Genomic DNA, 105,182 nt, shown 5'->3' with positions numbered 1-105,182 from the left:
ATCCAGGAACAGGCTGTGCAGAGCCGCCCCGGAAGCTCAGGGCCGGGGGGAGTCTCAGCCCAGGCTCTGGGTTCCCCTGGGAGCAAAGCAGAGGAAACAGAGCAGGGAAGTTCACACAACAGTCCGTCCTTGGGGGTCTTTTCCCAGCTGTCTCCAGCCTACCAGGCCAGGCCAACACCAGGACTGGGGGAAGAGGACAGAGGCAAAGTGGAGGCTGGTCACAGAGGTGATGGGGCAGCTGGGAACGGCACCTCCCGCAACCCCAGTGGTAAGCCAGCCCGTGCAGGGGATGCTGGCAGCAGCCACCACGGAAGACAAGGTCCAGATACCTAGGTCAGGGTCCCCCACCTCTAGCCCCAGCTATCCTTCCAAGCTCAGTACTCACAGCCCCGCCACCCTCAGCTACCTGCTCCCGCGGGCCTCCCTCCACCTGCCTTCGCTCTGCTTTCTGCCCACCCTTCACCCCGACTCGTCCCCCAACACTCAAACGTCCTGCCTTCCCAGACTTCTGTGTCCTTCAAGGCTCTTTTCAAATGCCAGCTTCCCCCAAAGTCTTCCCTGGTCACTGCACACACCAGCCATCTCCCTAAGGCATGCACTGAGATCCCCCACAACGTGATTGCGGTTTCTCCTCACCAGCTTTGCGGGCAGGGCTGTCTGAGTCTCACTTTACAGAGGGTCCTGGTTCCCAGAGCGAGCCTTGTGGGGCTGGGGATGTCTCATAACCCCTCTGAGTCTGTTTTCCCCATCTGTAAGATGATGACCCTATCAGTCCCCAACTAACAGAATTTGGTGAGGAATAAATGGATAAAATAATGGAGTTCTTAGGGAGGGTCATAAATGTTGTCTTCCTCCATTGTAAGGACAAGTATTCTTTGTGACTACCTGTCAGCATCCGGCACCCAAGGCCATGAACGGTGAACTGAATTGACGCGGTGGTTTGGGGAACGGGTGGTGAAAGAGAAGACAGAGAAAGCTGACAGGGATGTAGCTGGTCGTCAATATTCACGGAGCACCTGCTCTGTGCCAGGCTCCAGAAGAAGGCTCGGGAAGAGACAGGGATTGTCCCCGCCATTATGGAGAAGTGGTCCTCAAATGTGAGGGCCATTGCCCCAAATCCCAGATGATACAAGCCAAGATCCCACCACCCACCACCTTGAAATGCAAGAGGTAACTTCAGGATAAGGAGGAGCCAGTCCCGCCGTCCCAGCTGCAAGTAAGCTTAGGGGACGTTGTTCCTGCCAGGGCTGGTGCTGGCCAAACTCTACATCACTCCCCGGGAGTTCTAAGAAGCCACCGTGTCACTGCAGTAACCGAGTCTTCAGGGCTCTGTCTCTCTGCCTGAGTGCCCTGTGGCTCTGACGCTCCCTCTCCGCTTTGAGTTGGGTACCCCTGAGCCGATCACTTGGTCTCTCTGGGCAGCAGTTTGGAGGTCTCTGCACTGACCTGGTGAGCTGTGAGAGGCCAGGTCTCACCCTCGGGCAGGAGAATCAGGGCCCCTTGCCCCTGGAGCCCACCATCGGGGGTGGGCACAGCCACACCCAGCAGCACGGCCTCTTCAGGCTCGGCAGTGCCATGGGGCACAGTGGGTCCGGAGCACACGTGAGACACAAGCACCCCCATGACAACACCCAGAATTTGCTGGGTGGGGGCTGGTTTCCAATAGAAGCTAGTACCATGGACTAGAATATACACCATGGACACTGAGGTATAAAAAAGAAACAACATTATTTTGTCCCTGATGGTTCCAGGGACAGGTGGATTTGCAATGGTTGGCATTTATTAAGTACCTACTGTATGTCCTTTGCACTCATTAGCTCTGATGCTTCGATCCTCCCATTTTAGAAAAGGGGAACTATATGTAAATAATTGCCCCAAGGTACACAGCTCAGAAGAGGCAATGCTGGGGTTGAAACCGAGGTCTCTGATTCCACATCTTTCTCAGGGGGCTTCTGGAAAACAAGAAGGAAACTCATTCGTTTCACCCAAATGAGGTTTATTCACAAGCATTTATGGGCTCAGCCATACTCAGAGACGACAGAGAATCTGGGGGTTCATGCTCTGGGAGAATCTGGGGGAGGAGACATGGACACACGGGCACCTAGTAAATGAGGCCGGGCAGCATTACTTGAACTCACATCCTCCCACACCAACACCGGCCCAGCCCAACAGTGTGGCTTCCCTTCACCGGGAGCCAGAACCTGCAGGTAACCATGGTGACCGCCAGATGGCGTCTGTAGGCTGCTAAACCAGACTCGTCCTTGGAGACCAACAGGTCACTTTGGGTGGTCTTTTCTAGAATGGGGTGGCAGTGCCTGGCAAGCTAAAAAGCTCAATGGAAAGGAACAAAAGGGAAATATTCTTAGGCATCCATCACTAGGTGGGTAAAGATGACCAGAATGCCAAGAACCTCAGAGGGAGGTCAAATCAGAGACCAGGACAAAGGGGTAAGAGCCAAGAGTGGCTTCCCTGCATCGATCTGGAGTTGAACAAGCAAGACTCCCTGGCCTCCATCTCCCAACGCTGAGGTCCTCGTCCCAGTGGGCAGACAAGGGGAGTGCTAGTCCTTCCCCATGGTGTAGCCCTGAATCACGCTGTTGAAATAGGCTTGTGTGTTGCGCTCCGGGTAGAAGAGGATCATGTAGCACTTGGGGCCGAAGTAGCCCAGGCTGATGCCCAGGAGGTTGAGCACAGTGACCAAGAAGTCCATGATGGTGACCAGCACCCCATCGTAGACGGACATGAAGGTGCAGAGGGAGACAGAGGAGATGAAGTAGAAGGTCATGCACAAGGTGATGAACTTGGCCTCGTTGTAGTTGGTGGGCAGCTCCTTGCCCACGTAGGCAAAGCCGAAGCCCAGCACGGAGAGGAGCAGGTCCAGGCTGGTGTTGGTCAGCAGTACCCGGTGGTAGTTGGGGTTGCAGGACAAGATCAGGACCTTGGGGTCATTAGGGTCATTGCGGTGGGTGAGGGTAGTGCTCGTGGTCAGTAGGCTTCCCCCGACGATGACCAACTTGAGCACCGTGATGGACGCCACAAAGACGTAGGGCCCGTGGTAGCGGACCCAGTAGCTGTAGGCACGCGGGAGGCGGCTGGCCATCTTGAAGACGCAGACGATCTGGAAGGAGCGCACGGTGATGCAGGAGATGCAGACGGTGAAGCAGAGTGTGAAGAAGGCCTGGCGGCAGAAGCACGTGGAGACCGTGGGCAGCCCCACGTACACGGGGCTCACCATGTACGACATCAGCAGCGGCGTCAGCATCAGGAAGCACATGGGCCCCCCGGCCGAGCGAACCATGGGCGTCTGAAAGTGCCTCCAAAAGACGCCCGAGATGGCCAGTGTGCTGAGGAAGCCCAGGGCAGCCAGCAGGGCCACAATGATGGTGGGTGCTTTGTTCCATTCAAGGAAGACCAGCTTCCGCTTGAAGCAGGAGGTGTCATTCCTGCGCGACCACTCGTACTTTGGGCAGGGCTGGCACTCAAATTCATCTGCAGGAGCCCACAGCAATCAGTCAGGCTGAAGCCACCTTCCCTGCACCCACATCATCCACGCCTGCAGTGGGCCAGGCCCCGGCAGTAGAAAGAGCTAAGGGTGACTACTGCGGTCATAGCCAGTGCTCACTGAGTCACTCACACCCACTGCCTCATCAGCTCCCCACAGCAACCCCATTTCATAGATGAGGAAACTGAGGCTCAGCCAGGTAGTCACAAAGCCAGGAAGTTACAGAGGCCAGATTTCAACCAAGGGCTCCTTGACTCAGCGCCTAATAACTGTAATTCCTTTCTCCTGAGACCTCGCTTTTTGGTGGGAGAGACATGGTCCCTGCCTTTGGACACTTATGTCCTCTAGGGCAGACCCTAGAGACCCTGCCAAAGGTGAAGGGCCCCAGAGACCACCCCCCACCCCAGGGCAGGGCAGGGGCAGGGCAATATAAATCATACCTGCAGTTTGGTTGAGGAAGCTGCCAGGGAGGCAGTCAATGCACTCAAAGCAGCAGGGGTGAAGGCCCACTGGCTTTTTCTTTTGCCCAGGCCGGCAGCTCTTGGAACACCTGGACACAGGGGTCTGGAGGGAGGAGGGCAAGAGACCCTGAGTCCTCTTCCCCGCACTCTGGGGGCCTCCCTATTCTGTCTTTCTTTCCCCATCAGGATGCTCAGGGGAGGGAAACCTGGCCCCTGTCTGGGAGGGGGAGCAGTACTGGGATTTCCCTTAGAACTGGATCCTTGTGGGGACCATCTTACTTTTGCCTGCCAAAGACCTAATCCACCTTGTTTGGGTACCACCGCCCAGCCGTTGAGAAGGGGACTTTCTGAGGTTGCTGAATGGCTAGAATGTGACTCTCAGCCCTCTGGTCTCCAGTGGGGAGAACTGCCTCAGGAAGGTTCTGGGAGATGGAGAGTGAGACCCTGGATCCAGCCTTGCCTGAAGCCTTGCAGTTGACTTCTAGAGTTTTCAATGATGTCAGAGGATAAATCAACTTTTTGCTTACATCACTTTCTGTCACTTGCCACCAAGAGTCCTAATTGGCACAGCCTTTATAGAGGGGCAGGAGTTTTCAGGTGAAAAAAGCAGGTAGGCAGTGGCTATGTCTTTTGTTTTTACCGCTATATTTTTAGAGCCTAGAAGAGTGCCCAGCACAGAGGAAGCCTCCGATGATTGTTTATTAAATGAATGAATGAATTACAAATAGAGGAAACAGTAAGAGCAATGAGGTGGAGATGAGGAGGGGGATGGCATGTTTGGGAAGAGGGTGCATCTGGGCTTAGCTGGAGTCAGAACACCCATGGAGAGGGTGGAAGGCATTCAGAAGGTTCAACTCTGACACTGAAAATGTAGGGGCAGTGGGAGGCAGCCATGGCTCTTGAGTGGGGAGTGGTCTGATTGATTCAGGTTGTATAAAGATCACTCTGATAACCAATTTAGGAGGGTTTTACAAGAGTACACATATCAAGGACCAAAGGCCAGACAAGAAGAGCCACAGTAGGGCTCCTCGGCCCCAGAGCCCTTCTCTTCTTGCCTCTCAGAGATCACCTGCCTTCCTGGTCCATCCCTGTAGTCTCTCTTGCACATGGTCATCACATGATGTTTCCAGGCATCTTGTTCTCCTCCCTGAAACTTCATGGAAGACCCTCAGGGACTCTCCATCAGTTGATCCTTGCCAGCCTTTCCAGGCCCTCTGTGATCTTTCTGCCTCCCACGGGACCACATACATGTGTAGGTATGTGCACACAAACACACACAACACATACACCATAACCAGACCTACACCCCACCACCCTTTCGCCATGTATCCTCCCCCCTCCTTCCAAACTCATCTCTTCACTAACCCCTAACACCTAAGGAACCAAATTAATCCAATCTCTTACCCATAGAGTCTCAACCTGATATTTACTTGTTTACTCACTCAAAAAGGTACTGAGTGCATACCAATGCCAGGCACTGGATCTATAGCCATGAACCAAATGAGGCAAAGTCTCTGTTCTTATGGGATGAATACTTTCATGGGGAAGAGAGACAACACACATATAAAAATGTGATACGACAAATGGTGATAAATACTGTGAAGGAAAATAAAGCCATGCAAGGGAGATGGAAAATGATGGAAGAATTGATTGCAATTTCAAATGGGGTGAGAGGGCCAGGAAGTCCTCCCCCAGCAGGTGACACTGGAGCAAAGACATAAAGGCTGGAAGGGAGCAGGTCATGGAGATATCTGTTCATGCAGAGGGAACAGCATGTGCAAAGGCCCTGTGGTGGGGAGGCTTGGCACAGCTGAGGAGCAGCAAAGCCAGTGTGGCTCAAGCAAGATGAACAAGAAGAAGAATGGCAGATCTGTTCAAAGAGATGGAGTCAAAATACTATGGCTTTTACTGTGAGTGAAATGAGAAGCTATTGGAGGATCCCAAGCAGAGGAGTGACAGGTTCTGACTTCACTTTAACAGGATTGCCCCGTCTTCTGTGTTGAGTATAGAATGCGAGAGGTAAAGGCAGAGCAAGAGACCAGGGATGTTATTGTAATAGCCCAGCTGAGAAACGATGGTGGTTCTGACTAAAGAGATAGTCGTGGAAGAGGTGAGAAGTGGCCAGATTCTAGGTGTGTTTTGGAGGCAGGATGGACAAGGTTTACTGCTGGATTGGATGAGAAAGAAAGGAGTAGAGGATAATGCCAGTGCTTTTGGTCAAACAACAGAAAGATGATGATGCCCTTTACTGGGATGGGAAGACCTCTAGGGAGCGAGTTTGAGTAGGTAAGTGAATATCTGAATTAAAGTTGAGGGGAAAAGTCCAGTCTGAAGATATAAAATTAGAAGTTATAAGCCTATGAATAATATTTCCAGCCATGTAGACAAAGAAGAGAAGAAAAAAATATATACATATATATGGCTCTTCAGCAAGGGGAAAGGAAAAAGTAACCATTCTGAAATGCACCCAGAGCATTCTGCTCTTCTTAACAAAGGCCTGCCCTCAAGGGAAACTGTGTTACCAGAGCCTAACTGACATAGGGGAAGGGAAGTACCCAGCTTCAGCCCCCCACTAGCTTTTCTGTCACATCTAAGGTGGGGAGAGCTGAGAGGCACTTGAGAGAGACTCAGCCCAGGGCATAGGCTCACTGAAAGAATAAAACCTCGTCACTCTAGATCATTTTCGAATGCCTCCCTTCCTCCCACATCTTACCACCACATCACTCAGACTCCTGTATAATAACAGGGAATTACAACCAAAAGATCTGCAAGGTTCAGGTTCCATTTACATAGGAGTCTCTAGGGAAACCCAAAGCCAGCAGGGAAGATCAAAAAGGGACAGAGGCAGGGGACATTAGAGGAAATTTTAGCCTCTGACACCACAGCTACGGCAAATATTGAACATAGCCTAACTCCTACTCAGATAAACATAAAACCACATACTTAAATGTATGAAAAGGAGGACTTCCACTGATTTTAATCACTACATCATTTGCGGTTTTCAACAAAAAATTACAAGACATGTTAATGAAAAAAAAATTCTAAAGAGACAAAACTAGCATCAGAATGAGACTCAGATATATATATGGTAGAGATTTTGGAATTATCAGACTGGAAATTTAAAATAATTATGATTAATATGCTAAGGGCTCTAATTGAAAAAGTGGACAAATGCAGGAACACATGGGTAATGATAAAGCAGATAAATGAAAACCCTAAGAAAGAACCAAAAGGAAATGCAACACATTTTTTAAAAACCCACGGCAACAAAAGTGAAGAATGCCTTTGATGGGCTCATCAGTAGACTGGACATGGCTGAAGAAAGACCTGGCGAGCCTGTACATATGCCACCAGAAACATCCTAAACTGAAAAGCAAAGAGAAAAGAGAATGAAAAAAAGAAGCAGAATAGAATATCCAAGAACTATAAGATAACTGCAAAAATGTATAACATATACATAATAAGAATACCCAAAGGAGAGGAGAGCAAGAAAGAGAAGAAATATTTGAAGGAATAAGCTGAGAATTTTCTAATTATTAACGACAAACTCCAAATCACAGATCCGGGAGGTTCAGCAAACACCAAGCAGGATAAATACTTTTTAAAAAGTTACAACTAGGTATATAACATTCAAACTAAAAAAAAAAAAAAAGACAAAGATAAAATTTCAAAGGAAGCCAGATGGGGGAAATACCCAAAAAATGGTTACTAGGGAAAAAGAAGGACATTTATGACAGTAAAAGGGTCAATACGTCAAGAAGATAGAGCAATTATAAATATGTACTTAACAATTAAATATATGCACCCAACAAGAGAGCTCCAAAATACATGGAGCAAAGACCACTAGAATGAAAGGGAGAAAAGACAGTTCAACATATAATGTTCTGCAATAATAGTTGAAGACTTCCATACCCTACTCTCCGTGATGGATAGAACAGTAAGACAGAACATAAGTGAGTAAGCAGAATTCTCGAACAACACAATAAACCAACTAAACCTAGAAGACATATACAGAACACTCTACTCAACAAAAACAGAATACACATCTTCTCAAGTGCACGTGGAACATTTTCCAGGACAGACCATATATTAGACCATAAATTAAGTCTGGATAGATTTTAAAAGATAGATATCAGACTATCTTCTTTGACCACAACAGGATGAAGTTAAAAATCAATAACAGAATGAAAACTGGAAAATCTACAAATTTGTGGAAATTAGACAATGCTCTTAAACAACCAGTTGATCAAAGAAATCATAAGGGGGGCATTAGAAAATACTTAAAGATGAATACAAACGAAAACACAACATACCAAAACATGGGCTACAGCATAGCAGTACTGAGGGGGGATTTAAAGCTATATACACTTACACTAAAAACAAGCAAGATCTCAAATCAATAACCTGACGTTACAACCTAAGGAACTATAAAAACAACACACTAAACCCAAAACTAGCAGAAGGAAGGAAGTAATAAAGATTAAAGCAGAGAGAAAACAAAATAGAGAATAGAGAAATAACAGAGAAAATCAATTAAACCAAAAGTTGGTTCTTTTAAAAGACCAACAAAATTGACAAACCACTAGCTTGACTGGTTCAGAAAAAAAGAGAGGAGATTCGAATTACTAAAATCAGAAATGAAAGGAGGGATCATAGCTACTGATTTTACAAAAATAAGAATTACAAGAGAGTACTATGAGCAATCATACACCAATAAATTGGAAAAATTTGATGAAACAAATTCCTAGAAACACAAAATCTACCAATACTAAATCATGAAGAAATAGAAGATCTGAATTAGACCTATATCTAGTAAGGAGACTGACTCAGTAATCAAAAAGATCTCCTGACATAGAAAAGCTCTGGACCTGATGACTTCACCAGTGAATTCTACCAAATATTTAAAGAAGAACTAATGTTAGACCAATCCTTCATAAACTCTATAAAAAAAAAACTGAAGAAAGAACACTTTCTAATTCATTCTACAAGGTCAACATCAATTTCATACAAAAACCTGTCAAAGAAACTACAGGAAAATTACCGACAATATCCCTTATGAACACTGATGCAAAAATTCTCAACAAAATATTAGTAAACTGAATTCAGCAGCATATTAAAAGGATTATACACCATGACCACATGGGATTTATCCCTGGAATACAAGGATAGTTCAACCTATGAAAATCAATGTAATACACACATTAACAAAATGAAGGGGAAAATAAAACACATGATCCTCAGCCAAGAAAAAAAATGAAACTTTGTCATTTTCAACAACTTGGATGGACTTGGAGGATATTATGCTAAGTAAAGTAAGTCAGACAAAGAAAGAAAAATATTATAGGGTATTATTTATATGTAAAATCTAAAAAAATACAACAAACAAGTGAATATAACGAAACAGAAACAGACTCACAGATATAGAGAAGAAACTAAAGGTTACCAGCAGGGAGAGGGAAGGGAGGAGGGGCAACATAGGGGTAGGGGATTAAGAGGTATAAACTATTAAGTATAAAAGAAGTATATATTATACAACTCAGGGAATATAGCCCCCAAAATAGACAAATTGGACTTTGTTAAAATTTTCAAATTTATGCATCCAAAGACACTATCAACCGAGTAAAAAGACCTACAGAGTGGGAGAAAATATTTGCAAATAACACATATGATAAAGGATTAATATCCAGATATATAGGGAACTCCTAAAACTCAGCAACAATCAAAAAACCAACCCGATTCAAAAATGAAAAAAAAGGACCTGAATAAACATTTCTCCAAAGAAGAGCTCCAAAAAGTCAAAAAACACACGAGAAGGTGCCCAATATCCATAATCATCAGGCAAGCACAAATCCAAACCATGATGAGAGACCACTGCACACCCATTAGGATGGCTGCTAATGAAACACAGAAAATAAGTGTTGGTGAAGATGTAGAGGAACTGGAACAGTGAATTTTTGTGCACTGTTTGGAATGTAAAATAGTACAGCTACTGTGGAAAACATGGCTGTTCTTTAAAAAATTAAAAATAGCATTAACATATGATCCAGCAATTATATTTCTGGTTATATAATCAAAAAAATTAAAAGCAGAGTCTTGAAGGGACATTTGTTTACTTGTGTTCACAGCAGCATTAATTTCACAATAGCTAAAATGTGGAAGCAACCCAAGTGTCCATTTATGGATGAATGGATAAGCAAAACAGGATCCATACACACAATGAAATATTATTCAACCCTGAAAAAGAAGGAAATTCTGACATATACGTTGCAACATGGATGAACCTTGAGGACATTATGCCAAGTGAAATAAGCCAGTAACAAAAAGACAAATACTTCCACTTATACGAGGTATGCAGAATAGTCAGATTCAGAGACAGAAAGTAGAGTGGTGGTTTCCAGGGGCCGGGGGAGAGCAATGAATGAGGAGTTATTGTTTAATGGGTAGAGAGTCTCAATTTTGCAAGGCGAAAAGATTTCTAGAGATGGATGATGGTGATGGCTGTTTACAACAGTGTAAATATATAGCCACTGAACTCTACTGTACGCTTAAAAATGTTCAAGATGGGGTGGGGAGGGTGTAGCTCAGTGGCAGAGCACATGCTTAGCACGCACAAGGTCCTGAGTTCAATCCCCAGTACCTCCATTAAAATAAATAAGTAAATAAATAAACCTAATTGCCTTCCCCCCAAAACAAAACAACACAACAAAATGGTTAAGATGATAAATTTTATGTTATGTGTGTTTTACCACAATGAAAAAACTGAGAAAAAATAAAGATGGTAAAATTTATGGTTTTAAACCATAATTAAAGATACTTTTTTTAAAATAATAAAACATATGAGATACAATGAAAGCAGTCTTTAGACGGAAGTGTATAACTGTAAATGCCTACATTAAAAAAAGAAAGACTTCAGATCATTAACATTCCCTCCCTTGTTGCAAGGTTAAGTTCATTCTACTCTCTGGAATGAACTATCTGCACAGAAGCCCTCATCTCAGGCTCTGCTTTCTGGGGGAAACCCAGGCTAAGACATTGTGATGTGTTGACTTGTGTCCCCTCAAAATTCCAGTGTTGAAGTGCTAACTCCGGGACCTAAAATATGATCTTATTTGAAAATAGGATCGTTGAAGATGTAATTAGTGAAGAGGGGGTCATACCAGAGTGATGTGGGCCCCCTGACTCCAGTATGACTGATGTCTTTATAAAAGAGGGAGATTGGAAGACAGACACGCCCACGGGGAGAATGCCACATGAAGATGAAGGCAGAGGTCAGGTGATGCAGCAGGAGTCAAGGGAAACCAACAATGACCGCCAGACCACCAGCAGCCAGGAGCGAGGCCTGGAACAGAGTCTCCTTCACCGCCCTGAGAAGGAACCAACCATCCAACACCTTGATCTTGGACTTCTAGCCTCCAGAACTCGGAGACAATACATTTCTGTTGGTTAAGTCCCCCAGGTGGTGATCCTTGGTGATGGCAGCTCACGCACATTGATAAAGACACCAGCCCAATAGATGCCATAAAAATCCCCCAAGAAGGACCTACTCTGGAGCACAGGGAACTATATTCAATATCTTGTAATAATTTACAATGGAAAAGAATCTGAAAATGAATATATATATAGCAACCTCTTTTGCTGTACACCTAAAAGTAACATGACATTGTAAATCAACTATACTTCAATTTAAAGTTCTGGGGAAAAAAATTCCCGAAGAGCTCAGGAAGTAAGAGCACCAAATACCCCTGGAACAGAGGTCGAGTGGGGTTGGGGAGAGTGATGAAGGCTCTTTGAGAAGCTTCTAGATCCCCTCCCTCACCCCACAGGGCTGGGTCTCTATCTTCTCCACACCAAGCATTCTGACAGCTTATTATGAAAAAAGGGTGAAATGAGGGCACGTTAGACTGAAAGATGTCAGACACGGTGGAAGGCAGAGCTATCGTCCCCAAAATGTGGGTATTCATTGAAAGAGTGTCACCTGAGTGCTGTGTAGAGAGACACAATCAAGCTGTGTGGCCTTGGGCAGGTCACGCAACCACTCTGTGCCTTCCAAGTTCTAACCCATAAAATAGGGAGATGAGTAGTATCTTATTTGGAAGTAGGATCATTCCAGATGTAATTGGTTAAGATGGGGTCATACAAGAGTCGGGTGGGCATGGTAGCGTGGGCATGAGAGTTGAAGCCTTTAACACATGCATGTCCTGAGATCCGGGGTCCTGAGAAGCCAGAAAGCCCTGAACTTGGAGAGTTCTCCATCACGGAGGAAGGTCAGGACCCCAGACAATACATCCACAAGTAGATACCCTTCTAGCTACCAATAATGAACCCCAGGTAAAAGGACCCCTGTACCCCAGAGTGCGCCCTGATGCCCAGCCCCCAGGCCCTGCCCACTGCCACCCCCTCTGCTGACCGTGTTGTTGGGGGTGTGCCAGGAGATGTCACCAACGTCCTTCAGCTTCCACTGTGATGGGTCGTAGGAGGCGATGCTCTTGAAAGGGTTCTGGCTCAGGTCCCATTGCCACTGGATGACATCCAGCTGCATGGACATGTCCCCTTGCTGGTTGAAGACGATTTGGTGGCCCAGGAGGCTGAAGTTGACCTTCCAGACTTCCTGAAGTAGCTAGAGGGGCCGGAGGGAAGGGAAATGGAGCTGGTATCTGAGGTTGGGCCAGACCTGGGAGAAATGCTACCAGCCCACGGGCCTCGATTTCCACATCTGTAAAATGGGGCCAATAAAACTTTGGAAATGTGGCCATTTGGAGGCAGGGGTTGAGAGTCAGATACACTTGGGTTTAGGCATCGGCTCTACCACCTGCCGTGACGCCTTGGATCTGTCACTTCACCTCTATAAACCCCAGATTCCTCTTCTGCAAAGTGGGAGCAACAAAAATCTGATCTCCTGGGCTCTGAAGAAGTAGACGAGTGAATTCTACTGAAGTGTCGATGTTATCCCTTTTTCCTGGAAGTCACTTCAGCCATCTCTCTGGGAGTCAATACCTGAGGTCCAGAGTCCACTGCCTTTCCCACATGCAAGGGTCTCCTCTGGCCCCCACAGTCTGCCTGCCACCCCACGGCCTGCCTGCCGCCCCACATTTTGGAGCCAATTCTCTTTTCAGTTTCTCCCCACCCCATTCCCCCATCATTCTCACTATGCAGAAGCTGGTATGAACTAGAACATGCTGTGGATTGGGCATCCTTTGGCCTGAATTCCAGTCCTAGCTCTGTCCTCAATTTGCTGTGTGACTTTGAGCTAGTCACTGAACCTCTCTGGGCTGATTCCAAAAGGACTTCCAACTTAAATATCTCATCAGTCTGGCTCCTAGATTTTCTCCTCCATCAATGGGAGAATCTGTTAGGTGACACCTTGGGGGCCAAGAGCTCAACTCACCTCAGGAACTGACAGACAGACAAGGGACTTGTTCCCTAGCCTTCCCTCTGCCCTGCCAAGAAAGTGAGATCTTGGCTCTGAAAGTCTTTTTGGAATTTGCACAGGTTGCTGGGTCTGAGAACAAAGGGCCTGGGAGCTGAGAGAAGAGAGGCTCTACCCCAGTGATCAGCCTGAGGACAGGGATGAGGATGGCGGAGGTCCCTGAGGAGCTGGTGCTGGTGTCTGTGTCACACCCTTGCAGTGATCTGGCCAAGCTGGGCTGAGCAACCTGAGATTCCAGGGGTGCAAGGTATGGAGTCAGAAAGCACTGTCCCTGCAATTCTCGCATGTGGGCAGAGCCTGGACTATTACCAGCAGCAGCCTGAGCCTCTCCTGGCTCCCCTTTTAGGTCTAAGTCTCGTTTCTGCCTCCTCGCCTAGCCCCACCCCGACCCCCAACAGTGGCTCTGCCCCAAGCCTCACGCTCTCTCCTAAGGCCCACACAGGTGTCGGAAACAAATGAGGAAGAGGAGGAGGACTCTTCGCGTCTCTGCACCAGGTAATGTGCGTACATTATTGTTCATCCTCACAGTAACTCAGCAGCATACGTATTATTCCTTATATTTAATAGATGAGAAAACTGAGGCTCAGAGATGTTAAATTACTTGCCCAAGTTTGCACAGCTAGCAGTGGCAGAAATGGGACTCGAACCCAGGTCTGCCTGATTCCAAAGCTCTGCTCAGTTCATCACCATCTGCCTCCCAACAGACAGGCAGATGGGCCACAGGCAGAGATGCCTGTGGGGTGGACAGAGGCAGAGAGAAGGGTGCAGGGAAAGTGAGCGAGGAGAGCAAGCCAGTAGCAAATGCACCAGGCTGTGGTCCTGCCTGGATGATGGTCCCTTTTAGGGCCCCAAGGGCCCCATCCACCCACTTGTAAAATAAAGGGATTGAACCTGAAGATTCTGAAAAGACTTCAGTACTCTGACCCTCAATAACCTGCTGGAAGTTTCCCCTTGGATAGCCAAAGCTCCCTCCCACTTGCCAGCCTGGATTTACCAAGCCTCCCCTGGCTGGACCACCCCACCCCTGCCATCACCATGGCAGCACATCCTCCCAGCCTCCATCTCCAAGTCTCTGCATATCCCCAGGGCCTCTCCCTTGCTTTGCTTCTCCTAAGGGCACTGTCCCCTCCATCCCCTCTGCCCCTGCCATACTTCCTCACCATCTGGCTACTCCCTAGCTCGGTGACTATCACCTCTTTGAATCTCTGTTTCATCTGGAAGAGCAACCACAGAGGAACAGAAGAACTGTGTTCATAGGGTAATTGGGAATAAATGGTTATTCATGTAAAGGAGTCAGTGCAGTCCTGGGCACCTAGTTAATGCTCACTCACCCATCCATTCAACAAATATTCACTGAGAGTCAGCCCTCAGCCAGACTCAGTTGCAGCAGCTTGGGATATAGCACCGAATAGGACTGAAAGGTCTCTTGGGCTTACATTTGAGGGGTAGGGTAGGGACCAGCCCACAAACAAGAAAGCAAATAAACATAGGAACAACAATTTGGGATTAAGTGTCATGGCAAAAATAAACAGGGTGGCATGGCATAACCTAGCCTTGGGAGGGGAGAGGTGTAAGGACGCCACGTACAGTTGTGCGGGTTGTGCCCTGCACAAGTGGGTCCACTTAGGGCAATGGGGAGGGACAGCAGGAGCCCAGCCCACCCAGCTCATCCAGCCATGCCCCTGCCTGGCTGTGTCCACCTGGAGCAACAGCCATCATTGTCAAACTCGTCTGCACAAAAAGGTATCATTTCCTAATCCACACAATGACACTGTTTATGCCAGTGGAGACCTGGGGTGGGGGAATCAGCATAGGATGCACCGGGTTCCCTGCCTCTTGTCTCTATCAGCCTTTCACCTCTGGATTGTCTCAAAAACATCATCTTAGTGCTCAGCTTAAAACTCTCCGTGGGCTATTCGTATGTCCCAGCCAAAGCCCCTTCATCTGGTGCTGGGTGTCCTCCGATGTCACTTGCCCTTGCCGTATCCCCTTGCCCTCAACTCTTTGGCCACACTGGCCACATGACCATGTCACCTCCTCCCACCTCACACGCCCCTCCTGCAGTGTCCAATGCCTGCTCTCCCCTCTACTTAAATCCTGCCTTCCCTGCCCCTCTCCCACTCAGTGAGGCCCCTGTCCTCCCACACGCATCACTACAACCCTGACTTCCTGCTGTACTCCGCAGAGACCCATCAGGGCCTGGCACATAGTGGGTGCTCAGGCAATGGCACTGGATATCCTGGTTGCTATGATCAGTGCTCTTGGTCTCCACTATTAGAGAAGGAAAGACTTCGACAGTGCTGCATCACACCTACTGCCAGTCATGGCTGGCGGAGCAACTGGAGGGTGAAGTGGGAAAACCACAGTGAAATGAGCCAGACCTGGGTCAAAGCCACTGTCTGCCGCTTACCACTAAGCAATCACCGGAAAGTCACTTTGATTTAACTGTCCCTCAGCTCCCCGTCTGTAGATTATCAACTTCAGAGGACAGCCATAAGTTAGGGTGATGTATACTGGGCACTTGATGCCTAGTAGGTGCTCATAAAACAGAAAAGCACCCGTGATAATTCTGTGTATGATTAATGTAGCAGGATATAGAGTAAAATACACTATTTTACCAACTGGCCCCAGTTACCCTTTTAAAGAATAATGAAGTTTTTTTTTTTAAGATAAACATTGATGGTCTCTAGGTTAGGCTCTGAGATTGTGAGGTGGAAGGGGTACAAATAAATAAATGGGTGGGTTAAAGAGTGAACTCAATTTCTCTGCTAAGGAAGTGAACAGGTATTTGGTGACAGGGGAAGGTATCCAGAAAAAGGGAGGAAAGGGAAGATAAAGACAGGAGATAGATGAGGGTCAAGGGGGTGGCTGAGCAGTAGAGTGAACAGCTGGCTCTGATCTATGAAAAAGCCAATGAACTGTTTAAGCTGAGCTGTCCGACAGCAGGTATAAAGTGTACATCTCTGATGTCCATCCCCTCTGCTCCTCCAGATCTTCAGTAAAACCTTCCAAACCTTCCGAAGGCTTTATGGAAGGGTGTGTGTGAATAAACCAGGAAAACACAGATTTAAACTCCAGGTGATGCAGAACTGGAATGCTGAGAAGATCCTCCATGAACCTCAGAGCTGATGGAAATACACAAGCCTGTCTCCAAGGATTCCACCCTAAAGAGGCTGCAGGAGGAACTGGGGCTCCCAATTCCTGCGGGACTTCTTTCTAGGGAATTTCACCCAAATCTCCAAGGACGTACTATCGTGAATGGCGATGATTAAATCAATTTTTTTTTAAAAGAAATTTTGTTTTGTTACCACGAAGGACTCCTGTGTGTCTGGAGACAGGGCGTGTCCCAATGGCCTCTCCCACCTCTTTGCACAGAACCCACCAAGGGAAGGGGAGGCTAGAGCAGAGCTGCCGGCGCCCTGCGGGCTCCATGGCAACCATGGACTCTGCGCCTGCTCCATGGGGCCCTCACTTTCCGCGGGCGGAGCCTCACCCGCCAAGGGTAGACCACCTCCTTGCGGCAGCTGGTCTGATTGCAGCCCAGCAGGCTGTGCAGAGCGTGGGCCACGGCGTAGACTGCGGAGTACACGCTGTAAACCACGCGCTCCCCTGAGAGCCTGAGGATGTTGTTGAAGGACTTGGTGGCGTTCAGACAGGTGTCACACTCCTGATTGCAGGTGGCCCCCGGGGTGGTCCTGTTGGGTGCGGGCCCCCTGGCCTGGGAGCTGCGCACCCGGAACTCGCTGAAGCCTGGGATGTGCACGTTCGCGGTGGTGATGCCCAGGAAGGTGCCCGTGCGCTTCAGCTCTGTGAGGCTGTGCAGGACTGGGTCGATGGCCCAGGACTCGGAAGCGATCCACACGGTGTCCGTTAAGTTCTGGCGCAGCACCTCTTGGAAGAAGTTGTACAGGGCCAGTTCTGGCGAGAACAGGACCACAACTCGCGCGGTGCTCTGCCGCAGCTTGCCCACGATGGTTTCCAGGCTCTCGCGCTCCGACTGTGTCACCGTCTGGTTGGGCTGCGGCGTGGGCAGTGTCTCCTGGAAAGCGATGCAGATGTCAAGGTGGGCCAGGCGCTGGTGGAGCAGCTGGCTGTTGTCACGGCCATAGTCGTCGCTGCTCCCCAGCACGATGATCCAGTTCCAGCGGAAGTGCACCATCAGTCGCACCATGGCCTCGATGTGGTGATCCGCGTCGGTCACCGTGCGCAGGAGCGCTGGGAAACGCAGCTTGTCACCCAGCTCATTGCTGATGGCGCTATAGGTGATCTGCCAGAGGGGAGGGGTCGCTGGCATTAGTGAGAGTTTCACTGGGCCGCCCCATCCCAGGAAGTCTCCACCGCCATCAACATCCTGGTGGTATTTGGGGAGCCCATAGGGCCAGCCACGCCCAGGGCAAGGTGGTTTACTCCACTGTCATCATGGTCATCATTGTAGTGACATTTAGTGAGAACCTACTATGTGCCGAACCCTGCACTAAGTGGTTTACCCCACCATTATCATGGTCATCATTGTAATAACATTTATAAGAATCTATCATGTGCCCGGCCCTAGGTCAGGTGCTTTACATCAGTATCGTGATTATCCTTGTAGGAACATTTATCAAGCACCTACTGTGTGCCATGCCCTGGGCCAAGTGGTTTCCATCATGATCATTCCCATAATCTAGTTACATTTATTGAGCACCTACTGTGTGTCCCTGAGCATCAAGCATTCCCCCTCCTCACCACCATCATCCAATCAGTCACACGTCCTCCCTCAGCCTCTGGGATGTCACACTCTTGGTTTTCTTCCCACCACATTGGGTGCTCCATCTCCTTTACTGCTTCCTTCTCTTCTCTATGATCTCTTGACCTCGCAGGACCCTCAGCCTTCAGTCCTTGTTTCTTCTCCATCTGCTCCCCCTCCCTTAGTGATCTCATCCGGGTTCCTGGCTTTAAATACCACTTCCATGCTAACAGCTCCCCATAGTCCTGGCCTGGCCTCTTTGCTAAATTTCAGACTCCTATTTGCGGCTGCCTACCTGAGACATCTCAAACTTAACATAGCCAGAACTGAACTCCTGTCTGCCCTGAACCTGCTTCACCCACAACCTTCCCCAGTTCTGTTGATAGTGAATCCATCTTTCCAGTTACTCAGGCCGAAAACTGTAGAGTCCTCCTTGGTTCAAATTTCCCAAACATGCCACATTCAATCCGTCAGCAGATCTCACTGGATCTACCTTCAAATTGTGTCCATCACATGCCTACCATCTCCCCACATCACCCCTCTCCTCCCTCCCCACTACAGTCTACACTTAACGTGGCCCCCAGGGTGACCCTGCTCTCTCCTCTCTCATACACACACACATGCACACCAGTCACATTACTCCTCTGCTCAAAACCCTCCAACAGCTCCTAATGTCAGTCAAGAAAAGCTAGAGTCCTTCCCTGGTCCCTAAGAGGGTCCATCACTGGCTCCAGCCCTTGCTGCTCTGACTCCACCACCTCCCACTCTCCCACTAGTCCCAGTTCTGCTCACTCAGTTCCACAAACACACCAGGCATCTCCCAGCCTCTGCATTTCCTGACCTCTCTTCCTGGGTGCTCTTCTCCCAGATGCCCATAGAGCTCCCTCCCCCTCCACCTCCCTCAAGATGGAGATCCATCGTCCCTGTGTCCACGCCACCTGCCTCCCGACGTGCCCCATCTCCTTTAGCCTGCTTGACTTTTCCTTTTATCCATTGCACTTCTCAGTTTCTATCATCTTATATCTCATATTTATTTGCACATATCGTCTGTCTCTCCCCACTAGTAGATAAGCTCTAGGAGGGCAGATTTCTGTGTATTTCCCCAGCTGTATCCCCCAGCGCCTACACCAGTACCTGGTATAGCTCAACAAGTATTTGTTAAACGAATGACGGAATGAGTTCAGTCCTGGACTAGATGCTTCACATAAGAATGTTAACATTTATTAAGCATACTATGAGTCAGATCTGTGGTGCCTGATATAAAAACAACAGGAAAAATTACAGCATTTGTAACTACCCACTGTGTGCCAAGCCTTGGGCTAGCTGCTGTTGATGACAAGATATTTTCTGCCAGTTCCAAACAACTCCATTTAGATCACGCGATTGTGATGAAAATAGTTATAATAGCAGTCGTAATACTACAGCATATTTTTGAAGACCTACTGTGCAGCAGACCCTGTGCTAGGCAACCCTACAGCATAACACTGAGCACTTTCCAAGTTTTCATTCTCATGAGAGATGCTTAACTTAACAACAGTAACATTATTGACTACCTACTGGGCACTAGAAACTCTCAGGTTGAACGCTTTAATCATCAGACAGTCCAAGGATGGAACACTTAGCATCCCACTTTAGAGGTGGAAAAACTGAGGCTCGGGAGAGTTAAGATTGGCTCAGAGTCTCACAGTGGTCAAGACTCAAAGCCAAGATACACACCCTGGTCTGCCTGCCTCCAAAGCCTGAGCTTTTAACCAATAGGCTGGCTGCCTTCCCAAGATTGGGATGGGTGTCCTGATCTTGCTTCTGTTCCCCCATCCACCCACCCCCAGGACGGGTTGGGGGAGGTGAGCCCTCTGGACCATCACTCAGCTGCCCTCTGCCCCATGCCCTTTTCCCAGGGCCCAGGGGTCTCACCTGCGGAAGGCGGAAGAGAGAGAGGAAGTAGGCCACAGCTGTGGTGGCATCGGTGTTGTCAGGTCCGATGACGGCCACCACGCGGGGCTTGTAGTGGGTGTAGTCCTCTTGGATGGGCAGGAAGTAGTCGTCCTGGGACAGAAAGTAGAGCACGGGCTGGATGTTGTTGGACACATAGCAGACGTCCACCATCTCGTAGCCCAGCCGCACACCGGGCAGCAGGCTGCTGGCGCTGTTGATCTCCTCCACCGCGAAGCGCATGGCCTGCATGAGGTTGTAGCCCAGAACCTTCATCTCATACCTGGAGCGGCCACAACAGGGTGGAGTGGGCAACAGATCAGAGTAAGGAGGGGAAGGAAGGCCGGAGCCGGCCTGTCCCGCCTGCCTCCAATAGGAAAGCAACAGCATCCCCCCGAGAAAGAACCACTGTGGAAGATTCTGGCATTTTCACCACGTCGTTCTTAACATTTCATATGTCTAAGATCATAATTGTCCCTGTGACCACCTCTGACGCTATGAGCTCGGTGGCCACCATCAGTCACTATCACTTTCACGAGTACTACCACCCCTATGACCTCAGCCGCCACTCTACCAGTGTCCACCAGTGTGACCACCACCACCACCACAGCCTCCATCATCCGTATCACCACCATGACCATCCTCACCTACTATTCCTGTTTCCAATATCATCACCACTGCCATCATGGTCACCTCGTATCTGTGACCACCATTATCAATACCCCTACCATCATCATCACCACCACCTCCAACACCATCATCACCAAGATCACCACCACCACCACTGCTATCACCATCAACACCATCACCAAGATCACCACCACCACCACCACCACCACTACTGTCACCATCACCATCACCACCACCAGCATCACCATTTTCATTATCACCTGTATTAATTCTATCAATATTATCAACATCACCGCCATCACTTCTATCACCACCATCACTTCATTGGACTTCCCACCGTCATCACAAGCATCAATAGCCAACATCATGCTTAGTACCATCACTGGCACCCTCACCCTCACCATTCTCAAGCCAGCATATGATCTTCCCCAACATCCTACAAATGATGTGTTTCTTATAGTCGGATTTAATCATCTTGGCACTCTCCTTCCTTTCTCCCTCTCTCTCAGAATGCCTCCTCATCCTCTCTGCACAAGGTAACTGTTTTATAATCCCAGGCCAGCTCCAGTGTCCCAGCCTCCACGCTTGCACGATGGTGGCCCACTCAATCTCGGAGTGGTGCTGCCACCCCAAGGGGTTCACAGAAGGGGTGAGAGTGGGCAGAAGAAACTCCTCCAGCCCTAGAAACACCCCCGCCCACCCAACCACAGCCCTGGGAAAATGCAAACCTTCCTTCCAGTCAGAGAAACTGTGTTAGAAAAATCGCATTCCGCCTCCGGAAGGAGGAACACCTGGGCCTTGGCATGGACTTACTGGGGGTCCCACAGCTGCCAGAGAGCATGAGGGTGGTTTCGATGGTCTTTATGATTCCTCTAGTGGAGAGGGTATAGCTCAGTGGTAGAGTGTGAGCTTGGCATGCATGTGGTCATGGGTTCAATCCCCAGTACTTCCATTAATAAACAAACAAACAAACCTAATTACCTACCTCCCCCTCAAAAAAAGACCCCTCTAAACTCAAAACTCCTGTAATTCTTTACTAAGAGACAAAGCATCGGGACAACCAAGTCTCAGAGTTTCAGAACATAATTGCCAAAGAATCTAATAATGTATATTATGTGGGGTCTCCCTGGGACCAGCGGGGTGCATCCAGGATGGGGGTTTGGCACTGAATGAGAAGAATTCTGACTCCTTGGTCCTTGCCTGGCCTCCCCAAGACCACAGGTCCGGGTTCAGCCGGCTCCCACCTCACCCCCACGCCCGCGCCCTCCGCTGCCACTTCCAGCCTCACTCTGAGACTCACTCCTTGCACTTGGGCACCTGCAGGTAGTCGAGGTGGACGATGCCCTTCATGTTGGCATGGAGGGTGAAAAGGCCTCCCAGGAGGTAATCCCCAGGCAGGTAGAAGTCCGAGTCTGAGTGAGCCAGGGCCCGCAGCAGGAAGAGCAAGGAGCACACCGCCCTGCCCTGGGGTCCCATTGCTGGGAAGTGGGGGTCTCAGAGCTGGCTCTGCCTCCCCAGAGAGCTGGCAACCTGACACCAGGGATATGCACAGGTATTTACATACTGGTCCTGCCGCTGTCCTTGGGGCGGAAAAGCACCTGGGACCCGGGAGAGAGGTCTGAGGGCTCTGGGGGAAGGCGAAGAGGCTGGAATCAGGGTGATCCCTTCTTAGGAGCCTGGATGGCCTAGGAGAACCCCATTTGGAGGTAGAGCATGTCCTGATCACTTGGCCACACCCATGACTTCTGCCACTCGGATGAGGTCAGGTCTCATCCTCTTGATGTTTCAAACATTTGGGAGTACATGGTCCCATCAGGAGACAGACTCGGTTGGCAAACGGAGCCCACACTTCAGAGCCTGACCAAGCTGGGGCTGGCATGGGGTGATGTGTCACAGCACCTGGCCCAAGGTAGATGTTCCAAAACCGCAGCCATTGACGATAAGAACCGGGTATCATGCTGAGTGCTTGTCATTCACCATCTCGTTCAGTGCTCACAACAACGGGGACATTTACTAACCCCATTTCACAGATAAGGAAACTGAGGCACAGAGAAGTTCAGAAACTCACCGTCTGTTGCACAATCAGCAGAGCTGGGATTCAAATCACATAGCCAGGTTTCAGGGCTCCGTTCTTAATCTCCAGGCCACATAACATCACGAGGTCATTGCTTTTGATAAAAATAGCAGAACAGCAGCAAAGAGACTGGGAGGAGGGAGGAGGGAAGGGGGCCTCTCTTCCTTTGACAGGTGTCAGCCCAACGATCCGTCAGTCAGCTCTGCAGAGGGGGCCACCTCCGGATGTCCCCCCTTGGATCCAGCATCCAGGGTCAGGGATGATGGAAGAAAGTTAAGCTGAAAATTCTTAATGTTAAAAGTGACAATTCCCAAGTAGCGGGATGGAGGGAGACAGCTCTGGCAAATTAGGGACCTGCTCGAATCAGAGACCCTTGTCCACAGAATGCTGTTTTGGTCCTTTCCAGCCCCTCAAATGTGTGTTCTAGAGGGAGACAGAGGGGCCTACTATACAATGCCCCACCCAGAGAGGTTTGTCACAGGCCTGTCCGCTGCTCCTGGGGTCCAGGGTTGTGGGAGGAGGAGGCTCCAAGGGCCAAAAAAGGGATTGGAAATCCAGTGCTCTCCCCTTGCCCCACCCCTGCCAAGCCCTGCTCCTCCCTCAAGGGCCAGTTTGAGCCTCACCTCCTCCAAGAACACTTCCCTGGCCCCAGTTCACTGAATCAGCTTCTGCTCTGAGCTGCAGTGACCCTCCTGTCTGCATCGTCTCTGGGCCCCCCGTAACAGACTTACATTGTTGATCAGTTCTTGCTGCTGCGTGGGTCTACACTCGAGGATCCCTGAAGGAACATGATTCTGGCCAACCTGGACTGGGCATCAGCTCTGTTTGCTGTGTGAGCCTGGGCAGGTTTCTTAACCTCTCTGAGCCTCTGTTTCCTACTGAAATAGGAATTCTGGCCTCATGGGAGGGATGTAGGTATTAAATAAAATGGCATGTGTGAACTACCTGGAGAAAGGTGAATTTGCCAGAGTGTGAGATTGTTCCTTCTTGTATCTTGAAATGATCTGCCACGGGGGGCACCCCGGGCTCTGTGCCCAGCTGACAGAACCCAGAGCTTCTTGAAGTTACCCTGAAAGACGCTGGCTGTCTTTAGCAACTCCAGAGGGAGCACCCCCTCCCTGGCCCTGACCTCCCCTGGGGTGGTGTCAACCCACAGACACTTAAAACCACCAGGGAGAGGCCTCATGGTGCTGTGGAAAGACACGGGATTTGCTGTGTGATTTGGGGCCTGGCCCCAGCCCTCTCTGGGCCTATGTGAATCAGTGGGGTGAGGAGGAGACTCAGTCCATAGAATGAAGGGAAGAGTCCTGCAGGGGGTATCTGGAGGTATAGGTTCTGGGGCTGGCTTTCCCGCTCCTGGCCTCAGTTTCCTCATCCGTATAGTGGGGTTGGGGAGGGGAGGTCTTCTCTGGACTGCCCTTATCCACCCTCCGTGTCAGCTAATCAAAAGCCCCAGTGCTGATTCACCCTCTGTCTTACAGGTTCTCTCCAGACCCCTCCCCCTTTTGCCACACCCCAAGCTCAGAACTTCATCACTTCTGGTCTGGGCCTCTCTGTCCCCCCAGTGTTGACAGTTTAAATCCCCAAAGCACAGCTCTGAGTCTCCCACCCCTCGGCTCCGACCCCTCCTGGGACTCTGCACTGCCTGCAGGATCACCACTGAGCTCCTGGCCTTGGCATTCGAGGCCTCCCCCTGCCCGGCCCCAGCTCACCCATCCTTTCTGCCCTGCTCTCTCCTGCATCACGGGCCCCAAACTACAGCTACACTAGCTTCCTTGGAACTGGGTCCCTGGTGGCATTCTGGGGGCCCCCAAGACCACAGTCACCTGCCTGGACAGACGCTTAGGGAGTCCCGGGGATAACAACTAACTTGCTCCTTTTCTGGGGCATATCATATGCCAGGCACTTCCTATGCACTGCATCACTGAATCTTCACAACTACCCTGCAAAGCAGTCACTTTTACTCCCATTTTTAAAATGAGGAAACTGAGACTGAGCAGTTAAGCAACTTGCCTGAAGTCACACATCTAATAGGTGGTGATGCTGGAAGCAGACCCAGGCTGCCAAAGTCTCAACCCTGTACCGTCTGATTTTGGTGTGTCCCGCCGGCAGGAACCGTCATCACTACGGCTGCCATGGGTATGGGGGCTGGTGCTGCCCTCCCCCAGTGCAGGTTCCATCTCAGGGACAGGTACTGGGGACAACAACTCTGTGTCAGTTCTGAAGAGGGAGAATAAAGATGCCAGTTGCTGGGCAGCCCTAGAATGTTCTAGAATGTTCTGGAGGCTCCCAGCCAAGCCAGGTTATTTAGCAAAGCTTGGGGGTAAGGGGATGGGGGAGAGAGAGAGCCTCTAAGTCAACTGGATTCCCTGGGTGTTGTGGTGGAGAGTAAGAGGGGCTGAGAAAGCCACTAACTCAGAGGGCGCTGGTCGAGCCCACCATGGGGGAGGGCTGGGTGCGGTACAGGGGACAAAGCCTGGACACACGAGCAATGTGGCTTGCAGTCTGGAAACAGAAATCGGGGCCCTTGTGAGGGCAGCACATGCGGGAAGATGCCAGGGGCACTAGGGGCACCCATAGCGTGGCGGGTGTGTCCGAGCTGGGACGGTCTGCAGAGCTCTGCAGACTTACCTACCGCACAGATGAGGAAACTGACGCCTGCACACAGCCTGTGTTCCGGTAATGGGGCTCTTAACTGTGCGCTACCTGGCCTCTAGACCGAACATACAGGGTGATGACGAATGTGTGGGTAAGCGAATTAATGCAAATGAAGAAGTGAGGAGGGTGGGTCTGCACCCTGCCGCTTCCTCTGCCCGCCCCCGCCCCCCCATCAGGAGCTCCAGGTCTGCCTGGTGACCAGAGCACAGGTGGCCCCTCATTTCCTTAGCAGGCATGCCCGACTGACAGCCCACAGGATGGCGGTGGCAGGGACATCCGGCCCCAGTCAAATGGTTCACGCTCCAAGCCCAGACCTGCGGCAGGGCCCCCGGCCACAGCAGGGAAATGAAGAGGCTCCTTGGGCCACTGTGGACACGGGGACTTACTGTGGTGACCATGCAAAGAGGCCTGGGGCACCCAGGTGGGCACTGGGTCCTAGGGAGCCACCAGTCCCAAGTCTGGGGGACAAGGGAGGGCAGAAAGAACAGCATGAGCGACGACTTGGAGCCACCCCTGCCCTCATTCAGTGGAGTCAGAGGCACCGGGCCAGGGGAGGACAGGGTAGAAGGACGAGGGCAGAGGCACAGCTGGGAGTTGGGGACCGGATGGAGTAGGTGGCGGGGAGCACGGGCCGTGGCTCCCTGGGTTCAAACCGAGCCCTCCCACTAACCAGCCGCGTGAACTTGGGCTCATCATTCTCCTCTGACCTCCTCTGGTCCTTCCACAGAAGACAGGCAGTAGCTACCTGGTAAGGCACTTGGCCAGTAATCAGCCAACCCTGTGGCTGCCTCAGTGTGACCTTGAGCAAGTCACTCTACCATTGGTTCAGACATTAACAGGGCCTTAATATCCTCTGGCTGCAAAATGCAGTTACTACCCCTCTTTTCCGTGAGCTCCAGCCAGGGCACTCTGGGTGCTGTCCTTTGTCCCTTTTGCCACAAATCAGCAGCAACCCCTGGGTGAGCCAGGGCATGGGGGCCCTGCCAAGGTTCGAGTCTCTCCCTCCCCCTCCCCACACCCCTGAGATCCTCCGTGCCAACCGCCCTAACCAACGGACCGTCCCTTTATATCGTCTGCTGGTGAAGACAGGCCAGGACACGCGTGTCTTCCCCTCCAAGTCAGCTGGCCCGGGGGGCGTGGACCCATGGATTCCGGGCTCAAGCTAACTGGTCATGGTCACTCCTCGCCAGGTCACCTGGCCAGCTGAGCAGGTCTCTGCCAGCCACATGTGGACATCTGGACGGAGGAGAGAGAATGGGTTTTGGAATCAGACATGGGTTTAAGTCCTGGTGATACCACACCCTTGGCAAGTCCCTTTACCCTTCTGCACCCCAGTTTCCTCACCTGCAAAATGGGAGCATGGCAGTGCTACGTCATTATGCTGTCAAGAGTGAGAAAACACACACAAAGTCTTTGGCACGTGTATTAGTTGGGGTTCTGAAGAGAAACAGAACCTACAGGAGGCACGGAGACAGACATTTATTGTAAGGAATTGGCTCACACGATCATAGAGGCTGTAAGCCCCAAATCTGCAGCACAGGCCAGTAGGTCAGAGACGCAGAGGGTTACAGTTGAGTCCAAAGTAGCCATTGGCAGGATTCCTTCCGGCATGGGGAAGGTCCGTCTTGGTTCTGTCAGGGCCTTCAGCTGATTGGATGAGGCCCACTTCCACTAGGGAGAGTAAACTGCTTTATGCAAAGCCCATTGATTTCAATGTTAACCACAACCAAAAAACTCCTCTGTAGAAACATCCAGAATAATGCTTAACTAAATATCTGGGCTCTGCAGCCCAGTCAAGTTAACACATAAACTCAACTAACATAACACTTAACAGTGATTGTTACAGCAACGGGTAAATGGTTGAATCATTAATTCCATACCTGGTATTGTTCTAAGCACTTATATGCATTAACTCCTTGAATTCTCATGAAAACCTGTGTGTGTGTGTGTGTGTGTGTGTGTGCGTGCGTGTGCGTGCGTGCGCGCGCGCATGCGCGATTATTTCCATCTAATAGATGAAGAGACAAGAGGTTGGAGAGATTATGCAACTTTTTGCAGCTGGGACTTGAACCTAGCCCGTCTGGCCCCAGAGCCCCCACCGCCCGTGGCAGGGACTGGCATCACTGGCGCCCACCCTTCCTTCCATCACACTGAGGGCACTGACACCTAGGGACACATTAGCAACACCATCGCACTTAGAAGTTGACCAGCACCCACTGCCCCCGACCAGAGAGACCACCGATCTGATTATGTAGCGAACATTTTATTAGGTAGCATCAGGGCAAATCCCATTGCCACCTCACAGTGCAGAACCAGTAGAACCAGGAACACCTCCTGCCCCCGCGCTGCCTGGGAAACAACTGGAAGGACGCGGAGCCCTCGCTGCCGCGGCAGCATTGGGACCCACCCCGACCATACACTTGGGGAATGGCCACTCCAGCCCCACACGGGCCCCATGCCAGCCATGCTTGAGGAGGACTCCCTAAAAGCTGTCCTCCAGATTCACCCCTTATTGCTCCCAGGCCACCCAGAATCCACCCAGGATGCATTTGCGAGTGTCCACCCATTGGCTGCATCAAGGAACAGGCCTCCTAAAGGCCAGTCCACACAGAGCAACTAACATGCCAGAGGGACGACTCTACAGGGGTCCTTGGCCCGGGCTGGACAGGGACCCAAGGCTAGGTCTCAGGGGGCTGGGAGAAGGTGGGAGCAACCTCTACCCCAGCCTGTTCAACCACGGCCAGTGGGAGCTGAGCTCCTGCAGGAAACCCAGGCCAACCCAGGCCAACCTAGGCTCTGAGCGGCCGTCTCTAGAGGCAGGACCCACTAGCTAAGAGAAACAGCAGGAAGGTCCCGCCACCAAGGTTTTCCACACTCGCAGCCCAAACAGGAAGGACCAGCCCATTCCACACCTCAGCAGGTGACCTGCAGCAGCTCCCCAAGCCCCACGTGAAGATGGCCAGGAAGCCGTGGGCCTCGGGGAGCACAGGCACTCTGCAGCAAGGCACGCAGGGTGTAAGGCGTGTGGTCGGGCACAAGTGCCTGCTGGCACAGGTGCATCTGGGCAAAGAGCTAGTGAGGAAATGGGCGGCCCCGACCCAGAGGGCAAGGCCAGCTGGCACCCCCACGCCCAGCAGCCATGACTTGCCAGCCCTGAAGACCACCCTGGTCACACCGAATCCTGGAGACCCAGAGAAGGCAGGGCCAAGGCCAGGAGCCTCCATGGGCCACGAGGTTTGCCAAGGGGCCCAGAGCTGTCTCCTTTTTCCCAGCAGATCTGGAAGCAACTCCACCACCATTCCCCAGGTCCCTGAGCCACTGGGCCCCAGTGCAGAGGAAAGAGGGAGGGACAGGTGGAGGACCAGCCAGCACCAAGGTCACAGCTACCAGTTGGAGTCTCCAGGACAGCCGATGGGGTAAGGGGTGGTGGTTCTGATCCTCCCCTCAGCGTGATCTCAAACCAGAGTCCAGCAGCTGACCCCAAGGTGTGGGACAGGCCAGGATACAGGCTGGTGGGGGGTAAGGGGGCAGGCCTCGGCCCTAGAAAGTGGGTTGTCCCATGGGGAGCGGGGTAGAGGGGCCAGTGCACTGAGGTCAGTTGTCTGGACGGACAGACAGGTGGCGCCGAGTGGGGCTCACTGCATGTACGCGTAGCGCCAGTCCCCCAGAGGCTGGTGCGTCTCCTTGATGACCTGGGGTGACGTCCACCGCAGGATGTAGTGAGGACCCCCTGGCTTGTCATTGGTCCCTATAGGAAAGACAGGTCTGTTTATCTCCAAACAGATACGACAGCTCTGGGCAGAAGGGAGAGGGGTGGGGAGGAGCCGATGGAATAAACGGGGCACCGGCACGGGCAGCAAACAGCTAAACTAACCCTAACACAGCCGCAGGGGCCGGCGCTTCCTGAGAACATCTGTGCGGAGGGCACTCAGCCAGAGGCCGGGAGTGGTCGGGGGAGGCAGGAGCCGCTGAGCAGGCAGGAGCCCATGCTCCCCTCCTGGGAGCCAGGGGAGCGTGGCGGAGGGAGGGCACTGGACTGGGAGTCGGGAGACCTGGGTTCTGGCCCTGGCTCCGCCACTAGGCAGCTGGGACCTCTGGCAAGTCACCACCCCTAGCCGAGCCTCAGTTTCCCCATTTATAAATAGGAGGCATTGCACTGACATGACCCAGAGTATGATGGTAAAAGGTGTGGGTGCTGGGACCTAAATCCTGGCTCCGCCCCTTCCCAGCCACGTGCCCTTGGGCAAGTCACTTCTCCTCCCAGGGCCTCAGGCTCCCCCTCTGTAAAATGGGAAGAATGGAAGCGCCTCAGTTCATGAGGCTGTTGGCAAGGACTCTGAGTTAGAACAGCGCCTGGCCCACAGTGCTCAGGAAATGGTGCTATTCCTGCTCCTCTTAACACCCTTGAGATAAGAGACAGAGGGTCTCCCACCAGGAACTCAGCTCCCCTCTGGAAAGGGGGCCCACGTACCGGAGGCTCGGGCCCCACCAAAGGGCTGCTGGCCCACCACAGAGCCAGTGGACTTGTCATTGACGTAGAAGTTCCCGGCAGCATTTCTCAGCATCTCTGTGGCCTCCTGGATGACATTCCTACAAGGCAGGGCAGCGGTAAGAGGGCAGCGGGCTCACCCCGGCTCCAGCCCCAGGGCCAACCTCCAACACCCCGCCCCAGCCCACACTGGCTGTCCCGGCGAGCACGTGGCCAGTTGCCAGCTGGGAGCCCTCGGACAAGCTCCTGTGATGCCTGGCCTCAGCCTCCTCCTCTGGGGAGGGTGTTGGCACGCCTCCCCCACAGGGCTGCTGTCAGGACTGAACTGGAAGATGAGGGTCAAACTGCACGTACTCAAGGGAGTGGCCCGTCCTGGCCCAACCTTCCTACCCCCGGGAGCTGGGTGGGGACCTCCCAGATTCCCGGCCTTCCTCTCAGGTCCCAATCCCGCCTCTACTTTCAGAGGCAGATACGGGATGGCAACCAGTGCCGTGGGGAAAGGAAAGGACAAAACCTCAGGCTTACTGTCGCAGCGCCCAGGTCTGAATCCCGCCTGTGCTGGACGGGCAGCATGTCCCTGGCCCGAGCCTTACCCCCCCCCGCAGACTGAAGCCATGACCTCGTTCAGTGGGCCCCGTCAGACCCGCAGGAGCAGGTCAAAAGCACTGATTCAATATCCCGAGAGTCAGCGACCAAGAGTGGGGCCCCAGAATCTGCCTTTTAGCAAAGAGCCCAGCTGTCTCTGGGCATCTGTGCTTGGGAGGCAGATCTCCAGTCAGGGCTGAGGTAAGGAGAATGGAGAAAAACTTGAGGGCAGCATTATTACTATGATCCACGTCCAGGAGGGCGGTCTCCAGGGACAGCAGGGTCCTGTGGGGACAGGGCACCTGGTGGGACTGGAGCAGAGCCCTGGCCACTCACTTATCCTGGGCGAACACTGCCCCCGTGAGGCCGTAGCTGGTGGTGCTGTCGACCAGCCGTAGTGTCTCCTTGTACTCGTCGTCTGGGTAGACATACACGGTCAGCACAGGCCCGAAGATCTCCTGGGAGAGAGGCCCCAGGGTCAGGCCCCGCCTGGACCAGCGCCCAGTCTCCCAGCCTCCCTGCTCTGGCCTCTGCCTCTCCCCGGCCCCCCTCTTCAGCCCCCGCAAAAGGGCCAGGCTCTGCCTCCTGCTCGGTCCCCTCCCCTCCGAGGGCAGCACGATGCTCAGCTCCTGCCCTGCCCACCCCACCCGAACCTGGCAGAAGATCCAAGGAAACTTCCTGGTCTCCCTGCCAGCCAGACCCACACTCAGAGCCCAGGGCCCAGGCCCTTGGAAAGGGGAGACTTCTGGCAACAGCTGGCCCAGGGGATGACATCACCGTCACCCCGGTCAAGTGCCCTGACCTCTCGGAGCCTCAGTTTCTCATCTGTAAAATGGGAACGAGGTACCTACCTCATCTCAGTCAAGGGCTTGGCCCCCTGTCAAGAGTCTACAGACTTCAGCTGTTGAGATGGCTGCAGGGGCCTGAGTGGCTGTGGGCAGCAGAAGTGCTGTGACACCAGCCCGGGTCAGCAGTGTCAAGGACAGAGGTGGAGATGTGGGGTCTGGAGGCCTGGGCTCAAGGCCTGGTTTTGCGCTCACTGGGCCTGAGACGTTCCCTTTGGAGGGCCTCACTTTCCTAATCTGTGAGATGGGCTGGCGCCTGTGCTCATGCCCTGCTTGGGTGAGAGGCTACCCCCTCCCAGCCCCAGGCCACCAGCCATGTCACCTCCTTCATGATGGGCTCCTGGGGGTCCTGGCTCTCGATGATGCAGGGCTCCACGAAGTAGCCCACGGAATCGTCGCTCTGGCCCCCCGCCAGGATGGTGAGGCTGGGGGAGGAGCGGGCATGTTCCAGCCATTTTCTGATGCGGCCAAAGGACTAGGGAGGGCGGGGGACGGGAAGGGGCGTCAAGGGCTGGCTGGAGGCCATTCCCAGCAGCAGCCCCCCAACACACTGAGCCCAAACACCTGTCCTCAAAGGGCCCAAATTCTGAAGTCGAGGGAGGTGCAGGGGGTGGGGGGGGGCCCTGAGGACAAAAGCCAGGGCCTGAGTGAGCCATGGCAGAGATGAGGGGAGACATGCACACGCAAGTGTGTGCATGTGTGCACACACACGTGGTAGAACTACATGTATATGTCCCTATAAACATCACACACATACACATACACAGAGCCACTTTAGGTATGCCTGTGTTATAGGTGTGTGCGTGCATGTAGACCTACACGTGCGCCTATAGACATGTAAGAACCTGTCCACAAATGTGCCACACGCGGGCAGATTTGCTTACGTGTGCAGACAGGTGTGCACGTGGATGTGCATGTGCATGTGGGGAGACCTACGTGCACGCCCGCACACAGAGATCTACATAAACGTGTTCACGGCAAGCGCATGTCCAGGTTTATAGGTACAGACGTGCGGGGCTACTTGTATGTGCGCAGCTTGTCGAGCGTGCTTGCAGTGGGTGCGGGAAGCGAGTTCTTCTCTGGGTATAGATGCCTCTGCCCTTTCCAAGGCTAACGGAGCGGTGGGGACTGCAGGCTTCTCGGCTCAGAGCAGTGGGTCTGGGTCACCCCTAGAGTCTCCCTCCTCTCCCACCCAGCCCAGAGCACAGCCCCACAGGAATGCCCTGCTTCCCGCCCGTACCTTGGCATCAATCACTGCAGAGAAGAAGGTCCCGAAATCCTCTGCAGGCTGGAGGCAGGGGAGACACAGGAAGAGACAGAGTGGCCGCGGGCCCGAGACAAAGGGAGCCCCCTCCCCACCGCACGGGAGCCACCAATCCCATCAGCCACCCACTGGGCCGCAGCGGGGATGAAGGCGCCACTCACGTCGCCCACTTTGATCCTGCCATGCTCCTCCAGCAGCCGCCCTTTGATCTGCGGCCACAGCGAGCGGGGCACGTAGAGGCGGGAGCAGGCTGAGCACTTCTGGCCGCCGTACTCGAAGGCGGAGCGCAGGGTCCCGCTCACCACGCTGTCCACGTCGGCGGAGCGGTGTACGAAGTGGAAGTTCTTCCCCCCACACTCTACAGGGGCCGGGGTTGGGAAGGGGGGGTGAGTCTGGGGGCAGGCTCCCCTGGCCAGCCCAGGGACCTAACGCACTACCTACACCTGTCCGCAGGGTCCTGGGATCAGCACTGGGCGGACGAGAGTGAAAGAAGGCAGTTAGAGCTGGACAACCTCCCCAAAACTGGTGAGCAGGGCCTGTCCCCCACTCCAGAGATGAGAAAACTGAGGCCCAGGCAAGGGTGAAGGACATCAGCAGTCATCGAGACCAGCGCCCCCATTATGCAGATGAGAAAACTGAGCCCAACATAAAGGCAGAGGAAGGACCAGATTCCAAGGCTCCCCGGGGGCTGGTCCATTCCCAGCAGTGGGCACAGCTTCCTGTGAGCCTTCCCCTGACCCCCAGCCCAGAGAGATGAGAGGGGTCCAACTCATGTTAACAGCCAGGGCTGGTCTCGCTTCCCTCCCCATGGTGGGGACATCCCTTCCCAGTCTCCCCAGCATGAGGGGCCTCAGAAGAGCACTGCATCCTCCTGGCCTTGGTTTCCTCACTCACTTAAATGTCAGCTAAGAGTAGCAACTGTTACCAAGTCCTAACTACCTGCCACACTCAGTTCAAGGCATGTTGTTCACAGCAGCACCTTACGATAGCCAAGACATGGAAACACCCTAAATGCCCATCAACAAATGAATGGAAAAGAAGTTGTGGTATATGTATATAATGGAATACTACTCAGCCATAAAAAAGAATGAAATAATGCCATTTGCAGCAACATGGATGGACCTAGAGATGATCATATTAAGCAAAGTAAGTCAGACAGACAAAAATAAATATCATGATACCACTTATGTGTGGAATCTAAAAAAAGATACAAATTTTATTTACAAACCAGAAATAGACTCCCAGACACAGAAAACAAGCTAGAGGAAAGCAGGCGGAGGGATAAATTAGGAGTATGGGATTAACAGATACATAGAACTATACATAAAACAGATAAACAACAAGGACCTACTGTATAGCACAGGGAACTATATTTAATTTCTTGTAATAACATATAATGGAATATATAAAGAATCTGAAAATCTACGTATACGTATAAAATTGATGTATATGTACAACTGAATCACTTTGCTGTATATCTGAAACTAACACTGTAAATCAACTACACTTCAGTAAAACTTAGCAGGAAAAAAAAAGAGCAGGTTATGTTACCAAGCACTAACTACCCGCCAGCCTCAGTTCAAGGCACTTTGTGCTCCTTCTCACTGAAGCCTCCCATTATTATTCCCATTATAAAGACAAGAAAATTGATTCCATTGTAGCAGAATGTATTCAGATGTGGGCAGTCGGAGAATGACAGCCATCAAAGGATTGACGGACCTCAAATAAGCTGCTGTTAACACATCTGGTTACTACCATAACATTACTAATACAACTTAATGCCTCTTCCCCTTACCTCTGTGGAGAACAAGCAAAAAAAAAGACAATAAAATTGAGGCACAGAGAGACGAAGCCTCATACTGGAGGTGGGGAAGCAGTGGTCTCTCTCCTTCAGGGAGGTGGTGGGAAGGAGACAGCAGGAACCACGGACAGCGAAGGGGCTCACTGTTCCCCATCTTGTGAAGGTTGGACTAGGGCACAAGGCGGGGGGGGGGGTGGGGGGCTGGAAGTTGCAGATGCTACAGCTGGTCCTGAAGGTCTCCTTCCCTGACATCCCCATCAAAGCTTCCACCAGCTCAGGAGTGGGGTCCAGTCTCCCTCTGGGCCCCACTTCACCCCCAGGAGCAAGAACGCTGAGCCACCAGCCCCAGCTGTGCCGTTACTGCGCTGTGTGACCCAGACAGCTCACTCTCCCTCTCCCCACCCCCTCACCTTGATCTCAGCATTTTCCCAAAGTGTGTTCTATGAAAAACGTGGTCCTTGGGGGTCTCCGTAAAAACAGGGTTCTACAGCCCAAAGAGTTTGGGAAACACCACAGATCAGCCCCTGCTCTTGAAGATAAGCAAGGCGTACTGGGGCATTCAAGGCCCTGAGAAATCCGACAGGTAAGGAGTCCGTTTTGCTCTCAGTACCGTACACGCCAAACTTCCTTGACCGTGAAACTGTTTCTTTGTGGGTAAATGATTGTTTCAACAAGACCGAGCCCTGCCGACCTCCCAGACTCCTCTCCTGCCACTTCCACCCCCCTTCCCCAGCAACACTGGCCTTGTTTCTTCAAATACAAGCTCATTTCCGCCTCACGGCCCCTGCCTTTGCTATTTCCTCCGCCCAGATGTGGGCTCTGTCACAGGGCAGCCACCAGCTGCACGTGGCTATTTCAATTCAAATTAATTAACATGAAACAAAACAAAACTCGCACTTCCTCGGTCCCGCCAGCCACATTTCAAGTGCTCCATAGCCACACGTGGCCAGTAGCTACCAGATTGGACAGCACAGACACGGACCACATCCATCATCCCAGAAAGCTCCACCGGACAACGCTGGTGCCCACGACAGTCCATCCCCTAGTCTTTGCGAGGCTGGCTTCTTTTCATTGGTCAGGTTTCAGCTCCAGTGTGTCCTCCTTGGAAGAAGCTCCTCCCCACCAAGACACCCTAGGTCACGGTCACCCACCATGTCCAGTCTTTGGGCGTCCCTGCCTGTCACCTCTTTCCCTTCCTTTAATTATGGGCGGCCCTTCTCACTCCCTGAAAGTCAGTTATCTCTACAGTTACTGTCTGCCCCTCTGCTGCTGGAACAGAAGTCTGTGAGGGCTGGTATCTCATCATCTCTGCACCCCCAGTGTCCAGAAAGTGCCTATGTATATACTTAATAATTTACTTGCTGAATGATGAATGAATGAATGAACGAATGAATGAAAGAAAAACGCACATTCTGAGGCATAAGTGCTCTGCACAATTCCCAGGACCTGCCAGAGCAGGGGCTCCACCTACAAAGGAGTCCTCCGCTCCTGCAGGGCCCACCCCGCCGCCCCACCTCCAGGGACATCACCTCCAGCTTCTCCTCTCTCATGATGGCCAGGGGAGGGAGGGATCCCTGGGGCCACAGGGGAGGGCGCAGGGAGGGGGCCCTTACCTCCAGCCAGGCGTGGAAAGGTGCGGAACCGGTCCAGATTCTGGGCCACCTGCTTCCACAGGTGTTTGAAGGTGCTGAAACCAGAGGACGGGACAGGGATTAGGGTCCCCGGCTCAGGGAGCTGAGAGGGTAACGGGCCTGGTGGGTGGAGAACAGGCCCTCCCAGAGGAAGGGGCTGGGAAGCCCAGGAGGGAGTGCCAGGGTCAGCAGCCCTGCAGGAGGCAGGCCTGGGTCACAGTGGTGGGGGCGGGGGGAGAGAGGGCTGAAGGTGGTGGCAGTTGGAAACAGGCTGCATTCTGCGCCGACAAGAAGGATGCAAGGGGAGGCTCAGCGACAAGACAGAGCAGAGAAGGCCCAGGTTTTGAGGCCGGCGGTGCTAGCTTCGAGTCCTGACTCAGACACACACAGCTGTGTGATCTTGAGCCCATTACTTAACCTCTCTGAGCCTCAAATTCTGTGCCTCATCTGGGAACTGTGGAGAACGATCCTGCCCGACAGGGCTGTTGTGTGACAGCTCTAACTTGAGTCAAGGGCTTAGGACAGGGCCGGGCAGGCTGCGGGCGCTGGGAGTGGGGTGGGAGGCAGACGCTGCCGTGGTCTGCGAGGGGCGCCCTGAGCTCACACCCAGGCTCCCGAGACCAAACCAAGGAGGGTCCAGGGAGAGGCAGCTCAGGCCCCCGCCTCCTCCCCGGGCTCCAAGTGTGACCAACCTCAGTACCACAAAACAATAAAAATGCTAATCACCAGGGAGCTGGCGACACAGTAGCTAATACTAATTTATGACTTTCCCACCTTTAAGCCCGCTGTTCATCAGAGCGTGGCAGACGGGGGGCCAGACCCGCTCCGCCCGCTAACAGGCAGGGACCCGTGGGGCCCGCAGCTGGCAGAGCGGGCCTTTTGGAAAACAGCCCTCCTCAGCAATTCTAACGCTGCGAGCATCACCCGCCAAACCTTGGTGGGGACGGGGTCGGGAAGCCTGAGGCTGGGCAGAGAGGGTGAGAAGCCACCACAGGTGTCCCTGGGACACCTGGAATGGCCAGAGTGCAGACCACATCTCCACCCAGACAACCTACAGGACCTCAAACTCAAAGTGATCAGCATCTGGATCATCTTCTTCCCAAGGATGCCAGGTGCCCAGCCATCTGGGGTGCCCACCTTGATGAACGATGCCCACATCCTGCCCTGAGCCTGAATGTTCCCACTGACTGGCCCCTGACCCCACAGACAGGTGATCAAGTCTTCCTGCTACTTCCTCACTTGACACAGCCCACTCCTCCCCGTTCCCACGACTCTACCCGGGTTCATCTCTCCCTGGGTGTGGACACCTCCTAACCCATCTCCTGTTTCCAGCTGTTAGACTTGCACTCAGAACGGCCAGAGCCATCATTTAGGATGGAGGCTGCACATGCAGAAGCCCCGGGAGGGGGGTGCCGGGCAGGGGATGAGTGAGACAGACCAGGTACCCGGAGACCCAGGGCCTCTTGGGATGGTGGGGAGCCAGAGACCACCCACCCGCCTCCAGCCAGCGGTATATGTCGAAATGTAAGCCCAGTGCGATCAGTTCTCACAAGAGGCCAACACTGGGTTTTTGGATTTTTATATGGAACTGTCCCAACTGTACAAGCTTGGATCATCTCTGTTAGGAGTCAGAGAACGCAGAGCTACTCGCCAGGTCCAACTGGAAACCTACGGTTTGTAATCTCTGCTTGAAACAGATAAGCCACTCCCCCTGCATAAACCCTGCCATGGCTCCCATCACGTTTAGGATAAAGTCCAGAGACCTTTGCAGGCTCACAGGACCTTAAAGTCATAGGACTTAAATCCCTCAAGAGGTAGGAACTTGCCCACTCCACGCATTCGCTGCTGAGCCCGGCCCCCACAGGAGCTCAATACACACGAGCTGAGAGATTCAGCGAATAAATGTGGGATCGTGATGGAACCATATCCCACCCCAACCCTCTGACTCTCGGCCCCAGGCTCCACAGTCCAGCCCTGCAGGACCACGTCCACCTCCCAGAGCACAAGGACTTGAACCATATGCCTCTGCATGTCCTGTTCCCTCTCCTAGAACACTCTCCTCCACCTCTGCCTGGCCAACTCATCTGCTTACATGCCACCTCCTCCAATTCATTCCAAGGTGCCCCGTGCCCTTTGCAGAGACAGACGTGGCACCAAAATCCATTATTGTCAAACACCCTTAGGCTGTTTCCAGCCTGTGATGCTCTTTGCTGTTCATTACCTACTTTGATCCTCACAATTACCCTACGCGGTAGGAATCGTTGCTACTGTTATACAGGTGAGTGACAGAGGCTGAGAGGTGACTTGGCCCACCCATGGCGACATAGTGAGGAAGAGGGTATGTGGTCAGTGCCTGACCTCTGGGTTCACAACCTCAGCTCCTGGACAGAGGTGACGAGGCCTCATAAGCATCCCCGGACCACCCTGCCCACCCCACCTCGGGGACTTACGGCACACTGCCTGTGAAGTTGATGCCACACAGGTGCTCTGAGCTGGTGACAGTGTCCCCAAACGTTGGCCCGTCAGCTGGCACAAACTGGATGACGTTGGGGGGCAGACCGGCCTCCCGGAGGATGCAGTAGACGGCATAGCTGGCCAGCATGGCAGTGTCACTGGGCTTCCACAGGACCACGTTGCCCTGTCCGGGAGGCATGGTGATGACCCCAACTCCCACCCTACCCCAAAGTATGGCCATCCCTCCCCTGGAACCAGCGGGCCTCCGTGCAGGCCAGGATGTCCTCTCCTCACCCCCACTCCTCCCTGCGCCAGGCACCATACTCAAAAAGCCTACGCCCTGCCCTGCCTGCTCCTATACTCTGGCCAAGGTTCTGTTCCTCCAGAAGCCTGCACCGCCTGGTCCTGCCAGCACCCCTCGGGCAGGTCTGCTCTGCTTGTTTCCAAGTTGCTGGGTGCTCTCAGGGCATGGCTGGGCAGGAGCTCACGGGGCTCTTGCTGCACGTGCCCCCGCTGAGGGCATGTGGGCACCGGGTGTGGGCACGTCCGTCTGAGCACAGATGCACGAGGACGGCTCGGTGCACAAGCACCCTTTGAGATCACCCAGCCGCCCCCGTCAACTGTCATCCCTCCTCCTGCTCCACCCTGAGCCACCAGGCCCTCTGAGGGTAGGGCTGGGTCTCCCCCACCAACTGAGAGCTCATAAGAGTGATGGCCACCCTCACCCTGACAATGGGAGTGGAGTCCATCCACTTCGAGATCACCTGCCCAGACACAGACCAAGCCCAAATCCCTATCTATCCCATCATTTATTCACTAGCCACGTGACCCTAAGAACTAAGTCACCAGGCACAGAGCAAGCACGCAAAGGTGAGCTGTAATTATCATCATTATCAGCAGCCCCCATGTACTCAGCCCGCACTGGCCAGGCCTGCCTGCTGTAACAAGCACGGTCTCATCCGCTCCTCATAAAGCTGGAATGTAAGCTTTCCTATGGTTCCCACTCTGCAGATGAGGAAACTGTCTCAGAGGAGTGCGGGCACTTGTCTGGGGTCACCCAGATAGAGTTGGGCAAGGCTGGGACCCAAACCAGCCTGTGACCTCAAAGCCTTTCCATAGCCCCCAGCAGCCTCCACCTTCTGTGCCTCTCCCCATGACTAGGGCTGGGACCCCAGGGGCTGAGACGTGGCCCTTCTGTCTGTTGAGAGGGGCGTGATGGCTTGTTCCCGCCGACCCCGCCTGCTGCCCACATCTCACCATCAGGGCCGGCGCCCCCGCCAGGTTGCCGCCGATCGCAGTGAAGTTGAAGGGGGAGATGGCCGCCACGAAGCCCTGGGGAAGGAGGAGGCGGTGAGGCCATGCCCCAGGCTGCCGGCAGCCCCCCCCATGCCAGCTCCCGGGGGTACCTCCAGCCCCCGGGGGTACCTCCAGCCCCCGGTACACCACGCTGTTGGTGCTGGGCGGCACGCTGATGGGCTGCTCCCCCTCCAGCTCCACAGCAAACTTGGCGTTGAACCGGAAGAAGTCAATGAGTTCAGCAGCAGCATCGATCTCCGCCTGGATCACTGTCTTCCCCTGCGAGGCAGAGGAGCAAGGAGTCAGTGGTGGAGGACGTGCTTCCCGTGAGCCCTGGACCCTGTGCCCATGGTGACATCGTGTGCAGGGATGAGTACGTGTCCTCCTCACTAGGGGCGTCCGGGCCAAGAATCAGGAAGCCCGATGCCTGTAAACATCTCCTTAGACGGTCCTTAGATGACGAATGTGAGCCACGGGGGCAAGGACTTTGGGCAGCAAGAGTCAGGCTTTATTAAATGGGGGGGGGGCCTCCTTGCACACAGGACCACTGGCACCTGTTCAGCCTGCTCAGGCTGCAGAGCACGGGAAGCTGAGCTAACACGCATGGGCTCCTGCTCTGCATGGCCACCGTGCTTCCTACAAGCTCCGAAGTCTTAAGCCAAATAAAGAAGCATCTTAATCTGGTTTCGGAGTGTGCGTGTCTCTTCTTGCCCAGGTGTGGCTCAGCTGGCACACTCTGAAGCCTGACACCCACCCCAGGGGCTCTGCTGAATCAGGAGACACTTAGCAGGGTGTGGAGCTGTCATACCACCTTGTGCAGCAGCAGAGGGCGCTCTCATATGGGATGGTGAACCGGAGAGCGCCGGGCGGAACCACACCCCTAAGGCTCTGTTCTGGGGATGGCAAAATTAACCCTCTCTCCCTCTGCTCCTTCGCCAGCACTCTGTGCTGCTAGCGCCACTCACTGGCTCAACATGCATGCACTCAAAAAACGTGTTTGGGGGGTGGGGGGGATATAGCTCAAGTGGTAGAGCAGATGCTTAGCATGCACAAGATCCTGGGTTCAATCCCCTTGTACCTCCATTTAAAAACAAAGTTTATCGGGAGCTTCTAGGACTCCAGGAAGACAACAATGCAAGACCCAGAAAGACAGAGGATATTAGCATGTGGTTACTATGCCCAAAAAGCCTGTAAAGGGGCAACAGACACAGAGAAGGTCATTACACCCCAGTGTGATCTGAGCTGTAACTGACAAAGGAACAGCATGCTGTGGGGGACCACAGAGGCAGAACTGATGCTTTGGGAACAAGAAGGTTCTAGAAGGCTCACAGAGGACGTGATATCTGGGCTGGACCTTGACAGTTAAGAGTTCACAAGGCAGAGAAGATAGAGCACTCCAGGCAGGGGACACGGGACAGAGGCAGGAGGAGACAGGGCCCCTGCGGTGTCCAGGATTCTTGCTAGGCCCAGACTGGTGACACCGTGGGTGGACTGGCCTCGGGCGGAAGGGCAGAGTGGCTGGCAAGCTGGACAGAGGTGGGACTGGAAGGGCTGGGCTCAGGACTTGGGCTGTGACTCTCAGCGACAGAAGGATCTTGGTGGTTCATAAGCCTGGAGTAACCCGCTGGAGGTGTCAGAAAGACCCCTCTGATGGCTGTAGGGGTCTGACTGAGCCTGCAGGACTGTGCAGGGCAGCTGTCAGTCCAGGCAAAACAGGACAAAGGCCTGGCTCAGGGCAGGGACAGAGATGGACAGGAGGGGGTATTTCCAGAGTAGGACACACAAGCTTAGTATTGTCCACCTCACCTACAATGTACATTAGTCTGTCCCCTCTCCTAGGCTTTGTCCCTCTAGGATGCCTCCCAGGCTCCAGCACGCAGAGCAGGTCCAGGCACGCAGAAGCCGCTCAGCTGATGCCTTCTGAATGGATGGGGTCTGGCTGCTTCCCCCCACAACCCCAACTGTGTGCACGGGCTCCTCACCTGTCCCACCATGGTCTTGGCTAGGACCTCTGCCCTGCGCGGCCCGCTCAGCATATCCGCCGCCTTCAGGAAGACCTGGGCTCGGTCTGCAACAGGCTTCAAGTCCCACTCTTTCCTGGCAGCCAAGGCGGCCTCGATGGCTCTGTTGAGCAGGGCCTGATGAAGAGGGAAAGATTGGGGGCTTCCTCCTGCAGCAGGAAGGGTCCCAGAGGAGCGAGGGAGGGAGGAGAGATCTGAAGGTCACTTCACCTGAGGAAGACCCCTGGCTCCCCTGGCCCTCAGCCCCCTCCCCACACAGCTGCAGACACCGTGTCCCATCACCAGCTGGGCTCGGAGCCTGTTCCACTCTAATCCAGAGACCTGCCAGGCAGGCGAGTGTGCCACGGACTTGTTCCATTTTCTCTCGTGGTCTCATCAAGGCCTCCTCTTATTCCTGGGGCCTGGTGCTCCTGAACCCGCTTTCCAGAGCCTCCAGCCCTTGAGGTCAGGGCCTGAACTTGCCCTTGCCAGGCCAGAACTGTAGCCAGAGACACACACCTGCTGCTGGCAACCCAGCTGCCAACTGCCTCCTTGATACCAGCTCCTTGATCCCTTGCCACAAGTGACCCCGTGCCCTCTCGCTGGCCCTCTTGGATGCCAATTCTCTGCCCAAATTTCCATCCATGATGTCTCCAATCTCCCCGATTCAGTCTTCCAGAATCTACTTCCCCTCCCTCAATCAGGGTAGCTTCCCTCACATGGGGCATGTGCAGGGATGTCCCAGCCCCAGCCAAGGCAGCTGTCATTTGACTCAAGTTAACCCCAGCACCGCTGGCACCTGTCCAGGGACTCCCTCAGTGCCAGCCACCTACCGATGCCCCACCCCTCAAGGCCAGAGGGAGAGGTGGTGACTGGCAGCAACTAACAGGACAAGACAGGGGTGACCAAGGACTCACCTTGTCTGCATAGCAGAATTTTGCCACCTTGTGTCCATGGTTAAAGGGCTGAAAAAAAGAGAAAAGTGTAAGGTCGCTGTCCAGGAGGGAGGTGCTGAGGCAGGCAGGGATGGAGCCCAGGCTCCGAGTCCTCAGCACACTGCGCTCTCTCCCCTCCAAACCCCGTGAAGCCTTCTCCAGTCGCCCCCACGGACGCTGACCTCTCCCCATGGAGGGTTTGAGGGTTAAGGAGCACCTGCCACATGATGGTCTCTGGAAGATTCACATTCCAGGAGCAAGGCATGTACTGAACATTCTTTCAGGGGATGTGAGAACCTTGTGGTCAGACAGACCCAAGTTCAAATCCCAGTTCTGCCACCTACTAGCTCTGGGTGCTTCCCAGCCCCACAAAGAAAGATGCTTGATGCTGGTTCCAAGTTCCCAGGGCAGGTAATTCTGACTGGCCTGGCTTGGGTCAGGTGCCCGCTTCTGGGCCCAGCACCCTCAGGGAGTGGCACTGCACAGTTTCAAAGGCCACCCCAGCCCACCGTGTCGGGACAGGCAAGGTGCTCATCAATTAAGGTCGACCTCCCAGAGCTGTTCACTGCACCTCTCTGCCCGGGGCTGGAATCCTCAAGGTTTTGATCCGAGCTGTTCTCATGGTTTCCATACGATGCCTTCACCAGCCTCCTTGGCCTCCCACCTGCTGTGGACTCCTCACCGTGGTCCTCTACCTGCCTTCCCATCCCAGCTCCCTGGCTGCCCACAGGCTCCTGGCCCTCCACACATGTACTTCTGCACGCACATCTTCTGCCTAGCCCACACCCTTAATCCCTCTACTATCCTGACATTAGAAAGCCTTCTGATAAAGAGCAATGGGCTCTTTGAAAGTCTCACCCTCCTTAACCCACTCCAGTGGCTCCTGGTGCCCTTGGAAGAGGCTCTTAGCCACAGTCAACAAGAATCCACCAGCCCCACTGGCTTCCAACCTCACTGCAGCTCACCGAGCCTCCTCCTGACTCTGCACCTGTACACCCCTCTGCTGGCAGTGGGTCCCTAGCCCATCCTCATCCTTGGAGTTCAACTCAGATGTCACCTCCTCAGACAGGCCTGCAGACCATCCTGCCTTCGCATCTCCAGCACAACACCTGCACCTTCCACAGCCCCTCTCGCCATCTGGAATTCTCTGGTTTGTTCCTTTGCACACCAGTCTCACTCTCCCCTGGGTCAGCTTCGTGAGGGCAGAGCTGTCCACCATGTTCATTGTGGCGTCCCAGCACTTGGCTCTGGGTCTAGGGCCGGAGAGGCTTGCTTGGATGGATGGATGGATTTACCAGTACTCTCCTAGAAAGAGCTAAAGTCATCCTTTTGGAAGCTGACTTCCAGCTTTAAACAGGCTTCTAGCTAATAATGCCATTGAATAAAGCACCTCGTATACATACCTTGGCATTTATTTTACAACTGGGTGCGCTACCAGAGCTAGAAACTCCACACATATCCAAAATGCCAAAACATATATACATGTGTACACATACACACACATTTTGCTCTTGTTTATAGCTAAGGTGGGTATTTGCTTTAAGCCTTTCTGGGCTAAAACTCTCCTGGCCATAACAAGGTATAACAAGGGGTTGGGGGGCTCTGCCTGGGGTTGGAGCAGGCCCAGGGGTTCACCCTCAGGCCACTTTGTGGGGAAGTACTGCGGACTTCCATTCAGCCCTGGGTCCTGCTCAAGATCCCCAGCTGTCACCAAAGGATGTCACTCACCCTGGAACAGACTGACAGCTGGGGCACAAGAGTGGGTGACATTTCTGAACTGTCAAGCCAGACTGGATGTCTCCCAGGGACTTGTTAGGAAAGGCAGGCTGTCTGATAGCTGTCCCGCATCCAGCAAAATCCCCGCCGAGAGAAAGACGCAGGGAAGATGCTTAAGGGATATGCAGGCCAGTGACTGCTCCAGCCGGGCTCTCAGAGGCCTGTCGGGGCCAGAGAGGCACCAGGGATGAGTGGAGAGGGCTGGGCATGGTGTACAGGGAGCGGTGGGGACTGGGGCCGCTGGAGTGTTGGCCGGGTGGGGTGGGGGGGCCTGCAGGAAGGCCACTCACGTGACCTCATCTTCCCTCTCTTTTGAAAAGCCAGGCATTCGAATTCATATGTGAAATCTCCCCATCTTTAGGTTTTGCAAGCAAAGCTGCCAGCTGTCAGTTTGCAGCCTGAGCTCCGAGTGGGAAACCCACCCAAGCAGTCGCCGTGGGGCCTGCAGCGTGACCTCTGGGCATCCTCAGGCACCCGCTTTGATGACATCCTCAGCCCGCACGATGGTGCACGAGAACCAGGCCCACGAATCATCTGTGCATGAGACGTGAGACTCTTATGAGGACCCTGTCTGTCACATCCTTGTGCCCTTCTGACAACCTCAGGAGAAATGTCTCTCTGGGCCCAATATGGAAACGGCTCTGCTTCTCCTACTGTGCAGGTGGGATCTGTTTCAGGAACACTCTGACTAGGTAAGGGGCGTGTTCCCCTCTCCCCTGCGGACCAGGAGGCCTAAAGACAAGTCTGTGTCCAGCTCTAGCAGGCCCCGGGCCTCACAGTTCTCGATCAGGTCGCAGCAAGATGATCCTGCCGCCTTAAGCTACTAACACGCTGCTTCCAAATCCTCTTTAGAAATAGTCAGGGTGGGAACGAAGTCATTGGAATCGACATCAATGGGACGTGGTTCTGGGGAACCTGGCTTCCTCGTGCCTGTTCCATGTCTAATTGTGCCGCCCCAGGCAGGTCATCTGATGTCTCTGAGCTTCTCTGTAAAATGGGCGGCTCGCTTTCTGCCCTGCCAGCCTCCAGGGGAAATGGTAGGGACTGAAGGAGGAACCTGTGCCGATGGGACAGGGCCTCACAGGTGTGTCTGTGGGTGGAGCCTGGACTCCAACAAGAGAGCTTCTAGGCGGAGGTGACACCTGGGTGCTTACGTCTCACGAGCTCATTGTCTGCTAGACCCCTGGTTCCCAAATACAGACCAGGGCTTTGGTGACTGTCCTTTCTTTGGAAGGATTATCTTTTATTTTTTTTTTTAATGGAAGTATAGATGAGGGAGGTGGGTATAGCTCAATAGTAGAGCACACACTTAGCATGCATGAGGTCCTGGCTTCAATCCCCAGTAACTCCACTGAAAAAAAAAAAGTAAATAATAAAAAAAAAAGAAGAAAAAAAGTAAATAAATAAATAAACCTAATTACCTCCCCCTCCTGGCAAAAAAGAAAATAAATAAATAAAAGTAAAAAATAAAGTATAGTTGATTTACAATATTGTGTTTGTTTCAGGTGTGCAGCAAAGTTATTCAGTTTTATTATTTTTTTCAGATTATTTTTCACTACAGCTTATTGAATATTGTTTCCCGTGTCATACAGTAAATCCTATCGCCTATCTAATTTACATACAATAGTGTATATCTATTAAGGGAAGGATTCTCTTTGATTCTGACATTCTATCCTTGCTTCCTATTCCCTAGGTGGTCAGTGGATCAACTTTTCTAAAGTGATGGCAAAGGCGGAGACAGCTGCTGCTTTTAACTTCCTCTTGGCAGGCATGATGTTAGCACCTTTCATGAGTCCTCCAAATGCCTTTGGATGCTTTATGCCAGTGCACAAAATTCAAAATCTGCAAGTGGACTCTAAGCCCCTTTGGAGACAGAGACCCCACGTGACATGCTTATGTGCCGCCCAAGATTCAGGGGCGAGGCCGAGCCCTGCCCGCCCACTGGACTTACCGACACCTGGTACCGCACGTCTGAGGTCCACACCTCCTCGTCCCCCACCACGCACGGGATGGCTTCCGTCCGGCCCTTCAGGTCCTTCAAGGCCTGGGGAGGGGACAAGAGGTCAGAGGGGTACTTCCTTCCCCTCCACTCCCCGCCTAAAACCCTGATGCAGAGTCTGCAAACCCAGGTGCCCAGGCAGGAACAGAGATGAGGAGGGTGCCGGGCCGGGCCTGCGGTCAGAGACGGTGCGCTCCCAGCAGGGGAGCGGGAGGAGAGCAGGACTTAGCACCCCCCCAATTGCCACTTCCTGTCCAGTGTGGCCAGGTCTTCCCATTACAGAACAGATTCCAAAACTGCATATGAAATTTATGTGAACTCTCACAATTCTACATTAATTAATGGGAGAATGTTTTTAAGCATCTGTGGACTGATGACTCCTGACCTGGGGCCCCAACGAGACCCAGACTGCCACCCTACTGCTTCCAGATCCTCCCACCTTCCAGAAGCACAGCTCTCCCCAGCTAGGCTTCCTTCCAGGGTTGGGTGCAGAGGCAGGAGGGGGTGGGTGGCTGTCAGCACAAGGAGGTATCTTGGGGGCTTTTCTTGTGAAGGCTATCTCCACTCCAGGACCTACACCACTGGGTGCCTCCCACCCTCTCGTTACCTTCTGCAGAGCATCTCGCTCGGGGCTGCCCTGAGTGAACGCCAAGATGGGCTCGTTGGCCACCTTCAGGGAGGAGGTGTGCTTCCAACACAGCCTGGGAAGCAAGGGCAAAGAACAGAGGTGACAGGTCAGCAGCGGCCACCACCAGCCCCAGACCCTCTGTCTCTGACAAGGGGATCCTGGGTTGGCCCAGAATCTCGAAATCCAGAGCAACTATAGAACTAGGGGACGAGAACTGGCCTTGGGGTCCAAAACTAAAGTTCAAGTCCAGGTCCTACCACTATATGTCCTTGGGCATGTGACCTGCCTCCTCCCAGTCCCTTTTTACATTAAATGAGAATAATCAGAGAAACTCACATGGGGCTTGAGGTTTAAATTCACAGATGCAAAACCACTGCTTTGTGTTTTGCACATAAAGAGGGTTTATTCTCCCTGTATTTCCCTATAATGCAGACTTTCTCCAAAACAGACCCAAGTTACTTCTTTCTCTAAGCTGAAAAGGCAGTGTATTCCAGAACTGGGTCTCACTGGAATGTGAACCAGCTGAGATTCTCTTGGCACAAAGAGCTGAGCTCCAGGTGGGCAAGTACATCCAAGAGATGGCCGTGAACTTGGAGGAATGCCCTGAGCTCACTCGGTCTCCAGCCACAAGGAGAGCTGCTGTAGGGGTTCAGGGTCTGATTCCCAGGTACTGAGCTCCAAGGACTCCTTGTTCTGGAGACCCTATCCAATCTTGACCCATGTGACCTCACTAATTAGTGACCACCAGTGGCCACCACCCCTAATGTGTCTGGGGGTTCCCAGGTGGGTGGGAGGGCAGGTGGGTAAGAGTCCATCAGTCCAGAGTTGGAGCCCCAGCTGTGGGAACAGTTGTCCAGGCCTCAGTTTCCTCATCTGTAAGCAAGGACAATAAATGCTGACCAAGGCCACCTAGTGCACAGAGGGCACATTAGACTTGTCAATGCCATCGCGGCATCCAAAGAGCCTCACAAGGAGCCCCTTGCAGAAATCAGGTAATTTACATCCTAAAAGGAAAAAGAGTAGTTCAAGATCAAGATCAGGGGAAACCTGGATCTGAGTCCAGAAAAACCCAGCTCTATTTCCCTCTGGGGTCAGTGCCCCATGGGCAGAGTCCCTGCGGGTGAGTGAGTCGTGTTACCGGTCACTGCGGGACAGAGGGCACACACTTGGAGGACCACAGGGCCTCGCGGGATGAGGGAGTTAGAAAGAACCTGTTGGAGGACTTGGGTTCTGGTTGGGTGATTTGGGGAGGGTCTAAGGAAGCTGGGGTTTGCTCTGGCTCGGAGGCTGTCAGGAAGCAGGGCAATTATCTGATTGGGTGAAAAACTAGCAGCTCCTCATTCGGCAAGAGGGGAGGTGACTGGTACTTCGGGGGTGGCACGGTGACCTCTGGGCTTAGACTCAAGTAGGAAACGGGCTTGTTCCACCTCATTTCATTATGGTCTCAGGGTGACCTTGTTTGAGGCTGGGGTCCTCCAACAGAACCAAATGGCCTGGTGACGAGTGTCGGGCACTTTTTCTTCCCTCTTTCTCCCTGAGAAGGGGTCTGGGAAGACCCAGCCTGGGAGGCTTGGAGGAAGGACACAAAACCGGGGGCCGGGAGGGCAGTTCTTTCACTGATTTTATAAGGTTATTGGGCACCTGCTATCTCTGGAGAATCCGCAGTGACCAAGACAGCAAGACCTCTGGTTGTGAGACGGGGGAAGGGGCCGGGGCACAGACATTCAAGGAATGACGCAGCAGTTAGCACCAAGATGGCAGAAGCCTCAACTCCTGGTAGAACTTGAGCTTACTTGAGCTTCGTTATACGCTCATTGTAATCTATTAGCATGGTGAATGACACTCCCACAGGCGCCATGACAGCTTCGAGGTTGACCATAAAAAGTCAAAAAGTGGGTGGTGGCCCAGTTCCCAGGACTCCCAGCCCCTTCCCCAAAGTAGTTGGAATAATCCTCCCACTTGTTAGCATATGAAGTTACTGAGCCCATAAAAACTAACAGCCTCCACATCTCGGGGCCAATCTCATTTTTCCAAGCTGACCCCACACTCTGAGGCCACCAGTCTCCCTTCTGAGTGAGACGGACCGCACCCTGTCCATGGAGTGTCGGTCTACTTTCACTTTCAACTAAGCACCCGGCCCCGCACCTCGTGGCCTTTCTCTTGCCTTCTGAGACGGCTTGCACGGGCTATGCAGTGTGCATCTCTTTGAATAAATCTACTTTTACTCAACTGTGGCTCACTCTTGAATTCTTTCCTGCGCAGAGCCAAAACCCTCACCTGGCGGGGAGCATCCCAGGGACTCAGCTGAGACCTGGGACACGGCCATCCTCTAGTCCCCCATTTTTTCCTGGATCAGTTACACGCAGCTGACCTCCAGGGGACATGGGCAAGAAAGGAGCACAATGGTGACAGAAGGGACATGAAAATGAGGAAGGGAGAAGGGTGGGGCTACTTCAGCCAGGGTGATCAGGGAGGGCCTGAGGAAATGACCTCAGAGACCTGGAGGTCTGAGAAGAGCTGGGAAGAGCAGTCCAGGCAGAGAGAAGAGCAGGTGTGACGGCCCAGGGCGGGGAGGGCAGTCAGGAACGGGGAAAGGGGCCTGTGCAGTTGTGGGGAGGGGGGAGGCTGCTCACCCAGGATTCCTGAGGGCAAAGTGAGCCCCAGGGCCTTCCCCCTCCTCTCCCACTTCCGCCCCAGCCGCACCCACCACATTCCTCAGGCCCCACCCTCCCCCAACCAAAGGGAGAAATGTGAGGCTAATGCAGCCTCTGGCTGAGCTATGTGACCTTGAGCAAGACCAGGGGCTCACACGGGGACACCCGTCTCACAGGGCTGCTCTGGAGATAGGAAGGGATAATAATGCACAACTATAGATTTGAATAAATTAGCATCCACACCGCCCCCTCCCACCCACTGCAGTGGGGAAGAATGGAGAGGCCTGAAGATTCCAATGGCCACATGTCTCAACAGCCCTGCAGGAAAGAGGAAGGCAGCGTCTACTTCCCCAACCCAACCCCTGCCATCTGGAAGGTTCCAGATGCCTTTCTCTAGGACTCAGCAGCAGCACACCACCACAAGTCAATCAGGTATCCACATGTCCTCGAGCGCTGGGCTGGGAGCCAGGAGGTGGGCCGGCTGAGCCCTCTCTGGTCGCCAGGTCCTGGTGGGTGCGAAAAGCACAGGCCGTGGAAGCAGACACATCCCGGATGAAGCCCACACCCGCGGCAAGACCTCAGCACATCCTTACAAACTCCGCAGGCCTCACCTGAGGAACAGGCGACACCGTGATCCTTGCAGAGTAACCGTGAGGATGACAAGCCTGCCTTTTCCTTACCCCTCTTGCTCTTAGGTTTAACTCAGAAAACTGTAAAGGTCTTCCAGAACGTTTATTTTAGCAGGCCGGGCTTTCAAAGACACCCCCAAGGATAAGGGGCTCAAAAAATACTCCTGGAATAAACTCAGCACCACGTCCCACCCAGCACAGAAGCTCAAAATGTAGAAGCTACCAGCCCTTCCCTCCCTGTTCCCCTCCAGGCAATGTCATCAACAGAAATCCTGCAGGTCTCGCTCTACCTTCCCAGGGCAGAGGCCCCCCAAGGCTATCTCTGTGCCTGGAAAGTCTCTAGGCCCTGGCCCCACTGTCCGTTGGTCTGAATGTGGCTTGGGGAACAGAGATCAGTTCAAAGATTAGCCTGAGTCAGCCAAAAATAATCCAAGGATGCCTGACAAACTTTTTTTTTTTTCTGTGGCTCATGGACCATTTGGGGTAACTTGAATACCCTTTCACTGGCCCAGGGGAAGGCAGATTGAATCACTTACAGGACTCAGGGCCTCTATGAGGGTCTGCAAGGCCCGTCTAGGCAGGACTACATTCCTCATTCATTCATTCACGCAGTCAGCACCCATCTATCCCACACAGCAAGGATACGGAGAGAGTTCAGATGCGGTCAAACGGCTCTCCCTAGCGTGCATCGCATCTACCAGGTGCCTGGCGCTGGAATGCAAAGGTGAATCCAACCCGGCCTTCTTAGGGCAGCTCCCAGCCCTCCCACATCAGGAAGGAGGCATAACGCAGAGTGTGAATTTGACTCAGTTTCCCCTAACAACCTGGGGTGCCCCTTCTGCTCACCTGAGGACTTATGGCCCAGGCCTGAGACCCCAGCTGCCCCTCCCCACCCTCTGCAGGTCCTAGGATCTGAGCCAAAAAGGCCACAACACCAAACCAGCTCCTGCAACAGGTGATGTGAGGGCTAGATGGAGCTGCGGGCCTCCAACGCAAACTCCAGAATTTACAGAGGGGGAGACTGAAGGGGAGCAGGGCAAGGGGGTGCAGGGGGTTGCTGAGTTCCCAGGCCCAAGGCACCATCGGCTTTTGCCTGGATGACTATAACAGCCACTCCTGCTCCACTGTCTCCAAGCTCCTCTCCAAACCGCAGCCAAAGTTACCATTTTAATATGAAAACATGATCATGACCCAGAGAGACAGAGAGTAAGCACTCAGCTCAAAACTACTCAGTGGCTTCTCATGTCTTTTACAGCAAAGAATTAGAATCCTTACCGTGGCCTCCAGACTCATTTTCCATCACCCCCTATCCCCTCTGACCTCGTCTGCTGCAATCTGGCCACCCTGGTCTTGTTTGCCATCCTCTCTGCGGGAGATACTAGCCCCGCACCGCCTGGATGGGGTCCCTGTCGGAGCTTCTCATAGGTGACAACCCTCATTACAGAGCTCTGACTGTGCTCCCACCAGGCCCTAGGCTCTACTGGGCCAGCTTGTGTCCATTCCGCTCACCACCAGACACACCGCCCAGCCCGCAGTAAGCATCTGGGAAATACCTTTAAAACAATTAACATGCAAGTGGACAGTAGGCTCCCAGGACTGGACTCCCAGGCCTGCGTCCTTTCGCTAGAACCAGGTCCCCAGTGGCTGGGGGCAGGGGCAGCCAAGGCCAAGGAGAGAAGGAGAAAGGAAATTGCCCTTACTTCATTCTGCTTCCAGGCTTTGGGGCTGTTATCTGGGACCTGATAAGACCAATCCTCCTTATCTCTGAGATAAGGGATCAGCAGCGAGGTGAGAAGAAAACACAGAGCCCAGGGCAGGGCCAGAAGGGAGGGGCATCCAGCTGCAACAGGGAGTGCTGAGTGATGACCTCACTGACTTCACGACAAGCGACAAGCGTATTACCCTAAGGACTGTTACTACCTCCGTCTTACCTGCGTGGAAACTGAGGTTAACGGCTCGTGGTCACAGCTGGGGAAATGACAGAGCAGGATCTGAACCCAGGGTTCCTCACCTGGGAGACAAGCTCTTGCCGAAGAAGGTGGAGGGAGACCCATGGTCAGCTGATGGGCTGGGTTCATCCTCCTTGCCACCTGGCCAGCACCTCCCCACTTCTCGCCCCAGCAAAGAGGCTGCCCCGAGATGGGCAGTGACTTGTCCAAGGTCACACGGCTGCAGCCCAGGGCCTTCGCTTCGTGATGTGGCCCACTGGTGGGTGGGGTGGGAGGAACCAAAATCACACTTGAAGCAACACTTTCTAAGTTTTCTAGGTGCTGGCCCCTCTTCAAAGTGGTTTTCATGGCCAAACTTGTTTATTCTACAAGACAATTGTATAAAATGGCTACTTTTATCTTCCTTTTCTACATGGGAACAAGAGGCAGCACAGAGAGGTCAAGTAACCTCCCCAGGGCCACACAGCTGTTAAGAGGTGGAGCCATGATGCACCCAAGGTGTCCTGCGGGCCATTCCAACAGCAACTGTTCAGCCCCAACTCTGCGCTGAGCCACATGCCGGGAACCGGAGACAGGTACCCCAGGTGTGTGTGTCTGCACCGACTGCCACCTGAGTGGAGATTTTTATAACTTTAGAAGCAAGTATTATGGTCACCGTGGGGTCTACTTATTCCTTTACTAAGTTATTCACAGAGCACACACTGGGTCCCTGGCCCCCTACAAGCCATTTGTCACATCTCTAATCCTTGTGCTGAGTGGCTGTTAATAGGATTATCCCCATTTTACAGACAGGACACCAGAAGGGCTAAAGGAGAGCTGCCCTGGCAGGGCCACAAAGCGCTGGGTGAGCGTGGGTTCCCCGGGGAAGATGTTCCAGGCCAGAAATACCCCCCTGGCCACTGCCTGGAGGGGCGAAAGGGCAGAGCATGTTCAGGGAATGGTGGGAGGTACCAGGCCCTATGCCCATTCAAGGGGCAGGCAGGCTGGGACAAGCGTTGGGTGGTTTTGAAATTTGGAAAATCAGGCAAGTACATGGGCTGAGTGGAATCCAAAGTTTTCAGGACTCCTGCAGGGGAGCTCCAGCCCACACGCTTCCTGACACTGGAGTGGGGGGTGGGTCGGAGCCACCTCTGGACCCCGATACCCAGCAGCGTCTGATACAAGAGCATGCAAGGGACAAAAATTAACATTTACTGTAAGCTTACTATGTGCCTGGGTTAGTTTTTTCACTTATTAAATTTATAGATAAATATAACTATGTATCTTGGCTCTTTCCAAAGAGAATTTGCAGAGGACACACATGACAAAGTTAATGAAATAGAGACAAGGGCAGGTCAGGGTCAAAGGAGGCAGAAGACAGTCAACTGGGAGGTCTGGTGTTTCCCAGCTTAAGGCCTTGGACTTTTCCTTAACTTCCACGGGCCTCAGTTGTTTAATCTGTGAAGTGTGGACAGTAACACCTACACTGTAGGTTGCTGAGGAGGTAGGTAAAATAACCTACATAAAAAGTACACGGTAGCCACTGCCGTTAGTGATGGTCCCTGGGCCATCTGTAAAGGACAGGTGTTTGTGGATGGTCTGCAAGACTGGTTGTGATAAATATCTGTTGACAAGGAAGGAATCAGTCACCAAATGTTTGCTGAGGGCTTACCAGATGCCAGTCACAGTTCCAGGCCCCAGGGACATACAGTAAGGTCGATAAGTCTGAACTGAAAAGCAAGCCACAAAAAAGTATTCGCAGATGAGCCCATTTTTATGTTGTTTTTCTAACACATACAGATCCTTGGAACATGAAAAGGCTAGTAATCAAAATGATGGTAGTGGTTACCTCTGTGTGGTAAGGTGCCAGGTGAGTTTAGTAACCCTTTTTTGCTTTATCCGGACTTTTCACAATGGACACATACTTATTAAATAAAAAGAAAAGGCATAATCAAGAGTGTGTTTAAAAATTGGCTGAGATTCCTGGCACTCCAGGCAAAAAGGGAAACACTCAGAATATCACCCATATCAGTTCCTCAAGAGATGGTTTTTCTCGGCACTAGAGTTTATGTATAGGACACTGAGGGAGATCACTAAAAAATGTTTTAAAATTGTTTCCCCATAAATGCAGACCTGGCATGCCACAGGTGTGTTCTAAACAACTGACCAAACGCCAAAACTGGTCTAGAACCATGGCTCTCAACTGTGAGCATTTTGCCCCCCTACCCCCTTGCCAGGTGACATTCACCAATGTCTGGAGACATTTTTTTGTTGTCACAACTAGGGGCTGCTATGGCATCCAGTGGGTAGAGGCCAGGGACGCTGCTAAACATTCTACAATGTACAGGCAGCCCCCACAACAAAAGATTACCAGGCTCTGATGTTAATGTTGCTGAGGTGGGGAACCCTGTCTAGGGCATCCGGCCAGCAGGCCAGCTGCTATATCCGAAGAGGTAACCTGAGCCTCCAGACCTGGTTACAAAATGCCTTCTCTCTGATTGCAAAATGCTTTTTCTCCATGTGGGAGGCTTTGTAATTAAGAGCATGAGTCTGGAGTCAGACTGACTGCAATTTCGGTCTTAACATTTGTCTTAATGGGCAGATAAGTTTCCCATCCGTAAAATGTTAATAATACAGTGCTTATCAGCACAGTGCCAGGCCTATGATACTTGATTGCTTGATAACTATTGCTGTTGTGAGCTTTTAAAATTTTTTTTCAGAATATGGATTTCTTCCTACCAGATCTTAGAGGTTTTATATGTCTAAGGCTTTCTTCCCCATTAAACTGAAAACTCCTGGAAGGCTCTATCCACAGGTAAATCCCTGGGTACCCTGCCCTGCAGCGTTTAGCACAGCATCTGCACGCGGTAGGTACTCAGTAAACACGTGAATTTTTGTGGCTTCCATCTAGGGTCTGAGAGGGGCGGCTTCAGAGTGAAGGGAGAGGCCTGCAAATGGGACCACGTGGAGGGTGTGGAGAGCATGGTCCCCGATCTCAGTTTGGAAGAAGAGCCCCTCTCTTTCATATCCATTGCTCCCCTGCCCCCTTCCCCGCCCCTGAAAATATACAGCAGCGCTGAAACTCATCCGTGCCCAGGCACCCTGCACCATCCCTTGGGACACTGATTAACTCAGAAAGGGCAGAGCTCAGCAGGGGAGACGTAACTGGTCACAGTCCTAGGGGTCAGGCAAACAAAACTCAAATTGGGGGCAAAAGCTGCCCAGCTCTGAAAGAGGCGGACTGGGACACGGATCCATAGGGGTGCAGCCTCACCAGACTGTCAGCCCCTGTGGGGCAGGATCTGTGTCCTACCTCCATCCTCCACTAAGCCCAGAGCAGAAAGGGGCTCTGAGAACATTCGCCACTGAGTGGGCAAGGGTCCAGGAACACAACTCTACAGCGCGAGAGTGTGCAAATCTGGGTTTGCAGGGCAGCTCCACTCCAAAACTACACCTCATCTGTAATTTGTAATAATATCTACCCACAGAAGTTTACATACCTGTGATAATAACGATCATGATTAATAGCAACTGGGCACTGCCTACGTGCCAGGCACTGTTTAATGCCCTTTACAAGTATTAACTCATTTATTAATCATCACAATAAGGCACAAACCAAGTGCCTAGCACAGGTTTTGCACATTATACGCACTCCATAAATATCATTATTCCATCTGTCAGAAGAAAGGAGTCCTTTTCCCTGCCCAACACTAAACTTGAAAAAAGGGGAAGAAGGAGAGAAAGAGAAATACCGGTAGAGAGGGAAGACCCAGGGACCCCCAGGAATGGGTTCTGAAAGTTAAACAGAGGGTGGGGAGGTGAGTAGCGGGGTGTGCTAAAAATAGAGGTGCCCTTGGAGGAAGCCACCGCTCCGGGGGCAGGCAAATTTCGAAGATCCAATGTCAGGAGAAAGAAGAGTGATTAGGCGGCTACTTTCTAAGCGTGGGAGCCAAGAGAGCACAGAGGCACCCCACCCTGCCGCAGGATCCGAGAAGGGGATCCTCCTTGCTAAAGGAAAACGACATCTTTGGGAGGCGAGGGGAGCGCAGTGGGAGGAAGGCCTGGGTGGGGGGTCCGGCGGCATCAGAGGAAGTGACCCCCAGCGGAGGCGAGCCCCTGGGAAACCCGGTGGGGATCTGACAGGGAGGGACCCCGGCACGGAGGCGGCACCCTGCGACTCCCGGGACCCCGGGCCAGCAGGCTCCGCTCGAGGCCTCTCCAGACCCGGTGCTCACTCACCCGGCCGCCCTCCAGGGGCGAACCAGCAGGGCGCGACGGAGCGCCAGCGGCGGCAGCAGCATCTTGAGCTCACGACGCGGCTGTTTGCTGGACCGTTCGCCCCCGGAGCTTCGGAACTGCACCACCCTGCCCGGAGCGCACCACGTCGGCTGGAGAGGGTACCCATCACCCCAGCCGTCCTCCAAGTCTGGCTCAACCCAAAAGCCTCTATATTTATTTTCTGTTAATAAAATAATTCTTTTTTAAGGCCTTGATAAAGGACATTTTGTGACACAGGGCAAAATAACCCAAAAGAGAAGCCTTGAAATGTACACATTTCCCTCTCTTCTCTTTATGGTATGACCCAGCGGCCCTCCGGAGGCGAGAGGGAGTGAGCTCCTTCGACCAATCAGAGTGATACATGGGAGCCCCTGGACCAATCAGAAGGGCGGTCATGTTGCAGCCTTCTTAGGCCGGGATGGAGGGGCCGAAACAGCCAATGAGAGAGCGGGAATGGGACACGTGTGAGGCGGAGCGGAAGGACCGCGGGTCTGCGAGTCAGGTGCGGCAGGAGTCCTGGTCGAAACGCTCTCGCTGTCCTAGGCCGGCGGCTGCCAGGTTCTTCGACCCCGCAGGGCCACATCGCGACCAGCCCCCTGCCGTGAGCCTGCTGTCCCTGGCTCTAGCCTCCTGGTCGGGACCGAGCCACCCTCCACTTTCCGGTCTGGCGCGGGGCCACCCAGCTTCCTGCGGCCTAGCATTTAGATAAATCAGCCTGCGTCCTCGCAGAGAAGATGTTCATTCAGGCTTTCCTTTGAAGCCTCTGGCCGCGGAACCAGTTACTCCCTTGCTTTATACTTGCCCCCTAAACCAAAATTTCAGTTTTCTCTTGGAGAAGTTGTTTGGATGATGAACACGTGAATGTTATTTAAAACTCTGATTCTGAAGTCTTCCTGAGGATGGAATCTTAGGAAGCCATTCTATTCCTAAAGTACTATTAGAGCTTTTCTAACGCTCTCTCCTAATTTATCTGTTTATATTTCCTCCAGCAACGTGTACCGAGAACCTGCTTTAGGAGTCAGAGTTCCAAGGCTGATCATGGTTCTCCCTATGATACTGGCAAAACACATAACTTTCCTGGGCCTCAGTTTCCATGCCTATAAAATGGGAGTAATAATACCTATCTTAGAATGCCCTCAGTATATCAGGCTACTCTTTCTCTAGAAGGTCACACTCTTCAAGGCACTTTGTTAAACAAAGAGTAGGGAGTGGGAAAGGAAACTACAGTTGTCCCTCGGTATCCGTGGAGTCCCTGCAGATACCAAAATCCAGGGATGCTCAAATCACTTACATAAAATCGCACAGTACAGTCAGCCCTCCATATTTGAGTATGGGAAACATGCAGATTTGGAGAGCCAACTGTATAAAGTGCAAATCTTAGAGGTGGTAAAAAGTAAATTGGAATTGGTAGTGGCTGCTTTGCTTCCTCCTTGAAGAAAAACCCTACTCGTGAGGCTCAGTTCACACGGGGCAATGTCCCCCTGAATTCAGCCATTAGCAAGAAGAAACCAGAACATTGGACAGCATCAAATCCACAGCCCAGGAGGTGGCCTTTCTAGGGCACTGTGAGGAGGTTTAAGAAATGGGGTCATTGTGATTAACAGGACTTCAGTTCCAAACCAGGCTATGCTGGTTATTCAGTCTGTGATCCCTCTGGCTCTCTCTTCCCCTTCTGTATAATGTGTATAATAATTCCTGCTTTAACTACTTCTAAAGATTTTATTGTGATATGCAAATATAACAGGTGATGTGAGATGGCCCTACTGGATCACTAATAGGCTAATTCTTTTGTTTTAGTGTTTATGTGACCCTCTGTCCTCTTGCCCCTCCCCCCTCACCACTTTCTCCATTAAAAACAAAAAGCACCATCAATTCTAAGACATTTCACTTTATTTAAAAGAAGCCAATATACAGGATATAAAGGGCATGATATTTACAACAGTACAGTAAACAGGTTGGTTTCCGGTAGGATCAGTAGTCTTTCAATGAGTATAAACCCCCCACCCCCTTCCCCTTGACACTAGACCCAGTTGGCAGACAAACAGCAACAGTGGGGTGGGCTGAGACTTCAGGCTAGGAAATCTCCCTGGATGGGGCTAAAAATCAGGTAGATGCTAAAATGTCCATGACAGAGTGGAGGTGGGGTGGGGTGCCTTTGCCTCATTTCTCTGAGGGCTTGGCACCGGTGAATGGTGAGGGATTCGCCCGAGACTAACACACAGCCCACCTTGAGCCTGGAAATCTTCCACCCATGGATAATTTCCTTCCAGAGAGAATCTGCTGTTACTCATACCCACTCGGCCACCTCCAGACTCCCCACTCAAGGAGAGTGCCCTTCTAGAACCAGAGTTCAGTATCTCAAGATGGAGGACCCAGGTCTGAGGAGGCCCCCAGCACCCTATTTCTCATCCAGGACCCTGGAGGAGCACGTCAAGGTCTGCATCCCAGGCCTTGGCCTGGGGTAGGAGCAGCCAGGGCTGGGCTACAGGTTATCTCATGGCATTTCCACTCCCGCTCCAGCTGCTTGACAACCTGGGACCCACTGGAGCCCGGGACCCACTGGAGCCCATGCCCCAAGGAAGCTGCGTGCTCCCTGAATCGACGGACCATTGTCACCCATACTCTGCTGCTTCTCAACTCTCTCCCAAGCATCGCTGACCTGGAAGTGGATCTTGGCAGATCAGAGTTCGAGTAACCAATCGGAGCCCACCCTCTGAAGCAGAGCTCCTCCCTACCTAGTGCCATTTTTCACTCCCACCACCCACTTCAATTCCGAATTCCCCACTGCCCACCCACTCCCACAAGTGTCTGCCTCCCTAGACGTCCAAGGCCCAAGGAGCTGGGGGATCGAGGAACAGGGAACAGGGTGAAGGGGGACCTATGCTCTGCTGAAGCTGCTCATGGGTGTGGATGAGTAGGCGGTGAGGCTGGGGAGATGGGGTGAGGGGTACTGATTATATTAAATCCAGCAGCAACATGCATCTTGTCCACAGGAAAATGCTGGGCTACCACAACTGCCTACCCTAGATTAAAATAAAAAACCTTCCCTTTCATAAAAATAGATGAGAGTCTCTTGCTTTATAAATAGAGTACATTTAGCTTAAGTTACACCTTATATTATCCCTTGCCCCACACCCTCTCCCCCATCTCAACATGGTTTGATTCTCCATAGGTCATCTGAGCTACATCCACAGAGCCAAGTCCATAACGGACAGGCCCAGCAGAGACTTCTAGACATATTGCCACAAGAAAACAAAGTGTGTTAACTTGCCAATCATTTTTTCCCCTGTTCTGAGTCTCAGAGAAGTATGTATGTGTGTGTGTTCCACAACCAGGGAGCCAAAGGAAGCGTCTCTCTCTGCCCCTCCCCAATCCTCTCTTTTTATAAATGCCCCCCAGAACAGGAGAGTGAGAGAGGGCAGCACAGGAGAGCCCATCTGAGAACAATTCTAAAATACCAATGTCAATATGACACTGGGCTTAGAAATAGAAAATCAAAATTAAGTATTTACAGCTTTACAAAGGACGGACCAGTTAGTCCCAACTGGACCTGGTGCTGCCCCAGCAAGCGTTGGGGTCTTTCTTGGCAAGCTGTGGGCTCGTGGCGAGGGGACAAGCAGGGCCCACTGGCAACTAACTCAAAAAAGAACTTGGTGGGGAGGGAGGCCAAGACCCAGGACCGAGCCCAGGAGGCAGGTCACTAACACTCTTTGCTGTCCCCCCATCCACCTGTCCCAAGTCCTTGCTCCCCCAGGGGAAAGGATGGATCTTTCTGGCCAGCATCTGTCTCTTGCTCTTGCCATCTCCAGACTCCCTAGACAAATTCAGAGTACCCAAGTCCCCAAAGACAAATGTCCTATGTGTACAAAGGGGAAAGTAAAATTAATACCACTGGCCACCAATCACCATGGTCACCTTAGTTATCCCCAAATATTTATATTGTTGCCTTACTGTCTTAACTCTAAAGATAGGTCTGTCACCCTCCCACCACCTTGAAGAACAACCTGGGGCTGGCTTCCACTCTGCCTGCCTGCCCACGGCATTCAATGCCCCCCTCACCCTGGACAGAGGAACCCTGTGGTCGGGTGGGGGGTTGGTGCAGCCAGTTTCTCGCCCTACCAGAAACGGAAAATCTTTTCAGCAGCTGAGGTCCAAGCCCACCTGGCTCTGATAACCTTTGGTTAAAATAAAACTAAAACTAACATAACAATAACAGTAACAATAATAATCAGGTATGTTTGAACCCTGTAACCTTTAGAACAAGGGTCAGCGAGGAAGAGGGGAAGAGGCGGTCTCTGCTCCGAAACCATCGTCCCTCCACGTACCTAACGAGGGGCTGTTTGGCTAACAAGAGATACTGGGAATGGAAGTCCTTCAGCCAGACTTTCATAGGGAACCAGCAAGGAGGTTTCCCCTAACCAAAAAAAAAAAAAGGAGTAAACTCACAATAAAGGCCACCAAGTTCTGATAAATAAAAATTACACACAGTCACTAACACTCTCCTTCTCTCTCTCTCCATATATATATATATTTATATATATATTTATATAATACGAATATTATGTACAATGTTTTTAAGACTGCAAAACACGTGGGGGAAACAGAAGAGAGAGGAGGTCCTTACAGTTCCCTGGTACCCTGGGGCGGAAAGACAGGAGACCTGATTCACTCAAGGCCAGAGCCCCTCCTGTGCCTGCAGACACAAGCAAAGGTACCCAAGTTCTGGGCCTTGGGCACATTTTGCTCCTTTGACCTCCAGGGGGAGCCCCTGGGCCAACAAAACCAAAAATTGGCCAACATACCCACAGTAGTGGGTCCAAAAAGAAATTTTTTTTTAATTAAAAAAAAAATAAAAAGCAAAGCCTGTTCTGCTGGCTCCAAGCTGAGATTTGGGGGTAGCCTCAACACAGTGCCCTCTGACTCAGCTCCACTCAAGTCTGGGGAGATACTGGCTCAGATTAACTCCCCAAATGGTCAATCAAGTGAATTATGGAAAGAGGTGAGCTAATGTCCATGAGCAGAACAAGGATGGTTCTCACTCAAGCTCCTGCTCCCACCATCTCTTCTCTGCCAACAGCTCTCACTGTCTCCCTCCCCTTCCCTTTCCAACGCCTGCCAGTGGCCAAATAGTGGGCAACTGGGGCACAGTGGAGAACCAGGATGGCGCCAGGTGGTACCAACCCAGCTCCATGGTGAAGGGGGTGGATACCAGGCCTGGCCCACTTCAGACTTTCTCACAGAGAAATTACAGGTCTATATCCCCTTATTGTTGGCTGGAAAAAAAAAATCAAGTCATCAGGGTAATAATAGACCTCCCCAACCCACAGAGGTCCCAATAAAGCAATCAATCAGGTGGCCAAGGGCCTTGCAGGACCCAGGCCTCGCTACCGACCTTGCCCCAGTCCCCTCTCAAGTCAGTGCTCACTCTTGGAGGCTGTGAGAGAGATGGCCCTAGCTTCGGCCTCCCTCTCAGCTCCAGGGAAAAATCGGGAATCTGGGAGAGGGCCTACCTTCCACAATGGTAATAAGGCAAGCTGCTTTTTTTTGTTTGTTTTGTTTTTTGCATAGTAGTTTAAACACAGTGAGGTTCCACCTTCCCCCACAGTGCCTTGTCCCTCTGCTTTGCCACTTGGTCCAAAAAAATAAAAATAAAAATTTGTCTTCCCTCCCTCCTTCCACCTTTTCTCCCCTTCAGTAAGTGCAAAACCCTTGGGAAGTCCCCACCCAGGCCTGGAAAGGTCACAAAGGCAAACAGCTCCTTCCTGCGGGGGTGGGGGAGGGAGACCATCTCCAGCCCAGCTCTGGCAGAGGAGGAAGGGCAGAGCTTATGGCCAATCAGAGGAGCAGGTGGGAGGGTAGAAAACGGCATTGTACCACGCCAGGGGCCCCCGCCCTCACCTTAGAGTTTTGTATAAAAACACCTGCTAGGAAGAATTCTTTGGAGCTCAAAGTGGCTCAGCTTAAGGGAAAAGGCACAGTTAACACTGCATCGTCTGGACAGAAGTCTGCATTTGTAATGTGGAGAACAATAGAAATTGACAGCACCATTCCTTGGGTGGGTGGATGGAGAAGGGGCACTGGTTGGTGGTGGGCGGAAGGAAGGGCGGAAGGAAGCAGCGGTCCCTCGGGGCCTCCAGAGAAGGGAGGGCATAGGAAGTCTGCGTGGTGAGGCCTGGAGCCCCACTCCGAGGAGCCTTCCTGGCCCCGTGGGGAGGGAAGGGCAGAGGCCCCCATCACCAAAACCACCAGGCACAGGCGGGCAGCCTCGGTCATCAGCTGACCATGGGCTCCACATCCGCCTCCCTCTCAAAGTCGTCCTGGATCTCGTCTGTACTTCCTGAGTCGCTGCTGGCCACAGAGCTGGGGGACGGTGAATTCCTGGAAGGCACAAGAGAATGGAAGGGGGACGTCAGAGGGCAGCCTGGGGACCCCTGAAAGGATTTAAAGAGCAAGACAGATTGAGCAGCCATTCCTGGAAAATCTAGCCTCAGAGGGAGATCTTTTCCTGAGAGCCACCCTCGCTCAGCTTTCCTTAGCATCTCTGAAGCTCACGAGTTGAACGTGGCTCTCAAGACCTCTTGGGACCCAACCCCCGCGCTCCCCGCACCAGCCTGTCTGATGGCTCTGGGTGCTGATCCAGGAACCATGGATCAAGTTCAGTTCCTACTCGCCCATCACCTAACACAGCTCTGGGCAATTAACTCAGAGCTCAAAAGGAGGCCATACAGGAAAGGGGCTCATAGCCCTGGGTTCGAATTCTGCCTCTTTTGCCGATGAGCTGGGGGGCCTTGGGCAAGCTATTTGCCCCACCTAAGTGTGCCCTCCTCCATCTGAAAGATGGAGATAACAACAGCGGGTTCTGGGAACCAATGAGCTGCAGGTATGACACACGAAGCCCAGGGCCCACACAGCTTCCCATGGAGCTGCCTCTCCCTCTCCTGCAGCCTGAACCACAGCCTGCAGGAATAGTCATAAGAGAAACCATTTCAATAAATAGATTTGTGCTTCGTGCCAAGCATTTTACATGCATCGCCTCATTCTATTATCAGCATGTCTATCTTCCCCCAAAAGGCTGCATGTTCCTCGAAGGCAGGGGTTCTGTCTTTGTCCTGGGGTCCCCCAGTAGATAAAAGAGGCCCAATGCATGTCAGTCTCCTGGGGACAGACCCACATGGCCTTGGGGTAGAAGATGGGAAAGGAAGGAAATTTGCTTCCTAAGGACACACGTGAGCCCCACCCACTCCCCCACCCACCAATTCAGCAGGAAGTGGGGCGTGGGCTCCAGGAGAGCAGGGGCTGTGGCCTTGCTCAGAGCAAGCCTTTGACAATAGCTGTTGAATCAATGCGGGCAGGACTGTGGCGGGAGTTACGTGAGATTAGATATGTACGGCATCCAGCACACAGTAGGTGGCTAATATTCATTGGATGCATGGACAGGTAGATGGACATATGGACGGACGGGCTGGGCAGATGAAACAGCCAGGATGTCAGCTGCAACCCCACAAATCTCCCTCGGAGGACACCGCCACGGAATCACCGTGGAGGACAGGGCCGGGTACCTGTCTGCTGAGCCTTTGATGAGCCGGCGGCAGGTCTCCATCTGCACGTCCAGGCCCCGCTTCATGCTGCACATTTCCATGTACTCGTGCAAGTGTCGGTTCATGTCGCTCTTGGCCGTGGCCAGCTCCAGCTGAAAGGAATCAACACGGGATAAAGGGGAGTCCAGGTCGTCCTTGTAGCAGACCTCTCAGCAACCGCCCATCCTCAAGTGGTAGCACCGGGGCCGCCCGAGGACACCACGCGCCCAGGGCGCTCCCTCTGCCCTCTGCTCTCTAGGGACCCTAGAACTGCTGCTGGTGGAAGAGGAATGGTTGCTTAGCAACAGGGGCAGCCCCAGCAACTCTGCCCTACCCAGCATCCCTGAACTCCTTCATGTGGGCTGGATTAGAAAAGCCCTAAAGTCTCTCATGTTTCTGTTCCTTTTCCTCTTCCAAGTGATACCTCGCCCAGGGAAGGAGCCAGCCCTCTCTTTCTCCAGCATGACAACAGCAGACTCTCACTGATAGATGTGGCCAAGTGCAAGGCTCTGGAGCAGAGAGAACTGGGCCTGAAGGCTGCTTCCTGGCTGTAGGGCCTTGGGCAAGTCACTTGGTCTCTTTTAACCTCACATCCTTCTCTGGAAAATGGGGCGCACAGTACCTACTGCACAGGGTGGAGGCAACCAGGTACCTCCAGATACAGACTTGGGGTATGCAGATACTAGGGAGGGTGTATTTCCAAAGGGCTGACTGAGTGCCCAGTGTCACTCGATGTCACTCAGATGTCACCTTTCATCGTTTTGAGATCACCATCTCAGTTCAATAACTTAAAAAAAAACTTTCTGCAGCAGACAGGGATCACCACTCTCATTTTACAGATTAGGAAACTGAGGCCCTAAGAGGGGTGTGACTTGCCCAGCACCAGGCAGGGAATTGGTGGGCCTCGCGACTCCCGATGCTGGGTCTGCCTCTCTACCAGCCCCTGTCTGCACAGGCATTTAATCACCAGGGGCCAGGGGGTCTCGGCCCAGTAACATGAACGAGTTTCACTAGAAAAGGCCTCACCTCAATCTGGCCTATGGTTTCCTGGTACTCCTTGTCTCGCGTCTTGAAAAAGGATTCAGTCTCATGGATCAAGTTGCCCAGGTTTTCCTCTTGCTGGGAAAACAGAACAGAGGGGACAATTTAGCTGGGCAGTGGGGGCTGCAGGGATAGAACAGGGGATGAGGGAGTCATGGAAAGGAGGTGCCCCCAGGTGCCCACCTCCCAGCCTCTGGGAAGCCGGGCCCCAAATCACCTCGCCCTGCAGGTCGATGGTCGGATTGCAGTTGGTGAAGTCCTCCCAGAGCAGCAACGTGTCTTCATTCTCTTCCCATGTCAGGCTGTCACAGTCATCGTCAAAATCAAAGGTCTCCCGCCTATGAGGTGACACAGGAGGGCATGACTGAACAGAAGCCTGGATGGGGGTGGGGGAAGCAAGGGACACTGCTCCTGCCAGGTGGCCATCCAGAAAGACGGGGCAGTGGCCAAAGGGGACATGCACTTTCTCCGTGGAGTTTAGCTCTTTGCAAATGTAGAATGAATTTATGTATTATTTATACAATTTAAAATGTATATTCCTAAAGGTGCCAGGCTTTCATTAAGGTAGACTAAAGATGTTTTCCTCCTGAGTCCAATCTCATGACTGTTTTCCATTCATTTCAAAACTCATTCCTGGAGCCCCTAATACGTGCAAGGTGATTCATATGATCTTCTCTTCAACTTGGAAAGGTTGGTATCATTATTTCCATTTTACAGATGAGGAAACTGGAGCTCAGAAAGAATAATTCACTTATCCAAAGTCACTCAGCTAGCCTGTACCAGAAACCAGGTTTTTCTGTTTCCTACAGTTTTTCCCACCCCATCGAAACATCACCAAGTACCTAATATGTGCTGGGCACAGGACTGGCCACTAAGCATCTATTAAAATGCAATTCATTCCATCCCCACAACAATCTTATGAGGTGAGCATGATCATTAGTCCCATTTTATAGGTGAGGAAACTGAGGTGATGAGGGATTAGGTGGACTTCTGGAATAATATATGCTGGAAATCAGATCTGAATGCAAAGCATGAGTTCAGGGCTTCCCTATTCACTAGAATTGGAAGGAGGAACCATACAGGTTTGCCTGGGACTGGGGTTTCTGGAGATGCACTGGTTACCCCAAATGTAGGGGATCATAGAATCATTCAGCTTAAGATGAGAAGATGGGAAGGCTGACGTCTGTAGGAATTAAATCACTTGACCCAGTGAGTCAGCTGCAGAGGAAGATATGGGTCCAAGTCCTCAGATTCCCATATCAGGGTTCTCCCCACTGCCTCCACTCCACTTCAACTACCTTCTGAATCCTCTGGAGCATTGCTCCCAACCTGCTGACAGTGAACCAGGCTGGGGCCACCGGGCAGGGCCCAAGAATTTCAGGAAAAGAGCTGTCCAGAGCGCCCCCTGGAGCCAGGTTCCCCACCAAAAGGTGGTTCCTGGGGGAGCCTGCAGGTGGCTCCCTGCATCCAGGGACAGGGCTGCAGGGGAAGGCGCTGCCTGCCGGGCAGCTCCAGGCAAGCCCCTGGGGTCGACGAATCGCAGCATCACATACTAGACTGCTGACTTCACTTCCTTCCCGGCGGGACCCGAAGGACACCCCGGCCGAGTCATGGGGAACTAGAAAGGACAGGAAGCTGGACAAGAGAAAGGAGAGTGGGGGAGGTGCAGGGCTGAGGAGGAGGGCTGCCACGGTGCGGAGAAAAGTAGCACATTCCTCCCCTTCTCCCTGGTCTGAAGCCCAAGCAACCGGTTTTGATCAGAACAAAACAACCCTGACACGGGTGCGTTATTCAAAGACTTCAGAGGAACTGGCCGCAGCTTCTGGCTTGGGTCTCAGCCCACAGCTAGCGGAGCTGGCGGGGGCGGGGGGGGGGTCGAGCCCCGCCTAGGGTTCAGTCTGCATGGCCTTGGCTAGAACTACAAGGGTGGAGGGGGTGATCAGAGGAATATTTTTTTTAACTTAAGCGATTTTACAACCAGATAAATCTAATTGGATACTGAACCCAGTTCAAACGTGTCTACACTCAGGTGCCCGTTTTTGTAGCATCAGAAAGAAAGCTCGTTCATATACACGGGAGGACAGCTTTTCAGCTCACCCCATCCCTGGGCAGCCTACGGATTCCTGGTGACTTTAGGAAAACTGGGGACAATTTCTTCAGAGAAGTCCTTTAATTCAACCAGATGAACCCAGCCGGGGCTTGAGGGGGTGTACAGTCCTGCCTTGCACTCAGGAATGCCCAGAGCAACGTTCCGAAAAGCTAGCCCCAAGCAAATGTTCTCTTCCAGAGCCCCTCTCATCCGCAAAAGGTGAGAATATGTGGATTAGGGGGTGGGGTGTCAAAAGATGAATCAAGAGTCTAGGAGTCTCTTTGTCACCCTCAAGATAGCACCCCTCCCCTCCCCAAGCACACCCGTCCAGTTCAGTTTCAAGGGAACAGCACAGTACAGTACAGGGAAGTGTCAGGGAAATCCCTCCTGCCCAGTTCCAACTCCTGTCTTCCTGACGGTGTGGCAGGGGGGCAGAGGAAGGAAATTGCTTCTGAGCACAAAGACAGCTGGGCGGGGGCAAAGCACTGGACCGAGAGTCGGGGGCCCCGCTCTGTCCCAACTCCTCGCATAGCCCTCTCTGAGCCTGTTTCCTCATCTGTGTGATGGAGGGGCTGGGCAGAGTGATCTCCGGCCTCTCCCGTGCTAGGCCAGCCCTGTAGGAAGCACGAGGAGAGGCCCGTGCCCCCGGCTTTTGAAACAAGTATGATCAGGAGCACCTGCTGATAGGAGGCGCCCTCCTGGACCAGGCTCTGGGAGGTTTGTGATGGCTCATCAGAGCCAAGAGCTCAAATCCAGCCCTGCTGTTGGAAACCCAGGACTCCGGGGAAGGGACATCAGGCCAGGAAGTGTGCTCGGTCCCCAGATACAAAGGGGTGGGGTGAGGTGGGGGTGGAGAGGAGGGATGGAGTCCTAGGCTGAAGCTGAGTTCTCAGGGCATCGGGGCCCAACTGCGAGGAATCTGGGGGAGAGCAGGCAAGAGCAGACTAGTGGGGCAGAGGGAAAGGAGGACACTGGAGACCCAGTCCCAGCCTGCCCCTCTGACTCAAGGCCCTTAGGTGAGTCAGTCAACGCCTGCAGCTGCACCTCTCCCCACCCCTCCCTGACGCCACTTCAGGATACTACATGGATTACAGCTAAAGGTGGATCAAGACTGCAGGTAAGGCACTGGATGGACGAAGGCTACAATGCATCCCTGCCCCAGAGGACTATACCCAGCGAAGTTCTAGTAAACCAGCTGTCCACAGGGGTGGGAGAGGGCCATCCAGATTGATGGCATGTCAATTTCCCACCATGGCAAATTTTAAGCTACTAATGCACTACCACTAAACCTGGAGTGGGCAGGCATGCAACAGTCAGTTGTCACGAGCTGGAACAAGCTGGCTCCAGCCCACCACTGACCATACCCAGCCCAGACTCTGCCACTAATCCAGGCAGCAGCTCCTTGCTAGAATAAAAAAAAAAAATGTAACTTTGTACGGTGAAGGATGTTAACTAGCCTTTTTGTGGTGAGCACTTCCCTATATATACATATAAATATTGTGACTCATTACGTTGTGTACCTGAAATTAATATAGTGTTATATGTCAGTTATATTTCAGTTAAGAAAAAAATTACCCACAAATGTGACCATCATTACCAATTTGGCCCTTTCTAAAAATGTGAAACTCCCCAAATTATAAATGTTGAAAATGATTCCAAATTCTTTCAGAACACCATGCTTGGCCAAAGTATGTGCAGGCTACTTTCAGCCCAGGCCACCAGCTTGCCACCCCTACCCTAGCAATCTGGGGAAATGGAGAGGAGCCCCCTTCGCCAGGGCAACAGGGGTACTCACAGCTGGTTAAACACACGTTTCATCTCATCCGTGATGTTCATGGAGCCGACATCATCATCTGAAAACCGGTTCACCTCCCCGTCCTGCTCTGAGATGTCATCATCCGAAGCCACCTTACGCTCTTTCTTTTTGGGGACCACCTGACCCGGAAAGGAAGAGATAAAAGTAACTGTCTGGGGTGGAGGCTCTGCTGGGGTGGAGGGTGGGGGGAAGGGAGATGGTGTCCCACTGGATGGATGGAGCGTGGCTGGGGCCAGCCACTGCTGGGAAAGATGCACAGGTCCTCTAAGAAGCAGGCAGCATTAGCAGGAAGCGTGAGGAGGGGAGACATGCAGGATGGAGAAACAGATGGCCCGGACCCTCCCCTGCTCTGGGAGGCCTGGTAGTTGGGCCGGCTCAGCTCACCCCTTCACCAGAGAGGCAGCCCCATGATTTGGGAAGAGGAGCAGACCAGACTGGGGTACCAAGGCACCTGGGATGTCTCAGAGCCAGCCAGAGAGAGGAGAACCTCTCACAGAGGCACAGGTGGCTCCATGCTTCCCAGAGCCCTCCTGCTCACATGCAAAGGTGATGAACAGGCAGACAGCCCCAGGTTCAACAAGCTTCCTTCACTCCAAGCAGACAAGACATGACAAACCAGACGAAGGCTGAAATGGTCTCCCCTGCTTCCCCACAGACGGGTGGCGAGAAGGCAGGAGGTGGACAAAGGGCCCCAGGGAAGCCCAGACCTCACCCCACTGCATCCAAAGTCACACACTTAAAGCGACAACACACCATATTGCCCTAGGCTCGAGCAAAAGCCAAACCACAACCCAAAACTCAAGAAGCAGCCTTCGGACAATGACGCACACCCTTTAGGCAGCTGGATAGCCCCGAAGCCCTCCCTGGAGGACACTCGCCAGTGCTAACCCATCGTCTCCACTCGGGACACACACACTTGCTCACTGGAGGTGAGGGAGCGGGTATTGAGAGAGTCTTCCATGGAAATGAAAAATAGTCAAAGCTCCTCTTCTGAGTTCTGAGGCTCATATCGGCCAGGGCTCAGGCTAGCTAGCCCAGTGCCCCCACAGCCTGGCCAGGGCTCCCCGACTGTGGCATCAGGACCTAGGTCTGGCTCCCAAAGGAAGAGGCAGGAAGCAGGGCAGCAGACCCAGGGTGGACGGGTCAACCGAGCCCTGGAGGATCAGGAGACCTGCGTTCTAGTCCCAGCTCTACCATTTCCTGGAGCCCGTCACACCCCCACCCTGGGTGGGTGGTGTCCTCAGCCTTAGGATGAAGCAGTCAGTCTTGACGATGGAGTTGGAGCTGCCTACGTACGAGTCTACGCAGCCCTGATTCTCTGTTTCCCTGAGGAGGCCAGAGGGTTGGGTGAACGCTACCTCTGGGGGAAGGGGCATGGGCGGGTGTGAGGGGGACGGGGTGGCCAAGCAGGGGTGGAGGCCAGCTGCTCTGGAAGGGTGACGGGGGCGGGTGAGAGTGGCGGCTGGTGAGCGGGGCGGCCCTAGTCACCTGGAAGATCTTGGACACGTCTTCCGAGTTCCGCTGCTGTGCGACATCGCACAGCTTGGCCGTGATATCGATTCGGCGACAGATGTCCATGTCCACCTTCATGGCCTTTTCTTGGATCTTTGTGTCCAGGTCTGTCATGGGCTGCAGGGAGGACAGCAGGGGGTTACGTGAGCGAGGGACGGAGCAAGCATGGGGGGTGGGGGAGGCGAGCCCAGGCTCCTGCTGGGCAGGGGGTTTGGGAGACCCCTTGGGGTCAGCCGGGAGGCCCCAGGGTCCAGGGCGTCCTTGAACTTTCTCTGAGCGGGAAGGGTTGGGCCAGCTACTCGGGGTCAGGGCAGGGCTGGAGGGATTGTGGGAGCTAAGGACTTCAATTCCGAGTGGACCATGTGAGACCGTGTTTGCTGGTCTCCCTAAGGGCTGGAAGGCATCCTCTCGGCAGACGCAGCATCAGTGTTTTATTTTGTCAGAGCAGAGAAAAAAGAAAGACAAGTCCCACTGCTGAAGGACCTCCCTGCTTTCCCACCTGGCGTGCCCCACCTGTCCCCGACGCAGAGATTCCTCCCATGGCTGACCGTGGGGGCTGCCTAGGACGAGGGGGGTCCCCCGGACCCCAGTGAGGGGAAGCCAGGTGGCCTCTTGCTGCCACCCCAGCCTCGCACCCCCCGGGACCAGGAGCCACACCAGGCTGAGCCACCTGTACCGGGGCTCCTTCCCCTTTCTGGAGACGATCTCCACGTACTGCCCACTGCTTGAAGGTGGCAGGAAACCAGGTCCCTGGCAGGAAGGAGACCCTTGCTGCCAACAGCTGCCTCCACCCGTTACTCAGAGAGGCTCCAATCATCCCAAGGACGCACACGCTGGCCTCTCCCAACTTTACAAAACAACCCCGCTGAAGGCCACTGGCTGGGAGAGCATCTTAGGCGGGAGCAGACCAGACTCAGGGGTCTCCTGCCACCTGCCGTCGGCCTGCACTGTGCCCAGACGCCGAGGCCCACGGCCACCACCCGCCCTCATCGTGGGGAGCTGGCAGGAGTCGAGCAAACACACACAGGCTATCAGAGGAGCCCCGGGGAGGGTGGGATGGGTTAAGCAGCGGATTAATGCATCTCTACTCAGACCAAGGGAAGCAGAAGTGGGCAGAGGGGCGGGGAAAGGGGCCTGGTCTCCGATGCATCCGTCATCCTCACGGGTCAAATGCAGCCAGCCAGGACTCTAACTAGAAGCCGAGCTCTGGAGCCTCGGAGTGAATGAAGCATTTTGCATGATGGGTGTTGGGGGAGGGCATGACGCCAGGGGTGGCAGCTGGTGGCACTTACATCACTCATGAGCCCCTTAAACACCACCAGCTCAGCCTTGAGACGTTCAATCTTCTCGTTCATCTCCTCCTGGATGGCTTCGGCCTCCTGCGCTGCCTACGGGGGATGGAGATGGGGGAGGGCTTAGGGGAGCCGGGCTCCCCGAGGGGAGGAGGGGCTGGACACCCGGGCCCAGAGCCCCGGAAGCCTGATGTCCCACCAAGCTGGGCGCTCGTGTACCAGGGAAGGAAGGGGCACCAAGGACCTGGTCCCAGCCTGGATCCCCACTCAGCCCTCACTCACTGCAGGGCACAGCTCAGCTTGAAACACTTCTCTAAGGAATATTTATTGTGTGGAAAAATCCACGGCAGACATTAAGAGAAAAAGAGCAGCTGAATGTAAAAGTGATACCAATCGGTTAAAATAGTAGGTTGATTCATGTAGAACCACTGATATTTAACCATCTCTGATCTCCAGAATGGCAACAGCACATGTGTCAGCGTAACTGAATATACATATCTAGGGCATGTGCCTGTTTGCGCAGAAAAGACCAGAAGGTTGCTCGCAACTTCTCAACAGTGGAGAGGGGAGAACCGGAAGTAAGTTTTGTTTTCCTCTCTGTGCTTTTCTGAATTTTTCAAATATTTGACCATGAGCATGTCATACGTTTGTAAAGTAAAAAGTACTTTTGTTATAAAAGAAGGGGAGGGATGGTCATCTTTTTCCTTCCACACATTGACATTATTTTAACCCATCTCTAACATCCTTAGAAGATCAATGCTTTAAATATTTGCATTTAAAAAAAATGTTTGAAGGAGCTTTCCAAGCCTTCTCATGGGGTCGCCACTCTTGTGCCCATTTGGCTGAGAGAACAGAGACCGAGAGGGTAAAGTTTGCTGCCCAAGGTACCCAGCAGGCGAGTGAGAAGCAGGGCCCAGAATGCAGAGCCACCGAGCCAGGAGAGCAAGACAGCGTCCTCAACAACCGCCCTGGGGCCGGAAGCCCACCTGTGAGACGCCCACCGGTTCCCTCCCAGGCACTCAGCCCCAAGTCAGTTCCGGCAAGCAGGGGGGCCGCACCGGGACTCAGCCCCAGCTTCCTGGACCCGAGCTTTTCTGCAAAACTGTGCTGGTGCCTTCCCAGCCCCGAAGCAGGGCAAGCTGGAGAGGCCCTCTGGCTCCACTGAGAAGAGCCTGAGGCAGCAGGAGGCAGCAGGAGGCAGCACAGATGAGAGGCTGTGCTGGAAACTGCCCCCAGCTTTGCCCTGTGGCCACATGGTTCTCCCACGAGCCTCTCCAGGTCAGACCTCCGATGGCTCTTACCTCCTGCAGCGTGTCCACCATGGTCTGCAGGTTCATGCGCTTGGCGAGCTCCTCCTCCCATCTGCAAGAGCCAAGAAGGACAGTGGTCAGAGGGTGGCCTCCCCTGGAGGACAGTCCAGCCTCAAACAGAATGCCAGCACCCACCCTGGGCCCATCCCCTGGCTGGGCAAGGAAGGTGCAGCAATGACTGCATCCCTGCCTGCCCCTCGGAGCTCCCACTCTAGAAGTGGTAGGGGAGGACGGCCAGGCTGATGCATAACCATAATGCCAGGTGGTGGTGACCAGCGCCATGCGCAAGCCATGAGCACAGCATCCCAGGGCAATGACGGCAGGAGGGACCGCCACCCCACTTCACACAAACTGTAAAGTACTGTGTTGCTGCTCCTTCTGTTGCTGCAAAGTGCGGTAGTGAGGCTAGATTCGGGAGCCAGGCTGCAGCCAGCACACTCAGGCTCTCCTTTGCACCCACAAGAAACAAACTTACCATGCTAACCATTGCAATCTCGGAGTCTACTTGTCCTGTAACCTATCGTAACCAACAGAGACATCTCCTACCTAGCTGTTAGTATCCCTATCTTACAGGTGAGGAAACTGAGGCTCAGAGAGGTTAAATGTCTTGCCCAAAGATACAGAGCTAGTTAGCAGGTAGGGCTGGACTTCGAACCCAGGTCTGTTTGATTACACTAAAACAAACAAACAAAATTACGACTCTCATTTATTTAAATAATGCTTATTAGGTAGGCTCAGTTCCAGGGGCTTTCCGTGTGTCATCTTGTTTATGTACACGTTGGCTGATAGTGGGACAGGAAAGGATAGAGGGGAGAAGGCACGGGGGCTCACAGTGGACGCCCGGCACTAACTGGAGGTAGGGTGGGGTGGTAAGCATTAGAGCCACCACAATACCAGCTCACCTTAACTGCATGCTCACTTTGTCTCAGGCACTGTTCTCGTGATACACTTCAATTCTCAAAACAAACCTCTAATGGAGATGCCACCATGATCCCCGTTACAGGTGAAGACAGCAAGGCAATCAGGTGCTCAAGGTCAGGGTGAGGACAGGTGGGGCCAGGACTCAAACCAGGCTCTGGATTGAGTGCTGGTGACCCAGCCAGGCTCCCTGTAGACCCAGGACCCATCAGAGCCCTAATTCACTCCCACCCACATGCCCTCACTCCCCAGAGCGGCAGGCTCCTACCCTCCCTCCATCCTGGGACAGACAAGACCGGGAGCGTCTCTCTTTCCTCACCCTACGGCTGCCTCCCTACATGGCCTCAGAGCAGGCAGGTCTGGAAGCATTTTAGGATGCTGTCGGGGCCAGCTAAAAATAGGCCAGAGGGGAGGGAATGGATGGAGAGTGGGTTACGTCACCGGCTTTTGGAAACAAGAGAAAACGGATACTGTTTGCACACACAGAGGAAAATTCCTCCTCTTTCCCACATGAGACACGATGGCCCTGGCCAGGGCTCCCGGAGGACAAACTGGCTCCCCCTGCCCCGCTCCTTTTGGTCTTTACCAGCCCCGAGTGTTGGCAGCCAGGTCTAGATCTGCCCTGGGCTGCAGGGTCCAGAACCTAGTAGGCAGTGGGGCTGGGGCAGGGGTCCTGCCCAGGATGAGGGGCACGGAGGAGGCTAAGGAGAAGCAGCAAGAGAATCTAAGGGTCTAACCCAGGCGGGATGGTCTCACTGAACACCCTCATTGTAAAAAAGGGAAACCGAGGCCCAGCGTGTACAAGGAATTTGCCTAAAGTCACCCCGTATGTCAGGGGCAGGGCAGGAGTCCAGCCCCAGGCCCTCCATGCGGAACAGGAATCCCAGGTGGGCAGTTCTCGGGCCACCTTCCCCTCGCCCAGCAGCACGGGGCATCTGGGGCTTCCCTTAAGGGAGGCCAAGGCCCAAAACACAGGTCCCGAGCTGAATCACCCCTCCTGGCCACGTTGCCCTGAGGGGGGCAGGGGACTTGATTCCAAAGCCGCTGAGCAGAGCAGGGACAAGGGAGGGCCTGGGTGGCTCTGGCTACAGCCTGACTCCTGAGGCTGGCCTCACTACTGAGTCTTGCAACAACAGCAGGGGAGGTGGCAGCGAGGGGTGAAGATGCAGGCACCCAGGGACATCTCACCCCCGACACACACACCCATTTCCCAGACAGGCTTTTGGGGACGAAGCCCAGCCCCAACCCCTAGTGTTCCTTTAAACAACCTTCTCGTGAGGAAGGCGGGGCAGGGGTCAACAGACCCAATGAACAGATGGGGAAATTGAGGCCCAGCAAAGGAAAGCAACCCGCCCCAGGTCAACCCAGAGTCAGAACACAAGCCATGTCTTTGGATCTCCATACACATTAGCTGCAGGTGTAGCAGCCGCTGACTGGTGAGCAGGTCTGAGTCCCATGCACTGGGCTCAGTGCCTCGTATGCATCTTATCAGCTTTCATATGAATTATTAACCCTCTTGGGGAAAGTATTGCTCCCCAAATCCATTCTGTGGATGAGAGAGCTGAGGTTCAGAGAGGCGGGGTAACTTGTCTAAGGTCACACAGCTAGTAAGCAGGGATGGGATTCAAGCCTAGCCTATGCCCTGAAGCATCCAGTGTTCAACTGTGCTGTGCACGGGAATCACACCAGGGCATCTTGCTCACAGGCAGACCCTGATGCAGCAGGTCTGGGACAGGGCTCATTTCTAACGAGCTCCCCTGCAGAAGGCACTTTGGTGTCCCCTTCACCTCGCTACACTCCACCCCTGATACATTTGCACAAATGATTTCATGGGCCTTTCCTTTCCAGAGCTGGACTGGGTGGGTAGCTGGTGCACCTGCCCGCAGGAGACCAAGGAAGGATGCCTGTGTATTGACAGCAGCTGGCTTGACAAACAGAATCCGCTGCCCACACTGATGTCCCCTCCCAGCCGCGGCAGGAAAGCCTGGCTGTGCCGGCTCCGATGTTGACAGTGCAGAAAAGCCTTGCCCTTCAGCTGCTCTGGCTGACTGGTGTGAAAGGATGGACGGGTGATGTTTCTTAAGGTGCCCTAGATGCCCTGCATTCACTGCAGCTGAGCCCGGGGGAGGAAACATGCAGCTTAACCGAAAACTGGTCCACCAAGTTGTGAGCTCTGACATTCCAAAACCTGCTTCCCAGGAACGGTCCCCTCCCCTGACCTGGATCCTCCCACAGGAGTAAGGTTTCAGCAGGACGGGTGTTTCAGGCAGAGGTACCAACATAAGCAAAGATGGGCCAGCAGGAAGGCCAGGGAGTAGCCAGCTGCCACCGTGAGGGGACACATCCATTCTGATCAGGGGCTGGTGAATGTCATGTCCTTTAAGTCTTTGCCGCCCTGCCTCTCCGAGTTCACACAGTGGGCTGTGAGGCTTCAGAGAAACCTCTCCATTTTACAGGTGGGAAAATGAAGGCCCACCGCACACAAACAACTCTAGCTAATGTCAAGATGGCCTGAATCATTTAGATCCACCCCTGCCTGCCCTGACCCATCAGCTCATAAAACTTCCAAATTCTTATCTCTTGAAGGGACAGGAGGGCAGGGCATTTATTGGTCACGTTCTGGGTGACGTCCACTATATTGGGCCTTCATATACATACAAAATATAAAATATCATTTCACCTTCCCCTAACAGTGGTCCCTATTTTGCAGATGAGGAAACAAACTCAGAGGTAACTGGATTCCCTCTCCCTCCCTCCTCTTCAGCCTCGGGAAATCTATCCGCTCTCCCAGGCTTGTCTCAAATGTCATCTCCTACCTAAGCCCCAGCAGCCACATCCATTGTTTTCCCTCCTTGAGCTCAAGCTTGAGGCAGCAGGCCTCAGGGTGCTGTCTTCTGGGGTGGCTTGGCTGTGGCATCTCATCAAGCATGGCTCCCACCCAAAGAGCCAGCCCATGACACCAGGGACAGCGATGGACAGCCCTCCATCTTCACCACCCCCAAACAGCACTGAGGCCCCAGCTGGCACTGGCCGGGCCCCAATCACACCACGGAGACCTTCTGTCACCCCCAGCATCTCCTCAGTCTCCCGCGACCTGCAGGCATCCTTCAACAACTTCATATGAGTGCCAGCTCCTCAAAGTGCTCAGTCTATGATGCTCACGCCAGCCTCTAAAGCAGGCAGGATGGACGATGGTGGCAGTGATGAGGATGACAATGACGATGATGATGGTGTTGATGATGATGGGACAGGGTGGCTAACACAGACCGAGTGCTAACAATGCTCCAGGCACCGTCCCCAGAGGCTTCATATTTCAGGTTCACAGTAACCTTCAGGTTGGGTTATTATTATCTCCACGTTATTGATGAAGAAGCTGGAGTCCAAAAGCTTGAAGCCCCTCCCCCAGCATCACACAGCCAGCAACAGGGGTTTTCTATTTTGCAAAGACAAGAGACTCAGAGACGCTCTAGAAGTGAAGGCTGAAGGGGAACCAGAGCTCATGTGGACCACACCTCTGAGCATTCAGATAAGGAAAGTGAGGTGCAGGGTCACCCAGGGAGTGGACAGAAGAGCGCCCTCCCCTCCCCCGGCCCAAGACAGAGCTCACAAGGAGCGAGGGGGAAAGACATGAGACTGAAACCCAGCTCTGCCTCCCCTGGCATCTGCCTCCATCGCTCAGAGCCTCAGTCTCTCCATCTGTAACTGAGACGCAGTATGAACCCAACACATCCCAGGGACACTCAAGAAAAGCCACTCTGTTCCCACACCCTCCAATCGTCATGTGACTGGCCCCCAGCCACGGGCCAGTTCTGGCTGGACTGGATTTCAGGGCTCATCTCCTGGCCCCAGCCCAGCCTACTGCCCCCTGCGACTCAGCCACTCCAATCCCTCTGCTGACTGGTGTCCAAACCCACCGGGCATGATCCGCAACACAGCCGTGCTGGACAAAGAACTGGCTGTAACTACGCTCGCGGCTGTACTTCCTGCACCTAAACCCACCCGCACTTGGTAGGGAGTCAGTTGTTGAACAGATTTGTTGAATGAATGAATGAACGACCCAAGCTCCTGCTCATCCCCTCCCCAGCCAGAGCCCCTCGGCCTGGAACATCCTCAGTCTGCACGGCCCCAGCCGGGGCTCCTCTCCATCCACTTGGCTCCAGAGCCCCCTGGGGAGAGGCCAGGCCAGGGGGAGGGCCGGCCAGGGCAGGAAGCAGGCAGGGAGAAGAAGCCTTGCCTCTCCCACTTCCCACCGCCCTCCAGGCTGGGCAGGGGAAGCAGGGAGCTCAGGACAATGAGCTCAGGGAGAGGAAGTGACTCCCCAGCTGAGCTCTCAGCCACCATCACAACAGAAGGAGCCCACGTGTGAGGAGGTGGCCAGGAGGGGGAGGTGGCCGCACCGCCTCAGCCAGATGTGGTCTCCCCGCATTCCGGAGGAGCCACGGCTGGACCACGTGATGGACGAGAAGTCGCCACAGAGCACTGGGGGGAGGGGAAGGGCAGCTTCAACACCACACTGAGGGCCAGGGTCTCCCCTCCCCCGTCGGCTCACGATGACACACAGACCCACAGGAAAGGGGCCACAAAGCCTGGTCTACTGAGGGGCGGAAAGCCAAGCTGAAGTCACTGCAGAGGGACTGACTCACAGACTTTTCACTTCCTGTGCAGTCACAGAAAGGGGCTCCCGGGCTCCAGCTCCAGAAGAAAGTGGGTGCAGCCCTGGGACAGCCCTGGGGCTTCTTGGGAGAAAGTCCTGGAGACTCCTGAGCACCAAGAGGCTGGGTTCGAATCCTGCCCCCGCCACTTCCCAGCTGTGTGACTTTGGGCAAGGCAGTTACCCTCTCTGGGCCCCAGCTGCCTCATCTGTGAGATGGGGAGCACAGCGCCCCTTTGGAGGGTGGCTGTGAGAATGACATATGGGTGAAAACGCTCAGTACCAGCCCTCGCACAGAGCAGACAGTTGATACTCCGTGGCTCAGGGTGAACTGCAGAGTCCCACGGCTGGCTCCAGCAGCCAGACCTCAGAGAGCTGGGAGGGCGCCATGGGAATGGTCCACACCTTTCCAGGGAAGGTGAGCCGCCGGCACGCCCAGGCCGACTCACTCAGGTGATGGGAAGCAAGCTCAGGTGAGACTGGGCTGGAGCCGCCAGTGGAAAACTTCATTCTGGGCCAAGCGTGGGCCCTGCCTCTGGCGCAGGGCAGATGGGCGGAGGGCAATTTCCACCCGGGCCACAGGGAGCTCACCCCACCGCAGCACGGCTGGGTGAGGGCTGCCAGGAGACAGGCGGGGACGTGCTGGAGCCACTCTGCCCCCTTGTCCCCAGGGCTCTGCTGCAGAGCTGCGACCCAGCTGGTGCCCTCACTGGCAGGCTTTTCTCTGGACTAATATCCGAGCTGGAGGACAAGGCTGTGCAGGCAGGGAGGCAGACCCGGGAGACAGACTAGGGGGCAAAGACCAGGGGGACCCTTCTTCAAATGCAGTTTCCCAGAAGCCAATGGGTAACAGATCAGAGTGGGCGCTCGGTGGGGCTTCACCCCTTAGTTTCTTCTGAGCACCCCCCAGAGAGCTGACAAGTCACAAGTAAGTCAACTTCCTCACTCCACACCACCCTTCTTGTCTAAGATCACAAACAATTCACGTTTGTGACACACGACTATATTTAAAATAGATAAAACAAAAGAACCTACTGTATAGCACAGGGAACTATATTCAGTTTCTTGTAACAAGCTATAACGGAAAAGAATCTGAAAATACATGGATCTACCTACGTCTGTACGCATGCGTATAACTAAATTCGCTTTACCGTACACCTGAAACTAACATTTAAATCAACTCCACTTCAATAAAATATAAAATTTTAAAAAGTTCATGTTTGTGGCAGGAAAAAAAAATACAGATGAGCAAAACGGGGAGTGGGAGTGGGGGTGGGGCCGGGAATCCGCGGTGTGAACCCATCTTTCTCTGAGGGAGGTCCCCGTCCCAGGAAGCCCAACACTGAAACACATGGAGTCTCTCAATCTTCCGACTTCCTCCTCTCATCTGGTTTACTGTATCTTCTCTCCCCAGTAAAAGGAGGGCCGGGTCCCCCAGCCTGTGTGCGGAGAGGCCTCCCCTCCCCAACACCCTACTCTCCACGTACCTCCTGCACTGCCTCACCCGCGCTCACCATCCTCCTCCCTGGACTCTGGTGCACCTATCGGCACTGAGCCCCTGATCTGGGGAAGGGATGCCTCACAGACGTGCCCATCAGAAGCCCGGCTGCCCAGCTGTACTCTGCTGCTCCAAAGGAAACACAAATTAAATGCCAACTGATTGTCTCCGTGGAGGAGGCATTAATTTAATGTGAACACTTAACCAGGGCAGCCGATTCCATTATAGGCGGGCAGTAATGGCCCGGGCAGGCCGGGGCACAGGCTGCGAGCAGGGGATGGGCCGGGCTGAGCCACCCTCTTAAGTGTGCACCTCTCCCTAGCACACTCACACACATACACACACACACACACACACACACACCCTGAAACAGGAGCTGCCTCCAGGGATCCCAGCGGAGAGGACTGGGCTGCTCGGGGGCAGGCGGGGGACCAAGGTCCACAGAGAAGCACCCTGAGGAGGAGGGGGTTCTGGACTAGAAGGCAGGAGATCCTGATTCAAGTCCTGACTCTGTCACTAATTTACTGCATGACCACAGCAGGTCTGTTTTCCACCTGGGCCTCAGTCTCTAATATGATCTCTGAGAGTCCCTCTGGATATGACACTTGTAGCAGACACTGGATGTGGCCCTTCCTTGGAGCCCGGAAGAGGTGACAACCTCAGGGACGTCACCGCCATCCAGAGTTGTCCTGGGTAACAGGATCGGGCCACTGACCCCTGTCCTCACCACCAGTCACCGACGAGCTGGGGGTGGGGTGGCCGCATGCACTCATTCACTCCCTAATCAGTGCTGGAGGGCTTTCCATGAGCTGCGCCAGCCTTGTAGAATCAGGGATAAGATTCTCCACTGGCCCCACTAAGAAGAGCAGGCAAACAGAGAAAGCCGTCTGCCACTGTGCGGTCCGTGGAGGGCCCGCCTCCCGCTGGCTAGAAACCTCAGTTTCCTTCTCTGTGAAATGAGGGTAGATATCCTGCCTTGCAGGGTTCACCGACATTAAATGAGCTTAAGTGAAGGTACACAGGCCCCCTTGCCGGACAACAGCCGTTCTCATCTCTGGTGTTAACCCTGCCTGCACTGGTCTGGGGGTTGGGGGCAGGCACAGGTGGGTGTGTAAGGCCTGGACCACCTCAGCAGGGACCATTCTGCATCCTGCCCTGACCTTCTGGGGATCTGGAAGCCACTGAGAGAGGTGGCTAGTGAATTAGTGAATTTTCCTAGCAGGGAGGTGAAAGCAAGCCCTGCCGACGGGCTGTGGGGCTGAGCTGCATGGAGTCATCCCCGCTCTTGCAGTGACCTTCCAGGGCAGCTGGCTGGCCTCTGGGGCTCTCCGCAGGGAGATAATGAGAATGAGTGAAATGCCACTGTCACTCAGCTGGGGGACCAGGGGCGCATGGGGCTTGGGGTGGCCGAGGGAAAGGAACCAGATGCTGACACCGCTGATTCCACTGCCAGCAAAACCCAGCAAGCGTCCTGCTTCTGCCCTTGGTGCTCCCAGACACGCCCTAAGAATGAACAGGCACGTGCTCAGCCTTTGAGGTCTGCCCTGGCGAGGGCCACCATGACAGCAGCTGAGACCAAGGCAGGAGGGGGGGTCCCACCTGCCAGAGCCCTGCTGGTTTCATGGTGCCACTCTGGCAGGCACAAGACACTGAAGGGCATTCTCACGGGCCCGGAAATGCCCCTGGTCACCTGCCCCAGTGCCAATCCAAGATTCTAGCTGCTTACGAGTCTTCTGTTCCAGTCACCTGGTGTCCACAGCTGTCCGGGGGCCCAGTATCACTCCCATTCCCACTGCGGTATCATTTATTTGGCGACCGGCAGCTCCGTGGACACCCGTCACCCAGAGCTGTGTGCAGGGCAGGGCCCTCCTTCCAGCGCCTCTGTCTAGAAACCAAACCCAGTGGGCACGGCCCCCCACCAAGTAAGCCACTCCAAGAAGTGGCTCAGTGAGCATCTTGCAGTGAAGAGGAACCTTGGCCCAAATCACAGGCCTCTGTGAAGTTTCTGGAGCACCATTTCCAACCTCTTCCAGGCTTGTGACACCTTCATCACCTCCTCCAGGAAGCCCTTCCTGATTCCTCCCAAAATGAGTCACTGTGCTCACAGGGGCACAGTGCTTCCAGCCTCGGCGCGTGCCTTCTTCATGGCTTCCAGGGTGCTGTACATGTTCCCTTCTCTGCCTCTCTCATCAGACTCTGCTCTCCTGGAGAAAGGGAGGACTTGCTTTTACTGTAGAATGCTTATTTTGTGCACTTAGTGAAAGTCACTGTACTCCCGCCATAGCTCTGTGAGCCAGGAGTCATCACTCCCACTTTACAGGCAAGAAAACTGAGGCCCAGTGAAATGACTTGCCCCAGGCCAGGCCCAGGTCCGTCTGACTTCAAATCCGGGCAGCCTCTCAGTGGTAAGACTGTCTCATCGACTTCATAAACCACACTTCCTGCCATGCCGCCCAGCACACTGTTCAGAAAACACCCCCAAATTACCTGGGTCAGCACAGATGTGTACCCCCCAGGTCACCGGCACTGACCTGGAAAAGGCTGCTTAGCCAGGGTATTCGCTTTGCCTGTTGACTCACTTCTTGGGGCAGAAAGGCCCTAGCGTTCCACCTGCACCGGCCGAGACCGATGTGCCCGCAGCCCTGCCACCTGTCCCGCCCCCACAACCGGCTGGGGCAAAGCACTGAACCTCCTGTGCTCCTGGCTCCCCATCTTTAAGGTGAGGGCTAACAGAGGCACCTGCCTCGTGGGGCTGGTATATGAAATGAGTCTGCACGTGTTACACGCTTAGCCAAGAGCCCAGCTCCTCGTAAATGCTCTGTAGATAAGCACCGATTCACCACAGAATGTGGTCTTCCTGTTGTCTCTCCTGCCACGGAGAATGGGCGGCTCAGCCTGGGGAGGCAGCTCTGCTTTGTAGATGATCAGAGCCCCGGGCACCTGGCAGGATCCCCGGGTACCAAACCAATCTCCCTGCTGGCAACATCTGATGACACATGGAGCCGTCAAACAAAGACACACAGAAGGCCATCTCTTCACCACGCCCCAGCGCTGGTACAAGACCCGGCCCCGAGGACGCTCTGGTGAGTGAACGTCGGGTGTTTCCGGGATGCCCGGCCCAGCAAACTCAGAGTCTGCCGCAGCCCAGCCCCTCTGGCTGTGGGCTTAGATTCCATCTTCGCTCCCCCACAACAGAGTCAGCAAACACTTCCCAAGTGCTCACTCAGGGGCACAGGACTGAACTGAGAGTATTCTCTTCCCACTGCAAGAGGGGCAGTGAGTTCCGGAGCTCCCTCCAGGAGGGACCTCTGCCCCACACCCCAGCCTTAGGAGCTCAGTCCTTCCGACCCATCGGGGCTGGGAGAACTAGGCACCGCTGCCTCGTGCCCTGGGAGTGGGAATGGGAGGGGGTGCTCATTCCGGGCTCTCAGGGCTGGGAGACATTTTTGCTCTGCCCATGAGTGACGGGGCCCCGTCTGAATTGCCCCTGCCCATCGGTACCTGGGGCAGGAGAAGGGAAAGAAAGCAAGGGTCTACCACCACACTGAAAACAGTGGTTACCTCTAGAGGGAGAGCCTCATGGCTGGGGACAGTGGTGGGAAGGAGACTTGTCACTCAGTCCCCTTCTGTACCTTTTTTAAAAATTGTAGTAAAATATTCATAATATAAAATTTACAATTTTAACCATTTTTAAGTGTACAGTTCAGTGGCATTAAGTGCGTTCAAATCATTGTGCAACCATCACCACCATCCATCTCCAGAACTCTTCGTCCGGCAAAACCGAAACTCTGTCCCCATTAAACAAGTCTTCCTTCCCCCTCCCCCCAGCCCCTGGCAACCACCAGTCTACTTTGTGTCTCTATGACTCTGACTGCTCTAGGTCCCTCATACAAGTGAAATCATACAGTGTTTGTCCCTTTGTGACTGGCTTAGTGTACTTAGCATAATGTCCTCAAGGTTCATCCGTGCTGCAGCACGGGTCAGAATTTCTTCTTCTCCAGCTTTCTAATTTTGAATCATGTAATGTATCATCTAATCAAAAAAATCAAAGCCACTTACATTTTTAAAAAGACAAAAATACCTGCTCGTTTTCCTCTTGTTTTAAGTGGCATGAATATTTTACAGCGATCACACAAAAAATAGACAAAAATCAGGTAAGCCAAACAAATAAAAAAATTAAAAACCCACAATTCTGCGTACAAGAGAATTTCTACTAAAATTGGCTACACAAACCTTCCCAATGCTTTTTTATGAGATTTTTTTTCCTTTTATGAGATCTTTTAATAGTAAAAACAGGATCAGACCACGTGTGGTCTTCAAGTGTGCTCTTCCCACTGAACAATATAAGGCGAGCATCCTTCCGAGCAGGTGATACAGCAGGGGGCTGCGGCATCACTAATATGATGGGTCCTGCGCTGCCATTCCCGCGTCCTTGCAATCTAATCAACACAGCAAAGAGCATCTTGGTACACACATATTTGCATATTTGTCCAGTTATCTCCATGGAGTGGGTTGCTGGGTCAAGGGTATGGATGTAGAAAAGCTTCTGTGTCCCTCGAAATTGTTGTTTGTGACAAGCCTACACTCTCTCGGGGCTCGGCAGATGCCCAGCCAAGGAAAAGCAGGGTCCCTGGGTCCTCCCACCAGCTCAGCAGTGAGTGCCTTGGTTTCCCCATTAGTCCAAGAGCTGCCTCTCCCTTGGGTGGAGGAAGGCCCCACCATAAATACTGTCCTTCCTCACCCTCAGTGGGGTGGCACTGCAAGGGCTGGGAGCTCAGCTCATCTGAGAAATGGGCCCTGTCATCTCTCTTCCAAAAGGGTAGACGTTCCCACCTGGTGTGTGATGAGCCCTGGAGCAAGTGGCCACGTGCTAGGGTGGAGCAAGGCAAGACAGCATCCCCCACGTCACCTCCAGCCCCACGTGTGCCAAGTGGCACCACACCCCCAGGCCTTTGCACGTGCTCTACACTTTGCCTGGAAGGCTCCCTCGACATACCCCCTTGGTCATTTCTCTCTCCTTATCTTATGCCAACTTCAGAACTCAGCTTTTATACCCTCTCCCCCAGGAAGCCTTCCCTGGCTCCTTGGTCAGGGTCAAGAGCCCCTCTTCTGTACTCCAAACGCTGGTTACTTGCTACTGAGTTTATCTGTTCACCTGTTGGTCTCCCCCACTTAACTCAGCCCTTGCAAAAATGAGGCCCATCTCTGGCTCCCAAATGCAACCCCAGAGCCCAGCATGGAGCCAGGTACACAGCAGGCACCAAATCAATGTTTGTTGGCTAAAGGGCCCATCGAATATCACCTACAAGACTTCCTTAGGAGACTCAGTCTGGAGTGAGCGCAGCACCAGCTCACTCTGTGTCCTTGAACTTGGACATGACCTCTGCCTCCCTGCCCCCTCCTCCCTGTCAGCCTCGGTTTCCCCAGACAACCTCCACAGTTCCTTCCAGATCTTCTACTCTCCTCCAACAATCCTCTTCTGTCACCTTGACACCTGGGCCTACCTCTCACAGGGCAGATGATAGGCAGGTCAGTGGTCACAGCTCTCCATCTCCAGGACTTAGCCTCTCTCCCCAGGAGACCCTCCACCCAACCCCCATCCCTGGGGTTGCTGAGTCAGCAGCTCTCAGCCTCCAGGGCTCCATCTCTTGTTCAAGTCCAGAGGCCAGGAGGGGGTCTGGGGACCCAGGCCAAGAAGCAGGAGGCCCAGGGGGGCCTGTGCCCAGGAGGCTGGGGGAGCCCCGCCCAAGGAAATGTTTATAGCTTTGAGGGAAAAACAGCAACTCCCAAGGCTATTTTGGAAACCTAATGTGCACTTTGGGTCTCTCTGTTGTTTATTTCAAGTGACCGTGCCGCCCCACAGGTGACTGCAAGGCACTGTGGGTCTGCCACTCAACGTAACCTTCCCAGCAAAGCCACGTCACTCACTCCGAGCCGAGCGTGCCTGGACCCACGAGGGGTCGGCAGCCAAGCAGAGCACACCAGGCAGGAGTTGGTACACACCCCATTCTGGGTTTAAACCCAGGCCCTGTAGCCTTGAGTCACCTCTCCAGGCCTCAGTCTCTTCATCTGTGAAATGGGGGTGACCATCCCCCACCCCAGTCCTGGATTAAATGAGGATTGGCAAGCACAAACAGGCTTCAGGTGTAATAAAAAAAATTTTTAATTAAAAAAAAAAAACCAAAACAGAACATGGACCCGAAGCCTTAGGAGGGTATGCTCAGAAGTCCAGGCCATTTGCAATGGGAAGCCCAAAGCTCAGGGGGGTGAAGTGACGGGCCTAAGGTCACACAGGCAGGCAGGGGCAGAGCAAGGACTGGAACCCAGAGCCTGTGTGCTTCCTGGTAAGGCGAGAAGACCGACCCAAGCCACCACCAGGAAGGAAGGAGGGAAGAGTGACCAGGACCCAGGGAACCAATTACACGTGGGGCTCGTGCCACAGGGGATGGGTCGTGGCAGGCACTGTGGGCAGGTGCAGCGCTATAATTGTCATAACCAGCCAGGAAGGCTGCAGGCACAGCGGGGACAGGTAATGAGACTGCGATTGCCCGCGCCCAGAGAGATTAGTGACTGCACGCAGCTCCAGGGGACAGACACATTACTTAACACCAGCCTCTCATCGTATTGCAATCCCGACGTTCAACTTGATGTGAACCAGTGGGGAGGGCATCAGGACACCCCCAATACACACACATACACGCACAGCATTCCTCCCTCCATTCAAGGGGTTTGGGCACACCTCTCCAAGGAGAGAGAAGGCAAAAACAGCAGACTCTCAGAGAACCTTCTGTGACAGTAATGCCCCTGGCAGAGCACCTTACTGGTTACCTCACCCCAATTCTGCTGGTGGGGAAACTCACAGAGGTAAGGTGACTTGTCCAGGTCACATGATCATAACAGTTAACAAGAAGTGTTAGGTGACAGTGTTACTAACTCATTTAATCCTCACCACAGCCTTACGAGCGAGGTAGGTACTATTATTATGCCCATTTTACAGGTCAGGAAATTGAGGTCCAGGGAAGTGAAGCAATTTGTGCAAGGTCCCAGGGCTCAAAAGTAGTGGAACCAGGACTTAAATCTAGGCGGTCTGGCTCCAGAGTTCAAACTCATAACCACCAGACTTGCCTGCCTCTGCTCACCTTAATAAAGCAGCAGATACTGGAATAGAACACGGGTCTCTCTGATCCAAAAGCTGACGCTCCCTTCTCTGTGCCAGGTGGCCTCTTAGAGGGAGGGAGAAGGTCAGGGAGTGTGGACCTCAGTCTCCCAGGGGTCAGGATGGACTCCAAGTGGAATCACCTCCAAACTATAAGAGTGATGTGCAGAGGCCCCACCCCGGGCTGCCAGTATAGCTTTGGAAGTGAGGGTCTCCAAGGCCTGGCCCAGCCTCCAGGGCTCTCAGATGGGCAGGTTGTCCTGCAGACACTGGAGATCCTCCAGTCCCCCAAGCTGCCCGCATCCTGCGAGGTGCCCAGCCCAGGGTGAGGCAGAGGGTCACCAACCCCAGCCCTGCCAAGGGGCCAGCAGAGATTCCCTTCTAACTCAAACCCAATTAGGGCTTCTCTCCCCACTGAGACTTGGTCCTCCAGCCACACAATCCCTGGACTCAGCCAGAAGCCAAAAGGAGATGGTCCAAGAAGAGGAACGAGGAGTGGCCTGCAGGAAGGGGTGAGGCCACGCACACAGTCCTGCTGCCTCTTATCTCAAAACACTTTGGCGTCAGAGAGACAGACTCAGCCATGCCCCAGCTGGTGGCCCGGTAAGTGACTTGACCTCTCTGAGCCTCATTTTCCTCATCTGTAAAATGGAGGCAACAATAGTACCTACCTCCTTGGGTTGTGAAGATTATATAAGATCACGATCACCAAGCATCTAATGTTACTTTGCTCATCTTAGCGAGCAGGACCCAGTCCCAGCCGCTGGGGGTGCAGGGGTTGTTCCAAGGTACAGGGTCCAGGGTCCTGGGCTTGGTCAAGATGTGCCATTCTGCCCTTGGATGCTTCATTCCCTGGGTCCCTCTCCCCCGTACTGAGACTGAGGCGCTGTCTAGTATCCGAATCTACAAGTGCCCAGCACATGCAGGCCCTGAACTGGTATTTATACACTGGATGAATGACTGAATGAGCTTGTGGTTGGAGCCACAGGGCAGAGCAGCTCACGGGGCCTGGGTGCAAGGCCTGTTTTGCCCGCATCCCAGGATGTCTCGGGCCCCATCTGCACAGGGAAGCTCTGCCCAGCCCTGGGAGCCCAGGCTCTCCCTCAGACAGCCACCCCCTGGGCAGCCTGCCAGTGGAGGGCCCCTTCCCAACTAGCCTGGCCTCCTAGGGACAGACGGCCAGTCCACGCCCACCCCAGCAGGCCCACAAAGGCAGCAGGCGGCCTCCTCCTGGTGACTTTGCCTTGGGACAGATGGAACTTAGTGTGACGTCTGCCAAGCCAGATGGCCTGGTTGGCCTGAGGGGCCAGAACACTGGGTGGGAGTCCCCAGCCGGCAGAGCTGCTTAACCCCTTCCTGCCCCAGCCACAGAAGTCAGGGTCCCCCTGGCCACTTAATCACTGTCATACACTCAGGTCTCCTGCCCTCCACCCTTGGAGGTGAGGGGCCTCCCAGGGGCCAAAAGGGAGTCAGGGAGGAGGTGGAGTGAGAGGGACCATGGGACAGGTGGCTGTGGAGGAGGTGTCAGCACTCAGCTCCGAGGGCAGGCCTTGCCCGCCAGGAATCTGCCAACCCAGAGGGTGAGCAGGGAGGGTGCTGGTTCCTGGCCCAGGAACCCTGTGGAGCCACGTGGGGCCAGCTGCCTTATTTCCAGGACACCCATCTAGGGCAGGGACTGCCAGGTCCGAAGGCCACCGGCTACTTCTATCAGGCTAGAAAAGCCACTCCCCTGCCCGAACGCCAGCATCAGCACTGCCCTGTGGAGGAGGAGACCCAACTCCACCAGGTTGGCTGAATGGCTGCAGACAGGCTGCTCGATCTCTCTGGGCCTCAGTTTCCCCATCAGGAAAGGTGGGGCCTGGGTGATCCCTGGGCCCCAGGGCCACTTCCCACTCAGAGGGCTCCATGGCTCTGGGAGAAGGAATGTGCCCCTGTCCCCGGAAACTTGTGGAATCCTAGACCGCCTGGGCAGATCCTTTCTACACGTCTCAAGGAGCGTGCATGAGTCAAGAGGGACCCCAGGCAGGAAGAAGGTAAGCTTCTGGGGTTCAGAGGAGGACTGGTGCTGCCTTGAGAACCTGGAAAGAGTCTTCACCAGGCAGTTGAGCTACACCCCTTCCCCTACCCTGTGGGAGGCTAAACAAGGGGAAATGCAGCATATGGGATCATGGCTAGAGACCAGGACGCATCTCCCAACAGAAAAGGTGACAAGGACACTAGAAGGCACATCTACAAGGCTCTGGAATGCCCTTGAAGGCAGTAAAATCTTTATGTGGGATTTGCAAAGGTCCTACCCTCAAGGCAAGGGAGGAACTGATGACTTCTGGAGCCCCTCTGGGGACAGCAAGCTGGTGTCCACAAGCAAAGAAGGCCTCAGATTCTCTGCTCTCAGGTGCCCAGCCAAACTGACTTTCCAAATGGACAATGGTGTCACCTCAGGGCGGAGCACAGCCAGGCTCGACTCTGGTCTGGGGCCTGCACGCTGGTCCAACCAGTATCTCTGGACATCCCTTGGGACAGAGGCTGCAGAGGGCTCCAGAAAAGCCCCAAAACACACCAAAAGAGCCAAGGAGGGAAGGGCTGGGTGGGAAGGCTGTCAGCCAGGACCGGAGGCAGCTGGCAGCACAGGAGAGGTGGGAGGACATGGGCTGGGGTCCGCGGACCTGGCTCTGAGTCCTAGGCCTGCTGCCAACTTGTTGGGACTTCAGCAAGTCACTATCTCTCTGAAAAGTGTGTGTTGGCGTAGAAACTGAGTATCTCTAAGGACTCTTGCAGCTTTGATTTAATAGTCATTAGGCGAGCTCGCTAGGGACAGGCGTCTGCCTTTCAAGTTCATGCAGCACCATTCCCCAGGCCCAATCATAGGGCCAAGCAGTGGGGCCCTGAAAATGATGGATGGATGGATGGATGGATGGATGGATGGATGGCTGGCTGGATGGATGGATGGATGGATGGGGGGAGATAGATGGATGGATGGATGGGGGGAGATAGATGGATGGATAGATGAATGGATGATGAATGAATGATCAAGTGGGGTAAGTCCTGAAAAAGAAAAGCACAGAATCCGAGGTGTCCCCTGGAATGATTCCTTACACTTACCCACAGGGCCTCCTGGAATCACCTTCCTGTGACCCTCCAGCATCCAACCCCCTTCTCTAACTTGTACACAGATGTGTACACAACTACATACAATACTTAAATATGCAACATTCCCAAAGCCACAAAACTTTTCCACTCCAGCCTTCCCCCAGGGCGCCTCCTCTTCCTGAAGCATCTTCCCAAGGCTGGGTTTGAAATGAGACTCAGCAGCAGTGGAACCCAGGGAGGATCTTTTAAGACCCAAGTTCACATACCAGCTCTACCACTTTCCAGCTATGACAAGTAACAAGTCATTTCACCTGCCAAGACTCAGTTTCCTCATCTCTACAGTGGGCATAACTACAGCTACCCTTCAAGAGTATCATGAGGTTCAAGAGAACAGGTCTGTGAAGTTCTGCGCTGCACTGGGCACATAGGATGTGCTCCCTTGAGAAGCAGGGAGATGAGTATTATGGGGTTATGAGATCCTGACTTCATTCCTGGAGGAGCTGAGGGGGAGCCAAGCCTCAGAGGCTTCTCTGCTTGGGTCCTGCAATCCCTTTCACCTTGTCTCCCACCTTGGGTGGGGGTGATGTGTCTGTAGTTAAACCGAGCAGAAGGTATGAAGCAGCTTTTGTCTCAGAGACGAAACCCTAAACCAGCTGCCCTGACGTCAACCCTGGAAAGCAATGCCAAGACGGCCTTCGACATCACCCCTCTGCCAAGGTCTGGAGCAAGCGCTTCACCCACAAGGCCTTGAACAGTCTGTGGGCTGGCCAGGACCCTGGAAGCCATTCTCCCACGGCCCGACAGAGACCCAGAAGGAAAAACAGCTGCCCTGCTGACTGCCAGGGGGCACGACAGGACTTGAACCCCTGTATCTCAGCCCAAGGACCAGGGCCTGGAACGTGCAGCCCATTCCTCAGCCTGGGAGACTGAGCCTGCCAAGTGTGGCAAGAGACACCTGGAAGAGTCCACCAGACTTAGGTTCAAATCTCAGCTCTGCCCCTGTCTCACGGTGAGACCTCAGGCCAGGGATGTGACCTCCTGTGGCTGCCTCCGTATCCACACAAGGATGCTGGGACTTAAGAGGTCCCCCCAACCCCAGGGAGGCAGGGATAAAGAGAAACTCTCCATTCAGGACCATTCTCCAACCAGGCCACTGGAAGCCACAGGCTCCAGGTGACACACTGTGCTGGCCACAGCCTCGAATGCTAGGTCTTGCCCTACCGGTGACCCTGCGCTGACAGTCTGCTAGGGGCAAGAAGGGATGTAACCTCCTCCTCGCTGGCCAAGCAGGCGGCTCTGCTGGGGAAAGGAAGTGCTCCAAACACAATGGCCACTCTGCAGCCGGAAGTGGGAAGGAATAGGCAGTTCTCACTGTATAGAGGCCCGTGGGCTGGGGAGGGCCAGGCTGGGACAGAAGGGACAGAGTGATAATAGCTCCGGGGCTAGCACCACACTGAGCACTCGGCGTCCACTCTCTCACTGCATCCTTGCTACAACCTGTGAGCAAAGGTTGTCATCCCCATTTTACAGACGAGAGAACTGAGGCTCAGGGTGGTGATGCAAACCCAGGGAGTCTCACTCCAGGGTCAGAGCTCCCACCCAAGTGAAGGCCCTGATCAAGCCATCAATGCAACCAAAGAAGAGTGAACAATTTCTTTTTAAACTCCCTGTGGATAGATTACGCCTTAAGGGACAACCTAGGAGTTGAGGCTCCCCTGAACGTGGCAGTAGGTTAATCCTGGCTCCGTCAGTAGCTTGGTGAGCTCCGGCCTCGTTTTCCTAGCTTGGAAAAGTCCTGATTTTTTCAGTGTCAGTATTTTCTTTAAAGGCAAATGTCAAACCAGTTGCAGTGTAATATTAAGACTTTCCATATAAAACTAGATAAATCCCAACATACTATTTGTCAGGCCACAGCCCTGGAATGGGGACTCAGGAAACAAGGTCTTTGTGGGAACTGGGGGATGAGCCTTTACAGTTCACCCAACTCCTCCCTGTGGGCAAAGTTCTCAGACCTCCAACTCCAGGGCTCACCCCAGAGGAAGGGGGACGGGAATGGCCCTCACTGGGCGAGGCCTATCAGCAACTCTTTGGGTCTCATTATCCCATTTTATGCAAGAGGGAACCTGGGCACAGAAAAAAGACCCAGCTGACCCAGGGCTGGCAGAAGAAGATGGTAGGTCAGTTAGTCAGTCAACACCCCAAGGCCCCAGCGCCAGGCTGAGGACAGGGAAGTGACCCAAGGCGACCTCAGATGTCTCTTTTGTAGGCCCAGAGAGCCTCCTCTGTGGCACCGAGGACCCGGATGTCTGGCCAAGGGCCAGTGCTCAGTCTCCGTGGGCTCCCCTTGACAGGCTCCGAGGCCTCCAGTCTAAGTCCCCCCACTTCTGGGAGTTTTCCAAACCCCTCCTTAAAGGACTACAGCCTCCAGAATAATCTCTTAGCCCAAGGGTTTCAAAGGAACCCTATTTAGGGGATCTGGGTTCCCTCCCCTCCTCTGCTGTGTGACATCAAGGGAGTTACTCTCCTTCTCTGGGCCTCAGTTTTCTTATCTGTAAAATGGTCATGGGTATGCGAATGCAGGTAGAGAGAAAAATACAAAACACTGACGGAGAAACTCTTAGAAGGTCTTCTTCAAAGGACACCAGGCACATCTATTCATCTGGGATGACAGAGAATGATGTCACCTGGAAGCAGGGGATGGATTAACTGACCTCAGAGAGAGCCTCAAACCCTCTGGGCGCACCGGGAGTGAAGAGGACATCACAGGTGTGAGGGAGAAGGGGCAGGCAGGATGGTCCAATGGGAGAGGCGAGGTGAGCAGCCTACCCCAGCCCCACTCCCCTATGCATGCCGAATCCTAACCCCAGATCTTGATGGGGCCAGGGAAGCCCTGGCATTGACCTCTAACCTGGAAGCTCTCTCTCTTACCAGACAACTTCCCCTGCCCACCACGATGACGTCAAGACCCAAGCCCCTTGCAGTACAAGGGGTCTGGGGTGGCAGAGGTAGGGTCCTGACCCGCGGGAGCTCCAAGTCTACAGGGCTAGACAGAGGCTCCCAGACAAATGCTCACACACGGGCCCACAAAGCCCTGGCGGCAAAGAATCCCCTACTGAAGCCTGGCACTGGGCAGAGGGATGGGAGACAGCACCCTTTCACCACCGTCCCCTGCTTCTGATGGGGGACAGGGCAGGGGTGAGAGAGCCAGCCATAGGGAACAGAGACCAAAACAAGAAAGAAGGGAAAAAGTGAGGAGATAGGATAAGAGGCAGCAAAACAGAACAGAGAGCCAAGAAGGCCCCGAGGAGGGAGGGAGGGAGGGGAAAGGGAAGGGCCGTGAGGGAGAAGAAAGAGCAGGTGGGTCAGGTGCTGGCTGTGTCCAGACTCCAGCCTGGGCCTGGGAGCAGGCTGTGCACCAGCACGGCAGTCTCACCTGCAGGCCTTTGCACAAGCTATTCTCTCTACCTGGAGCACCCCTTTCTCTTCTCTTCCACTCTTACTGGACCTTCAAAATACAACTCAAGTGATGCCTCCTCCAGGAAGCCTTCCCTGACTGGCCCTAAGCTGGCTCAGGTACCTTCCAGAATCCCTGGATTCAGAGCACTACAGGGTTCCCTCCAGGGTTGCACCCAGTGCTCCAAGGCGCTCTCTCTGGTCCTGTTTTCTGACTTCGCAACAAGCTTTCCCCAATTTATTCCAGTCTCAGTCTCTACCTGCCCCCTCCCCTGCCCCCAGATGGCCTTCTGCCCATTACCACAGCAGGCCAGGGTAAAAAGGGGGTGCCGACGGGCCCTGGGAAGATGTCCCAACCCTGCCCAAAGAGGAGCCTGTCCGCCAGGGAATTTCCCAAGGTCCACTTAGACCAGCAGCTCTTTCCCTCCCCCTAGAAGGCAAACAGGGGGCAGCGAGCCAAGAACCTTCTTAAATAACCCAAGTAATAAAAATGGCCACTTAAGAGAGTGGGAGGCAGTGTCTCTACTGCGGGGGTGTCTCTCCATCGGGTGGCAGATGAGCGGGGGGGGCGCTGGGTGCAACTGCACATCCCGAAGTCAGCGCACACAGGCCAGAGCGCGCTGAGCAAGCATCTCGGAGACAGCTCGGAGACAGGCCCCCCCAGCTCCACCGGGCCAGGGTCCAGGGCTACCCGTGTACTATGTCTACCCATCTCCATTTTGCAGATAAGGAAGACAGGACTTTCTCAAGGTCACAGAGCTGATAGGCTGTAGGCACACTCTTGGATTCCTCTCTTCCCGGTTTCCAAGTTCCACACAAACACTCTGCTCTGAGCTGACTAGCTAGTTTCACAGGTTTCTGTCCAGCAACCCCATCCCCGCTTGTCCTGGGATCCCGGGGAGATGTGACTATAAAGGCAAGGGGAGGACAAGACATCTCATGGAACTTTGAGTAGCCCCAGGTCGCATGGGCAGAAGAAACAGCAGTGTGAGTGGGGCCCAGAGCTTCTGATCACTTAGTCACTCCGGGCACTGCACTCAACAGTTTATAAAACACTTCCATGCACTTCATTTAATCTTCCAAATGGCTCCATGGGAGTCAGATTTATTACCCCCATTTCACAAAAGGGAAAACTGAGGCTCAGAGCAGGAAAGCTGCTTGCAATGGACGTGCCCCTTCCTGGGGACCAACCACATAGAATGCAAGGTTGGATCTGGAGCCTGACTTCCTGGGTTTGAATCCTGGCTTGCTGCTTCCTGTCTTGACCAGACTTCCCTCAGTGTCTCAGTGGCTCAGTTTCAGCATCTCTAAAATGGGCTAATGATAGTACCCAACTCATTAGGTTATTATGAGATGGCATGAATTAAATGTTGGTAAACTACTTTGAATGGAGCCTGGCAAACAGTAAATGGTATATAAAGATTTTTTAATTAACTAATTAATACTTATTGTGCCCATAGTCTGCATAGGCATTACTTGGGCAGGTACTTGTCACATGGCATTGTCACATTTGCCTCCGTCCCCAGACTCTGGGCTCCTGAGGGCAGGGGCTGTGTCTGCTTCACCCCAGTGTCCAGAGTGGGGCCTGGCACATGGTGGTGTCCAGCCACTGTCCAGAGAAAGGCACCTTGGCTTCTTAGACACCCACACCCAGGAGTCTCCTATTCCCCAGTGAGAGGCACGGCATGACTATAATAAGTTCCCTGTACTGTTGGCAAAGTTCACGCCACCAACTGAAAGCAAAAGTTAGGAAGGCCTGGGCCCAGGGTGGAGGCCAGCTTCCCTCCAGCCATCAGAATGCCCTCTGCTCTCTCCAGCTTGTCATCAGGTGGTGAGAACCCCTGACACTGCCCTGGGAGCACGTAGGTGCTGGGTGGGACAGAAGGAGCATTAAAACTTTGAGTCTGAGACCCACATCCAGCCCTAGCTTTTGCTGTGTGACTCAGAGCGTTAATTTTCCTCTCTGAGCCTCAGTAATAATTCGTGTTCCCTGCTTGCCGTCCCTTCCCCTGCTAGGCCCACCAGCCCAGGGGTGCCAACCCAGCAACTTCCCTCACCCAGAGTCCAGTCTTCAAAGAGCAGGGGGGCTGGACCACCCTCTATGGTGGCTCAGGAGGCTCATTTGCCTCCCGCTGCCAGTGATTCACTGGCTTCCCAAGAAACAGTCACTGTAAAGTCACAGCAGGAAGTCTTCCCTGCACAGCAGCCACCTCCTGTTCTGCCACCACCGCAGCAATATTGTGACAGGCACCGGGGATACCCACACCTCAGCCTTCCTCCCGCCCGCCTCCTCCACCCTGTGCCAGCCTTCACCAGCCCTCAGGCGGCATGAGGCAAGGCCAGCCTGTACCTCCCCTGGGAAGAGCACTGGACTCGGAGTCTGGAGACCCAGGAGACCATTTTTCTAGCTCAGTATTTCTCTCCAGCTATGTGTAGTGTGTTGTGTAACATATCCATTGAGTTGGTCATTTCAAAAGCTATATATTTTTTATTTCTGAAACTTGCATTTCACTGGTTTTTGTCTTTCTGTTTGTTTTGCTGATAACAGTATTTCCCTCCATGATTTTTAATTTCTTATTTTATTTCTTTAGCCAATTTGATGGACTCATTGCAAGATCTGGGGCAGATTTCTTCACCTTTCTGAACCTTTCATCTGTAAAATGAGCAGAATCGATTTCCCACCTCTTGGGATTGCTCTAATAATTAAATCTCACTTATTTAAAGAAGTCATCACAGAGCTTAGCACATAGTAGGTACTCAATTAACAGTGGCTATTAAGTCACTATGACTATTTTTAAACCTTTTTTCAAATGTTTTCACTCTCCACTATCTCAAGCGATTTTTACATCAACCCTGTGAAGCAGAACTCATGAGAAATCTTACCCCCATTTTACAGGGCAACACATTAAGGTGCAAGAGATTAAACAGCATACACAGAATCCAAATCACACATAAAGTTACAGGGACAAGCAACTTCCTAGGGCACTGAGTAAGTCCGTTTTCCCACCTTCCCCATTCCCAGGTGGGCAGCAGGAAGCTCAGATCACACCACAGGCAAGCCAGGACCACAACCCAGACTCCACAGGGCTCTAGCTGCCCCCCTGCCACACCCCAGAGGGCTCGGCCAGGCCAGAGGCCCTCAAGGGAACCAGAGGCATGTGCCAGCTTAAACTGGGTGACAACTACTCCTGTACCAGGAACTAGATAAAGAAACCACATCCTGCCCAGGAAGCCAAGCACAGGTGCCCACGGAGGGGCTGAGAGTGGGAGGGCACTGCCCTGGCTGGCAGGCAGGCAGCAGCACCAGAAATCTTCACCAGCCTCCCACCTGGCCTGGGATCTTCTAAGCACTTCACGGCCAGCCATGAACAGAGGCTGCACAACCCCCAGCTGCTGCCAGCCAGGTCATGGACCACCCTCCCTCCAGCTCCTAGACTGATTCTTGACTTCTGTCCACCTCACAAAGCCGGCCAGCATTGCTTACCTCTTAGAGCACTCACCCTTCTGCCTTGTGAAATCTGGCTGTGTAACTCTTGTAACTTCACCATCTACAAAATGCTGTAGCTCTGTGAGCCCATTAACTGCTCTCACAATGTTGGGACACAGATCTCAGCATCCCCCTTTTCCAGATGAGAAAACTGAGACCCAGAGAGGCAAAGCGACTAGCCTAAGCTTGCTCAGCTTTTAACTCCTGAGCTGGGGATCCAGCATCTGGCACCAGGAGACCGGTATTCATTCAGACTTGTTGAACTGATGTGTCGGGATGGGAGCATGCATCTCCTGACTCCAAGTCCAGACTGCTCCCTCCACCAGCCGCAAGTCTCCAGGTGTAGAGCCCATGTGTGGGGGTCATCAGTGTCAACCCTGCCCTACTGGGGCCTACCAGCACGCAGCAGCCAGGCACAGAGCCCTCCTCACTGCACAAGTACTTGCTCAGCATGGACTCTGGCCAGGCCCTGGCTGGCCTCTGCGGGTACATGACAAAGAAGACAGACTGGAGGCGGTCCCCCGCAGGGCTTACAGTCAGTGGAGGGAGCAGACACATCCTAGTCAATTATGATTCAAGGTGTAGGGGGCTGTGATGGGCGAGGTAGTGGATGCTCAGGAATGCCCAATGGAAGACCATCAGGGAAGAGCAACACATCCTGCTCCTGAGCACAGGGGACAACAGGGCTGCCTTCTTCCCTGTCCCGGGCCTCCAGCCTCTAATGACATGGGAACTAAATAGAGGGCCAGCCCGGCTGCATCTCATCAACGGGATCAAAAGCCAGGACTTCCCATGCAAAGTCCATAGGCGCCGGTATCACTGACACATGGCACAGTTTAAATCAATTCCCCTGGAAGGCCCCACACCTCCTAGCAGCAAAGGATGTGTTCATGTTCTGGATCTACCCTTCTATGTCCTTCAAATAGTGACACGTGTGGGGATGTGGGCATGGGCTTGGCGAGAGAGCCTGAGTGCGCATGTGCATGCGACTGTGTGTGTGTGTGTGTGTGTGTGTGTGTGTGTGTGTGTGTGTGTGAGTGTGTGTGTGTGCACGCGCGCGCACGCTAGTGGGGGCCCAGGGGCCTCGCATCCGGTGGCCAAGGCAAAAGCCCCGCCTCACATTCCTGGGAGAAGGAATCTTCAGCGTCAGCTGTCTCCCTGTTTCCTGCTTCCTTTTCTTTTCTGGGACCTCATTCCCCTCCCTCTAGCTTGAGGCTCGGAAAATCCCTCCCCAATGCGTCCCCAAAGAGCCTGCCAGTCTAGCCAAGAGACTTTGGAATACTGAGGAGCTAGATGGAGGGGGGCGGTTGTGTGTTTCTTTTAAAGGAGGTTAGGGGAAAGGGCAGGGGGTGGCCAGAGATTTCCGGAGGCACAAATCAACCACTAAGAGTAGGAAGAACAGCCTCCTTAGATGCTGGACAAAGAAGCAGCCCTTTCTCCCTCCGCCCCCAGCACCATCTCTGGCGCCATCCACGGGACAGAAAGCGGCGACGTGTCCTGAAATGGATGTGTTGGGCAGTCCAACGCTGTGCTGAGAAATCCTTGTAAATGAAAGGAGCAGCCATCGTGGATGGGGGGGCATTGTGCTGGGGTGGGGGTTCTTCGGGGAGCCTACAAGCCCTAGGTGCCTTAACACATGAGCTCATTTACTTCTTCCCCATCCCTAGAGGAGCAATGTTATTCTCCCTCTTTTACAGAAAGCAGTGGCCCAGGCAGCTCAGAGAGGCCAAGCAATTGCCCAGAGTCACACAGAGAGCGGCAGAGCTGGGATTCAAACCCTTTTTCCACCAACCCAGGCAGCCTCCCAGGAAAATCAGAAATAAAGAATCCATATCAACACTAGCTTCAGAAAGAATGGAAGTGGCAGGGAACAAAGCAGCTTTCCGGAGCAGTCTTGTGGCTTTGGGGCACTCAGGGGCCAGCACCCACCTGCTCAAGGGCCTCCCAGGGCGCGATGGGAAAAGGCAGGGGACACTCCAGCTGGCTCCCCCACCAACCCTTTTTGGAGTCCTCCATTCGGGCCAACGGCTCAGCCCCTTCCGGCTCATGATCAGAAATAGCTGTGACAAAAGTCCCTCCCATCCCTGAAAGTAGCTTTTTAAAAAATGCTTAAAGGCAGACACACACAAAGGTGGAAAGAATTCTGCTGAGTCCCCAAAGGAAGGCAGATGATGAAGGCAACACCTTGGTGCAGTGAGAAAAACTCTCAATGGCAGGCAGAAGTCCTACCCAGCTCAGCGTTGTAGATCAGCTCCCTCTGGGCCTCGGTTTCCCCATCTCTAAAGTGAAAGTATTCAGCTGAATCAGCAATTTCTTTCTTTCTTTTCTTCTAAACTGTAGAACCCTGTTTTCTAATTGAATCTCCCTCAGAATATCAATCTGAGAGTCATGAAAATGGAGCTGCTGTTTGGTGTGTGCCAAATCCGTCATGCTCAGCCCTCCCCCTGTCCCCAGAATCGCCCCAAAGCACACTGCTCTGGGCCTCAAAGAGCCCACTTGAAAACCGCCAAGCTAAACGATCACCGTGGGCCCTCCTGGCTCTTAAACGAAGTTCCAGGGAAAACAAACCAAGACTTTCAGGTTGACTTGAGTCAGGGGCACAGACACCCAGCAACTTGCAAGGGGTGGGGACAAAACCAGCTGATTCCAAACCACACTCGGCCTGAGGCAGGAGAGGGGGAGGCCCAGAACAGAGAAAGGCCACACTGTCATCCAAGGAGGCAGAAAGCACAGCCCTGACCAGGGCCTCTCCAAGTCACAGACTGATTCGTAGTGAGCTGAGAGGGATCATCTAAAGGAAGCCCGTTGTGTATGGGTGGAGGACCTAAGGCTCAGAGAGGGCAGCAGTTAGCCCGAGGTCACACAGTGCCTAATGGCAGAGCCAGACCTGAGTCTGGGTCTCTAGGATGCAAATTCAAAAAACTCGCTGTTTATCTAAAGTTCAGATAGATTCAGCAGGAATCTCCCAGGGAAAGGCCCCCAAACTTGCAAACTCAGAACAGGATATTTCAGTGACACTGGGTGGTGACAGGGTAGAGATGTTTGTTTTGGTTTCCAAATCAACGCTTGACAACCTTGTCGGCTACAGTTTCAGTGACCACATTTCCCTCATGGGAAAGAGCTCAGAGCTGATTGGACCAAGGGGAAATCAAAGCAGCAGTGTGCAGGGCCAGGGGCTTTGGCTTGGGCTGGTGTTTCCAAATCGGGGCTCCTGTACCACTGACAGCACATGAGATGATGTGAGGTGGTACGTGGGTGACTTTTTAAATTGATGTTTTATTGACTGCGTATGTAAACAGAAAAACAAAATGTGATCTATTCATACAGTGGAATATTACTCAGCATTATAAAGGAACATACTGCTGATACAAGCATGGACGAACCTCACCAACATTATCTAAGTGAAAAAAGCCAGACACAAAAGACAACATATTGTCTGATTCCATCTATATGAAATGTCCAGAAAAGGCAAATTTATAGAAAGAGAAAGCAGATCAGTGGTTGCCTGGTCTGGGGTGGGAATGGGGATTAACTGCAAATGGGCATGAAAGATGTTTTCGAGATGATGCAAGCATTCTAAAACTGGATTGTGGTGATAGTTGCACAACACTGTGGATTGACTAAAATTTATTGAATTGGACACGTAGAATGGGAGAATTTTATGATATGTAAATTATACCTCAATAAAGCTGTTTAATATATTCTACGTAAGTAATAATGTAGATGGTGGTACATGAATATAGCCACAGTTCAGGGAGATGAAAACCAAAAAGTCCCCAGCTGGAGACCACTGAGCTACACATCCCAGGTTGCCCTTTGGGGAAGCAAAGTGAGGATCTCCAAGGCTGCAAGTTCCTCCAGGTGGACCAGAGGAAACCCTGGAAGCTTTCCTTTGATGGCACAGGCTCCTTCTGTTGGTTGCTGCTTAGGGCTCCATGCTAGACATCCTGGAAGGGTCTGAAGCCGTCAGGGGCCAAGAGCCCAGGCAAACACCTTGGTCTCACTCTCCTATGAACAGGAAATCAGGAGCTGTCTGGGAGCTCAGATTTATATATTGTCAAGGCTGATACAGCCTTTGAGGTTATCTAGCCCAGTGGCTTTTAAACTTTTCAAGAAGTTGACCATATGCCTTCCCTCCTCCCAGAAGAAAATTCTTACGAGAAGCCCAAATAGAGAAACAAGTAAAAACAGAACGTTACTTGTATACATTAAGATTATAGGCTCAAATATAGAACAGTTACCTATTCTAAATCCAATCAATGTGGCTGATGGGGCTATTCTGATCCACTGACACTTAGAACTGGGATTACAGATGACAGTTCCACATTTGGTTCTGTCTTCAGGGCGTTCTAGTCCACCCTCCTCTCACTTGACAGGGAGACTGAGGCTTAAAAAGGGTAGTATATTTGCTTTGGAAAACTCTAACTTGAGTCCTGAATCAACTGCAGAAAAGATGCGTCTCCCCAGTTCACACAAAAAGTGGGAGAAGACAAGGGCGAGAAGAGAGACACCCGCACTCCACCTGTCTCAGCAGCACCCATCTCATTCCAGGCCAGCGCCAGAGCTGACATCACACCCCACACCCTGGGTGCAACTTGAACAGGGCATTGCTCAATGCCAACCCATCTCCCTCTAAAGACTGGGCACGGTTTTTCCATCTCCTTAGCAGCCAGGTCCAAAAAGCACACACGCAATAAAACAAACACAGCGCGAGCCTGGGGCATGACGACACAGTCAACAGTGGCAGACAGGAGGCCCATCCCTCCGAGTTTCACCATCGAGAGCAAGTGCCTCTTTCTCTGCCCCACCTCAAGGAAGCTGCCCACGAGGGGCAGAGAGGTGGCCTCCCCATGACCAGGCATCAGGCCATTCTCAAGTCCTCAAGAGAGAATCAACAGAGAAGAGTAGTCTCCCAGCAGGGTCTAAGACCTACCCCTAGGAAGCCAGGCCCTGAATGAAAGGCCTAAGACTCCAGGCATCTGCTCCCTGACAGCCTGACAAAGAGCCTATCATCTTTAATAACATCACTTTTGATTACTTTACACCCTCCAAAAAGCATCATGGGTCTACTCTCCCCTTATCCAACTGTGGGTGGCCTTTATTATTCCCATTTCTCTGATAAGCAAACAGGCTTCCAAGTGGTTCAGCCGGTGGTTCTCACTGGCAGGTGCCAGAGCTGGCACTTGAGTCCTGCCCAGTGGCCAGCCTGCCCAGGAGCAGAAAAGGAAGGAGATGCATGCCCAGCTCTCTGTGCTTATGTGAGCACCAGGACTCAAGGAGTAGAAGGAAAGAGCCTTCTCAGGGCATCCTCTAAGCCCGAGAGTTCAGAGCCACAGCATCCAGTACAGAGTTGCTTATGCTTGGTCACAGCAGAGGGCCCTGCCCGCATCCAAGCTTGAGATACTAGAAACAGACCCCTCTCCTCTTTATCGGAAAGTCGAGCAGACAATACCGTCAGCCAGACTGCAGGCAGGAAGCAATGTCAGTTTCCCAGCTGGGGAATCTGGGCTAGGCAGGAATGTGCTAGCCAGTTTAGCAGGGAGTCCGCGCCACACTCCAGCCAGAGATGGTGGTCCTGGTCCATTCAGTGCCCAGCTACCAGCCCAAGGTTATCTCCTCCTGTCGGCCTTTAGGGCTCAGATTGTTGGGACCCAAAAAACCATGAGAATTGGAGAGTGGGAAGAAGAGGGGTGATGGAGGGTGTTTTTAAAAGCTTGTGGCCAGTCTGTTGTAGGGATGGTTATCCAGCCCAGCCAACTGGACCTTAGAGAGCTGGAGCAACACAGCAGACCTTGTTCCCGGCGGACATACCCATTCATTTTCAAACATACCATCTCATTTAACTCAAAGAACAAAGAGCCAGTGGGTTAGTTAAGAGTTATTTCTTTTTACCCACTGAGGGAGGGGAGCCCACCTACTACATCCTTAGGAAAATACCGAAGCTGGAAGACAGACTAGCCAGGAGTAGTTAAAGTCACCAGTTCAGATCCTGACTTCACCACCTATTAGCCAAGGGGACTCAGGCAAGTCACTTGCATCTCTGTGCCTAGGTTTTCTTATCCACAAAAGAGGTTAAGAATGCTGCACGCTCTGTGTTGCCCTGAGGATAGATGAGATCACATAAGAGACTTATGCCGATGGTCATTATGTCACCTAGAAAACAATGTGCCTGGTCCAATGACGGATGGAGGTGTCCCCCACCGTAGTCGTCGCCCGCCCCCATTCTTGGAACTGGATAACTGAGTTCTCCAAGCGTGTGTAGGGCGCTCTGCACACACAGCTTCTAGCCCACCTGCTAGGACCAGCTGGCCCCCCAGTCCCTCCCGAACGCATACATTCCACGGTCGCCAGGACCTGGACGCCCTCTCCCCAGGAATGCGGGGGGAGGGGCGGCCCCCCACTCACCTTCGCTTGTACTCGTCGCGCTCGCGTTTCACCTTGGCCAGCACGTTGTAGAGCGCGCGGATCTCGGGCGTGATGGTGTCGATCTGCACGCCCACGCCGTCGGGGTGCACCCAAGACACGCCGGGGCCCTGCACGGTCTCCACGCCGCCACCACCCGTGCGCCGCACCTGCGTGTAGCTCCAGATGGTCCCGGGCAGGCGGCCGTAATGCTGCGGGTGCGAGCCGCCGCCGGGAGGCAGGCCGCCCAGGGCCACGGCGTTGGCGTTGGCGCCGGCGGCCGCGCCGATGCCGTGCCCGCCGCCGGGCGCGGGTGGCCGCAGCAGATCCGGCCCGGTCTGCACGGCCTGCTCGCGGGAGAAGGTCTTGTAGCGCAGTCGCCGATCGCGCTCACTCTGCTGCTGCTCCAGCTGCTTCTCCAGCAGCCGGTTGCGCCGCTCCAGCTCGTGCACCTTGGCCAGGAAGCAGCGGAAACGCACGTTGAGCCCCTTCAGGAGGTGGATGTTGGAGCCCAGGTCATCCCGCAGCGCCGCCGTCACCGGAGATGGCCCTGGCCCGGCCCCGCCGCCGCCGCCCCCGCCGGGGCAGCTCCCGCCGCCGCCGCCACTCGGCGGGCAGCCGAAGGCCAAGGCCATCTCCCCGAATAGCAGCGAGTTCACCATGCGCCGGCTGCGCGGCTCAGGGCCCCGGGCCCGCGGCTCCAGGTGCGGCTCCAGCTCCGGGCAGGGCTCCCGGCGCGGCCGGGCCAGGGCGGGCGCGGGCTCCAGCGCGGCCGGCCGGGTGGTTCCAGATGCGCGCCAGATGCAGCCTCCGCGGCGACGGCGAGTCGGACCGCCCCCGGATGTGGTCGCCGAGGCGAGGGATGGACTCGGGCCGCGGTGGAGGCCGCGGAGGCTGGCGCGAGGTAGCGAGAGTCGCGGGTCCCGGCGCCGGGGCTGTCAGAGACGCTGTGGAGGCGCCGCGGCAGCCGCGCGTAGAGGACTCTCCGCCGGCACTGCCCCTCTGCGGCGGGCCCCGCCCACTGCAGACACAGGCCCCGCCCCCAGTCTCGCCCCGCCCACCGCGCCTTCCTCTGCGGCGCTCCAGCAGCTCTAGGCCCCGCCCCCGAGGCCCGCAGCGCCCGGCCCAGCCCACGGCCCCTTGGCTCCTCCCACACCCTGGCTCTCCGCTTTCTCTGCTCGGTGGACCTGCTGTCTGCAGCTCTGGCTCCGCCCAGCTCCCGCTTGGACCACTCCTTCTCCTGCGCCAGGTCCTGCCGCCCGGTCCGGCTCCGATTCTTTGCCCGGGGATG

General features: G+C 53.6%; 3 protein-coding genes across 6 annotated transcripts; all 3 read right to left on the bottom strand.

Moving 5' to 3' along the window:
* Positions 1-1,975: 1,975 nt before the first annotated feature.
* TAS1R2 (taste 1 receptor member 2) lies at positions 1,976-23,651 on the bottom strand. 3 transcript variants are annotated; one of them, XM_072975841.1, is made up of 7 exons: positions 23,484-23,651; positions 22,747-22,985; positions 20,031-20,331; positions 16,884-17,657; positions 12,371-12,580; positions 3,943-4,066; positions 1,976-3,489 (listed from the first exon to the last, which is right to left on the bottom strand). In XM_072975841.1, exons 3-7 carry the CDS (start codon positions 20,322-20,324, stop codon positions 2,561-2,563), a joined length of 2,331 nt encoding a protein of 776 aa, XP_072831942.1. In that variant the 5' UTR covers positions 20,325-20,331; positions 22,747-22,985; positions 23,484-23,651; the 3' UTR covers positions 1,976-2,560. The 3 variants fall into 3 exon arrangements, with proteins under 3 accessions (XP_072831942.1, XP_072831943.1, XP_006196770.2); XM_072975842.1 differs by having other exon boundaries at positions 16,884-17,429; XM_006196708.3 differs by lacking the exons at positions 22,747-22,985; positions 23,484-23,651 and adding an exon at positions 21,979-22,154.
* A 3,223-nt stretch (positions 23,652-26,874) lies between these two features.
* Positions 26,875-56,714, bottom strand: ALDH4A1 (aldehyde dehydrogenase 4 family member A1). The gene is made up of 15 exons (XM_072975265.1): positions 56,564-56,714; positions 47,093-47,186; positions 46,438-46,530; positions 42,693-42,740; positions 41,758-41,913; positions 39,905-40,054; positions 39,737-39,811; positions 38,476-38,663; positions 36,008-36,081; positions 32,755-32,951; positions 32,570-32,617; positions 31,652-31,804; positions 30,821-30,942; positions 29,882-30,000; positions 26,875-29,158 (listed from the first exon to the last, which is right to left on the bottom strand). Exons 1-15 carry the CDS (start codon positions 56,623-56,625, stop codon positions 29,046-29,048), a joined length of 1,692 nt encoding a protein of 563 aa, XP_072831366.1. The 5' UTR covers positions 56,626-56,714; the 3' UTR covers positions 26,875-29,045.
* Positions 56,715-58,474: 1,760 nt separating this feature from the next.
* IFFO2 (intermediate filament family orphan 2) lies at positions 58,475-104,920 on the bottom strand. Of its 2 annotated transcripts, XM_006197049.4 has the most exons (9): positions 103,895-104,917; positions 73,231-73,291; positions 71,930-72,025; positions 70,614-70,754; positions 69,105-69,244; positions 65,438-65,558; positions 65,206-65,298; positions 64,162-64,292; positions 58,475-62,980 (listed from the first exon to the last, which is right to left on the bottom strand). In XM_006197049.4, the coding sequence occupies exons 1-9, from the start codon at positions 104,551-104,553 to the stop codon at positions 62,875-62,877; spliced, it is 1,548 nt and encodes a 515-aa protein (XP_006197111.2). In that variant the 5' UTR covers positions 104,554-104,917; the 3' UTR covers positions 58,475-62,874. The 2 variants fall into 2 exon arrangements, with proteins under 2 accessions (XP_006197111.2, XP_072831365.1); XM_072975264.1 differs by lacking the exons at positions 70,614-70,754; positions 71,930-72,025 and having other exon boundaries at positions 103,895-104,920.
* Positions 104,921-105,182: the final 262 nt, after the last annotated feature.

The sequence above is a fragment of the Vicugna pacos genome, chromosome 13, assembly GCF_048564905.1.
Source record: "Vicugna pacos chromosome 13, VicPac4, whole genome shotgun sequence".
NCBI classification, from domain to species: Eukaryota; Metazoa; Chordata; class Mammalia; order Artiodactyla; family Camelidae; genus Vicugna; species Vicugna pacos.
This window is presented reverse-complemented; position numbering and strand designations above follow the sequence as displayed.

Excerpts from the sequence above, each read along its gene's own strand:
- ALDH4A1 (XM_072975265.1), bottom strand. The coding sequence starts at position 56,625 with ATGCTGCTGCCGCCGCTGGCGCTCCGTCGCGCCCTGCTGGTTCGCCCC. Across the intron at positions 32,618-32,754 it reads GCAGGATCAAAGTGGGCGAC|CCTGCAGAGGATTTCGGGAC; the intron begins GTGAGTGGCGCC and ends CCCTGCCTCCAG. Across the intron at positions 29,159-29,881 it reads TGGTGGGGCCCGAGCCTCCG|GGACCAATGACAAGCCAGGG; the intron begins GTACGTGGGCCC and ends TCTTTCCTATAG.
- TAS1R2 (XM_006196708.3), bottom strand. The coding sequence starts at position 22,154 with ATGGGACCCCAGGGCAGGGCGGTGTGCTCCTTGCTCTTCCTGCTGCGG. Across the intron at positions 17,658-20,030 it reads CTCTCTTCCGCCTTCCGCAG|ATCACCTATAGCGCCATCAG; the intron begins GTGAGACCCCTG and ends CCCCTCTGGCAG. Across the intron at positions 4,067-12,370 it reads GGCACACCCCCAACAACACG|ACCCCTGTGTCCAGGTGTTC; the intron begins GTCAGCAGAGGG and ends TCCTCCCTCCAG.
- IFFO2 (XM_006197049.4), bottom strand. The coding sequence starts at position 104,553 with ATGGTGAACTCGCTGCTATTCGGGGAGATGGCCTTGGCCTTCGGCTGC. Across the intron at positions 72,026-73,230 it reads TGGTGGACACGCTGCAGGAG|GCAGCGCAGGAGGCCGAAGC; the intron begins GTAAGAGCCATC and ends CATCCCCCGTAG. Across the intron at positions 65,299-65,437 it reads CCATCGACCTGCAGGGCGAG|CAAGAGGAAAACCTGGGCAA; the intron begins GTGATTTGGGGC and ends CTGTTTTCCCAG.